Below are 121,896 nucleotides of genomic sequence, written 5' to 3' on the forward strand. Positions count from 1 at the left end.
CAAACTTACCTCCTGAAAGTGAAGCTTGTTTTGCTCTGATATTTTGAAATCTACTCTCATCTTGTATACCCCATTACAGGGTCAAATGGCTGGATATGATGCCTACTTGTTATCACAGTACTGGAATGATGACAATATACCACAAACTGTATGATGTATTTATATTAAGCTATACAGCAAAATTATAGCCTCGCATCAACATCCAAGATTTCTGTTCCTTTTCTTATGTAAAAACTATTTACCACAAATATAAATTTAAATTGTTTTCTCATTTACTTCCTAATTAGAGGCTTTAAAAAATGAGATGGAGTTAACAAAAACTGAGAAAATAATAATAATAATTCATTACTATATGGATGTGAAATCCCTCAAGTTCCGAATAGGCTAATAGGAGACATTGTTATTGTGACAGATTATTGTCACTTATTGTAACTAAAGGTGATTTCCCCTCTGCTGGTCATAAGCAGGTAGGAATGAATGTTAAGAGCTAACCTTTAGATTCTAAAGGGAATGACTGCCATCTGCTGGGCAGAGTGAGAAATGGAAAGAAAAATGTTCAAGTAATACGTGTTCACAACTTCAGAATGCATCCTTGCTTACACCCTAAAATATAATGTTACCGTAAATCTCTAGGGATGAAAACGCAATGTCACATGATGAACAAGAGCACAATGTGTGACTTTGTGTGGGGGCATCATGGTAAATCCCATTAAAAATAACTGGGCCAAGAGCAGTTACATAGCCTCTAAACTTAGTGTGTGCCTGCTGCCTGTGGCTTCTCTATGTCTCCGTGCTGAAGTCTGCAGCCTCTGGATTTCCATCAGCTTGAGTCTGGCCAGGTCTCTGCAATCAATCATATAGGCTTTGCCAGTCCACAGCCAAATAATTGGCCATTAGGAGAGTCAAACCCAACCTAGCCTCCATATGAAGAACGGCCCACACCACCAAGCACAGCCCTTCCATGTCTCAAATAGAGCTATTAAAGGCATTCTACATTTTAAAGTGATCTCTTAATGAGATAATGAGACCACTGTTTACGGAGAGCCTGCTGTTATTTCTGTCGGATTGCAGGACCATTCCATAAAGTTGGGTTTTTAATTCCACTTTGTAGTGTGTTTCTCCTTTGTGATAATTTAGTTTTCCGTTCATTCATGCAGCAGCTTATCAGTTCTTAATTTATTTCATGTGAGCTCTTCTCATGTTTCTTGCACTTCTGAACGTGAAGTAATTTTCTCTTGTCACACCCAAGTCACTGTGACTACAAGCATGTGCCCGCTCTGGATTAACTCCGTCTTCTTGATGGGAAGCCATAACCATATCTGGTCAGATAACCATAGAAACCTGGCCACTCTCACAGAGTGTAAGCAAGAGAGTTCCAGTTCACTGTGCAGTGTTGCATGGCTCTATGGTCTGTGCTTCCTGCCACACAAGCTACTCCAAGGGACACAGTATTCTTCGCCTGTCACTTGTACTTCATTAATACTTTCTACTTGTGCAAATTCTAGTAAAGATGTAGGAGTTGTCCATGAGCACTTACTGAAAATCCTCCTCCTCTTCCTCCTCCTCTTCCTCCTCCTCCCCCTCTCCCCCTCTCCCTCCTTTTCTTCCTTTCCACCTCTCCCCCTCTTCCTCCTCTCCTCCTCTCTCCTCTCCACCCTCCCCCTCCCCCTCTAGTCCTTCCTTCCTCTCTCTCCCTCCTTCTCTTCTTCCCCTCCTCCTTTCCTCCTCTCCCTCCTCCTATTCCTTCTCTTCTTCCTCTCCTCCTTTCCTTTTCTCCCTCTTCTCCCTCCTCCTTCTTCTTCTCCTTTTTCCTCATAATCTGGTCCTGCTCTTGTCTTCTCTTTTTTAAGCAGGAGCTGGGTTAGAGACCCACAGACACCAAGAAAGTAGCCACCAGAGACTCCACTTTTGCTCAGTTTCTTCACCAATATAGCAAAGGAAAACGAGTCTCACATGGGTTTGTCATCAGTCTGCCACAACATATTCACAGAGCTGTAACACAGTTACACCGCACACTCTCCATCCATTGGTTGAAAGAAACATTATTTACTCTTTAGCATTTTGGGTATTCTTCAGAATGCCACAAGGCGATGGACTGGGAAATCTGATCTCAACGTCAGTCTTTTTTAGACATACATCCATTCAATATGTTATCTTCCTTTAAAAAAAAATCATAGGAGATATTTTAGCTTTGTGTTATCTTGTCTACACTTTTACAGCCTGAAAATGAAATCTATCTTCTGTCCAAAAGGTGAACTAGCCACATTCTGAATTTAAAGCTCATTTTAAATGTAAAAACAAAACAAAACAAAACACCTGGGAAGAATGGGAAAAGTTCCTTTATATGTACTTCAACAGCAACAAATTACTACCATACCACATCCTTAAAATGCTAACAGTTTTTAAATTTCAAACATTATAAATGTCTCTAAATTGAAAAAAAAATGTATCCTAGGCATAGATTTAGGTGTAATCTATGAGGAGACAATAGCACACTAAAATGTTTTCTGTAGTCACATTCCTGAGTTAAAATATGCATCAGACTGAATCTTGAGCTCAACAGCACCACCTAGTGGACATCGACCAGAAATGCTGTCGCCTCTTATTCGAGATTGCTGCTCTTCCCCATGTCTTCCAAATAACTAATACAGTGATCACGCGGAATGTGGAAACACCCTTGAAATATGCGTTAACTTTCCACAATAATGATTTTTGTTAAATGTATCTGTAACTTACTTATGTCAGATACCAAACACTCGGATTATAAAAATATAAAGTATCTAACCCTCTTGATATCCAAAATTGCATAAGACCTTAACAAATGTTCTTTAACGGGGATGAAGTGGACTGGACGAAATGTTACGTTTCATTGAAAAAGAAACTAAAACAATAAAACCTTGAGATACTGAGCTGAAGTGGTGTTCATTTGCGTTCACTAACTCACTCTCTGGGGAGAGCGTGGGTTTCAGCTCACTCATCCAAAACAGGATACACGGCTTCATCTGTGGAGGCCTTTTAAGGGCTTAGGTGTTATCCATATAATACCCATCCACCCAATCTTGAGTTACTATTCGATCTATAGCTCTGGGTTTCTACTCTGCCGCTGTCCTTATCTTCAGTGCTCTTCAACAAAATCCTACAGCCTTCTGAACCTTCAGCCTCCAGACACCAGCTGTCTCCTTCCTGTGCTTTCTTTAATCTTTCTCTTCTTCTCTCCTCATTTCAGATTTCTTTGTTTTATATAAATGAGAGTGGCTGTTTTGTTTTGTGTATGTAGGTGCACTGTATGCATGCCTCACACCCACAGAGGTCAAAAGAGGGTGTCATATTCCCTGGAGGTGGAGTTACAGACAGTTGTGAGCCATTATGTGGGTGGTTGCTGGTTCCTCTACGAGAACAAATGCTTCTAACTGCTGAGCCATCTCTCCAGCCGTTTCCTTCTGTTTCTTTCCTGTTATTTCCTAAACTGGCCGGCAAGCTGGTTGGAGCACTGCTCACTTTTATACAAATCCCATCTCCCTATTCTACTACACACATGTTTAATTGCACAAGGGATACTAAAACAATCAACAAAACTAATTCTGGGTGATGGACCAAGTTACTTTTTGATGACATGACACTAGGAGGAAAACCCCTTCCAGAAACAGATGTTATCCCTGGTAAACAACTGAAGTCAAGGAAGGAAGGAAGGAAGGAAGGAAGGAAGGAAGGAAGGAAGGAAGGGAGGGAGGGAGGGAGGGAGGGAGGGAGGGAGGAAGGAAGGAAGGAAGGAAGGAAGGAAGGAAGGAAGGGAGGGAGGGGAACAGAAAGATAGAAAGAAACAAGCAAAGAAAGAAACAAAGAGACTCCAGAAATATATTCTGTTATTAAATATAACCCATCCACTCAAAGATGACTTGAAAGACTCTGCTGCCTCAGTCACCATATCCTACTCTTACCATTCCTCCTATTCCCCTCCCCTCTTTCCCTTTTACCCTCCTCATCCTCTTCCTCTTCCACCTCCTCCTCCTCTTCCTCCTCTGCCTTCTCCTCTTCATCTTTCATCCTGTTCCTCCTCCTCCGAACTCAGATCCCTGGATGCTTACACTGAGGTTGCCAAAGACAGAGGATCAATTACAAAGATCAGGACCTGGCTAATTTCTCCGACATGTATTGTGATTAGAAAGTACATTCTAGAAAGCTACTGAAATTTGGGGACTATTTATATTTACAAAATGTCACAACCAATTCTGAAGGCATCAAGTAGTTAATTAAATTCTAAAAACATAATGTAATTTATAAATTCATTAATGCAATATTCAGAAACAAATTTTAGTATACCAAAGGCAGAGAAGTGGGAGTATTACTTCGTCCTCTGGGTTATACAATTCCTGTCCTCAGAGGATGCTGCATATTTTATGTGACACGAGTCTTTCTGACACACTGACTGAACAAAGCCAGTTAACTCCCCTTACAATGGCTGATCCATCTATAAAATCTTATAAATAATATTTCTACCAGCCTAGAAGAGGTTTTGTGTGTTTAATTATAAAATTTATAATGCTGCGGATAAAGTGGTGGAAAATAGTGCCAGTGTTAATGACCCGCAATGCCAGAAGTTATTTCTCTAGGTTAAAAGGAACATAAAGTGAGGGCAGAAATAGAAGGAAGCCATCAGGGAATCAATATTTAAAGAGGTGGCATGCATTTTGTATGTTCGCAAATAAACACAGAGTAGGTCTGTGAAAACTATGTTTCATCATGGTTAATATCTTACAAATCTAAGTGTTTGGATTTGTTTGTTGGTTTGTTTCTATTAGAGTTGGGAGAATTGCTACTATTTGCAAAGTCATCAGAGATCTGAAGCATATAATCATGGTAAAACTTAGGACATATTCATTAATAACACACTAATTAAATATTTATATGCTGGAAATACAGCACATTGAGTGTTGCTTTCAACAATGAGTAATGAAAGGACAATGTGTCCTCCCCCAGCTTGTAGAGATGGTGCTGTTCCTGCCCTCCCCCACCCCCCAACTTTGGATTTTTCTGCATCATCAGTTACTTGAATAAATAGCACATCACTTTTTTAAAGTGAGATGCTGTTTTGATAGCCCCACACTATTGGTTTTCAAGGAAATTTTAGATTTCCATGGTATCAGTGAGTGACTTTACACTTTTTCATCTTCTTTCTTATTTGTCTTATCAATAACCAGCTTTATAGGACCTAAGTCTTCATGCTATCTCACCAGAGAGTTCCTCAAATGTTTAGCTCTGATCATAAAACATATGAAGGTAAACGCAAAGGGATTACTTGATTACCTACTATATAATGGGCCTCATCATAGAAAAGGTATTGTGTTTCCATAGCACTGCATGATGGGGATTATTATTGAACTAATAAGAAAACTGAGTCTAAGAATAGTTAATGTAATTTAGTAGGTGCAAATACAGTATTTTCCACTAAATTGAAAAGTAATACTGTATGGTAAAAATGGTTATCACAAAGATATGGTAGAAGAGCAAATATATATACAGGTATATTTGATTAAATTTGATATGTGTGTATAGTATTAATTTAATGTCACCCAAAGAAATTATGTTAGTCTTTCATTGACAAATTACCAATTATGTAGAGGAACTTTAATCCAGCAACATGGCTGCTCTGGCAAGGAATCACATCCAAAGGCCTTCTAGGTCTGTTGTGATCTTGCTGGAATGCTGACACACCCTTATTATACACCTTTAATCCCAAACAATGAAGGTAAGGTTAGTTTATAGAAGGAACAGTCAGGTCTGAAAGTGACCTCTAATTGAGGGGCCAGCAAAGAAAGATTGGACAGAATGAATCAGAGATAGGATGAGCCCAACTCTCATGAGAACTGTACAGGAAAAAGAGGCAGGTTGAGAGAAGTGTGCAGGGGACTGGGGGGTGGGGGTGCAGTTTTGCTGGGACAGTTTGTTACTGGTTGCAGGTGAAGGCAGAGCCAGAGAATGAGTCTGAGAGTGAGAAGGAGCAAGAAGATTAGAAGAGATTGCCAGAATTAGTGTGAGGCCAAGCAGGTCTAAACACAACCTGAGCAAGGATGGTCCCAATAGAAATGCTAACGTGGAGAGAGGGCAGGTGAGCTCTGGCCTCTCAGCCCTAGACAAGGAAGTACAGGTCGCCAAGGAATGCTGAGTTGTAGTCTTCCTGGGGACAAGGCCACCACTTGGGTATCCAGTACCAACTGAGTGACTGAGCAGGGTGTATTTATATGTTTAGGAATACACATTCATACGCCACCATCAACAACAACACCAACACCAACCAGAAAAAGAAACTATGAGTTTAAAAGATAACAAAGTCGGTGGTACATAGGAATTTGGAGGAAGGAAAGGAAAAGAGAAGATGATGAGATTATATTGAAATCTTAAAAAGCAAAAACAAAAACCCCAATCATAAAAAAAAAAAAAAAAAAAAAAAAAAAAAAAAGTCCCACTACAGGAGGAGTCTTCGCTGAGTGCAGAGTCGCACAGTACAGCACAACAGGAAAGGTACAGTGACAGAAGCTTCAGTGGGTCATCACGTCATCATCAAGAACAGAGAGAAATCGGTACATGCATGTATCCTTGCTGGGTTGCTTGTGACCAGCCTTCTCCACTCCGTACTTTTTAGGATCCCTAACTAGGGAATGACTCCACCTACAGTAGGAGTGGTCTTCTCGCATCAGTTAAGACAAATCCCTCCTGATGGGCTCACGGGCCCACCCAGTATAGACAAGCACCGATTGAGACTTTCTTCCTAAGTGACTCTAGGTTGTGTCACAGTCACAAATGGAACTCATAATTATCAGTGACTTTAAATTCCTACAACTTTTCTGCAAAGCAAGCTGATAATATGTATTATAAAAATAAATACAAATGTTCTAACTAAATTAAAATCTTCCCACCTAGAGATTTATCCTAGAGAAACATGATTATTACACACCCACATTTCTATATATACGTAAGTATTTATAAATACATTAAAGTGGTTTTTCTTATACGCATTCTTTGTTTTTATTAAATCTATTTATTCACTTTACACCACAGTATCAGCCCCCCTTCTCCTCCCATTACCTCCCCCCACACAGATCCTCCCGCTATTCCTCCTTCCCTTCTCCTTTGGGAAGAGGGAATCCCCTTAAAGTGTTTTTAATACTAGCTGTTTTTAAAACTCTCAAATTCAAATAATAGATTAAATATTGATCACCTGTAAAAGTTGATGGTACAGAAGGTTATTTAATAGCACAGTAAAATTCCCAATATGAAATCGGTAAATGTAGTTTTATGAGTACATCTTATAGTAATATACAATATGAATATCAGTTTGTGTATATAAACAATAAGAGACTATGCACTAGAAAACACACGTGTGGTTATTTGGAGCATGCTGCACTCAAGGTTAACCCTTTGACTTCTGGGTACCAGGCCACAGGGATGCTTCACTTGCTCTTTTTGTCTGGTTATAGACTAGAAATTATGAGTTGCAGGTACTGCTAGAAGAAAATCCTCAACATATAAAGCAAGTTGCAATTACCATCAGAGCCCCATCATCACACCTGAATATTGACTAGGATACCGAGTCAGCCCACAGGCTGTCACCTACTCAGTATTGGACAGTGCTTCTAGTTTCAAGCAATTTTTTAAGGCTAGGTTTAGACAGAAAATGATGAATAGAATGGATATCGAGATGGCTCACAGTTCTGGTGGACAAACTAAGTGAACAATTTTTTTTTTAACATGGCAGAAACAATTTCCAAAATAACAATATAAACTTGGATAGAAAATGATATTGCTGCTTTTGCCACAGTCAGGATGTCACCTCACTGTGGTTAACTTGGAAAGTCATCTCCATCTGTGTGTCTCTCCTCTGTGATGGAGGTTGGAATGAATCTTGTGTGAGCACCTCGGCTTGTTAGAATATAAACCGTCACCTGCAGTGAGCAAGGAACACAGACAAGCCTGAGAACACAACGTGAGTTTGCGTCTCTTCAGACTAAGGATGCGGAGAATGAGTGTTTGATAGGTAATTCCATTCCCTTGGCAATTCATCTGTTTGACAACACAATGTCTATTCATATAATTCTTCCACTATTCGCATTTTAGAGCATATTTTCTCCTAGACTAATGAAATTTTCCTTGATGGAAGCACAGATATGCTCACCTGGTCCAAATTCATCACTCCTTTTCCAATTCAGGTAAGCCCTCACTTTACTACTGTGTGAGCCAATGAACAGGAACCAGAAAAAAAAAGGCAGCATACACCGAGTCATGCAAGAAATGAAAGCGGCTACTACAGCTTTTATTTCTATAACCAGTCATAACGTCTTGTTCAAACTTTATTTCTGCCGTTGACTACATTTTCTAGACTGATTTTTATTGTCCTTTGTGTTATTTTGTGGGGGAGGTGTATTGACAGGTTGAGATTCTTTACCTGCTCTCCTTAGAGCAGTGGTTTTCAGCCTTTCTAATGATGTGCCCCTTTAAATACGTCGTGGTGACCCCCCAACCTTAAAATTATTTTTATCCTTCCATTTCATAACTGTAATTCTGCTAATGTTATGGATCACAATGTAAATGTCTGTGTTTTCCCACAATCTTCGGTGACCCCTGTGAAAGTCATTCCACACTCCACGAAGGGTTGCCACCTGAATGTAGAGGAAGGTCATTAGCCTTGGCAACTCAGCATTTCTAGACCATGTCATCTCAAATGTGGTCTCATAATTTTTTAAAATTTATTTTACTTTTACTTCGGCATTTATGTGTGTGAGTCTGAGTCCATGTGGGCTCCCTTAATCCCCTGGAGTTGGCGGCCAGTGAGCCTTCCAAGAAAAAAACTCCAATCCTGTGCAAGAGCAGCAAGCGCCCTTAATCACCAAGCCATCTCTCCAGAGCCAACGATACCACTTGAGGTTTGGTCTATTGCTATATTTTGTAATACTAAATTCTCTACCTGAAGATCTAGGCCTACGAGGGACTTCTTTTGTTTACAAGCATTTGTTGTACAAACCTTGTTCCCTGATTTGAAACTATTGGATAAATAAAACTGGCTATGACCAATTACTGGAGGGATTAGAGGTAGGTGGGTTTGGAGTGACCTGGTTGGAGAAAAGTCATAGAAGGAGGAAAGAGGGGCGGTGGAGGGGAGGAGGAGGAGGAAAGGGAAGGGAAGGAGGAGGAGGGGAAAGAGGAGAAGGGGGAACTGGAGGAGGAAGAGAAAGGTGGAGAGGAAGCCACCATGAAGGGAGATAGACAATGAACACATGGCCAGGAGAAACAGCAGGTATCTGGGGTACACTGATGGGGAGGTAGCCAGGCTAGGAGTTAGACAAGTAGATTGGGGTTACCCCCCAGTAATGGTCAAAGCCAAATAAAATAACCAGAGTCTCGGTCTCATACATTTGTAAACTAGACAGGGAGAAGCTTAAATTGGTTGTAGTACAAATACGTAAACCGTCAGTCAGAGTCAGCAGAGGAAATAGAAATTACTTCAGGTATGAGAATTTTCAGAAACAAAAGAAAAAAATGAAAACACATAAAATAGTCAAGCAGAAAAGACAGAATCAACGAAGTGAGCAAAGACCAAGAGATTAAAGAAGTGAAGACAGGTCACAGTTATAAAAGAAGAAAGAACTGTAAGTAATAACATGTTTAGCAAGTAATTAGCCATGATTGAGAAGAAAAGTAATGGCTCAGAATTCAGAGTTGAAGTTTGAAGGAAGCATGAGAAATGGGTGTATTTGCATGTCCACATATGTAAAGAGTTAGGGTGATGCCCTTCTCAATAGTTACAAATAATATAAAATATCTTGGCGTGACTCTAACTCAAGAAGTGAAAGATCTGTATGATAAAAACTTCAAGTTCCTGAAAAAAATTAAAGAAGATCTCAGAAGATGGAAAGATCTCCCATGCTCATGGATTGGCAGGATAAACATTGTAAAAATTCAATGCAATCCCCATCAAAATTCCAACTCAATTCTTCAACGAATTAGAAAGCGCAATCTGCAAATTCATCTGGAATAACAAAAAACCTAGGATAGCAAAAACTCTTCTCAAGGATAAAAGAACTTCTGGTGGAATCACCATCCCTGACCTAAAGCTTTACTACAGAGCAATTGTGATAAAACCTGCATGGTACTGGTATAGTGACAGACAAGTAGACCAATGGAATAGAATTGAAGACCCAGAAATGAACCCACACACCTATGGCCACTTGATCTTCGACAAGGGAGCTAAAACCATCCAGTGGAAAAAAAGACAGCATTTTCAACAAATGGTGCTGGCACAACTGGTTGTTATCATGTAGAAGAATGCGAATCAATCCATTCCTATCTCCTTGTACTAAGGTCAAATCTAAGTGGATCAAGGAACTTCACATAAAACCAGAGACACTGAAACTTATAGAGGAGAAAGTGGGGAAAAGCCTCGAAGATATGGGCATAGGGAAAAAAATTCCTAAATAGAACAGCAATGGCTTGTGCTGTAAGATCGAGAATCGACAAATGGGACCTCATGAAACTGCAAAGCTTCTGCAAGGCAAAAGATACTGTCAATAAGACCAAAATGCCACCAACAGATTGGGAAAGGATCTTTACCTATCCTAAATCAGATAGGGGACTAATATCCAGTATATATAAAGAACTCAAGAGGGTGGACTCCAGAAAATCAAATAACCCCATTAAAAATGGGGCTCAGAACTGAACAAAGAATTCTCATCTGAGGAATACCGAATGGCAGAGAAGCACCTGAAAAAATGTTCAACATCCTTAATTACCAGGGAAATGCAAATCAAAACAACCCTGAGATTCCACCTCACACCAGTCAGAATGGCTAAGATCAAAAATTCAGGTGACAGCAGATGCTGGCGAGGATATGGAGAAAGAGGAACACTCCTCCACTGTTGGTGGGATTGCAAGCTTATACAACCACTCTGGAAATCAGTCTGGCGGTTCCTTAGAAAATTGGACATAGTACTACCGGAGGATCCAGCAATACCTCTTCTGGGCATATATACAGAAGATGTCCCAACCGGTATGAAGGACAGATACTCCACTATGTTCATAGCAGCCTTATTTATAATAGCCAGAAGCTGGAAAGAACCCAGATGCCCCTCAACAGAGGAATGGATACAGAAAATGTGGTACATTTACACAATGGAATACTACTCAGCTATTAAAAAGAATGAATTTATGAAATTCCTAGGCAAATGGATGGACCTGGAGGGCATCATCCTGAGCGAGGTAACCCAATCACAAAGGAACTCACACAATATGTACTCACTGATAAGTGGACACTAGCCCAGAAACTTAGTATACCCAAGATATAAGATACAATTTGCCAAATGCATGAAACTCTAGAAGAATGAAGACCAAAGTGTGGACACTGTGCCCCTTCTTAGAATTGGGAACAAAACACCCATGGAAGGAGTTACAGAGACAACGTTTGGAGCTGCGACAAAAGGATGGACCATCTAGAGACTGCCTTATCTAGGGATCCACCCCATAATCAGCTTCCAAACGCTGACACCACTGCATACACTAGCAAGATTTTGCTGAAAGGACCCAGATATAGCTGTCTCTCGTGAGACTAGACAGGGGCCTAGCAAACACATAAGTGGATGCTCACAGTCAGCTATTGGATGGATCACAGGGCCCCCAATGGAGGAACTAGAGAAAGTATCCAAGGAGCTAAAGAGATCTGCAACCCTGTAGGTGCAACAACATTATGAACTAACCAGTACCCCGAAGCTCTTGACTCTAGCTAAATATGTATCAAAAGATGGCCTAGTCGGCCATCACTGGAAAGAGAGGCCCATCAGACACACAAACTTTATACGCCCCAGTACAGGGGAATGCCAGGGCCAAAAAGTGGGAATGGGATGGTAGGGAAGTGAGGGGGAGGGTATGGGGGACTTTTGGGATAGCATTGGAAATGTCATTGAGGAAAATACGTAATAAAAAAAAAAGAGTTAGGGTGATGAAAGACAGTGAGGTGTAAGACACATCACACCTCAAGTCAAAATTTGAAAATGAATTTTAGGTTACATAAGGAGTCATGAATTTCACTGTGGCATTTTCATGCATATGCATCGTTAGACTTTGTTCTTCTTTCCCCCACTGCCCACCCAGAGAGTGCAGAGGGTTCATGCTGTCTGACCAGCTGATTTCCCAAGTCTTCTCTCTTCTCTCTCTCTCGCTCTCCCTCTCCTTCTCCCCCCCCCCACACATTCACACACATACATACACACAGAAGTAAATACATACTTACTCATACACACATATATTTTTTCCAGTAAGACAGACTCATACAAACAATATATAGCTTCTTTTAGAAGCAGAAGTTAGGTTAAAGTACATCCTATTTGTCTGAGTCTGGCTTATTTTGATTAACACGTTGATTTAGTTCCATCTGTTTTTCTGCAAATGCCGTGATTACATTTTTCTTTGCATCTATGTAAAATCTCAATTTATGTATGTAGTACATTCCGTGTATCCTTTCATCTATTCACAGACCTTGAGATTGGCTCTATTCCCAGGCTTGTTTTGACTGCTGCAGCGGGAAGCATACTGCCTGTATTTTTGCTGTTTGCTGGAGTCCTTTGGGTTATATTTCCAGGAGGGGTAGAGCTGGGGCCGGTCATAGTCCCAGTTCCATTTTATCCACAGCGGTTTTTATAGTGGAAGCTTACGTTTGCACTTCCACCAGTAACAAATTATATTTTTCCTCTTTCCCTACATCTGCAGTTGACTTTCTTTACTATAGCTGGGTAAGAGGGCATCTCAAAGCAGCTTTCATTTGCATTTCCCTGATGGTTATTGGTACTGAATACTTTACAAAGGGTGTATTGGTTATTTACATTATTTCTTTTGAAACTTGTCTAAATTCAGAGACATGCAATATTGGATATGGGAAAGATCAAGAAACCTCGACTCGACACAGAGAACTACAAGCAACCGAGGAATGTTGAGAGCTGGAGAAATAGTCTTCCTTAATCTGAAAACAAACACACGCATGATTAACATTATATAGGCTGAGCAGGTTACATTAGAAATGTAACTGGATATATATACATATATATATGAATGAAGACACCATGAATTTGAAGGACAACAAGGAGAGGCATATGGAAGGGTTTGGAGGGAGGAACTGAAAGTATAATGTAATGATAGAATCTCAAAATCAAAGTGAGAAAGAAAATTAGCTATTCTAGTAGCCCATTTACTTATTAAACCTTTTAATATTTAATCTTTGCATCCCATTACATATCCTGTATATCTAGATTGGTAAACAGTCTTAGTTCAAGTTTGTCTTGAATGCCCTTACCTCAAGTGCCTTTATCTCTGTCAATTTTAAAAGACAAATTTGCTGGATGGTAGTCAGTTCTTTGCAGGCCTCCAGGATTTCCTGGAGGGAAAAGGATGCTGCAGCTGAGATGTCTGATTTTACTTCGTTATTTCTGTACTTGAAGGTGAGTTGGTGTGTTTCTCTCCTAGCTTTAAATATTTCCCCTGGTTCTGTATTTGTCATCATCTTGGTTATAATACATCAGAGGAATTCTTCCTTAGTAAAGTCATTTGGGATTCAACATACCTTTTGTGTTTGAGTGTGTAGTTCTTCCCCTGGGTTGGTGAAGTTCCTTGCTGTAAATTCATTGAATGGATTACTCGTGCCTTTGGTGTCTCTCAGCTCCTTCTGCCCTGTTGGTTCTTATCTTGCTCTCTTGGTTGTATCACTGTATTCCAAAGTTCATGGCTGCTGTGCTCGTACATCCTCTCCCTTACTGACATCCGGCGTCACATTTTGTGGGTCTTGCCCTCCACTCAATACTCTTTCTTTTGCTTGGGTGAGTGTATATCTTTTGCTCTACTTGGATTTTATCGAACATCTCAGCTTCCATTTGCTTTGCTGTTTATCTTTCCGTCCTTTGGGCTGACCTTTTCCTCCAGATTGTCAGCGTCCCTTCCAATGTCTTTTACTGAATTTACTTCTTGGTCTATTCCTTCTCAAGGTCATTAAGCCTTTTTTTCCAGAAAAGTTTTAAACTCATGTTTCTCTTTTGCAGCATCTCCGAGTTGAGTTGTTGAAGAGTTGTAATCAGGAAGTCCCAATGCCTTGCTGTTTTGCATTCCGTACAGTTCTGTGCTGTGATTTTCACTTCTATCAATTCGGGTGTGTCTGGTTTCATTTGGTGATCTTCTTATCAGCCCCAGGTGCCACTCAGTGAGGAGAAAACAAGCTGTTCCTGGCCCACTGGTTCTGCACTTTTAGCCTGTAGAGCTGAGACAATAAATTCTCAGTGTTGAAGCCATGTCGTTTGTAGATCTTTGTCTTAGCCTCCTGAATAGGCTGTCATCCAAGCAGAGAAAGCATTTCTCTATTACAAGAGTAACATGGCCAGTCCATCAGGAACACTGGGCTGAGGAAAGTGTTGGAGAATGTCCCAGAAATAAACGGCCCAGACATATTTAAGTTTATTTACATGTTCTCATACAGACCAATGAATCATCATGGAATAGAGCACAACCTACCCACCATGCAGTCACTGATAATGAGTCTCTCAACAGAGAGCTTATCAGTGTAGTCCAGTGTCTGGTAGCAAGAAGCCTATATCTCTGAAGCAATCCCTTGACTCAGAATTTTATAAGATCAAAAAGAGGGGAGAGTGGCAATAGTTGAAGAGACAGTGAGATGTCTCTACAATTTGGAAAAAGAATTTACTTCATGAAATCAATACAGCTTAAGATAGAAAAGACCTTTGGAATAGTCATGGAATAGCAGGATAGGATTAGATTGACAGATATATTCTCAGGAGCTTAAACAAAAGGCCAAAGACAGACATAGATGGAGAAGTTATCTTAAAAGTGTTGAGAGAAAACACAAGCCAATCTAGTGTCCAGTTCTCAGTAGTGTTTCAGACAGAGAATATTGCTTAATTAGAAAAAAATTAAGGTAATTAATTCCACCAGACCCTCATTAGAGAGCATCCATGAAATAGATTCTGAAAGGAATGTAAAAAGCAATAAGTAATAGTGAGTGGGTGAAATATAAACAAGGACAGTTGCCATGACAACGATGTCCAACCTAAAGAAGGAAAAGGTTGTGGGCACCTCGCAAATCATGAGCATGTGACTGTGGCTAAGACAATGGGAGGGTTAAACTCTGGGACTGCTTAGGAACTGAGAATACAGCCGCTGGACAAAACAGGACAAAAACTGCCATACCCGGGGATCCATCCCATAATCAGCTTCCAAACGCTGACACCATTGCATACATTAGCAAGATTTTGCTGAAAGGACCCAGATATAGCTGTCTCTTATGAAACTATGCCGGGGCCTGGCAAACACAGAAGTGGATGCTCACAGTCAGCTATTGGATGAATCACAGGGCCCCTAATGGAGGAGCTAGAGAAAGCACCCAAGGAGCTAAAGGGGTCTGCAACCCTATAGGTGGAACAATAATATAAACTAACCAGTACCCCACAAAGCTTGTGTCTCTAGCTGCATATGTATCAGAAGATGGCCTAGTCAGCCATCGTTGGAAAGAGAGGCCCATTGGTCTTGCAAACTTTAGATGCTTCAGTAGAGGGGAACACCAGGGCCAAGAAGTGGGAGTGGGTGGGTAGGGGAGTGGGGGATAGGGTATGGAGGACTTTTGGGATAGCAATGTAAATGTAAATGACAAAAATACCTAATTAAAACAAACAAACAAACAAACAAACAAAAACTCCAGGTCATGAAGCCCATGTCCTGAATTCTTCTCACCCTTAAGCATTAAGGGCCACTAATTCATGAATCTGTCACACCTGTGGGTAACCTACCAAGGTTAAAACTAAAAGTTTTATGTCAATGGTGAATACATAAATGAGAAATAAACAGAAGTTTCTTAATTCAAAAGAAAATATGGAGGAAAAATAAGCACAGAAACACATTATATACCAAACCCAGAGGGAGAGAGAGAAAATATGTCCACAGATTTTGATAATTAGCAATTAAAAAAGAATAATTTATCTGATCGTACTTCTTTCAATCTAGCTTAATGCTACTTTCAAAGAGACAGCTGAAGCTGAAGAAATGGCTCAGTGGTCAAGAACACTTCCAGAGCAACCTGTTTCAATCCTCAGCACCCACAGGGCCGTTCACAGAAGTCTGTGCCTCCATTTCCAGGAAATCTGATGCCCTCCCTCACATGGCCTCTGTGGGCTCAGCACACAAGTAGCACACAGACTTACACTCAGGCAAAACACCCACACATGAAAAATAATGAAATGATTTATTAAAATAAAAAGATACCTAAGAACTATGGACAAGGAAAGGATGAAAGTAAGAAGTGACCGGATGAATAAACCTCAATGCTGACATATCTTACTGACCTTTCTTCCTATATTGTTTTCTGTTTCCAGTGGCTTCTTTCCTCACTGCTGCCCCTTAGAGGGTAAACAAGGTTTTATAAATGAAATTGTACATATATATGTGTGTGTGTGTGTGTGTGTGTGTGTATATACATATATACATATATGTGTGTATGTGTGTGTGCAAATACATATGTTTGTATATATGTGTGTATATACATATATGCACATACACATGTACATATACATACATGTTGTCTTAGGGTTACTATTGCAGTGATGAAACACCATAACAAAAGCAATTTGGAGAAGAAAGGGTTTACTTGGCTTGTGCTTCCATATCACTGTTCATCATCAAAGGAAGTCAGGACAGGAACTTAAACAGGGCAGGTCCTGCAGCAGGAGTGAGGCAGAGGCCGTGGAGGGAGACTATTTACAGACTTGTCCCCAGTGGCTTGCTCAGCTGCCTTGTCACAGAACACAGAACAACCAGTCCGTAGATGGCACCACCTACAATGGGCTGGGCCATCTCCCACCAATCATTAATTAAGAAAATACCCTACAGGCTGGCTGGCATCCCGATCATATCGAGTCATTTTAGTAATTAAGTTTTCCTCCAATCTGCTGACTTTTGCTTATGTCAAGTTGATACAAAACTATCCATCACATGTGTGCATTTGTTTTTAAGGATGAAAATTGTACATTTTAGACAGGGGTGTGGAGAAATGAGGGCGAGAGGGAAGAGAAAGGTAACAGAGAGAGAAAGGGGAAGAGGATAGCATACAGCTACATTGTGTGGAAAATACTGGGTGTTGCTTCCACCAGCTTATACCACCAGAGGGCGCTTAAAGACAAGCTATGAGCAAATGATGAGCCTTTGCAGAAAAGATTGTCATGAGGGATCATAGACTCTCCCAACTTTTGCATAGTGTTTTTGGTCTGTTAAGTATCTCCAGCTCATTGAAATAAAATGGAATACAAAAGTCCAAGTCATAATGGCCAGGTACTTTTTTAAATAAAGAAACAAGATTTGAAACCAAAGAAATTGTTGAAAACTCCCTTGTTTCTATGGCCACTTTACACACACACACACACACACACACACACACACACTGTCTATATCTACATCTATATAATCTATATATATCTATATCCATATCCATATCCATATCTATGTCTATATCTATATGCAAGTGCTGAGGGAGACTTAGTAACAGTGGGATGCCATTGCCATTTAAGGCTTTCTCCTCTTCCCCCTCCCTCCCTCCTTCCTTCCTTCTCCCGTTTTTCTTCTTTTCAGATTATAGCTACATCATGTCCCTCTTTATTTTCCTCTGCCCAAAACCTCCCATCTACCTACCCTTGCTGTCTTTCAAATTTATGGCTTCTCCTTTTTTATTGTTTTATACAGAGAGAGAGAGAGAGAGAGAGAGAGAGAGAGAGAGAGACAGAGACAGAGACAGAGACAGAGACAGAGACAGAGACAGAGAGAGGCTCATAAAGCCACAGCTCTTAGAGGAGAACCCTACAACAACAGTGTTTCTGAACCTGAGGGTCGCTACCCTTTGGGGGTTGCGTGTTCGACATCCTGCATATCAGATATTTACATTGCCATTCATTACAGTAGCAAAATTTACAATGATGAAGTAGCAATAAAATAATTTTATTTTTGCAGGTCATCACGGCATTATGAAGGTTGAGAACCCTGACCCACAAGATCCACTTTACTAAAACCAGCATAACCCCTAACCAGTGTCTAAATATCTGTCCCTATACTCACAGAGAAATGTATTCGTCACCCCTCATTAATAACACTTCTTCCTGCAACAGGTGAAGACCATTTCATAAACCCCAACCAATCAAAACGCAGAGATGTGGAATGCAGACCCAATTGGTACATCTGCAGCACAGAGATCGTTGTAGGAGGGGGTGCTGAAAGATTAAATCAGAGGAGCAAGGTGTTGGCTGTGAGGTTGTCTCCCCTGGGAATGTGGGAAGCCACACCCATAACGTCTCACCGACAAGACTCCCTAAACTCAACCTAAACAAGATTGATACGGGGGGGGGGGGGACGGGGGGGGGGACAGACGCGCTCGTGCGGGCGGGGGAAGCTGAGGAGGCTATGCAAAGAACAAAGACTATTAAGGAAGGCACGCTGCGATCTGGAGACTACCGCTGAGGCGTTGCTCATTGTGGGCTAGAGAGTGGGTGGAGTTTTGTCTTGATCGATAGACAGGCTTGGGCAATGTAAGCCTTTGCTCACTGTGCATGCCCTTTTATCCATAATGCAACGTATAGGCATAAGGAGGAAACTATGGGATTTTCCCTTAAATGTTTCTCAAAGGATACAGTTTGACTAACTATGCATGTGGTTTAAGCCAGTCCAGGATAGAACATTGGTGCATTGCCAAGGGGCAGGGGAGTGCGCTAACGATTGCTACAGTGCTGTGGGTGAGCATAACTGTGAGCCTTTATTTAAAGAGGGGTTGTGGATGCAGTTTAACGGAGGTGGCGCTCCAGGTTGCTAAGTGCTTTGCTGGCAAAGGAGTAGGGGTGGAGCTTAAGCCTTGCAGAGGTTGCTAAGCTACCCCTGCTCTCACCTGCCTCACCAACACTTCATTATCCCTTAGCCTTGGTTATTTTTACATTTTACACAAAGTGTGCTTTGATTGTGTGTGTGTGTGTGTGTGTGTGTGTGTGTGTGTGTGTGTGTGTGTGTGTGTGTGTGTAGGTTAGATACCTAAATCCCACAAGGGCAAAATCCACCCCAAGGCCCTGTTGCTCTGTCTCTACCCAGCAAGCAGCATACTAAGCAAACAGCACTCAGTAACCATTCATTGACTGAATACATCTTAATCCAGCTATGAGGAACCACACTGCTGACAAAGTCCCCTATCCCATAATATACGGCTAAGTAATTGAATAACGAAATTAGGAATTTTCAACTGTGATTTCAAGTCTGAGCTGGCTACTTTTTCTCAAAGGATCCTGAAATTGGATGACTACGTAATGACAAGCAATTTCTTGTGTGTAAGACAAATGAATTGATAGAGCCACAGAGTCCAAGTACTGTTTCATGAAACTGTAATGCACTAGGAGTGGTCGTAGGAGTGGAAAAGTACCGAAGGGATCCTTCCGTCCCTCTCAGGACTCATGGAGACGTTTGCATCTCCTTTTCTGGATGGAACCTGACTAGCTCAGGAGGACAGGAAACACAGGACTTGCCCATGAAAGATCCCTTCCTCTCACCCTTACTTCCTCCCTTCCCCTTCAGCCATTACACGTTAAATATAAATATAAAATGTTAAAACTATGGATATCAAAAGGAGAAAAAGATGCTGAATAAATAAATTATTCTTTAATCTTTTTGTTTAACAGTCCAGTCGTTATCTTCCTCCTGGTCCACCCTCCAACAAGTCCTCATCCCACTCCTCCCCCATCTCCAATAGGAAGTCCCCCACCCCACCCCACCAGACCTCCCCACTCCCTGGGGCCTCAAGTCTCTCAAAGGTTAGGTGCATCTTCTCTGAGGGCAGACCAGGCAGGCAGTCTTCTGCTCTATATGTGTTGGGGGCCACATATCAGCTGGTGTATGCTGCCTGGTTGGTGCCTCAGTGTCTGAAAGATCTTGGGTCCAGGTTAGTGGAGACTGCTGGTCTTCCTATGGGGTTGCCCTCCTCCTCAGCTTCTTCCAGCTTTTCCATAATTCAACCACAGGGACTTCCCTAAATCACCCGTCCTCTGTCCATTGGTTGGGTGTAAGTACCTTCATCTGACTCTTCCAGCTGCTTATTGGACCTCTCCAAGGGTCACTCTGCTAAGCTCCTGTCTGTAGGCACACCGTAGCATCACTAATAGTGTCAGGCTTTGGAGCCTCCCCGTGAGCTGGATCCCACTTGGGTAAACATTTAATTTCATGATTATTAGCAAGTATAAAAATCCAGAGGTCTGTATAATACCATTCTTAAAGTTAAATGGCATCAGGCACTTGAGATGGATGGCACTTCATCTCTTTAGGACCCTGGTCTTCTGATCAGGTTTAATAAGACATCTCACGTCGTGATGGATCTCCTACACAGCTACCAAATTCTGGATACTAGCTATGGCTTGCTATACTACAGAGTCTGACGTTTTCCTAGTTTTGCTGACAGCAGCAACAGTACCAAGTAGCTTTTGAGTTCTCTGCACTCGAAAAAAAGGCAATGGTTGAAAGCCCCTCATCTCTTACAGTTCCAAGGAACAGTTAAATGTAAAAGCCTTCTCCAACATAGCACTAACCCTTTATTGAGGGTTGGTCTGGTGCTGATGTATTCATACGCTAAATTCTGTACCCCAAGATCTGGTTGCCCCAAGGCAAGCAAATTCCATGTATAACAGGCCTTTCTGGTGCAAGCCTTACTCCCCAATTTAAAACCATTGATTAAATAAAAATGGCTACAACCAATATAATGGGGAAAACAGAGAGAGGTGCAGTTTGAGCTACTGGGCTAAGGGTCCTAGGAAGGGACCATAAGGGCAGAGGAGAAGAACACTAACGGAGAGCAGGAGACCAGGAGGTCCCCATTAGTCATGATGGACCAGCAACACATGAAATGCCTCCCCAGGACACCAGACTGCTGGAGCAGAAATCAGCCAGGAAGATTCAAACAGCAAGCATTTGGTTGTACAGCCAGTCTAGCATTAGAGAATTAGATTAGGGGCAATCCCCCAGTAATTGCACAGAGCCTAATAAATAAATTGCAGTTTGTGTCACATTCATTTGAAGCTAGACAAGGATAAACATAAGTTACAAGCCCCTTTGCCCTTCCTTGTGGCCCAATTCAAACTGAACATCTGTAGGTCCCCTTTTCGTGGTTTCCTTGCTGGCCTGCCTCTGTAGATAACATACTTCTTCTGAGACATGGTGCAGTAGACCGGAATGTCCCCTTTATCATCACAACCATGATAAAGGCATCTTCAGTTCATGGCGCTTTTTGTTATTCACACCAAGTTATAGTCAGTTTTCTTATTTGTTGTTTCTCTCTGGTCCTCCTTATGTGAGATGCCTTAAATAAGCATAAAAGTTTCCATTTTTTTAATTACTGACCTTCATAATTGTACTAAATTTCTCACCACGCTTTTCTTAAACATTAACTGCACTATCCAGAGACTGCTTCCTATTTCAATCAAGACACTAGAGCAAGCCTCACTGCTTCATATAATAATTTGTTCAAAATTTGTAAACTGAAACATGTGCTTCACCAACAGACTTTGGAGTGTGTACTGTGTTCAGTTTGGTTCCTGAGGCACTCCACATGCCCCGTATTTCACGGAGATAATCACTCAGCTGTGCGCCAGCAGCACTAGGAGGTTGTCTTAGTCAGGGTTTCTATTCCTGCACAAACATCATGACCAAGAAGCAAGTTGAGGAGGAAAGGGTTTATTCGGCTTACATTTCCATACTGCTGTTGATCACCAAAGGATGCAGGACTGGAACTCAAGCAGGTCAGAAAGCAGGAGCTGATGCAGAGGCCATGGAGGGATGTTCTTTACTGGCTTGCTTCACCTGGCTTGCTCAGCCTGCTCTCTTATAAAACCCAAGACTACCAGCCCAGAGATGGTCCCACCCACAAGGGGCCTTTCCCCCTTGATCACTAATTGAGAAAATGCCTTACAGTTGGATCTCATGGAGGCATTTCCTCAACTGAAGCTCCTTTCTCTGTGATAACTCCAGCTGTGTCAAGTTGACACAAAACTAGCCAGTACAATTGACCCCTTGTCAACTTGACACACAAAAACATCACTAGTAAGCCTCAACCCTTACAATCTTATTCATCCCCAAGATCTAAATAACTTTAAAAGTCCCACAGCATTTCCATATTCTTAAAATTTCAATCTCTTTAAAATATCCATCTTTTTTAAAATCCAAAGTCTTTTTATAATTAAAAGTCTCTTAACTGTGGGCTCCACTAAAACAGTTTCTTCCTTCAAGAGGGAAAATATCAGGGCACAGTCACAATCAAAAGCAAAAGTCAATCTCCAACTGTCCAATGTCTGGGATCCAACTCACGATCTTCTGGGCTCCTCCAAGGGCTTGGGTCACTTCTCCAGCCATGCCCTATGTAGCACACACATCATCCTCTAGGCTCCAGATGCCTCTACCCCACTGCTGCTGCTGCTCTTGGTGGTCATCTCATGGTACTGGCATCTCCAAAACACTGCATGACCCCTTCAGTCCTGGGCCTTCAATTGCAACTGAGGCTGCACCTTCACCAATGGCCTTCCATGGCCTCTCACAGTACCGAGCCTCAGCTGCTTTGCGTGACCCCTTCATGCCTTCAAAACCAGTACCACCTGGGTGACCCTTACATATTACCAAGTCCCGCTGCAGCAGGAGTACAACCTTGGCCATCTCTGGAACACAGCATCTTTGTGCTTTCACAAAACACTTCCCAGAAGATGTCACCTCAATGATGCTGGTCTCTTCTTAATCACCGCTAATTTCTTAGCTCCAGCTAACCAGCATCAATAGTCCCAGTAATGCAAAGTTTTTGCTTTGGTAGTTCTGGTATCTTGTTAATCACAGCTGATTCTTCAGCCCCAGCTAACCAGAACTACAGAATCTTCACAATCAAAACAGCAATGGCCCTGAAAAGAGTCTTTAATTTTCCCTCTGAAATTTCACAAACAAGAGCTCCATCTTCTGCGGTGTTCTCAACATTATCTTCCAAGCTCCTACACGACATCCGACAGAGCTCTTAACAATGGATGGATCTTCAAGCCCAAAGTTCCAAAGTCCTTCCACAGTCCTCCCCAAAACATGGTCAGATTGTCACAGGAATACCCCACTCTGCTGGTACCAATTTGTCTTAGTCAGGGTTTCTATTCCTGCACAAACATCATGACCAAGAAGCAAGTTGAGGAGGAAAGGGTTTATTCGGCTTACATTTCCATACTGCTGTTGATCACCAAAGGATGCAGGACTGGAACTCAAGCAGGTCAGAAAGCAGGAGCTGATGCAGAGGCCATGGAGGGATGTTCTTTACTGGCTTGCTTCACCTGGCTTGCTCAGCCTGCTCTCTTATAAAACCCAAGACTACCAGCCCAGAGATGGTCCCACCCACAAGGGGCCTTTCCCCCTTGATCACTAATTGAGAAAATGCCTTACAGTTGGATCTCATGGAGGCATTTCCTCAACTGAAGCTCCTTTCTCTGTGATAACTCCAGCTGTGTCAAGTTGACACAAAACTAGCCAGTACAGAGGTGCTTTGCACAAATTTCCCACAACAGTTATGAAAGAGAGGCCTGGCCAACCTCATGTGCCTGAGGAGAGGGCAGCAACACTGGGAATTAGAGGTTGGACTCTTGTGCCAACTCCAAACTTTGGGTATTTTTTTTTCCAACTATTTTCTAACTTTTAATAACTTCTGGCTCTACTAACTATTCTGGTGGTTATGAGCAAGCCCCTCACTCATCTCGACTTCAGCATTTTCCTCTTTTAAATAGGAATGATAATAGTATCTACTGTAGTGCCAGAGAAGTGTTAGTAATCCCAAAAGACAGACAAGAGCCTATCCAGATCCAATGCAACTCACAGCGGGGTCTTTATTTGAGCTAGCTTGAGCCGGACCCCTCAGCTCACTATTGTCACACAGGAAGGATTTTTGGTGGCAAGGAGACCCAAACATTTATAGAGAAAGGGTTTATAGAAAGTAGCAAGCAGGAGTGAGTGTGCAAGTATCTAATTAGAAAGCTGGTGCTGGGAGTCAAATCACACACTCAACCTCTGCACTGGTGGTTGTTAGGCAGGGGGCAGGCTTGTAACCTGCGGGTGTAGATTTGTAGGGGGAATAACCAGGAGACCCTGGTATTGCTGGGGATGTAACTTAGAGATGCCGGTCTTGTTAGGGGTTAGCCTGGAGCCTGGAGTTAGGCTCAGGTTTTGTTGGGGAGTAGCTTAGAAACTAATGCTAGGTACTGGCCTGCTAGTGTGCCTGAGTTCAAGTTCTCTAAAATAGAGTCTGAATTTAAAAGATTTGGCCTCTCACTACTATATAGGATTATTTGGATTACTTAATGAGTTAATATATGCTATATAATATATCATACATATGCAGTTCAACCCATATCAAACATGATTAGGCAAAGAACTTCATTAGGAAACTGCATATAATTTACTCAGGTTCTTATAGCTACTAAGTGAAGGTACCAAAATCCAAATCCAGATATTTCAGACATCAAAGCTGACACATTTTCTTTTATGTATTAAAGCATGATATGTAGTAAATAGCCATGCTGGAAATTAGCTATAAAGAGCACTAATTAATTAAAAGCTTAAAAAGGAAATACTAAAATTTTGTTTATAATGAATAGCATAAAATTTTAAGCTAGAATGAGGGGCAATATATTAATATCCAATGTAAGTGAAACAACAAAAAATTGACATGAGTTACCAAAGTTACCAACGGAAAAAAATGCATGGAAATAAGTCTAACCTTTTAGCCATAAAGACAATATAAATGGTATCAACCTAGGATAGCACTGGACACTTGCCAACTTGGCCAAAACTAAGGTTTGCAAACACCAAGTGGAAGCAATGCATAACTGAAGAATTTACGCGTAGGAAAAGTTTCAGGATACAACGTATAATGCACTGGCCTGGATTCCCTGATTTCTCATCTTAGGTGTATTCAGAAAGCACTGTTCTTCAGTCAGGAGGAGCTCGGGACTCTAAATGGAGGCAGGCTGTATTTAAGCATCAGCTGTGTTCTCCGCACGCAATCAATCCTTCTAAAGAGACCTTCAGGTCATGTCCAAGATGGAGTTGCACTTCCTATCTCCTCATGATTACCCCTCATAGAACAAAGGCACACCTCACCCAGAATCATACTATGGCATAAAGCCTTGACAATGGAGATAATTTGACAATGGCCTTAGCAAGTGTTCCAAAAACTACCCTGTGCACTTCTCTACACTTGTACCAAGTGTTCTCTACCAAGGCTTAAATCCTGTAGCCATCGAAATCTCCAGTAGGCTGGTTTCACTAGCTGTGCACTTCTGCAGACTGCAGGAATAATGCACTCTAGAGTGATCTGTTTTATGCCGAAGTCCTAAGTGGGAACGGGTGTCTTTGACTCTTTTGTCTGCTTGTGCCTTATCTCCTCCTTGTCCCAGTCTTGATATGAGGGCTTTCATCTTGTTTTATTGTGTCTTTCTTTATCCTGTCTGTCTGTTTCTCTTGGAGACCTGCACTTTTCTAAAGAGAAAAATGGAAGGAGACCGGATCTGGGAGAGAGGGGAGATGGGAGTGGGGGTTGTGAGGAGTGAGGGGAGGGGAAATTGTAATCAGAATGTATTGTATGAGAGGAGTATCTATTTCAATAAAAGTGAAATAATAAATAAAGAGATCCAAAAATAAAAATAGTACAGCTTTCGTCTGCTTTTAGGCTTGTACTGATGTGGCTCTGTCCACGTTCAGATACAAATATTCTCAGGTTCTTTATGACTCCTCTGAAGTCTTTATGAGAATTCTACAATATTTGTCCAGGTCTATCAGTGATGAATGAGAATGTCCAACTCTGAGAATCATTCATAGGCTTGTGGTGAGTCTTGTTCTTAATTCTGTGATCTAATATTGCTGTTATAAGTAACAATACATATAAAAAATATATATATATACATATATGTGTGTATATGTATATATGTGTGTATGTATATATATGTACGTGTGCATATATATGCATACACACACACACATATATATATATTATATATACATATATAATATATATTATAAATAATTTATTTGTTCCCTCTTAGGAAAAGAAATACTTGAAACTTTGGAAATAAAAATTTAAAGACATCACTTTCAGTATGTATATGTATATGTATATGTATATGTATACACACACTTACATTCATGTTTTTCAAGAAGTTCACATTATCACTAAGAGATGTCAAAATAGCACTCTCTCAGTATTTATCACAGAATAAAAGTTTGCTGAAGAGAAGTATATGACTGAAAGAGAAAAAATAATAAATGTGTTACCCATTATGGAAGAACTTATTAGAAAATGTTTCTAAGTTCCAGATCATAATGGTGCTTAAATTGCACTTGGATACATTTGAATACATTTGTTAAAATTAATGCCAAAAGAGTAATGTTAGTGTGCACTTTAAAATGCTAACATGTATGTCCTAAAACGCCTTTAATTATTTTAATGAAACAGAGTTTTCAATGTATAATAGTTAAAGGTATTTTTCAAAACATTTACATATAGACAAAACCAGCGAGAAATCCCTTCCCTAACAGAAGCAAACCCTGGCATCCAGTCACTGACACCAGAATGCTCAGTCAGTGCCCATCAGTAGGACAGGCCTACACATGGCTACTTGCGGGCCATGTTGATTCAAGGCTTTCCCCAGGTCCTGGTGTATGGAGAGGGAACCGAGTTTCTTGTTTAAAACCAGGAAATTGCATGGGAAGGCCAGTGATAGTCTGGGGCTAGGACCTTGGGGGAGCTGTGACTTCGTCCTGAGAATTCTTACCATGCTAAGGCGCTATGGTTGGACGCTCAGTTTGTGGGCCACTTAAGATAACCTGTGTTCGCTCTGTGCAACACTGCTGGATTCGCTTCCTGCTGACCTCACCCCACTGTATGTTAGGTTTCTACTGAAACCTTGAAAACTGTACATACGATGTTGTATTTCTTAATAAATGTGCTTGGCATAAGATATAGCTTGTGCAAGACCCCAGATTTTCTGTCTTCTCATCAGCTCCCCCAGGAGAACCCTGCCACTGAGGAGTGACCTGGTGATCCATCCTGCTCAGCTTCCTATGGATGGATGGCCAGGGGTGACTACTTAGTGCGCAGTAACAGTGTAACAGGCTACAGATCAGTAAAAGACATAAATCCAGTATTTACACTGAGTGTTCAGTAGAAACAGCAAGACCCAGAAATATTTCTATACTAGAGATTAACAGATCCATAACCAGCTGACACTAAACTACACCATGAATGTATGATGAATTAATTATATCACTCCCCAAAGAACTCGTTCCCCGTCTTTATAAGAGGATTACCCAGGGTTTCCTAAGGTCAATTGCCAATAAAATTTCCTAAACACACTTTTATTTCCTTACCTTTCTACTAAGTCACACAACAAATATGGATTTAAATGTCCTAAGGTCTGTATATATACATAGGTATATACATCTGCATGTACACACACACACACACACACACACACACGCAACAAGAGCCATAAGTGATAGTACTACAAAATAATAATGATTCAGCAAAACATCTGCCAAGTTTGACGTTAGCAAGGAAATAAACAGCAAGGAAGGTCCATGTGTTCTGGTAGTGCACGCACTGAAACAAATCTTCTATCACAGCTATGGGGACAGAAGCTCTGGTGTCTCCTTGGAAGTTCAGATTACCTATTGATATCTAAGTCCCACTCTCTCTTCAAAGTCTAGATACTGGAGGCAATTCTGGACTAAACTTGTCAAACAATTTTGAACAGACGTCAGCTAAGTATCTTTTACACATTTAAATTGCACCGAGTTACATAAATATCACCAGATAGAGGGTCAAAGCACAAACTGGACAAAAATCAAACCAAAAATTCAAAACAAACAAGCAACCCCCCCCTTTTTTTTTCTCAATCTCTGGATGTCATAATAAGCTACAAAGCTTGCTACAAAGTTTGAGTCTGTCAGGCTGTTAGCTCACCATCAGAAAATCCTTCATGCTTACATATGAATGTGCGCACGCGCACACACACACACACACACACACAAACAAAACAATTTGTGACAACTGGTTGTTCCCTGCTGGTCAGTCTCAGCTGGTGAGCATAACCAGCTAGACCAGTGGCTCTTGACCTTTGACCCCTGGGGGTCCAACGACCCTTTCAAAGGGATCACCTAGGACAATGGGAAAACAGATATTTACACTATGACTCATAAAAGTAGGAAAATTATAGTTATGAAGTACCAAGGAAAACAATGTTATGGTTAGAAGTCACAAGAGGAACGAACTGTAATAAAGGGCCCCGTCCTTTGAAAGGTTGAGAGTCACTGAGTTCAGTGAAAAGTTGGCTTCCTGCCTATGGTAGAACTGTTTCTAAAAAGTGCCTGAGAAGGTCAAGATTACTCCCCACGTGCCGCCTCCATCAAGACTGGGCTATGTAACTCATTTACCCCTAGAATGTGCTAGTGCATAATGCTAGAGGTCAAGCCGAGGTCACCTGTTTTTACAACTTTCCCAGAAACCTCCACCCAACTAACTCAAAATTCATGGGGATTTGAAGTGAAAGGATGTAAATCTTTGGGTGACAGTTCCCCAAGCGAAACAGAAAACAAACAAACAAACAAACAAAAAACAACCAGAAAACTGGAAGGCTCTTCCTCACATCCTATAGAAAGATGTTTTAATAACCACAGCACAAGGAGAGACAAAGTCACTATAGCTAGCGGGATTTTGTTGTTAGCTATCATGGGGCTATGTGTTAATTCAGAACTGAATTGGGTCTCCAATATTGAGCAGAGAACAGTCAAGAGGTAGCAGTTCTGGGTCGGTCTCTCTCTCTCCCCTCTTTCCCCTCCCCCCTCTTTCTCTCTGTCTCTGTTGCAGACCTTAGTAGGTTCAGGGCTGTTATCTGGGTCAAACTGGAGTTAATATGCCCAGAACCTGAGGCTCAGGAAATACTCTGGGCTTTCAAAGAACTATACAGCAAGATTCATTTCTTCAGAGCAATGCTTGGCATGGATCGTGAGTATTTTACTTGAGTCTCTTTGGGCTTTGGGCTGTTTCCTTAATTACCCTTGTCACAAGTCATTATCAGTAGGTCCTCTTACTATGAAAACCTGGGACAGGGTAGTGACAGACCCCGGGGCAACACCCCCCATTTACTTTTATTGGATAATCCAACAGAGCTTGAAGAGAAGGAGGAGAAATCATGAGTGTGAGAGAGAAAAAAATAAAAGCAGTATTTACAAAGGGGATAGCGTACAGGGTAATCTATGTCCTGGTCACATTAGACACAAGCACTTTGTCATTTATTGGGCACCCGCCTATCAACTGCAAGACGGTGTGCTGAGTACTGGACAAGATACAAGCACAACTGACAGCCTGCCCTTTGAGGACACAAACTCTGGGAACATCTGGGTAGCAGAGTGAATGAACCCCTAAAGCCCCACTGCACACTCCTTCCTCAAACCTCAAGTGCAGTCTTCTACATTTTTTTCTAGAAGATAAAAGTTTTACCATCCCTCAAGTGCACTACTGTTTTTCTTTTTGATTTAGCAGCTTCACAAAAACACATAAACCTGGAAGTCTTTAAAATGCATATTTTTACTCAGAAAAAAAATCTTTATTAGAAAAATGTTGAACATTTATTGTAGCTAAGAAAAATTTTGCACATATATATTCAGTATTTTTATGAATTATTTTCTTGTGCATTTGTTTAAGTAAACAACTTCCCAAATTTCATAAAAACTATGAAAGAACTTTTTCAAACATACATCTTTGAAGCATTGGCAGTCTCGCAGTAAGGTACGCAGGCTTGTGACTGAAAGCAAAAGAAGCTTTTGAAATCGATGTTTGCTACAATCAAAGGTCACAGCTCCGAGGTTAAAGTATCTGAAAGCAGACTCTCCACTCCCAGGCCCCTGCACCAGCCCCCATTCAAAGCTTTAGCTCCTCAAAGTCCAATTCTTCACAGGAATAACTGGCTAGAAAGACCACTGAAGAGCTGTAAAACAATTCCCAGCAAAGGAATTCAACCCAGCCTGTTTTCCTATTTTATTTTCAACAGTTTCTAAAGCTGTTACTTTCCTTTCAGCATGAGCACAGTAAATGCAATAGGGCCAGACACAAAAGCACACAGTTGTCTAGTTAAGACTGAGAGGGATACGCTGGGTGCTACATGTTCAAGTTCATTTCTAACTGCAACCTCTTTACTAACACTCTTGCAATCATCTTCTTTTCATAGAATCACCTCTGGGCTCAGCCACTGAAGCACTGAGTCTTCTCTAAAACACTGAGACCAGAGATGCTTATCACACATACGAACTTAGCAAGTTACAGCATCATCACAGACTGATAAAGCCGTGCACGCACGCAATGGAGTTCCTGAGAGACAGGGCTAGTGGCATGCCGGAGCAGCTGCTCCCTCAGCTGCTAAAAACAAAGGCCATTTGCCATATTGGGCTTTCCTTACCAAACACCTGAACTGGGCTTTTCAGATACATAAATGTCAGTGTTAGATAGTCTGTGCTCAACCAACATAGCCACTCATCACAAAGGTACAGTGAACTGTTAACTGAACTGAGGTGTGGCTTTAATGCCCTAGGCTTGGGAGGGCTTCCTTAGCTAGGACACACCCAGACCCTCTAACTCTGACGCTTGCAGACTTTACACATCTACTATCTCATCGATGTATAAAGCTCACTTTTGTAGGTGTAAAATGTAGCAGAAGCTCAGATCCTTATGAACTCTGTTAATCTTTCCATCACTTTTCTGACTTCAGATCACTAAGGTGGTTTCCTGTTCGAAATCTGCTGAACAGAAAACATATCACAACTTTCTATCCTAGTAAAGGATCCTTTTATAGACAAAGAAACAGAGACCCCGAAATGTTTAAGGAACGTGCTGGTGCCAATCTCAAGGTGCGCCTCTGACCTTTCTGCTGGTAAGAAAACCTCAAACACATGCATTTGTAAGAACTGTACCACCACATACAAGAGCTGTTTGATGAATGTCACTAAGCACATGAGGTAAACAGAACAAATGCTAATTTATGCTATTGCTAGTAAACAGCCCTTTTAGGTTACTTTAGAATGTGCGTAGTGTCTACTCTTGCATTTAAGAGTAGCCAAGATGCAGATGCTAATTCTGAGAGTATTTATCAATGAGGAAAATAAATTTCATGTCAAATACAATTACATATTCAATCATATACAACATATTTAATCTCTAAATTATTTTACAAATCTATATAGTTATTTTAATATGGGTAAAAATGAATATACACAAAGATATCACTGTGTAAGTTGTTGGCTGCTAGAAAATTAGTTTCAAACTCTCATTCCCAGAAGGAAAATGAGAGTAATGAACTACAATAAAATTATATGAATGTGACCAATGTGTAAACTGAGGTATAAAACAAGACCACTGCTTGCTTTTTAATTTGGGTGCAAGTCAGTAAGTTTCTGGGTTTCAGTTTCTTCACCTGCAAAGAGCTAACATTTGTACTCTCTACCTCATTAGGATCACTCAAGACAACACTCAACACAGGAGAGAAACCTGTGGGTGGAAAAGCACTGACAGCTGTCCCTACTGTTCCAACTGTAAAAGTATGGAGCTATGCAAACTGTACTTAACCACAGAGGCAAGCTCAGTGGGACCAATTCAGTTCAGGAGGAAATCCATGCAAACATTTTCAACTTTGCATGGCAAAGGTAAAATTTTAAAGAAATACACAAAGAAACACTCTGAAAAGACTGAAAGATACACATTTGGCTGGGTTGAAACTTTAAAATGAGCCTGCTAGATTTTTCAGCATACAAACAGGTTCTTCCTCTTCATTTGGAGAAAGCTGCTACTCACCTAAGGAAAGCAAGCATGATTGGGCTTTGTAAAAGAAATGGGATACAATTATACCACTCTGCTCGTTTGTAAACCAGACTTCAAAGAACCACATTCATCTAGTTTCCAGTCATCTACACTTAGGATCTCTAAGTGTATACACTTAGAGATATAAGAGAATGCCCATGAGTAAGTCACAACTGCCTTGCATGAACACAAAGGATACAATTCAGAATTCTTATGACACCTGAATGTCTAACAGCCCTTTATGATCATTTTGTATTCCGTAAGATAATATAAATACGTGTTTCAACCCTACACTGCTGATAGATTCTTCCTATGCAGTTGCCTCGTTCTTCATAACTACTCTCCTCTGGGAGGCTTTTTCTGTCTGTTTACAAAGCTAAGCTTAAGCAGCTCAGAACCTTTCACTTCAACTGCGTCTTCTGACGTGAGTTTTTCTTACATCCAAACAAAAAAGGAAAAAAAAAAAGAAAAAAAAAATCAATGAAGAAACCGGGAAGAGATGAGATGCAATTCAACATGTATAAAAATATGCTTCAAATTCAGAATAATTTAGTAACTCTTGGTTATTTCGTATGTATCTGGAAATGGCACAGACACATGTCCCGATCCTGTCACAAGAGGTAGAATTCCAGCGTTTGGTACAACGTTCCAGGAGAGCGTCAGAGTGACATTCCTGTTTCCCCTACAAAAGGATGGAATAAGCAAAGGTTAGCAGAACTTGTCATTTAAGGAAAATTTCAATCAAGTGCTATTGGGCCATACACTTCATCTGTAACTAGCTGTTTCTAATAGACAAAACATAACAATTTTTTTATGAAATCCACAGATAGCACTAGAAGACATCAACATGAAATTCACAGGTAGCCTAGATGACCAGCATAAATTCACACCTGCAGCTATTTACCAATAAAAAAAGCTTACATGAATAGAACACAACAAGGAGAAAACGAGACTCAGGCTAGGAATCAAAAGGCAATAGTGTGAAATCTAATTTTGCCATTATTTAGAGGTGCAAACTGAAGCAGATCAAAATCTATCAAAATCCATGTTATTTGCACATCCAAAGGTGTGATTAGTTCAAATCTTATAAAGCAAAGGTCAAAATGGCCTGAGATCCCAATCATCAGTCATTCTGATTTCCTCTTCTTCTAAAGAGTAAACTGAATTTTTGGAGGGGAGGGGAGAGGGGAATAAGTTAAAGAAGCAACATTAGAATCCCAGGTCTCCACCCACCACACTGACTCCTCATGCAGGCTCCTGACTCGAGTTCAGAAAGCAGAGCTATAAGGTAACAGTGGCGCCCCTCCCACACATGAGAAAGCACCCTCCCCCTGAGTGTCCCTGTATATTCAATAGTAACAGCTATTGCACGGGTTAATTGTCTGTCAATGACACAGGATATAGTGATCTCAGGAGAGGGAACTGCAAGTGAGGAGCCCCATTAGACTGGCAGGCAGGCAAGCTTACGGGGCATTAATAACTGATGACTGATGTGAAGGATTTATCCTGCTGTGTGTGGTGCCATCCTTGGACAGGTAGTCTGGGGTGTAGACGAAAGCAAACTGAGGAAGTTAACGAGAGGCATTTCTCCAGTGTCTGCCTCAGTTCTCGCCTTGGCTTCCCCTAATGATAAACTGTAACCTGTAAGCCTTGTTTCCTGGTGCTTTATTATAGCAATAGAAAGCAAACTGTAACAGCGGTGGACTTTTATTGTGATTACAGCATTTAGCATTATTAGAGAATTGATTACTATGACCAATGCCAATTTTTCTCTTTCCTCGGTCTTCCTCTTCCTCCTCCTCCTCCTCCTCCTCTTCTTCTTCTTTTAAGATTTATTTATTTCATTTATATAAATACACTGTAGCTGTCTTCAAGCACACCAGGAGAGGGCATCAGATCCCATTATAGATGGTTATCAGCCACCATGTGGTTGCATGACCTCTGGAAGAGCAGTCAGTGCTCTTAACCGCTGAGCCATCTCTCCAGCCCCCTCAGTCTTTCAGTTGAGTTCAAAATACACAAACACTTTTCTCCCAAACTGTTGTACTAACATTTTTATCCCCTTCCCTTCTTAACTCTCCTGGAAGTTGAACAAGATCCTGTGCATGCCAGGTCAATGCTACTATTTCCCCAGGAACAGTATTTTTTTCTTTAAAATAAAAACACATTTCATCAGTCTCTTACCAATATTACTTTAAAATGTTAAAAACAACAAGGAAGCACTCACTTGAGGCCATTTCCATCGTCAAAGAAGAAATACTTTGTCTTCATATCTTTCAAAAGTAGCTTCGGATTATCACCTCTCAAAACAATTTTGTCCCAAAGGACAACTTGGTTCAGAGCCTGTATCAATTGAAAGTAATTAGATAACTCATCAGGGACACTCTCACTTCAAAACCAAAGCCTAAGTAATAAGCAAAGAGCTGAACAACTGCATGGAAGTGTACTGATTACTCACCAAAGCAATAATTTAATCCCAAACTAGTGTTATCTTACTGGCTTTACTGAGGTAAAGCAGAATTATAAAAACGATTTGATATACCCACCACAAAAGTAACATTGATGCTCATAAATTTTGGATACACTCAATAGTATTTATATACAGCAGATACTCTTATTATAAAATTTTCTATTTTTAAAATATTTTGATGATTTTTAAAGGCAGAGATCAAAACTCTTATTTTGAAGGAGAGCTTTTTCTGCTGTCTTTAAAATGTTTTGTTGATTTTTAAGTTTATTCACCCTAGTATGCCCGATGTCTAATGAAATATCTCGCATAAAATATATGATTCAAAAATTAGTATATGAAGTTGTTTAACATGCTGCCTAGAGGTCATATAAAATATAGACCCACCTGTAATTACAAATTACCTACTGCCTTAGGGTTTCCATTGCTGTAAAGAAACACCATGACCAAGGCAACTCTTATCGGAAAAACATTTCACTGGGGTTGCCTTATAGTTTCAGAGGCTAGTCAGCTTGAAGGCAGACACAGTTCTAGAGGAGCTGAGAGTTCTACACATTAATCTAAAGGCAGCAGGAGGAGACAGGATTCCACACTGGGTGGAGTCTGAGCATAGGAGACCTCAAAGCCCCACCTCCATAGGGACACACTTCCTGTAACCAGGCCACACCTACTCCATCAGGACCACACCTCCTAACAGTGCTACTCCCTATAGCCAAGCATTCAAACACAGGAGGCTGTGGGGGACATACTTATCCAAATCGTCACACCTACCTACAATGATGAAAAACAGAATTGCTTTTGGCAGCAACATAGAAGTGATGTCTTACTTGTGTGTATCTCAACTTGATATATTAAGTAAGCCACTCCATACTTTTCATTATCAGCACTATAAGAGAAGCTAAGGGAGTCAAGAAATAGCCTGCTGTCACAGCGTGCACACCTTTCTGGGCCCTTAATGCTAGAGAGCTACAAGGCACACAGAGCTTAAACAGGCTACTGCAGGACAGAAAGCTTCCTCACTACAGCCTTCTCTCTGGTAGCTTGAGTTTTTTGTTTTTTGTTTTTAAACTAAGCTATGAAGGTCAGATGTTCTGAATACATAAAAATGTATCTTCTTGGGTCAGTGACAACCTCAGCGGGTGGGGTACAATCCGTGGAACCCTTGAGGAGAGGACTAATTGTCCAACAAGTAATTTCTTGAAATTACATTCTTTCCTAAGAAATAATGTTTAAAAGGAAACTATTGTAATATATTTAGATAAGTACTTACATTATTTTTTGTTGAATACTCTGCAGATAAATAAAGAAATAACTGCTTAACATTCCAATCAAATATATTCTCTAGATGTAAGCCAACAGTTAAGGACTCTAAAGACTGGACAGCAGCACACAACTTTCTAACAAACCTTATTCTTAAAACATCTATCGCTCCATGAACACTGAAACAAAACAGAACAGGCAGACCACGAATGTACCAACATTAATTAAAAACAGAAATACTGGATACATATATTGTAAAATCTAGCCCATTCCAAAGGGGTGTGTGTGTGTGTGTGTGTAGGTTACCATCCCGGTCTTCCTGTAAGCATAACTAGCTGACTTACTTATTGAAAAAAGTAAACATAAGCAACTGAAACTTTAATTCTGTCCAATGAGTTCAAAAGAATGAGGACTTAGTCTTTCGGAGAAAAACAGTTTCGGAAGAGCTCCAAAGCAGAACCAACCCTCACTATTCAAAGTAGCTAACACGCATATGCGCACTGAGCTCAAGCAGTTAACCAAGCACAGCACTCTATACAAGTTGATGTGGCTACACATCAGTCCTGATCACAGTGTCTCAGTGTGTGGGGTACTGCGGTGGCAGTAAAGAAACACCAACAGGGTCCCATTCATCTTGGAGAGGTACTACTAGAAGAGATTACAATACTAAGCCACACTGAGAAGAGCTAACATGAGAATTTCTATTAAATATTATCTATAAATTATTAATTGTATATGTATGTACATATTGATAGGCTTATCACACTCTAATTTTAAAGTATACCCACTACCAGTTATTGTTCAGAATAGAGACGTCTACAGCAGTTCTTTACAAACGAAAAGGACAATTTCAAATATGAGGAGATATTAAGAAAATCCTGAACAAACTATAAGACTGATAGTGTATAAACACAATAAGGAGTTTCCAATCTCAAATCTGGCCCCTTCCTTTGGAGTGCTGGGGTTATAGGCATGCCCCACAAGCCAGTTTTATGCAGTGCTGGGGATAGAAATCAGGACTCGTAGATGCACACTAGGCAAGAACTCTACCCAATGAGTTACACTCCCAGTGGCTTAATGTGGTTTTCTAGAATACAAAATACTACTTCCATCTCTGCCTAAGATCCTTCTCATCTAAGATTTTAAAAGGGCATGAAAATTTAAACACAAATTTTTAAGATTTTTCTGATGGCATCTGTATTTCCACAAAAGGAACATTTTAAACTAATTCCTACTTTATACCTGAATCCAATAATTTGCTTAATTAAAAACTGCAAATAGTTTAAGGAAGAACAGCTGGTAAACCAGTCAGACATATGCTTTGGTCAGCTGCTTTATACAACAGTCTCCTTAACCAATGATTAATAATAATAATGATGATGATACACTGCCAGGATTACAACCTGTGGCCCTAAAGGAGACTAAGGTTGCCGAGACGTCAATCTGGTGAAGACAGAGACACAAGATAAAGAGAAAATAACTCATCCTGGCTGATCAAAGAAGCTTCATTAGGCTCCATCTGACCAGACAGACAGGTGATAAAACGCTGACATAAGTTGTCATCAGTGGCCCTCTGAACAAACCACTGCAGATGCAACGTCCTTTGAAACATAGGAGGTGTTTGTTTGTTTTCTCTCCTAAGAGATGAGAGATTATTTGAGATTGAAAACAGGCTATTTCTGGGCAGGCTGAGCTCTGGCGAGTTTTTCCTTCTCTAACCAAAATGATTTAACTGTATCTTTTCTTTCCTACCTTCAACTTGCTGTTTAAACGAAGACTTAAGATATACGCACATGACTCCCAGGCTGGGGTGGAGTCATACTCCCTCTTCCCCTTCTCCTACACTCGCATCTCATTTCAAATGTACAGAAAAGGCAATGCCAGGCTTTCTTGAAGGATATCAGCTGTTATATCAAATGTGATGAATCCCAGGTCACTTCTTTCTCTAGGGCCCGTGAAGTCTTCTACATTTTTTCTAGAAGTAAAGATAAAAGTTTTACCATCCCTCACAGTATCACACTAAACGTACACAACTTGAAACAGGAAGGGCTCCTTGTGTGCAGAAGTCACACCCAAGTTTAACAGCGAAATCGTAAACTTAAGAGTAAGCTTTTGTCTGAAAATAAATATTATAATTCAATACAAGAGAAGGCAGTCAGTGGTTTTCATCTGCCTAACGAGGAGCCCTGAGAGAACACAAGGGAAGAGAAAAAAATAAAACTAAAAAGAAAAACGGAAACACAAATACTTTATGCGGAGCAGGCCACAAGATAATCTGGAACGCAGCACCTGATTATAAGCACATGCCATATGTCAGAGCCAACATGCACTTTCCACAATTATCTGAAATCCATACAACAATCCTTCCAGTGACTTTCTTCACTTACAACAAATGTTAACACCTGCGACTGCAAGAAACCTGTTTAAGATCACAATGTTTAATATGTTTCAAGTTTATCTAGGTCACCACAGAAGGTGATGGCAGGGCCGGTATCTAAGCTACGTCTATTTAAATCACCAATAGTACCTAACAAAAAGTGTTGGGGATAAAAATGAAAAATCAAAAGCAGCAGCAGTAGTAAGAGGAGACACTTACTGGTGATTCTGACAAACAAATTAGTAAACCAAGGCTAAAAGAACGGGCAGATTGTAGAGGACAGTTCACACAGAGCATACAGGAATTAAAACCACTGCGTGAAAGATAAAAGTGCCAGAAAAATGGAGGGAAATGCTATAAATAAAACAGGCAGTACGGGAAAAGAACAGTCATTTCGAAATTCTATTTTTAATGTCTCCTAAGACTTATTCAGGTTGCTGGCTAAAGAATGACGTTAAAAATAACAAGAAACTGGGATGTTTAAACCGCCCCTGTGCATCCTGCACATCCTAACTTCAAGGCAGCAGCTGCCAAGTAGTGTGTCCACGAGGGACAGACAGACGTCTTCAGGGACTGTCAAAGAGAACCAACTGGGGCTGGACGTGACACCAGAGCCACCCACCGAGGCGCCTGGATGGACACCCAGGCCAGGGGGGACTGGGGACTGGCTGAGGTCCCCACGCGCGCTTGCAGGCGGGGAGGCGCCGGGCGGAAGCGCGGGTGTGGGTGTGCTGTTGTGTTGCTCCCTCATTGGCCCGGGTGGGTGAGGGACGTGCAGAACAGGAAGGAAGGGGAGCGCTGACCCAGGCCACTCGGGAGACGACCGCGCAGGGCTGGGGTCTGAGGGCCCCGGGACGCGCGTCCGCGGAGTGGACGGCCCGCGGCGAAGCCCTCGGGGACCGCGCACACAGCCCCGGGCGGGGCCGGCCGGCCGGCCGCACTCACAGCATGATCCGCGAGACGTGCAGCCGCACTGGGACGCTCCTGTCTTTGAAGGCGGTGGTGATGAAGCAGCCGAAGGTGAGCGCCGCCATCACGCTCAGCGAGAAGGCGAACAGGGAGTTCGCGCGCGACAGGACGGTGTTCATCGTGGCGACCTTTCCCTCCCGGGCCCCGGCTCCCACACTCGCACTTCAGGCTCTGCTTCCCGCGGCCGACCAGTCCCCGCCCACCCGCGCATCGGGTGCGCACGTCCCGCCCCGCCCCCTTTCCGGTCCTCCGACGGGAGCGCGCACGCTCCCACACCCTCTGGGTCCCACCCACTGGGCGGCCGTGCACGCGCCGGAAGGCGGTGCTTTCAGTGAATCCGCCAATCATCAAAGAGCACGGGGGTTGGGCTTTGCCACGGGGGTGTGGGGGGAGACCCGCCTCCTCCACTGCTCAGTTGTTCCATGGCCTCTGTGGCTTGGTAGGGAAGTAGCATTTTGCGAGTTGACCTTCAGTTAAGTTTATAGGGACAGCGGCCCCTTAACTGTTCTGTGGTAGTCACTTTTCAAAACGCGTGGTCCCAGCTCACCTCTATCAAAGCTGGTAAAGTTGGACATTTTTGGAAAGGAGGAAAAATGAAATCAATCAGGCACCTAAATAGCAGTCAGGGACACCAGTGTTGGTATGCAGCCTTCGCACTAGACAATTAGTCAAATCCCTGTTGCTTTGCTTTCAACAGAGAACCGAACCTCTACTTAAGTTACGTGTTTTATACCACAATCCCAAATATTTCCACTTATCCAAAATAGGTTGTTGTACAACAGCTGCTGTAAACCATGAAACGGTGTTAATGAGAAACTGATATTGATTAAACTCCTCTCAGTCATTACCATGCAATTAATTTTCATACAGCATACAGGCAGGATCATTAAGAATTGCCTAGTGCATATTCTAGGCCTCGAATGGAGAGTGTAACAGAATAGACCCTGGCTCAAATAGAATAGAGCCAATAAATGAAATATGTAGCAGTTATAGTCAGAGTGGTCTTTAGATGTGTTTAAAACCTTGGTTATTCAATCTCTCGGGTAGCCACACTGTATTCAGTGAAGGAAGGTTTTAATAAATAGTTACTGTGCTGCAAGTGAGACACAAAAGTATATTGATCACTTTGTATAAACCCTACTGAGGTTTATAACTGAGTAAAGTTATCAAAATCAAAGCAGCAGCTTAAATTATAAAACAGGTATAAATACTGAGGGATGCTACATAGTGCTAGAGACAAAATGAGGAAGCCATGTATGTGGTGAGACAGAACAAATCAACCCACACACTACCTAGTATTATTACTATAGAGTAACTTAGAGAAAGGATGCCTCTTGTTACAGATGATGAGTGCCAGGATACATGCTATGAAATATACTGAACACTTAGAGGTATATGTAAGACACACCCAATAATCTGTTCCCAGTAGGTAAAGAAGTACCTGTGAAACAAAAGACTGAAGTGTACCTGGGAAAGTAATGGCCTGTTGGATGCTGTGGAGATATTTAATCTCAATTGGGGTCTTAACCCCACCTTTGATCATTCAGTTCCTGGATAAAAAGACACACACAACCTTTATATGTATATTAAACTCTAAGCAGCATAAAAGCTGGGCAGATATCCATCCTCTGTGGTATTAGAATCTACTTTCCTATCAATAACCCAGAGTTTTTACTTACTATGTTTCATGTGGGCTGCTTGTAACTCCAAGCCCACAGGGCCATGACTCCTAACCCTTGTTAACTTTCTCTTCCTCCTTTCCTCTTCTCTCTGCTTGTGCTTCTCCCAACAACAACAACACCCCCTCCCCCAGAGCCCGAGAACCATAAAACCTGCTTATGTCTCTTCTGCCCAGCTATTGGCTGTCAGTATCTTTATTCACCAATGAAATAACTTGGGGGCAAGGTCACACAGCTCACTAGGTTTAGACTCCCTCTTCTCCAAGTCTTGGGGACCCACACTTAGCATTACAATACAAGCAAATGGCCATACCTCAACAATTATAGAAAACCTGTCTGTGAATACTGTAGAGAAAAATGAAATCATGAACTTTGCACATAGTGATGCAACTAGAAAACATCATACCGAGGAAGGTAACCCAGACTCTGAAAGAGAAACTTCACATGTTTTTGTTGTTGTTGTTGTTGTTGTTTCTCATTGGATGCTCCTAGTTCCAAATTTTCCAATGTAAATGCATAGCTTGTAGAAACCAAGAAAGCAAAATAGGAGCATTAAAAGGCTGGGGAGTTGGGGAGCAATAGAGAGAGGGCTAGCAGGGTACAAGTAATCTGATCAGGGAACTGGGAAGAGGGGTTCTTAGGGAGAGAGGGAGATGTATACAGAAGGTGGGAGGATGTTAAAGAGGAAAGGCAGAGTACAGTGATCTGATAGGGGAAGGGTAAAGGTCACTTCTCCAGGGAAGGAAAAGGGGTAAATGCAAGAAGGGAGGAAGACAAGAAAAACAAAAAGGATTTCTAAAAAAGCCAAAGGAAATCATACTGTTAACTATTTACCTAAAATGATCTATTATGCATGTAATTCATTGTATAAAAATACATATATAGATTTGATGAACTTTTCTCCTCTGGGCTGAAAATGCTCCCTCTAGGATCCAAAGACCACTTAACACAAAACCCAGTACATGAGAAAGCATTTTTTGAATTGTTGGCCAGGGTTTTCCCCAGGCATACAACCTATTACTGGTGCCCTTGGTTGACTTTCAACAGGAAAAAGCAACCAAAGTCCTACCAAGCAATGGCATCTATGAACCACATCAATGAACTGCATGGCATGGCACAATAACCCTAAAGGGGTGTAGTAGTGGCCTGATTGGCTTAGCATAACCACTGGCCTTTTAATTGGGTTTAAGAGCCTCTCAACAGGAGGGAAGCTATGGTACTGGAAAGCTAGCTAACTACCCAGTGCTAGTGAGTTATAGATATTAGAGATGGATCAATACCCACTATTTTAGTAAACCATAATAATCCTTAACAATCCATAAGTATTTGTCCTTAAGCCCACAAGTGTAGTCTTCACCCTTCATCATAAAGTCTTACCACATGACCCACTAAATATGAGCTGAACAAGGATTGTTTTCATAGACAATGTCAGCAGAGGAAGCCACCCTAAGAGTGAACAGTATAATTGCTGGGTTTGATAACTCTAGTTAATCGAATGTCCTCGATTAATGTATCACATAATTTAAACATCCAGTGGATTTTTGACAAAATGAAAATGAGGTGGGATCAAAGCATGTTCATTGATGTAAAAAGACAGAATATTTATATGACATATTACTTAGGAAGAAAGGAGAGATGGATGTATGTTTGCTTTGTAATTTGTATATCATTATCAGTCTTTTAACATTTGTTTTTATATGTTGGCCATTTTCCAGTCATCTTGCCATCTCCTTTTTGAATTTTCAGATGCTGACTAATCTGCCTGATTAGTAGAGATCATAAAAATGAGAAATATTGGTTTATAGCTGGCACTGCTGCCTAAAGTTGCAAAGGAGTTAATGGTTTCAATAATTAATAGCACTTTTTTAGATGATTCAGTGTAATAACAACTAAATGGTATTTTACTATTACTCAGCATTTAGCCCATAAGATGGTTGTTCAGTGTGTTAAAAATAGTAAAGCAATGTGTTTTAAAATGATTTGCAACTGATACACACACATATATACATGCAAATGCAAGTCTAGTTTAGGAAAATTGTTGCCATACAAATAGACTTGTATATTTCTAAATGGGACAAAACCAATAACTACTTTTAACTCAGTCACCTTTGTTAAAGTGTAAGGGATCTGTTTCATCTGCCACAAAATCCTGAAATGTGATGTTTTCATCCTATTTCTTATTTATATATTATTTAGGTATGATGCCAAGCGTTTTTGCCACCATATAATATGACCTTGCTAAGACTTTGGATTTTAGAGAAGATGGTCCACTGCAAAGGAAGTGTAAAATGATGGGGGAAATGCTCCATTACTATTTTGTACAATCGACATCTCCTTCTGCTTCTGAAAATTCCAGTAGGTAACTCTATTTAGAAAACTCCTTTCCACAAAGACAGTAAAAGGACTGTGGTCAGTCAAACTGCTTTTAAAATCCTGTGACTAGAGAGATCAACGTCAGAAACAAAATAAAACCTGAACTCTAGAACCTGAGCAAACTGACCTGTTCCTCCACATGTCCCGTGCAAAGCCCCATGTCTGTCTTTTCTTGGATGATTCAATGACCTTGTGGAAATTTATAGTAGTATTTTATAACTGGGATTAGTCACTTTGGGATTTTGCACTCTGCAGCCATGAGTTTACTTTCCCTTTTTGTTGTTCTTCACATAAAGTGAATTATCTGATACAGCAGTGCTGGAAGGAAAGTGTGGGTGGGCTTGGTGTACCTTCTCCTTTCTATCTTATGTCTTAGGATTTAGGTTCTCACTGGGGCGGTGGAATTTACTAAAGTGGTCCTCTTTGTTTCAGAAGAGCTACTATAATTCTTTATTATTATTATTATTATTATTATTATTATTATTATTATTATTATTATTCACTTTACATCCCAATATTCTCCCAGTACCCTCTTGAGTAGATATTCCCCTATTGCTTTCTCCTCTTCTCCTTTGAAAAGGGAGGGTCCCCATCTAGGTATCACCCTCTTAATCCACTCTTCCTACCCTTGAGCACATCAAGTCGATGCAAGACTAGGTACATCCTCTCCCATTGAGGCCAGACAATGCAGCCCATTTAGGGAAACAGAATCCAAAGGTAGGCAACTGAGTCAGGGACAGCCAGCCCCTGCTCCTGCTGTTGCTACTACCATTCTTATAAGTAAATGTAAGGGCTGTCTAGTTAGGGTTTTAGTGCTGTGAAGAGACCATGACCACTGAAACTCTCATAAAGGAAATCATTTAATCCACCCAGAGTGACACACTTCTTCCTACAAGGCCCCGCCTACTCCAACAAGGCCACCACCCCCTATAGTGCCACTTGCTCTGAGCCTATGAGGGCTATTTTCATTAAAACCACCACACGAGCCAATATTGTTTTATTAGTAACAAAGGTAATATTTTGATTGCCATTTTTAATTTATCTTCTTTATGTGGAAAAATAAAGATGTAAATCGAGCCCCTTCAAGACTTCATTATTTTGTTGCACTGACCAAAGATCATTGAGAAATAAGTGATCAAATATTTAACCCCGTGTGAGCGTTCCAAGCCTGAGCTTGGGCCTCAGACTGTCATGTGTGAAAAGATCATATAAACCTGTGCTTGAGCTGGCTTAACCTTTCACCACAGTAGGCACAGAATCTAAGCCTGGAGAATAGTTTATGATGCACAGAAATCTTTTCATTTATTTAATTTTTGAAGAAGAAAAGGAAGAAATACATGTCTCCATACCAATGCAATCGCTGCCTGATTTTTTTTTTAACAGTTTAATGGCATTTAAATTATTTTAATGAAAGGAACCCCTAGAGGCCAAAAGGATACATATCCACCAAAGTCATAGTGCCACACTGCTTGATGGTCTGTAAAGGATTTAATTATGCTTGCCAGCTCTTCACCACGGTTCAGTCGGTTTTTAATTGTGCCGACCTAATTTAAGTTGTTACACTCAAATACTGATCATTCTGTAGAGTCCAAAGGCTAGTGGCTGCTCTTGGTGAATGAAGATAGAAGAACTCATGTGAGGAGCTCTCAGCACACAGCACTTGGGTAGCGTCAAAAAGAGTGATGGCTTGAGCCACAGGCTATTGCTCATTGATCTTCATATTCATTTTCTTAGCTACGGATATCAACAGATGTTTCTATGGGGAGAACTGGAGCAGGATCTATTTGAAGCACAGGTCTTTCTATCCTAGATCTTTTAGATGTTAGGAGAAAAGAAAAGTCACTTTTATAATGCAAGACAGCTAATCACTTTGTTTATAGCAAACACTACTAAGATTCTAAACTTAAAATCAAAATGGCCGACATTCTACATTTAAGTATATGTTCTTGGTTGCACACTTGACTACATCTGGAATCAACTGAAACCTGAGCTTCTGGTCATTCGTATAAGGGGCTTTTTAAATCAGATCATTTGAATCAGAAAGGCCCTACCTAAGTCTTGGTGGCACCTTCTAGGGCAGTTAAGAAAAACAAATGACACGAAAGGAGAAAATCCTGCTTATTTTTCCTGCTTGCTTTCACATTCCCTGAAAGTTCATCTCTTTGTTATGGCTTCATGCCTTCACAGGTGTTAGAATCAGCTTCTTTGGGATTCTGAGGAGGCTGAGGAGAAGCTGCTCTCCAGGAGTCCTCCAGGGTCCTAGAGCCAGATTTAGACTGTGAAGACAGCCAGCCTCTGGGACTGAACAACTCATGAGTCTCAGCCTTTCTGGTGTGAGACGGCTGTTGTTGGACTTCCTGGGTCACATCCTGTAAGCCAGGCTAGTTAATCCTCATTCACTCTATTGCTTTTATTCCTTGAGGTACTAATACAAAATATAAGTTGAAGCTGTACTCTTAAGAAAAACTGAGTTTGTATGACGTAGTCAAAGAATCAAATATAAAGGTATTCAAAGAATAAGTAGTCCTAAAAGGGTCAAAATGACCATCAGAGTCATCGCCAGATTGTGAGTTAAATTTTAGTTCACGAGTTTATTGGAAGTGATTCTGTAAAGCTTCATTAATTTCAAAACTAGAGGTTATCTAAAAATAAAAAGTTAAAGTGAAATCTAGTAATTATTTTGTTAACTAGATGGTATTGCATGTACAGACTTGAGAAATACGTTTAATCAAAGTCCTTTAAAATGAATACATTTATAGAACACCATTGTCAAAATAAACAGACAAATAAATTAGTAAATGAAAACAAAAGCATATGCGTTGTTAAAACACAACATAAGGGGACTTGAAAGATGGCTCAGAAGTTAAAATCATTGGCTGCTCTCACAGAGGACTCAGATTTGGTTCCCAGAACCCACAACCAGGCAGCCCAGAACCACTTTTAACTCAAGTTTCATGGCATCTGGCTCCCTCCTCTGACCTTGTGGGTACCAGCACACACTCAGATATACACACTTACAAATAAAATACAAAAATGAATAAAACATAACATATAATTGTTGATATATATTTGTTTAAATACTCTAATGAGCATTTGGACTAGATGCTTTTAAAATTCTGAGCATTATGCAATTGCATTTTTAAATAAGCAAATAAAGTTTCATTTAAAGGCTATCAAGTTTATCTATGCCACTTCATTTTTATGATAAACTTTTAAAGCTTGCAAATTTAAGTTGTGCTTCTTACAGACATACTTTTTGGTGTGTTTTTAATTAAAGTTCTGTGTTTTTACGTAATAAATTTCAGCCATTTTCAACCCCCATTTTCCTCGTCCATCCTCCTCCCTCTCCCACTAGCATCCTTCTTCTCAATGAGTCTCCTCTTATTTTCATGTCTTCTGTTTGTGTGTAGCATGCTGTGTTTAAGTTCAGTTACTTGGCCAACCATGAGTGGAAGTTACCCAATGGGGCTACACCACTGAAGAAAGCACGATTCCCCCTGGCAACAAGCGTTAATTGCCTATGGTCTCTCTAGTAGGGGTAGACCTCATACCTCAAACCCACCAGTGATAAAATATTGATGGGCTCAAGCTTGTACAGCTAACAAAAATCCAGTGTGTTGATGAGTGTAATGACTACAGAATGTCCAGAAGGGGGAGATGTACAACCCAAGAATTTTATATTTTTGATGCATAGGCTATGCCTGCTTCAGACATATGAAACTGAGTTGTTTTCTAATCCAGAGAGTGAAGCTGCATGTTAGGTATGTGAACCTTCCCACTATTGCCAGACGGACTATATCAGACCTTTGATACACTGGTATGGCTATTGATGGTATGTTGCCTCAACTATTATTTCTCTTCCTATGATTATATGTTTACAATATACCTTTGCTGCTATAATTGAATACCATTTGCCAGGTAACTCATAAAAATGAAGAAAAATGTATTTCTTAGAGTTCTGGAAAGTGCAAGGTCAAGAGGCTGTTGAGTTGGGTGCTCCCCCCTGATATTCTTCCAAGGGGATGGACTCGGCTCCGTACAGGACAGACAGAAGAGCCAAAAAGACAAAACAAAATTTACTACCTTAAAACTCTTTATCAAGACATTAGGTCAACCCATGAGGATGATGCCCTCATAATCTAAATACCTCTCAAAAGCCCCATCTCCCAGTGCCACTTAATTGGTAATAAAATGTCAAATTAATGTTGGCAGACATTGAGACCATAGTTCAATATTGTGAATGAGTCCTATAGTCATCCTTTTGCCCTACTTTTGTTTGACAACGGTCTACATTTTAACCTTAAAGCTACTCAACAGTGAGTGAACAGTCAGGATATTTTCATAGACCTTGCATGTTCGATACGCTAAAGAAAACTTAAATTGTTGAGCTTTGGAACAACCTACCCAAACCTAAACTAGAGAAAACCACTTAATCTCCCTTCCCCTCTGTATAATATGGGTTAGGCACCTTGGTCACTGCATGTGGCTGTATCAGAAAAGCATCCTTTCCTCTGATTCCTAGGAAATGATCACAGTGAAGGGAGGGCATGATCCATGTGAATAATTTGAAAGGTAAAGATTCTACCTTGACTGATTACTGAACATGAGTTAGCTTTCTTTCCCTGGATAGCAATCGGATCTTGTCTGGTCAACACACAGTCCTGGTGGAAGTACTGCAGAATTGAGTTGTTTGAGTTTTCTAATGACTGATTAATTAACTTTTGGTCTCATAGGATTCTAGATAAGATGAAGATGACAACGATGTTGACAATGACAATGCATTGTGGAGAATGATTATCAAGTCTCATCACAGTGTCTCACATGGACCAAACTTAAAGCTAAACAGGTCTTTCTGGTTATCAAGATTACTTTTTTTTCTTTCTTTCTTTCTTTCTTTCTTTCTTTCTGGCTTTATATGTTTGTTTGTTTATTTATTTATTTATTTTTATATATGTGACAAGTACACTGTAGCTGTCTTCAGATACACAGCAGAAGAGGGCATCAGATCCCATTACAGATGGCTGTGAGCCACCATGTGGTTGCTGGGAATTGAACTCAGGACCTCTGGAAGAGCAGTCAGTGCTCTTAGCCACTGAGCCATCTCTCCATTCTATTATATCTAGTCTTTCATGGACAGAAAGTCTGAATATGAGTATAATTCAGAAGAAGTCATGATTGTAGTTGTAGTAAACCAAAAGAATTTTGTGGGAGCAGAATGGAGCATCACAAATGGGGACCGTGAAGGAGGTACACTTTTATTCTATAAAGTATAGGAAGTGAGAAATAAGACACATTAGGGATCATTACACATTTCTTTGTGTGTGTGTGTGTGTGTGTGTGTATGTGTGTGAGACATTTCTTTGTATGTGTGTGTGTGTGCTTTTGTGGTGTTTTGTTTTTTTAATGATACTTGAATATAGGGTTTCACTATGTATCTCAGGTTAGACTTGAACTTGTGAATTTTCTACCTTGGGTTCTCAGGTACCACTGTGCTTTCCTTTCTCTTGGTGATTTGCAACAGTTATTATTTCCTGTAGTTCAAGGCATAGATCTCAACTGGAAAACAGAGATTTATTTATCTTAAGATATACATTCTTATGTTATCATAAGTTACATAAAGATAGGAAATTTTTCTTCTTTGCCAGAAAATTACATCACTTTTCCAGTGAACTCTCTCACCTCACTGCAACCCCTGGCAAGCATTCTTTCAATTTCTTTAACATGGATGGATATTGCTAGCCTTCATATCATAAACTACTGCATAGCATCTGCTCTGTTTAACATATTTTGAAATCCTTATAGGCTTGTACATAGTGTATTTCTTGTATTGAGCCACTGTACTACACTGTTAAGTAGACCATAAGATACAGATGACATTTGAAATGTTTTTTGCTTTTATTCATATAACTATACATTTCATGAACATTCTGATCCGTGGAATTTGATCTTCTTTTTTGAGAAAAATTCATATTTTGAGCCATGTTCATGTTATTGGATTTTCTCTCACCAAGCTAGACATCAGGCACCATCCTACATCTTAGTCCTCATTGGTTGGTTTGTATACCATTGTCTTTGCCACTGTTCAATTGCTGTAAGGAGATACCATCACTTTGGCATTGTGAGCGCCCGACTCGCCAGCAAGAACAACGCTGCAACAGGATCCTTCTGCACACGTTTATTGGGAGATCTTGATTGCAGAGGCGAAGAGACCCCCGAGCCCAGAACTGGTGCTGCTTATATAGGCCTAAGAGAGGCATGTCTCACACCCGGATTGGTTATGCACTATACCTCATTTGCATGTTCCTCATCTGATTAGTTACTCTCTCAGTACCTTACAGAACCTCATTATCATACCTCATTTGCATGTCTCACATCTGATTGGTTATATTCTCAGAACCTCATTATCATGCCCGGGCCAGGCAGTGTCTTGGCAAAAAACTTTACTGCATATGCGCACATTGGTTGTTTATCCATAATCATGGGCGGTGGCCAGTGGTAGCCAGTGCCATCTTGTAATGGCGTTTGCAGCTTCCCACATGGCATCTCTTAAAAGAGAATGCATTTAATTGGGACCTTGTTTATACTTTCAGAGGATTAGTTCATTATTATAATGCCAGAAAGCTGACAAGCATAGCAAGAACCTTATTCTGTAGCTGAGAGCTTTGCATCTTGATCCAAAGGCAGCAGGCAGAAGAGAAACATGCACAGGGCCTATTGGGACTTTTGAAATCTCAAAGCTTACCCCCAGTAGTACACTTCCACTAAAAGGCCACACCTTCTAATCCTTCTTAAACAGTTCAATATGAGCCTGTAGAGGCTGTTCTCATCTTAACCACATTCCACTCACTAGATAAGCCTGTAGCCACATTGTAATGCAAAGCCCAACTTCAAAAGCTACATAATCTTTCCCAGTCTCAAGACTGCTTACAAGTCCAAAGTTGAAAATCTCTTCTGTGACTCAAGATAATCTCTTAAGTATAACATCCTTCCTTTATGAAAGGAAAAAAAAATCAAAAGGCAGATCACATAGTTCCAACAACCCACAATGACACAGAACATATATTACCATTACAAAAGGGAAGAAACCAAGCATAGTAAGGAAATGCTGGTCCAATGCATGGGCAAAGCCAAGCAGTACAAGCTCCAAATCTTCATCTTCATGTCATACATGTCATACACCTGAGCTCAGTGGCTTTCCTTAACCACTGAGGAAGTTTCCATAACCCCTTTAGCTCTGTATTTTTTCTTTTCTATTTCTTTTATTTTTTTTTTAATTGAAAATGGATTCTTTTATATAACACACTCTGACCACAGTTTTCTCTTCCTGCACTCCTCCCAGGCTCTCTCCATCTTCCCCAGAGCTACTCCTGCTCCATTTCTCTTCAGAAAAGAGGACCCTCCAAGACACAACAAACAAATATAACAATTAAAGATACAGTAAGGCAAGGTAGTAGCCCTCCTACCTAGGCTGGATAAGGCAACCCAATAGGAGGAAAAGTCTCCCAAAAGCAGGCAAAGTTTCAGAAACAAGCAATAGTTCCCACTGCTAGGAATCTTACAAAACAACAACAACAACAACAACAACAACAAAAAACACACAGAACAACGTAGCCAAAGCTGTCAAGTTTCTGCTTCCTGGGACAGGAACTTGGCTCCCTCCTTGAATTATAGTTGCATCAGCTTTCTGTTTTGGTTTGGGCCTAGAAGGTTGCTCCACTTCCTAACCCTTTTAATCTTTCTCAAACAGTACACCAGCTAGGGGCAAAGCACTATATAACCCTATAGGGACTATTCTTATTCAAGCCACAACAGCCATATTTTTGTTGTTGTTTGAAAACTTAGGTTTTTAACAAATCCTGGCAAAACATTTTGCATGTGGTAGATGTTATTCAAAGTACTTTTAAAATACTAACTTCATCTTGACAACTCCTCAATAGATATAGGTATTCATATTTCTCAAATGAAGAGTAAAGCGAGGTGACTATCTAAGCTCATTGAACTAGATTCCTTGGTTTCAGAGGGACTTCTGTGTCCCTGAAAGTGTTCACATCTGATCATGAAAAACCACAAATATGCTCTCTTGCAACCTTCGAAAACTAGTTCTATCAAACATGATTCGGATGTTCACTATCCTAAACTATCATACACACAAAAAAATAAATACATATAAAATGTGATGGAGTCATAGGGTTAGTAAACAAATGATAAATGAAACATAAGGAAAAGCAGAATTCTTGACTAATATTCACTTTTTAGAGAGAAATCTTTAATCTTGTCCCATACAGGTTGCAAGTCCACATGACAGGTATGTGAGGCTTCAGTGCCTTGTCTTGCCAGTTACCCTCCATGTTCTCTTGATATCAGCCTTCCACTAATGTTTACAAAAATAATCTGGTGTTGGTATCATGGACCTCATTGTCCTGCATCTGTGTCTCTCCAAAGTAGTTGGAAAGCTCATTACAACCTTTGATGCTAACATAGACTAAGGCCAAATGGAAGTTATCCAAAGGATGCTCCAGTTGGAATTTGACCAAGCCAAGCCAGGAAGCAGTTTTCATGACAAAGTGAAACCAAACAAAAAAGGTATTTTGAAGGAAAATTTAGGAGAATTGTTCAAATCCAACTGACAATGACAGGACCGTGATATAGCTGTCTCTTGTGAGGCTATGCCAGTGCCTGGCAAATGCAGAAGTGGATGCTCACAATCATCTATTGGATGGAACACAGGACTCCCAATGGAGGAGCTAGAGAAAGTACCCAAGATGCTGAAGGGGTCTGCAACCCTATAAGAGGAACAACAACATGAACTAGTTGGCCATCAATGGGAGGAGAGGCCCTTGGTTTTGCGAAGATTATATGCCCCAGTACAGGGGAATGCCAGGGCCAGGAAGCGGGAGTGGGTTGTTTGGTGAGCAGGACAGGGGAGGGTATAGGGGACTTTTGGGATAGCATTTGAAATGTAAATGAAGAAAATATCTAATTAAAAAAAAAGAAAAAAGAAGAAGATATAAATACCAAATTATTACTGAAGACAACAGCCAGAGGAAGGCTTCTCTTGACTTTCTTTTGGTTTTACAATCCATATGCTATAGAAAGGAGCAAAACAAATTGCAAAATTGGCAGAAAATGGACTGTTTGAAAAATTTGGATATATTATTTGCTCCAGGTATGGATTCAGCAGCTAATGTCAAGATTAGCATCATAAAGACACAGATCTCACTTGTCTGCTCACTGATTTGTCCATGTAAGCCAGGAACACTTTGCTCACAGAAAGTTCTCAAAAACCATGAGTGAACGCAGGAGTTGCTTCTTGACATGCGAAGCAGAGCAGAGGTGGTTGCAGTTAGGCATGCAGCAGTGAATTAGAGTTTTATTTATAAGTAGACATCATCAGATTTGCTTATTACTTTTAAAAGCAATAAAACCAGTGATTTGTGTTTAAATCATATGAACATTTATTAGAGAGCAACAAAATATTAGACAGTTTTTTCAAGGTCCTTACAAATCCATGAGGTAACAGATATCCCTCTTTGTAAGTGAGCATACAGAGTCAGAAAGATTAAAAAATTTGTTGAAATCTTATTTGATCTTTTTCAAAAGTGAGATGTGCCTGGGTGGTGGCTCATACCTTTACTCCCAGGACTTGGGAGACAGAGACAGGTGGATCTTTGTGAGCTCAAGGCCAGCTCTGTCTATAAAGTAAGTCCAGGACAGTCAGGACTCTTCCACAGAGCAACCCTGTCTCAAGGAACTGAACTTTGGTCAACTGCAAAAGCAGCAAGTTCCCACAACACTGTGCTTTCTCTCCAGCTGTGTTCATTTTTATAATGTACCTCTGACCTTCTTCCTATTTCCAGATGAGAGTGGTGTCAGAGACTAGCAGAGACCAGCCCAAGGTTGACAGTGGTGGGGTGCTGGAAGCAATCACCGAGCCTCTGCTGGCTGGGCTTTGCTCAGTTTCTATAACACTTGAGTAAGGAATGAGAGGGTGAAGATGAACACAAAGAACGTAAAGCACTTTGGAAAGGTGACATGCTAAGTTCTTCTAAGTAATGAAGATACTAATCTAAGCCATAATCTAATGGGAATGTGTTTAAGCTGTGGTTTTCCCTGAAATTCATAATTGATGCTAAAAATAAGCTTATAAGCCCTCCAGACAATACCTCTGTTGCCAAGGAAACGGCAACAGAATGCTAACCAGAATTGTTCAAATATACCAATGTTAATACCCAATTGATTACAGTCTAGATTAATTATATATTTTATTTCAGGAAAAATGATAACTATTAATTTATATAAGTATCTAAATATCATTATCAAATTACCAGACTGGACATACCTATAAGATGACCTAACCATATCATTTCTAATATAGTCCCACTTTTTATCTTCAACACATGGTATATGGAAATATAATCTCTTAAATATGTGATTAGCTAAAGTGTCAGTTAGAGCAAATTCTTAATCACAGGAGGGATGAGTGGACCCCATTGGATTCAGCCCACTGCAGTACACAAGTATTTAGCCAAAGGCTATTTATAGTCAACACATGGCACAAATGCATGCTACGATCAAAGGGTGTGGTAAGCAGAAGGTACTGGGTAAACTCGACACTGTGAGTGTTTCAGTGTTGACTTTTTAAACAGCATTCTCAGAAGAATGGCCATGAAAATGGAATCTAGTGCTCCCACCTCCATTTATATAATTTTCAAAATACCTGCTTTTTTTTTTTAAGCTCCTTCTTACCCACTTCATAACTTCCTCATAAAGACTCCAGAAAATCTATCAGGACATTTTCTTTATAAGGTGGAAAACAATGAATTGAAGACTGATTTAATTAACAAGTAAGACTTTATATTTTTTGGTACTTTAAATTCATATTAGTATTGGATTGACCTGCTTCAGTTAAACCTGTACCCAGATTCTCAGATGACGATAGCCTGATGCTTCCTGCCTAAATACTGACTGGGCTTCCCTTTTTACTGGCATGAGCCACACACAAACCATTCTTTACTCTTAGCGAGATCCTAGAAAGTTTGCTTCTCCTAGAGAGTAAAAGAAAATGTCTAGCTCCTCAGATAGATTCTCAAAAGCATCGTTCATTGGCCTTGTTTGGTCAAGCATCCTTCTCGTGAACCAGAAAATTAAGTGACTGGAAAAAAGTTGGGTGAGATATCCTTTAGAGAAATTCTGTGCTTGTAAACTAAACAAGAAATTGAAAGGTAAAGCCAATTCTATTGTGGTATACAGTATTACAAAACACAATAGCTAGAATGTAGAAATACACTGTAAAATGTAATATCTAGAAAAGTATTTAGTGTAGAGTATTTCCTAAATGTATTCATAATAAGATATAATCTATTTTAAAGTTAAATGTGCATAGTTTCTGGCTTTTAGCCATGTTTTCTAGGACTGCATATAAAGATGAGAGCATGTTGAATATAAGTCAACTTATAATTACATCTAATCAAAATGTTTGAGTTCGATATAACTCAAAGTATAGACGGAATCTGATCTGTTTCAGAAAAAGTAAATGACGTTCCCTAGAGGGCCTACAACCTAAATTTAAGAAATCTTGTGATGCAATATTTCTGTGGGATTATCATAATGCTAGCAGATTTTTTGGGTCCATTATACTGGTAATTGCTATGGAAACCTAACATAACCATTTACTCCCAAGTCCTATCATCAAACATAGAATAGTTCTCACCCAAAGTTGCCCCACCAAAAAAAAATTTAAGAAATAAGTATTGCTCTAACTTTAATCCTAATTAGAATGTATCTTTAATTGGTCATTAATGGAAAGGGAGATGGGGAAAATCTTTGAGGGTTTGGGGAAGGAAGAAGAATAACCAGAATATATTCTCTTCATAACTAGTGAATGCTTGCAAATGAGTTCACAACCACTTAAACAGATTGAGACTGATTCAGAAGGATAAATAATACATGTTTTATTTCATTTATAGAATCTATGTCTTATATACAAAAAGGACAAAAGAAGATGAAAGGGTATGAAGACATAGTCAAAATACAAAATATCCTGAAAAGGCCATCTTTATGAGAGCTAGAATTATATATAATATCAAATTATTTTGATCTATTTTCTAATTTTTGAAAAATTTTCCACAAGAACTCTGTGTTTATGCAATAGTGTCTGGGTTTGGTGGTTGTATATGGGATGGATCCCCGGGTGGGGCAGTCTTTGGATGGTTCTTCCTTCCATTTCAGCTCCAAACTTTGTCTCTGTAACTCCTTCCATGGGTATTTTGTTCCCCATTCTAAGAAGGAGTGAAGTATCCACACTTTGGTCTTCCTTCTTCTTGAGTTTCATGTGTTTTGCAAATTATATCTTGGATATTCTAAGTTTCTGGGCTAATACTGCATGTAACAGAGGATGGCCTAGTCGGCCATCAATGGGAGGAGAGGTCTTGGTCTTGGGAAGACCATATGCCCCAGTACAGGGGAATGCTAAAGCCAGGAAGGGGGAGTGGGTGGGTTGGGGAGCAGGGTGAGGGGAGGGTATATGGGGCTTTGGGGATAGCATTTGAAATGTAAATGAAGAAAATATCTAATAAAAATTCAAAAAGAAAAAAAAAAGAATTCTGTGTTTACATAATTTCCACCTCGCCCTCTCCCCTACCTCCTCCTGTGCCTCACCATTCACTCTCAACTTCATGATTTCTATAATTGTTGCTACATGTGTGTATATGTGTGTGCCTATATTAAAAAAAAACTTACTGAGTCCATTTAGTGTCACTTCTATGGGTTTGTATGTGTTCAGGGCTGATCGCTTAGGATTGCATAACATATCCCTGGAGAAGACTTACTCACCCTCTCTAGGGAAAATTAATTACCTGTAGATCTTCATCTAAAGGATACAGCCTTATGAGATTTCATCATCTACTGAGGAATGTCAACTGGTGTTATGGAGGTCTTGTTTAGGTGATCATTGTTACGATTTTATGAGTGCAGCTCCCAGATATTTATAGAAGACAGCATCTCACAGCAGATATCCAGGTCCTCTGGCTCTTACAATGTTTCTGTCCCCTTGCTCTGTACTTAATGGTACATGAGACTTAGGTGGAGGGGTTGTGTTGTGAATGAAGCAGTTAAAGTTGGGCATCCCATAGTCACTGATTCTCTATATTTTGACTAGTTGAAGATTTATTCGATGGTCTGTGCTACAAAAAGGAACCTTTTTTAGTGAAGGGATGAAAGCTACACTTCTCTGTGACTAAAAGAGTAAGTATTCAGTAAGGAATGTGACTGATTTTGTAAAAGGACAGTAGGTTCTCCTCTAGGGTTCATGACCTCACCAGCCACAGGGAGATGGCTAAGTTAACAACCAATACTAGGCAGGAATTCCCTCTTACTATACAGGCCTTAATTTCAATCAGACTGTTTCTACTTACTCCTAAGACATATGTGCCATTGCTGCAGCCTTGTGGGTATCTTGTCATGCTGGTCATTGTTGTGGGTCATAGGCTTTACAGCTGCAATTGTGGACTGCTTTTCTCTATTGGCAGTTGCATAGCAACTTTGGGTACTGTGGTAGCTAGTCCTCAAGAAGGAGGCTTCCAGGTCAGTTCCAGTTCAAATTCCACAAGGACTGTGTCCAAAGTGCATGATGTCTTCAGCAATTGGGTTTTCCCTTTAAGTTCTTGGAGGCAGCCAAGGACAATGACAGTATTCTCTATTGTTTTTTCAATCTCTTGGACTCCCTTGAGGTTTCCTACGGTTTCTGTTAGTCTGTGACCCTTGTGGGAGAGATGTACATTATAACCACATTCAACTAATTTCATTTCAACTATGTCTGTATATACATACATATTATATATACATATTAAATAAACATAAAATGATATAATTTCCTATCTTATTTTCAAACTCACATATTGTACTTTATTCATTCTCCCTCCATATTTTCCTCCCTCCCACTCTCTAAACACAGCCCCCTAATCCTTTTCTATTTTCCATTCTATAGCACCAGAACCCTGCATCCTTTGCTCTAGACTTAACAGCATGGATAGAGGTAGGATGGAAACAATGTAATACAGTACTCATGTTATGAAATTCTCAAAAAATAAAGGAAAAAACTAAAAATTGTATTTGACCCAGAGGGAAAAAAAATCTAAAGCCAAGAAAATAGATGCTCACATACTTTTCATGGTCTTTTATATATCATCAATCATTTAAAATGACATTTTGAAGAGTCTTATATGAAAATTAACATCTGATTTGCATTTCTGAGTTCATATTGAGTTATTTTATTGGACCTTCAGATTAAGAAACTAGCAGGTGACAAATTTTATTATGGGTGAGTGTTGTCTTCATAAAACAAAGAGGAAAGAATGAAGGAATTTGTAAAACCTAAATTTGACATCTGTGAATAAAATTCTAAATACTGAGTAATGATATTTTTCTCCTAGTAAAGCATGAGGGACTTAAGCTTCCTGAACCGATGACGACAGCCTTAATGAATGGGAGTGCTGCTTAGCCCCAAAGAATCCAAGCTGCTGAGTAGTTGCTGTGGAGGGAATTATTTTTAATAACACTTACTGGTAAGAGAAAGGGGAGAAACCTTAGACAGGCACTTAGATGTGACTAAGGCAGGTTTATCTCTGATTCCAAAGCACTGGAGTGGAAGTCACACCGTGACTCAGAGCATTGTGATGGGCCAGCTGTCCACAGGCTCCAATCCAGTGTGTGCTCAAGCGTCCCCATGCCAGACAGAAGACTCACTGGAATGTAACTGCAATGAGTTCACTGGCTTGACACAGTTTCCACATCAGTGGTAGAGAGGACCATGGAGTGGTTTGTCTTCAGCACTTCAGCAGGGTTGGCGCTGTGTCCCAGACAGCATGAGCCACGGTGCACAGACCCATTTGTAATTGTGCTGCCTGTATTGCTGAAGGGTAAGACGCCAGGGACCGCTATCAAAGAGCTGGTGATTTCTAAGACATCAACCTATTTTACATTTCAGTGAGCAAGTGATTCACCTGGGCAGAAGCAGCTTCCTTCTTTCAGCACATGTCTTCAATGGCCATGTCTCCCTTGTCTTAGGAACATTTGGTGAAATCAGATTAACCCAATAAGATACACAGCATGAAAGTGACGTGTCACACTTCTCAGGATGCCACATCACAGATATAATCCTTTCTTCGGCCAGAGCCACAGTTGCTTGCGTATGTCTTTTGCTTGTTACTTTGTAATTTAGCGGCATTAAGAAATGTTCCAAAATGAGAAGACCTTATACCTGGTGATGTAAACATACATCACAATATTTTGTATTCGTGCATTTTTCAGTTAAATTCTTAAATATTGACAGGAAAAGTATTATTTCAAAAGAAGAAAAGGAAATAGAAACAAAGGAATTTATGAAAACAAAGGCACTGCACATTATGTTTCTAAATTATTCTATTTCTTTTGTAATCTTTTATATGTGGTTGTACTTAAGACTAGCCATATATGCATAGGATACCCAAATAAATTTTATCCCTGAAAATATCATAGTTATCCAAGACTATAGGTACAAAAAGCACCTTTTGTGTGTACTGTAACTAGATCTATTATTAAGTTTAATTTGGTTGGTTTTGCAGTTTTGTTCCATGGTTATATTTGTTTAATAATTCTTTTGTGTTTTATCCCCCACCTCCAGGAAGCTCTCTCAGACTTTCCTGTCAGCGTTAGGTCCCTTTTGGGTATGTTGCCATGATGCTTTTTGTCTTTTATTTGTCTGAGGTCTTGCATTTTCTCCTGTAAAACTATGCTACACTAGTGGCAGGGACAGTTAGGTCTTCTTGGTCTATTTAACATATAGAAAGCAGCTGATAGTTGTTTTAAAGTATTACACTGCTGGTGTAAATCTATTAGTAGATGATGGGACAGTCTAATCAGTCATAAAAAATATTGTGTAACAACTAATTCAATGTAATCATTTATTTCAATGAGTCCTCATTCAGGTCATATCCGTGACCTATTTAATGATTTATTTCATGGTTAATAAAGTTAGAGTTGAGTTAGAATATTTGACGTCTCTTCAATATTATGAATATTATTACATGAACTATGTGGATAAAATACACAAAAATGTACAATTTTTCTATTTAAAGTTACATTCATTTATTATTGAGTGTGTGTGTGTGTGTGTGTGTGTGTGTGTGTGTGAGTGTGAGTTGCGACCCTCCTTCCCCTATGTGGGGCTCAAGAGATGGAACTCAGGTCTCCAGGCTTGGTGCCAGGTGCATTTACTGAGCCCAAGTTGGTCTTGATAATTAAATACCAAAAAAGGAAATCATCGGCCTTAGTTATTTCAATATTCGACTCCTGAAAGCCAGAACCGAAAGAGGGTGTATCATTTTATACTGAGAATGGAAAGTCAGGAGGCTTGCGAAACGTGATTCGGCTGCTCCCATGGAATATTGTCAGACCAATAGGAGCTGGTGAAGAACTTTTATGGACAGTATAAATAATTTGAGCCTTAGACATCATTACCAGTTGATATTTTCTTCCCTTCGGACCAGCTGTTCAAGAGCATCCCGGAACAGAGCCAGACACAGTTGAGACTTGGCTGGGACCTAACACTAGGGCAGATTTCTCTGCAACAATGTCGGTGTTAGAAGAAAGCCGGCCATTTGCTCAACAGCTATCTAATGTCTATTTTACGATACTCTCCCTCTTCTGTTTTAAACTTTTTGTGAAGATCAGCCTTGCCATCCTTAGTCATTTCTACATCGTGAAAGGCAACCGAAAGGAAGCCGCAAGGATAGCAGCTGAGTTTTATGGAGTAAGCCAAGGACAAGGTATGTTTATGATAGCAGGCTCCTGTTTCAAGTTGAGTAGAACTATCATTTGATCTGCAATCCAAGAAAACATCACAGGTTCTCTTTATGGGACATTTTGTAAACTTCAGTGGAAGGAAGTTCTTGTAACTTACCTCATTGACTTCATGAAAAAGAAAGTTGCTTTGCAGTGTAAATGTCTGAGCAGTGTGAAAATCCAGCATTAAGTATAGAGGCCCTCATCTATTAGTAAACATTTAAAAACTTTAAATATTTCACTTTCCATATCATTGTTTCAGAGAATAATGAAGAGATAACTGATTTCTTATGTCTCCTTTAACATGTGTTAGTATTGTGATATTTTAAACACTATACTGAGTTATGTATTGTGTCAGTCCTGGTGATGCAACGTGTACTCCCAGCCACTCAGGTGGCTGAGGCAGGATTGTAACCTGAAGGCCTTTCTTCAGTGAGTTCAAGACAAGCTGAAGTAGTTTCCTGAGACCCTGTCTCCCTTGAGAACTGGATTGAGGCAGGGGTGGGGTGGGGGTTACAGCTCAGCAGGAAAGAGCTTGCCTAGAACGTGAAAGGCCATAGTTCTCAGCACTGAAAATGTAATTAAAGTAAAATAGTTGTTATTAAAAGTAGAAGATCTCAAAATCACTTTCCATTACAATTTTATAATTTTATTGTTTAATAAGACAACAATTAATATTTTCAGCATATATTTTTCTAAAAGGATTGAAACAGCTTTGCTTGGATTGTGGAAATCATTCCTTACAAGATGGGATCATGAATTAGCAAATTTGATATTTGTCCAGCCAGATGCATCTGTGCTTCTTAGAGTAAATCTGAAATCTGAGATGAAATGAAAACTGGTAATGGTACTACTACTTATAGATTTTAAATTTTGTAAGACCGTTTACTGGAGCAATATTCTAGATAGCAAAAATGATTCATGTGTTGGTTGTAAAAGTGACACTTTAATTTCTTGTAATCTTTCTGTTTATTTCTGGTTTGGGATTAATCAAGATCTGCACCAACTTTGTGAACCTTGATGCCTCCTAGGCAATTTAAACATTCAGAATCAAAACGTAGCATCACACAGTTAGAAAATGTAGCATTTTTAGAAAGAGCACTTTATGTTTAAACCTATTTTCCTATGTGTTTTTTTTTACATAATTCACTTAAAATCTAGACTACTATTGGTGTGGTGGAATGTTGAATAAAGATGGGGAATCGTCATTGTTTGTGAAGAAGATGCTGTTTTCCCCTATGGAAGGTTGCTCTTGTGTAAATGGAGGAACTTGGGTACACACTCAGTGAGGAAAATCTATGTGCTCCATGAAATTCTCATGGGGAAAATGAACCCTTAGATAAAATAGGCAGTGACCCTGTATCTCCCAGCACTTATTCTGAACTAGCAATTTAAAGCAGCATCTTTACTTTGTAATTTACTATAAATTAAAAAGTCATTTGGTGAATGCACTATATGTATACCAAGGACAAACAGAAAAATAGACTGGAAAACATCCGTCATACTTCCAGGCATGAGTAAGCAAACTATGAGGTTATGCGACGATAAAATTTATTGTCACAGGAACCTTACAGCTCATTATTTCAGAGTTAGACCTTGTTTCTATCTTATGAGACTGATCTTACATAAAGCAGTGAAATATTGGCTAAAAAGATGAAAGATGTCTGTGCCTTGACCAACGTGTCAGAGGAGACCAAGGAGACATCTTTCTGTGTATCTTGGCAAATAAGAGAACCAGTCATCCCCCATTAGATCATGGCATGATCAATCAGACAATTCCTGGGCATATATGAAATGGCTTTCATGTTTCATTGTCTTACAATAGTCCTTTAAAATGTATTAGAACTGTAAGATTTTGTCCCAGATAGTAAGGTGGAAATCAATACTCACTAGTAGAAGCATGTTTCCTGCAAACAGGGTTGAAAAGTTTTGCTATGATTATAACATTTGCTCTATTTAACAAAACTTCTCCTTTTCAACACTGAATAGAATTTGCTATATATTTAACACAGTAGTACTTAATTGTAAATATTATTCAGGGTAAGCATAATTATATACAGTTTTATTTTAACATTAGGAAAATAAGTCAAATGCCTTAAAATATTCTCTTATTTTATGAAGGTTTTAAAATTTTTAAAGCATAATTATACCACTTCTGATTTTCTTATACTTAATGTTGACTACTCAGGTTTAATTACTGTTGCTTAATCAAGAAGTTTCCTCCTCATTTCTTAGGCTATCACCATCATCCCTCTTTGAATTGAGCTCTCCATTTCCACTCTTGGGGTTTAGTCAGATTGCTCCCCAAAATTTCTGGAGTGCAGTTGCCAAATGCATGAAGTAAGGGTGATAATGTGTAGTTCATGTCTTTCATAATAGTGGAGACATTATTGACAGCATCTTCAATGTTTTCAGTGGGAAATAAAAAAAACCCTTTGCTTACCTGATTGCTATCTCAAGGCAGCTCATAGTGTTAGATAAATGAAGGCTGTTCTGTTGTTATTGCTGTTGTGAGTTGCTAGGCCCTGTTCAGTCAATCTTGAGATGGTCTGATTACAAACCAGAGACCTAACGAGCTAAATGATAGATGAATTGGCTAAAGACATTTCTTGCATGAGCCCCCAAAGAACTCCAGTAAGCTTCGTGACCCTGCCTTTTCATCTCTGAAGCCTTCTTGACCCCACATCACACTGAAGGGACTCCATTTTTGCTTAGCTTCTCGACTTTCCATATCATTGCATCTTTTAAACACTCTGATTAGAGCCTCTACCTTTCAGAGGACTCCAGTTGGAAATGTGTACTATTCTTTGAGATTGACAGTCAGACTAACAAGAATTGGAATATATTTTTACCTGTAATATTAAACAGTGAAGAAAATATAATATTGAAGGATATGTTAACTTGACAAAAATCCCCAAACTCTTGATAAAGATATGAAATACCAATAAATATACTAAGGACATGTTGAGAGCTCTCTCTGGTCTTAAGGGCAATATTTGTCAAGTTTAATCTTAGGCTGTAAGCAAATGGAGTCACTTCTTAACATCTGTTTCTTGAGTCCCCATGATATCAAGATGATAAGGACTGAAAATCTGTTGTTCTTTTCCATAACAAAACAAGCACTCTCGGATACAGTAATGGAAGGGAATTCAGAGAATTAAGGTGCCTTTTCACACTTGAATGTTCAGAAATATTTTCCCAGAGAAGGCAGCTGTTTTCTTGATCTCAGGAAGGACCACAGGCATGAATTTTAGGATGCACAAAGAGAAAATAGCCCTGGGAAAAGTAAAGAGTTCATGAACTAGAAAAGCAACAAATGAGACTCATATTTTGAAAGAATTTGAATATGAGAAAAATTTCAATTGTTTTGAAGTTAGTATAAAGCATTAGAGTTTGGGTACGAATGAAGTTGGAAAGATAGAAAAAATGTAAATAAAACCATATTTTATTATAGATTTACATTGTAGTAATTGTTGAAGTTACCTAGGGGGGACATGTTTGCAATAAGTAGACCAATTTGGACCTTGATAGGAGGATATAAGAAACTACTTAAATTTATACCTGTGTTTGCATCTGTGTGTGTATTTATCTCTCTCTCTGTGTGTGTGTGTGTGTGTGTGTGTGTGTGTGTGTGTGTGTGTGTGAGTGTGTGTGTGTGTGTGTGTGTGTGTGAGAGAGAGAGAGAGAGAGAGAGAGAGAGAGAGAGATTATGAAAATGTAGCACATTTCTTTGTATGCTAAGTGAAAATTTACTTGAACAATGATGGAGATCTTGATTAGTTTGAGAGTGACTATGATTATATGACTGGAAAAGAAAACAACAACAACCCCACCCCCCAAATAAAATGAGACTGAATGACATTAAGCCTAAAACCCAACCTAGGTGTCCTAGAGTTTCATGAGCATGTTGATCAGAGTAGCTCTGAATTGAGCAGCCACACAGGCATTATGCACATCATAAAGGGAATACTCAACTGTCTTGTGAGTCTACTGGGCTATGTATTTCACTATGAAATGTCAAGAGAAATCAGGACTAGCAAAGCTAGAGTTTGGTTTTAGTGTTTGGTTGTATTTATTTGATGTTAACCCTTCTTCACTTAAAAATTGCCAATTAACTTTCTGATTATGATTTGTTCCCTGCTGCAGCAACTGTCTGGCTTTCTGTCCAGTGTGTTTTAGATTATCTGAGATTTTTAAACACTTTGAGCTAGAATATTTATCTCTTGTTATCAGTGTTCTTTATTTTGAGCTTTTGGAGTTGCAAATGCACCTTTGAAGCAGGAATTGTTTTTGATCCTTCAAGGCCATAGACAAAATTTTGGACTATGGAAAATACCTCAGGGTAACATGTCGCTGTGGGTTTGAAATTGTATGGGGACACTGAAGCTCACAAGGAAATCCTTTTGTGGTTGAGATTCTCTGAGGAAGATGCTTGCAGATTTTTCGCTGTGATTTCATAAGTTTCTAAACTTAGGTTTGGCCTCATAGTTACAATGCACTTTTTTTGTCACACATATGGTTGAGACTTGAAAGCAGGATATAATATGTATATGTTATGCCTCCTACAGTCAAATGTTGAAGTGAGATGTCATTTTGAAAAAATGATGCATACAATATATAAAAAGAAATTAGAATTCTGTCTAACAGCATTGAAGTCAAGATGTCATACAAGTGAGGCAAGTGTGATCCAACTAAGCGATAGCTCTAAGCTACTTTATATCTTTTACTCTGTATTGATAAAGCCCATGCTGTGTTTATAGCCACTCGGGTAGCTAAACTTTACAGAAGCTATTGGCAATGTCAGAAGTGATATTCATTCTATCATTCCCAAAGAATAGTGGGTTCTGTGCTACTGTGTGATCATTTATGCAATTGCTTATGATAGGAATACTTGCCATCTCAAAAATGAATACTTTCAGGAGCCAAATATGATGACTTCTTTAGTAACATCCATTATATTAATGCATAAAAACATCCTGAGCACATGTACTGAATTTAGGTGAAGTAGCTCTATATAGGAAGAACTGAAATTAAGACCTGCTCTTCAATGACAAATGATATCACGTTAAACTCAAAAGATGAGTTGTCCAAGCTCCATTATATTTTAGAATGACAGTGTACCTTTTCTAGAAGAGGCTATTGTTCTCTTTGAATTAAAAACAAACAAACAAACAAATTGGGAACAAAGTTCCAAGTTTATAAATGAGTGTGAGATTTTAATATATTTATAATTCCTCCTGCTATCTTTGGTGAGAAATACATTAATTCTAGAGATAAAGAACATGACTTAGTTCATGATGGCTTTTACAAGGTAAATTTTGCCAGGAGTTCTATCTTTTCTCCTTAAAAAATCTGCACTGTTTGTTTTTGTCTGTCCAAAGTTAAAGGTACTATAATAGTCATTCAGATAAAATATACCATGGCCCACAGTCTCCTTAATGTGTGGGAGAGGTAAATAACCAAATAATTAGAGACATTATAAGTGACATTTTACAAAGTCAACCAATTGCTAAGGGAATATGGACGGAGAGGACACAGCCAGGAGTAATCCTGCCTAAGACCCATCAGCTCCGAGCAGTACTAACAGTATTCATTGTTCTCTTTCTGAACTGGGCACGTGTTTACTTTCATGGTTTCTTCAGAATTTCTAATTCTTCACTTTTGTTCCATATTTCTTTTTCAATTAGCTACTTGTCAATTCTTAATCACATATCACATACATAAAGGTTTACCCAGAATTCATTTCACTGCTTAATATTTCTAGGAAAGGCACATGCTGTATTCTCACTTTTATTAAGCTTCATGAAGAAATGGCATGGTCAGTCCATAAACTCATTAAAATTTCCTATCAATTCAGACAGTAAAAAAGTAAAAAATAAGTCCTTAACTTGTTTCCTGTGTTACTATTATTTCATTTAGAAATTGGTAACGGCTTAAGCTAATTTTCTTACTTGTAGATGTAACTGACATCTCAGTCAACTCAGCCCAAATATTGAATTCCGCTTTATTCCTGGCACACTGCTGTGTTCACATTGTAACATGCATAATATATGTCTATATACTGTCTAGATATCACAATATATCACAATATATCAAATGGTATATATTTGCGTTACAACATATATGTGGTATAGTAATTAATAAGTTACTTTGGAATAAAATGAGACAATGTCACTAAGAGGCAAATGTTGCATATGTAAAATAACTAAACAGCACACAAGGGTGATTCCTAAAGTACTGCATTGGAAATGGCCACATTTTACAATTACTGCTATCTTAGAATTCAGCAAGGAAAAAGAGTGAGGTCTATTCATAGAGATGACATAGTTTCCGAGTGAGAATATATACTTATGAAGAAGTATAAGTAAAACCTAATTACATACAAAGAAAAAGAGGGTAAATTTAAAATGGGAACCATAAGAATTCTGGCTTAGTTTTACCGAAGAGTCTTAGAGGTAATGATGCCTGGTTGAATAGATAATACACACTTTCTCAAATCCTGGATGCAAGCACTCACTGTTCTTTTCAAAGCTTTCTAATGTCTTTACTGGATTAAGCATATGAAGTTGTCATTAGCTGGTGGTAGAAATAATTACCACCATAAGTACTTTGTAAAGTTCTTGCTGTGATGATTCGATGTGTCATGGTATACATTGCAGAAAATACTATCAGAGAAGGTGGGTGACCTCTTTATTGTGGGCATAGCAGTGCATGCCCTCATAGTGGCTCCATGGCTATTCCACAGATCCTGTCAAAATTTTAGTATACTAAGCACATTTCCTAAACTAGAGGAAGTTTTTCACAGTGAATCGCCTGCCCAAGGTGATGTGATCCAGAAGATATTTATTGATTTAGAATGTCTATTCCTCTAAATCCACACGGAAGTGAAAGGGGAGGATGAAGGAAGGAAAGGAAGGGAGGGAAGGGAGGAATGAAGGAAAAAGGCATGTCTGTATGGGCTGTGAGATATGAATAGCAGTTCTTCTTTGCTGGCCACATAGGGAACCGTTTTTCTTTCCAGGTTGACAGTAACACTACAAAGTAAACTATAGCCTTCTATCCTGGGAATGGCCAGTTGCTACAGACTGAGACTCTGAGTAAGGAAGTTCATGTTAGGATTAGATTGATGACAAATTGAATGCCTATATCATCCTGTGATCATGTAAAACCCCACTGGTTTCTTCAAGAAAAGGAGTCTGAAAGTCACTCTATTATATTTAAGGGAATTCTAAGAGAGGCTGAAAGACTAAGAGGCTAGGATAGTATAGGGAAAATAAGGTTTTAATGAGTTCCTTTTGCTCCTTAGCTGGAATCATTCTATCTTTATGAGTCTTCCTAAACTGGGCAATAGGCAAAGTTTTTTTCAAAGAGTAGAATAAGATAATATTTACAACGAAACCATCCTATTTAATAAGATATAATTTAGTAAGTTATGTGCATCATTAAAGAACCTAATAACGTTCTAATATGGCTGACCATCACCACACATCCATTCAACAGTCTTTGGTGGGGACTAGAAGAGCAGTTAACATTTTGGGCCCTTCAGGAATGTGCCTAACTGTGAAGTGGCACCAGGGCAACTTTTCTCCAACAGGGCAGCCACAATTTCCATGGCACCACTACATACCGAGGAAAATAGAAACCTTCAGAAACCCATAGACTCTTTCCAGAAGGCTTATAGTCTTAAACTCCGGGCAAAGAACTAACGAACTGAAATGTAACACCAGAATACCACTCGAGTTCTTAAATAGAAGTACTGGCTCCCATTCCCTGTCAAGTGTGCGGCTTGAGTCAGAGAAAAACATGACAACTACAAACTAAAATTTACTCACTGAAAATCTGTTGTTCTCCATTATAGCGTCACAAAGTCCCTTATTAGAGTGAACCAGGTGAGGCTGCTCAAGTGTAAGAGGAAGCCATCCATCTCAAAAGGTTTAATCCTACCACAATGGTGCTTCAACTATGAGTTCAAAAGCAAGAATGCCCCTGTGAATCAACCCAACAACAACTAAACACATCCTTAACTAACCACTGATGAAAACTAAAAAACATTCATGTTTTCTAAGTCCTACCTCAGTTACTAGAAACATAATAACGTTTACCACCCATCAAGTGAAAGCAAAGAGGACTTTTTAGAATGAAGTAGCATGGTGTGTGTGTATGTGTCTGTGTGTCTGTGTGTCTGTGTGAGCGCGTGCATGCATGTCATAGGAAGTGGATTAATGCCTGCAGACCTCAGTTTCCTCTTCAGTAAAATGAAAGCGTTTACTCCAATCGATTAGTAAATAGCTGTCTCTTGTGAGACTATGCCCGGGCCTAGCAAACACAGAAGTGGATGATCACAGTCAGCTATTGGATGGGTCACACAGCCCCCAATGGAGGAGCTAGAGAAAGTACCCAAGGAGCTAAAGGGAACTACAACCCTATAGGTGGAACAACAATATGAACTAACCAGTACCCCGGAGTTCTTGTCTCTAGCTGCATATGTATCAAAAGATGGCCTAGTCGGCCATCACTGCAAAGAGAGGCCCATTGGACTTGCAAACTTTATATGCCCCAGTACAGGGGAACGCCAGGGCCAAAAAGGGGGAGTGGGTGGGTAGGGGATTGTGGGGGTGGGTATGGGGGACTTTTGGGATAGCATTGGAAATGCAAACGAGGAAAATACCTAATTAAAAAAAAAACTTACATGAGAGATAAGTTGTCTAAAATTACCAAAACCACTTCCTACTATATCTGGCTTAGAGCTTATAGTACATAAATGATTCCTTTTTACATATGTTGTTATTGAAAAATTTCAAAATGGTATATAATATGCCTTAATTTAGTAGTAAAACTGCTGATAGGTTATTCACTTCCAAGTGGTCAGCTCTAAACATATGTGCATAATGATGACACTAATTGAATCCAGTGAAGGGGTGTGTGTGTGTGTGTGTGTGTGTGTGTGTGTGTGTGTGTGTGTGTGTGTAGCAATAATTATTCTAGAAGAAGTCACAAATTTGAGAGAGGGTGGAAGTAGATATAGGGGAAAGAAGTGGGGATGGAAATGACATAAATACAGAATACTCAAGCATGGAACTCCAAAATATTTTAAGAAAAAAGAAGAAAGAAAAAACTGAATTCTTATAATGAGCTCTGTTTGCCAGGAAGCATGTAATCACGCCCGGTTGTACCTCCTAAGCATGCCTCATATTCTAATATTGTGTTAATAAATTAGGTAAATAACTTCAGAATTCAAGTGTTTGATTTTATTTGTCATTTTGCACTAATCAGTGGGGGCCCTGGAATATTTATTAAGGTGTCATATGTTCATTATGTATCTAGAAGTTAAACATTTCAAACCAGGTTCTGTGGACTCCAACTCTAGTCCTTCACAGTGAGAAAAGAAGCAGAGAATGAATGAAAAGAAAACCCCAATGCTCAAATTCATGATTCTCTGTCCCATAATACCTGCTCTCTCTACTGGCTTCCACCGTACAGAAGGATGAGTATCAGAGAGTCTGAATTATTCAAAAAGTCTACAAACCACGCAGCTCTCCAAAAATCTAAGCAAGATAAGCAGAGAATTTTAAATCAAAGTTTTAGGATACCCTTGCTTATTTTGGATCCTGTGGTTGCCTTCATGAAGAAAGATTAGCCATCCTGAGGCATTACACAGATTAGGAATAATAGTGCAAATGGTTAGCTAGTTGGCCACAAGTTAAGCAGGATTAAGTTTAGACAGCCTAGCTCACAGTTGGAAGTTATGAAAATTTTTGCAAGAATTTTTCTTTGATCTTAACTATATCAAAGTATTTCTTCCTTCATAGAAATTCTTTGAACAGATATCATTCTTTTTTAAAATTATTATTTGTTTTTAAAATCTTATCAAGCATCTAGTCCTACTAGACTGCAGGGAAATAGAGATCATGTATGGTGATTCACACATGATCTTGTATTACATTCTTGTAGCTCCCTGCTCAACTTGTAGGCAGCTCTACCAGGAAACTTTTTCTCATCTGAACTTGCTTGTAAGGTGGGAGAGGAACCTTTTGGATCCCTAACTTTTGTGAGATGCCTAAGTGTCATGAGCTTCCTGAGCCTTGTAAATTCATTTAGCTTCCTGGGATTTGTGAACCACCCCTTCCAGAGGGAATGCTTGAGTTAGGAGGAAATAGTTATACAATAAGTACTTTAGACTTCATTTTTAGATTTTATTTGTTATGCTACTCTCTTTTTGGACTCTTGTTGAATCTTTGGACCTGTTTTAATTAGCAAAAGTTAGACATTTTACTTTAGAACCTCCATCCCCACCCCACCCACACCCCACCCCACCCCTGCCACACACACACGCATACACAGCTGGTTTATTCATTTGGGTGTCTGTTGGGAACTACAAGGAGAGGAAACATTTTATCTCTAGTGTTGAGCATCCTAGGATGCTCCTGTAGTCATCTTAGTAACAAGGAAGGAGAGAACAGCATCCTTTCTATTGGGTCAGACTTTCTGTTTCACCAAGACAGTACCAGTCCAACACTCAAGGCTAAGCTGTCAACGTGGATGAGGTGCCAGCTTGGCACTTAACATTAGAGTTGAGGCCCCCATGATAAATGGCTTTCTATGTTTGCTGTTCTCAAGTACATTTGCAAACAAACTCCAGTTTTTATGTGGAAGCAAAAAGAATATAACATAACATCTTAACAGCTACCAGAAACTCACGTCTTCTATAAACACATGCTTCATCATGGTAAAATTTCTGTGTCTGCAGTCCTCTGGAGGAGAAGGGTTCCATGTAAAGTCTTTAAGGTACACAGCGTATTTGGTTTTTTTCTGCCAGCAGTTGTATTCAGACTAGAGAACACAAGATGCTAATTTTACTCCCTGTACAGATTTGTGACCCTTCTAAGATTTCAAGCCAGCAAGAGGCAGAGACATAAATGTATGTTACCAAAGTAACAGCATGTAAGGAAAACATTACTTTATGAGACCACTGAACACCATGTTCTCACACAAATGCTGGAGGCTGCCCTAACCATGTCCCTTTATGAGCTCACTTCATTAGACAGCATTTAGTGATGTTTGTGGTATTGGAGATTACGTATGGTTTTATTTACCTTATGTTCTATTCACTGCTTCAGATGTGTTAGCCTGTAATGCTTGGTAGCAATTTCATATGCAGGGGAGAGCTTAAGGTAAAAGCAGTTACCCTAGGTCCTCCTTCTTGCTTTCTCTCAATCTTGGTGGTGACTTTGAGAATAATACTTTATCTTTCTTACCATAAGTTCTGTCATCAAAATGCCTTAGACAGGATCAGTTGTGTTGAATCCCACCCAGCCACTCCCATCCTCATGACCTTTTCTGTAATGATATGAAGCTCACTTCAGTAGCTGATACTTTGCATGATTCCCCTGTGTCAAGACACAGTCCTGCCCACCCCAGCACTCTCTGTCAGTCCAGTTAAGTTTGTAAGGCTCTTTGAAGGTATTTGTGAGTCTGGGAATTGATAGTACCTAACTCTGTTTTTAGTTATAACATGCTATCGTTCATATTTTGACTTGTAGTTAATTATTTCTGAGCCAGAAAAGCTTTCCCCGTAGAGGGCCCAAGTTACCTCTTGCTCATGATCTCATGCATCCCATTGCTTCAGTGAACATTCGGAATGTCCTCAACAGATCTGCAAACAGCAGCTATTTTAGGACACTTCCTGTGGCGTTGCAAATGATACACACTTCTGTCATTAACTTCCTCTCCAGTATCTTCCATGCTGAGCTGAAGCACATTGTGAGTGAAATTACTCTTTTATTTGCATATGTTCTCATCACATCCACCAAACATACTTAATGTGCTTAGAAAATGCTGCTAGGTCATTTTTAGTGTTCCTTTTGCTCCACAAAGATGAGCATTTACTCCTTGGAGTACATGGGGGAGAAACACTATCTTCTCATTTTTCTCACTAGTAGAACAGGTATTCAGACGATATAGACAGTCAGAGAGAGCAAGGAGAACCAATAATACTCAATACGGAATAAAGATCATCAGATAAAAACACATTTGACCTCTCTTTACCTTAATGGAGCTATATTTTTTGATGATGCCTTCCTCTATTTTAAAATCATTCAAACTGTGTTGTTGTTGTTGTTGTTGTTGTTGTGCCAGTTGCTGAGGCTTTGTGCTATGTTGCCTTCATTATGATAAAACTACTCTCATTTTTGTGTTTTTCTGTATGGCATTGGCCAGACCTGAGAACTCAGTGTAAGGTTTGCTAGCAGCATAACAAAGCTCTCTGTTTCACCCCATGAACTTAGTGTGAGACGGCAGGTCCTGTGGCTGTTTGCACATGCCAATAGTCTGTTCATTACCTGGCCCCCACCCCACCCCAATTTGATCAGCTTATGTCCCCAAGTCAGGCCAAGAAACAGTTTTACATAGGACACCAGCTCCTCCTCTTATCCTTTGTAATTGAGCAGGAACATATTTGTAGAGAGACTTGGCCATACACTTGCCCCATAGGTTCTGCTTCATTTTTGCTTCCCATTAGCTCTCAGAGCCAACTATGAGTGAGGTCGACTGCAGTGACTCCAAGCCTAACGTCTGGCACAGAGATTTCTTAATCAGACTCTACCAAGGTTGAAGATATAATTCAGCATAACCTGTCCTTCATACTCAGAGAGATCAAGCTAACAGATATTTACGAAGGGAAATCTTAATTAGTCACTAATTAAATCCAACATGACGAATGAGCTTTCAACAGATTTTATTGTGAACGTTTTCTATTTGACATAACACCCTGGTTTTAAATTGGGAAGAAAAATATAAGTACTGTTTTAATACATACAATTTTGCTTTTGTAAAAGAGCACTGACAAACTTGTGAAGTTTTCCCCAAGAAATTATTTTGAAGACAACCTCAGACATTTCACTTAATCAGTAGAGAATGAAGGGTTGGGTGGTAGCCAGTGGATGGGGGCAGCACTGACAGCAACTATTCCTGTATTTAATTTAATTTATTTTAATTTTATTTTTGGCTGGTGGTCAAAGCAAGAGCTTTCCAGCCAGCTTCACTTCTTAGGCTCTTTGATGGTATTTTGGTAGCTTGGCCTCAGAAGCCATGAAATTAGAAATAAAATCTGGAGATAATCAGGGAAAATTCATGGCTGGTGAATTGACATAATGAAGTAATGAATCGGATTATGTATGCTTCCACTTCGGTAAAAGCCTTGGGGTATAGATAATTGAGTTTATTAAGACATTTCCAGTGTAACACACAAGACTACATTTTTAAGTACTTGATTATCACTAGTTCTCTATTGATCTCAAGGACACCTAGGGAAATACTCAGACAGCAGCACTCAATGCAAGCCAGCAAACCTGGGGTAGACATTGTCGAGGCTACATAGTCTACCAAGACTTTCTAGCAATGGTTTCAGGATAACAATCAGGAGATGTCTAGGCTTCAAACATATTGCGATTTCAATTTACATTGAACTCTCTGTCCTCTTTTGGACACTATATATTTTTTTTAATTATGAGCTTGACAGGGTAGTGCAGAGCTATTTACTTCAAGTCTGTCAGCTACAGAAGGATTTGAGGACAGCTGGGCTACGAAAGACCCTATCTTAAAAGCAAGAATAAGAAATACAGAAAAAATAACCTAGAATACCTCCTTATTCCTAGTTATTAAAGTATTCACTTTATCTTTCTTTATTATCTTTACTCTTTTTTTTTTTACTATCCAGTTGTTATCCCCGTCCCATTCTGCCTTCCGACAGTTCCTCATTACATCCCTCCTCCCCTGTCTCCAAGAGGATGTCCCCAAACCCCCACACACACTCTGTCAGGCCTCCCCATTCCCAGGGGTCTCAAGTCTCTTCAAAGGTTAGGTGCCTCTTCTCTCATTGAGGCCAGAATTGGCCGTCCTCTGCTATATGTGTTGGAGGCTTCATATCAGCTCATGTATGCTGCCTGGTTGGTGGCTCAGAAAGAAATCTTGAGCGTCCAGGTTAGTTGAGACTGCTGGTCTTCCTTTGAGGTCATCCTCCTCAGCTTCTTCCAGCCTTTCTGTCATTAAACCACAGGGGTCCATGACTTCAGACCATAGGTTAAGTCTAAATATCTGCTTCTGTCTCAGTCAGCTGCTTGTTGGGCCTCTCAGAGAGCAGCCATGCTAGACTCCTGTCTGTAAGTACATCATTAATAGTCTCAGTAATAGTGCCAGGCCTTGGAGTCTCCCCTTGAGATGAGTGCCAGAAGTATTCTTTCACATGAAAAATGGCTGATCTTTTAGACAATGTGTTTTATACCTGAATGAAATAAGGACACTACTGCTCCAAGGTGTGGCTGAGGAGAAGGATTTTATGGTAGGTTGATGGAGAGTGCCACTGCAGGCATTAGGAAGAGCCCACAGCAAGGAAAAAAGCAGTAGACTTAACCTGGCCATGAGAGGAGGTGGGTGGGGGTTGATGGGCAGAGAGAGGGTCAGGAGAACCAAGACACCAAAGAGAACTAAGACAACACACGCCAACTGAAATGGCAGGGCTAAAAATGAATAAGAAGCTGGGAGAAGGGAAGCCCATGTGTTGAAAACATTTAGGGTAATGGGTGGGGATTGAATTGCTAAGAGGAGCCAGGATACCAGCAGCCTCTGTAACAGGGACTTGTTGAAAGAGCCTAAAGACCATATGCTTTGGTGTGCTAATAGGCACCCCTGTTAACCATTTTAACCTTTAGTTTTATGTACATTGCTTTTCTTGCATATGTGCCTGTATGAGGGTGTCAGATCCCCTGGAATAAGAATTACAGACACTTGTGAGCTGCCATGTGGGTGCTGGGAATTGAAAGCAAGTCTTCCTGAAGATCAGTCAAGGTCAAAGCATGTATTCACTGAGCCATCACTCCAGCTTGGACCGGGGCACCCTGCTTATGTTTGTTAAATTGTACCTTAATTGGCAAAATTTAGATCTCACTTAGGTATCGTATCTTGTCAAAATTTTCTCCACACCTGACTAAATGTCTTTTGCCACACTGTTTACTTAGCGGTATGTGCTATCTTGTTTCTGTCAAGCCATCTTTTAAGTTGCCTGCTCCCTCTTCTACTTAGTCAGCTCTAGGTAAGAGGGGAAGTATCATGGACCACAAGACAGACCACTGTAGGTTTCACTGACTTTTGAAACAGAGGCTAACTGTTAGATAACAATCAGTCCACATACTCCTGGTTGGCTTGCCTCAGGCTCAGCCTATGGTCATTGAATCTCACTGGGCCAACAGACTTAGAGCTGTTCATGTTTAAATAAAATCGAATAAGAAGTAAGATGAAGCAAGAATGGGGCTCAGGAACACCTCCTAGGAACTGGATGAACACATGGCCTTGTGAGGAAGCTCCACCACAGCCTCTTGGGAGTGAGCCATGCGGCTCTGTAAGGATGAAAACTTTCTGCTGAGCGGTAAGCCATTCTGAGGTGCCTCTGTGATGCCATAAGGTGAAAAGGATCCTGCCTGACTCACTGACCCGTCAGTCATTTGGATGACTCAATAAACATCTGTTAAGGATGAGAATGTTAGAGTTTACAAAGTGAAGCGAGGGCATTCCTATGACATATATATATATCATCACTTTAATCATTTTTATCATTTTAATATACATATTTTATGTGATATATATATATATCACACATACAAAATATACAAACAACTTACACACACATCATACACACACATGACACACATGCACGTTCAAACACACATACCATATACAGACAAACACATACTTACAAACACACACAACACACATGAACACACACCGCATATACTCAAGGAGATATAAACATGCCATATACATACACAAGCACACTCCATATGTACACACAAACATATACCATATATACACATAAACACAAATATACAACGTACACACACCATACACACACCCCACACATACATGCACACTGAAACACACAGACACATACATATGTACATACTATATACACACACAAACGCATATACATACCATATATACATGCACACAGATGCACATACACGCATACCATACACACATGCATATACAACACACATATACTAGATACATACAGGCACAAGCACACAAACAAAACATACAAACACAATCCATATACACACAAATACTATGTACACACACTAAAACAGACACATACACACATACACAAAAATACAAAAGCACACCATATACACAAAATATATTAGAGAGTAAAAGACACTATTTAGTGTTTTGGGGAGGATCACAAGTATATGTTGTATATATTATTTTTCCCAATAGTAAAGGTTATATAACTTAAAGTATCCCCTTAGAAGCCAGTTTGTAAGTTGAGCTCTTCTATGATAAATAAAAACTGTCAACCTACGCTTGTTTTTATAGTAAAATTAGTTTTTCCTTGATTAGGATGCTGTGATTGTAGTGAAAAGGTTATATACAGATGCCAAAATTTTTATGGATGAGATGATATACTGAGATTTCTCGTCAAATAATCCTAGAAGTGTTTTCAGAGTACATTATAGATGATGAGACAAACTCTGAGTTGGTAACTGTTGGAGGCAGGGGATGGCTTTGTGGATGTACTCGAAAGACTTCTTAGTAGTTAAACTCTGGGGAAGGTGCCAATCTAGATGTAAGCAGGGTTTGCTTGTTTCTTCTGTCTTTTTCTGTCAGTGGGAGAAAAGCTGTTCTGGATCCAAGTCCCATCACTCAGAAATGTCTCTCGGAAATGCTGAGCTGAGGATTGGCTGGCATCCACTCACTTATCTAAACAGTACTTTCCAGAAGCAGTAGTCTCTCTTTGTCATGGCTATGCTGACTTAACAAAATAGTTTAACTGTGTGTCTTGAATTTAGATTTTTAATTGGTCAGAAGGTAGGCACACTTTCTATTTTTATTTTATTTTATTTTATTTTATTTTACAGTTTTATTCTTGCCTAATCCTGCTTTACAGTGTTATGTGGATCTTGTCACAAAGCTTCGCTTCTTAGCTTTCTGGCTCACAGTGTCTACAAGTCAGGATTTCTGTCCTCTACAAGAACGTCCATGGCGTAGGCTCCTAGGAAAACGTGTCTCACTTTAACTTCACTTTTTTGATTGGAGATTGGTGATCACATCAAAGATTTTGGTGTGTTCAGACACATTGGCACTAATAAAAATGGGAGTAAAATAGCTCCTGGGAATAAAATCAGATCCTTCCATATCCCAACACTCTCCATATAAATACTGGGTCATCTCTAGTTCAAAATATATTTTTGTTGCTTTTTCTCTAAAATTTAGTAATTTAGAGTTTATAAGATTTAATTTTCCTTAATTAACTTATTGTTTGGTTTTATCTTGGTCCTTCTACCTACTTATATGACCTAATGATATCCTATAATATATCCAGCTTGGCTTTTTCCAATCGCACTAGGGACGTTCTTAGATTCGTTGTATGAGAGGAGATTACAGAGTCCATCCTCATTTGCACATAGATAAGCAACATCTGAAGGGATCTGCGTCAAGTCTTTACTTGTTTTATTTTAAGGAAACGTGCAGCTAAGCAGAGCATGTGGAATATGATCAGACTCTGTTCAACACTTTGTACTTTTTAATTGAATGACCTATTATACATCTTGTAATCTGTGACATTACTTTTAAAAATATACTTTTCTTCTGAATAATTTACAATATTAAAAAAGAAGAGTTTGGGGGAGTGGGGGGCATGGGGGACTTTTGGGATAGCATTTGAAATGTAAATGAAGAAAATTCCTAATTAAAAAATATCCTTTAAAAAAATTATAAAATCAATGTAACAACACTATGGGGAATTTGGAACACAGAAGAAAATAACTCCTTTAAATGCTTCTAACACACAGTTTTAATTTTTGCTACATTTACCCTTCTATCCATAATACTTACACACACTGTACACAGTTACCACTGTTAATTTATTCAATAAATAATTCCTAACCTAAAAAAAGAAGAAGAAGAAAAATCTGCTACAGTCTATCTCAAAGCCAGCACATAACTGGGGGTTCTTGTGTAAAAGGGTACTGGGAGCAGAGCGGGGCTGATCCAGAGATGTAAAGTGAATAAATAAATAAATTGGAAGAAAAACCCAAAGGACTTAAAAAGGCAGAAATTAACATTACAACAAATTAGTACTAAATATATGCTAAACAACTTGACATAGACATGGTGAAAGCTAATATCTTATTTTTAAAATACATATTTATTGATTAAAATAGTATTGTATCACCCCTACCTCCTCTTTCCTCCCTGCCACCCTCCCAGATACCCTCCCTCCACTCCAACTTCTCCAACTATTCCTCAAGTTGATATTTTCCTTGACTATTATGCTCTCTCTCTCTCTCCAAGGTTTTATATATATATATGTGTTTATATTTATATGTGTATATATGTATTAACATACACACATATGTATGTGTATGTGTATATGTATCTTGATAGAACCTGATTTGGTTAGTCATTTGTATATCACTTTCCCCTCCGCACTGGAAAACCAATAAGTGTGTTCATTCTTAGTAGAAGCCGATTCTCCTTCTCCCAGAAGTCATTTGTGACCCATAGTTCTTTGTCTGGGAATGGGACCCTGTGATACTTTCTCCCTTTCACATAAGCACATCCACTGATGTTGCCATTGTCGTGGTCTTGCTCATGCAGCCATTTACAGGAGAACTGGATTCACAGAAGACTTTCTGGTGCTCTAGCTCTTGTAGCCTTTTCTCCCTCTCTCCCCCAATGTTTTCTGAGCCATAGTGGCAGAGCTATGATGGCGTTGGATCCATTGGAGCCAGGCTTCTCGTCATCTGTGGATCTCTCTATTGTGTCCAGTTGTGGTTTTCTGTGATGGTTTCCATTTGCTCCCAAGAGAAGCTTCTTAGATGAGGAGTGAAAGCTACAATTATCTGTGGGTATAAAGAGAGTGCTTAGAAAGCAATAAGGAGTTATACTGGTCTAGCAAAGTGGGGATAATAGGTTTTTGTTTGTTTTGGTTGGTTGTGGTTTTGTTTTGTTTTGTTTTGTTTTGTTTTCCCCTAACTGCACTAGAAATTTGTTTAAACACGAGAGCCATAGAGAAACTTCTGAGGCATTCTTAAATTTCTATGTCAAGTCCTCTTTAAAGTGGCACGGCATTTAAGAAATGAGGGCCTGGGAAATAACGTAATGACTCAGGCTTTGCAACCTTACTGCAGTGCATAGATGGAGAGCTGAGCACAGAAACAGTTCAGTGGAATTCATCATCTCTACCACTGTTTTAAGGACAAAGTTACTCCAGTATCTGAGGCTTCCTGTATTTATTGTACATTAATAAAAACATGAAACTGAAAAAAATCCTGCGCTTTAAACTGAATTTCTTTTCACTGATTTAATTACTATTAAACAAAAAATAATATTTACTTTTATTGTAAAGAATTCGTACTTTATTTGAAAGAATAAACGTTGCAGAAAGGACACAATAGTTAAATCATTGGCTCAAGTTGAACACCAAAACCTGAATAGGCCTTTTAAGCCTTTATTTCATCTGGGGAATGAGCTACCCATGCAAATTGCCTAAGATGAGCTGTCCCAGAGTATAAGTTTCATTGGAAGTATCTAAGCCCCTCTAGTGGTATATATCCATTGTACCTAAAACTCATGTACTAGCTTTTCTTTTGTGTGTGAGCTCTAAAAACTGAATCAAAGACTCTTATAATTAGAAGACTATGATAACACCCACGTGACCTATGGTAAAGCAAATGAAGATGGGATATCTTTAGGTGAAATTTCCAGAGACATCCAAATAGTAAGCTCAGAACTTGAAATAAGAAAGACATTTTTTTGGCATCCATTAGGGACTCATTTGATGTAAATACCAGCACTGAAACATAGCAGCAGATGTAAACAGGTAGAGCGTGGAAACTCATTTTCTTTATTAAATAATTTTTCCTCCTACTTGACTTATTGCAGGGAGACAGAGCTCTGGCTATTTCGTTTCCTCTCTGAGCCGATAGCAGCTAAAGCCTTATTGATGGTAATAACGAAGTCAGATATCAGGCTCTGTCGCCAGTATTCATCTGGGCAGATCTCAGTCTGTTAATACCCGGTAACATGATGAGTGGCTCAGTTAATCCTTGGAGTCCCATCGCACTTCAGTTGCTATTCGTCCCTCCATCATGGCCTGGGAGCCCTGCTCGGCGCTACATGCCAGCAAAAGAGAACAGGCACATGTTTACTTTTTCCTCTCATCCCTCCAACTTCTCCTTCCGTTACCATTTAGGGTAAAAAGTCTCAGCTGTACTTAAATTGCCTGCTGACATCTTTTGGTTTAGAAATGACCTCTGGGGAGGAAAGCACGATAATGAGCTGTGCCTATATAAACGAGATGTCTGCAAGTTTTAAATTCTAACCTTAGATCCTCACAAACTTAAGACATGAGTTAGATACCATCTGGTCCTAATGCGCACATAATGCTTATGTCTGATGATGGTGGAGCAAGCCTTAGACTCCCTAATCACTCCCTGATCACTGAGCTGTATGACTGAAGTTCTGTCTGCAGCCATCGTCAGTGGGCAATTTTACATTTGATCGACTTGCATATCATACAAATAGGCTTTGACACCAAAGTAACAGCTTATTTGTCTTCTGTTCTTACCAAGAAAAGCTGTCTTAGTAATGTTTCCCATTTTGGATCCCACAAAGAGTTAAACATTTCTTGCTGCCGAGAGTCTCTGCTTTAAAAATAGAAAATGGTACAGCATTTCTGGCCCTTCCCCCCACACTGCATCTACCAGCCCCTTTCCAAGTATTTCTGAGTAGAGTTCAATGTTGAAGCCTTTCTCCAGACTGCACACAGGAACCTTTGTGAAAGTCTGAAGGGAAGGAAAAAGTAGGTAGAAAGCCAGATGCTACTATTTCTTCTGGGTAGAGCACTTGTTCTTGTGACACCTGCTTGTTACAGACAAAAAAAAAACACCAACCCAACCAAGTATGTCTGCAGACATTGCTGTTGAAGGGAACGGCATTGAGCAAATGCTCATGAAAAGAAAGCTAGCAAATGTAGAGGAATGCTCTTCTAAGCGAAAAGCTAGCTGGGGTATTCTGACGAGTCAAGGTTAGTATAGCAGGCGCTGTAATAAACTACGGTGACCTCTTTTCGCAAATACTAACTTGAAACTGTGGTTGCTTTCCAGAATGCGGATTTTGAGGTGTGACTGTACGGCATGGACAGTGTTCTCATCTTTTAGTTTTGTGACAATGCCACAAAAGTGATTCTCCACTTTGATTGTATATTAAAGATGATGGTAAACTTTTAGAGTCTGGCTTAATCCTCTTTTCCTTTTGTCAGGTATCTCTAACTGGTATGGAAATGGATGTGGGCTATTAAGCAGGAAAAGGCTGTTTATAAGCAACATCGACTTTTAAAAATCATGTAAATTAGGCCATAGGCTGGAAGGATGATTTCAGAAAATGAGTGTGAGACTTTTGTGGAGATGTCCTCACACTTTGTGAATATTAATAATAGAAAATCATATTAAGTATAAAAAAGGATAAACATGGCAGTTAAAAGAACAATTATGAGGTAATTTTATGTTAAAAAGAGAAAACACCTTAGCAAATAACAGAACGCCAATATAGTCCATGAAAGATTGAAATGTGGTTTAGCCCTGGGTGTCATATGCCTGTTTATTTGTACTTCATTTTATCTACTTATTAAAATATTAATTGTAAATAAAAAATTTTATATACACATAAAAGATAATTTAAATGTTGGAAACAGAGAGTCTGAAACAGTGTTTTCCGACCTTAACAGTTATGTTTACTATATGATAGGGTTTGAAGATGGTTAGTTGTAAATGATGATCACTTTTTAGACAAAGCATTTTTAAGTAGGAACACATGTTGTTTTCTTTAAAAGATTGAAACTAGTAGTTGGATTGTTTCTTCTCATTACAAACCTGTCTCCTTTTTAAATGTTATCAATATGCTTAACAATAAAATCGCCCAGTGATATGAGTGAAGAGTTAACTACAAAGGGAGCAGGCAGAAACAAATGAGCTGTCATTTTAAAATACAAAAGCCTGATTCAATGTTATTTCATAGTGTGTTTATTACTTGCTAGAGTAGTGGCAGCCCTCGGAAAGCATCAATAAGTAGCCTCGCAGCACGGTATAAGCTTTTGTGTCTTCAGTGACTAAAGTGATTATGGTAGAAATGAAGATCTTACAGACTTTTCCTGAGGAGAGGAAAAGATCTCTGTGGTAGGCCTCAGAAAGTAGTGATAATTTGTGTGTGGGAGATGGCAAAAATCTAGTGTTTAAATTCATCTCAATGAGTCTCTTGCATCTTAGTTCAGATAGAAACTCCATAGAAGGTTGAAAGAAAGCCATAAAATTGCATTCCAAATCTAACTTTGATAAATGACCTTTGACCTACTTTAAACCTATTGAAATTATGAGAAATGAGATATTGTCTGCATATATTTTCAGGGAAAAAAAAGCCAGACTTATTTAAGCAAACTTCTATTAGATTGAGGGTCAGAATTTTCCAACTCTGTTAATATGAGTGTAAATAGGTCCAGACATGATGCAGGTCATTTGATGATAAGGATCAAGTGTTTAGAAATTTATCCTAAGCATATGTGTAGGTATATTGACAAAGGTATGTGATTCTGCTGACTTCCTAAATCTAGAAGTCATTTGAGGGCCAGGAAAATTATAGATAGGTAGAATTTTATGATTTACCAATAAGGAGATTTTAAGGTCTTCAAATCAAGGGTTCAATTCCATTGGGTTATCTACTTTGATATATAAGGGGAGTCATTAAGTAGTCAGCTAGAAGTAGAATCTCAAGTTGAGAAGACAATTAGAGTCACCAATATGTGGGGAATATTTATACCCAGAATAATGGTTCAGAGTATAAGAGAAATATGCCCTCTGGCCAAGCTTGTCAACTTGGGTTTTGTTCTTAGAATCCACATAGTAGAAAGACTGAAATGTTTCCTTCAAGTTATTCTCTGACCTCTACCCACATGTGTTGGCCTGAGTGTACATGTAACACATGTACATGTATACGCACAGACACACATTAAACAATTAAATGTAATAAAAAGTATATTAATCATTAGTTGATATATGGTGAGGTATAGTATGGCTGTCAGAACTGGACTCTATCATATAGTGGTTATGTAAAATATTACAGAATTTCATTTTGTGACATGAAACAGTGTAACTAAATGAAACAGAGTACTGACATGGTGGGTGACTTTTGTGATTTCAGCCTACTAGAAGCTGAGGCAGGAAGATTTCCATTGAGTTTAAGACCAGCCTGAGTTACCTAATGAGATCCAGTATGGACTGGATTATACTGTCTAAAAACCTTGAAAACAAAACCCCAAGTAGACTGTGAACAGTGTGGTTGCATCTCAAATTGACATGCTCATTTTTTTTAAAAAAAGTTATGACTAGTGGTAGAATTGTCATTTGCCAATAGCAGGGCTTTAGGGGCCTCAAATGAAGGATTCCCTTAAGTTGAATTGCCTGTTTAGACATCTAAATGAAGAAGTTGAATAGTCAGGTGGAAATGAAAGATCAACTTTAGAAGAGAGGACTGGTCTAGCAATACACAATTAGGGTACCCAGTCTGTGGGTGATATTTATACATAGGGACTGGTAAAGATTTCATGAGTTAGTGAAGAGACAAGCTAAGGCCTTAGCTTGGTACCATGAGGATCCAAGATAGAGAGGATTTGATGAAAAGATAACAACTGAGCCAATAGGAGCTTTTTCCTATCAGAAAACACAGGAACTGTCAGTGCTTATGAAGTTCTTGAAAACCATAGGCTTAACCTTAAGACCATGTTACTATGGCCATGTGGCAGTATGGTAATTCTGTTTAAACCAGTGGGGAAACAAAACAAGTAGCTGCTTTTAAGAAAACAATGTGCTTGCTTTTAGAAAGGCTTTGAGAAGTCAGGACATTGTCTGGATGAGTGTTCCAATGAGGGCACTGAGGTTCATGAGCAATCAGGCGGACTCCTAGAGTATGGAGTTGTCCGTATATGCAGGATGCCTGGTCCAGCTCTGTGATCATTCTATATCTACTCATCTCAATTATGGATACTAGACAAAAAGGGCTAGGTGATACAAACCTCCATAATCACATTATTCTTTCTTCTATTCATTATATGGAGCTAATCTGTTTCTTGTAAGAGGTAGTCACCGTAAGAAAAACAATTAGGAGCCAGTAATCCAAGCTGAAATACCATGCCAAAACCAAGTCCATCTGTATTTGCTTAGGCATTTCCTAATATTTACTCATACATGATAAGGAAAGGGGGATCAAAATGATGCTAGATGATGAATTGAAATCACAGGAGACTTCATACTGATGGCTGCTAGTTTGTACAATGCTAATCTCTTAATAATGTATTTATTCATAAACTCATTAATTCCAAAAGCCCATCTCAAAGTATAACCTTAAACAATTTTCCACATTTATTTTATGTGTATGAGGGATGAGAGTTTTCCGTACATTTGTGTATGTGCACTGTGCACATCTGGTACCAGTGGAGATCAGAAGAGGTGGTTTTCCATTCTGGAACTCTAGTTATGGATGTTTGTGCACCATCATGTGGGTGTTGGGACCCAAACAGGGTCTTCTGAGAGCACAAGTTCTTGTAACTACTGAACTCTCTCTCCAGTCCTCTACTTGTCTCCATGGTTTCTGTGTGTGTTTTTGGTTTTGATATTTTTTGTCTTATTGGTGTATTTAGTGCATTTCTATTTTGATTTCCTTTTTTTTTTTCTTTTTGGAGGACTTTCCCATTTTTAGTTCTCTTTCTTTCTTTCTTTCTTTCTTTCTTTCTTTCTTTCTTTCTTTCTCTCATTTTTAGAAAAGATGTAGGGAAAACATGAAATTTAGCTGGTTAGGTAAAAGGGGAGGATATGGGAGGAATTGGGAGAATGAGGAAGGAGAAAGAATATGTTTAAAACATTTTGTATGAAAAGTGATTAATAATGATTTTAAAGAAGAAAGTAGTTAAGTATACCATCACTATTTGGCTTTCAAATGAAATGTGCTATTCCATTTCATTGGCTTCACATAATATTTTAATCAGCGATCATAAAAATGGCCACTAATGTCTATTGATTACAATGCTGATCTGATTGCTGAGAATCCAATAGAATCTATGATTTTTTTGTAATTATGACAAAAAGATAAACTGACCTAAGATCAGTTGAGTATAGTTATGTAGTTATAATTTATTTATTTGATTGTAATAAACTCAGCAGTGGTGTTAGCTGCTTTCTGTGAATGTTTTTACCATATATATATATATATATATATATATATATATATGTGTATGTATATATATATACATACACACACACACACACACACACACATATATATATATATATATATATATATATATATGTATATATGATCAACTATTTTCTTTTTTGGTCAATGACTTTAGAAAGTAGGAACAATTTTTAATTTTTTAAAAAAGTGATATATATCTAAAAGTTCCAGAGAAAGAAACATGAAAATATTTATTTTATAAAAGTTGTATTCAAACACTAGGCTAAGTACTTTATTAACACTGCCTTCAATTCCATGAAGGAGGTGGAGTTATTGAAACATTTGCAATTATCAAAATCTTATTTTCAGGTGCTGACTTCCAAAGCTCACATAGGTAGTTACTTATGTACACTTTAAATAAAAAACGAGAATACCTTATCTGATGTCCAAGTTCATCATGAGTGTGTGGAAGCCCCATTAATCTACAGTGGTTAACTGGTATGATGAGATTATCTCCCTCAAATTAAAACTTTTTCCTGAAAATGATCTTCAAATGCATGTCTCTTGATTTGGGGATATTTATAGGAAAAAAAATGATCAGGGAAGACATTGAGCATTTAGTTCGTTTCCCTAGGATAAACTGTAACAGGTTTTATTTTTCTTAGCTTTTGTATTTCTGTCCAACCCCAGAGGCACATAGGCTGTCTTATGAGAATCTGAATGATTCATAGTGAACAATAAGAAATTAGAGTAAGTTGCATGGCCACGTAATTCAGTCTATCATTCTGTAGCAACTGAGAGTCCAGCTAAATCTAGGATAACATTATGAAAAGGAAAGTTCCATAGAGATGATAATAATAGCAAGGCGTGATCAGTCTCGGTTCTTGAAGACACAGGTTTGACAGTTTCCTTCCCTCGTAGTAAGCATGACCTTGAGAATTTCTGTTTATCTGGTTGTTTGAAAGCACACAGAATAGCTTATTTCCTGTCTGGTGACCTATTTATAAATATGTGAAAGGATATTGACTAAATGCTGTTGGGCCTGCAGCTTACATATGATTGGGGACTTCTTTAATTTTTCAAGCTGCAGAGTTTTACAAAGGATTCTATTAGAAAACAAACAAACAAACAAACAAAAAACCCCAAGCAGGTGTTTCCAAACTCCCAAGTCCTTTACAACATTGCTAAGTTGGCTCTTCAGGGAGTCTAGATGTCACTTCACTGATGGGGCCAAGATTCTGAGCAGGCAAAGATTAACTAACACGATCTCCTCATAGGCAAGGGCAGAAGTAAAAGTAAAATGCTTTCATTTCCTGACAGGAGCTGTGGTCTTAAGGATAAAAATAAGCTAGGGTTACTATTTCTCAGAGAGGGCACTCAGTGAGGGGGTGAGAAAACATTTTTGAAGACAGATCGAATTTTCTAAGCACCAAGTCATATTACAAGGAGCTTTAAGGTCCTTAAAATGGCTGAACACAACTAGTAGATGACAAGTGATTTTTTGTTTTCTTTTTCTTTTTGTGCTTCTAAAAAAAAGATGAGTCGGGTTTACCTCAGCAGTGGCTGGCTTGAAGTGCCATGGGGAGATGGTGACTTAGGTATGGTATAGACCTTTATGAAACTGTATACATATAGATATTAAACCATGAATGTTTTGCTCTTGTGGTGTGATATTTACAAAGCAGAGCAGGCTCTTACCATGTAATAATAAACCAGATGTCTGAGAACTAGTGCTGTTTCTAAATACAGACACTCACCCCACATAGCTCCTCAGACCATAGCAGTATGCGTTTACAGATATTTTGTAAAACAATTTCATACGGATAATTTATCTTGATAAGTTAAGCTGAATATTTTTTCCAGTAAGGATTTTATTCCTAGATACTGGACAGAGATTGAAATAGCTATATATGAAAATATTTATATCTTGTTTGATCTTAGAAAACATAAAACATATAAAAATAATATAAATCATGTTCATATGGGAAAGTATAATATTTTACACTGAATGTATTTGAATAGATACTTGCAACTTATAGTTGCTAAGTTTCTGATTTTGACTAGGAATAGAAGGGACGGGTGAAAAGGTTTTGAAACAGAATTAGGATGCAATTTAACATCTTTTGATTTTCATGTTACAAGATTAATTATAGAAAAATTCCTAAGGAATTAGAGGAAGCAAGTGATATGTGGTCATTTGGGAATTAGTTAAGTGGAATTTAAAACAAACCAGTTTTTGTTTTTGTTTTTGTTTTTGTTTTTGTTTTTGTTTTGTTTGTTTCATGACAGTGTTTCTCTGTGTATCCCTGGCTGTCCTTAAACTCATTCCGTAGACCAGGCTGGCCTTAAGCATAGAGATCTGCCTGCCTCTGTCTCCTGAGTGCTAGGATTAAATATGTATGCCATCACCTTTTGGCTAGCAAATGATTTTTGTATAGGCTTGTATGCATATTATAAATCATTTCTTTAATAAATTGGTTCGTTGATTAACTGATTAATCCAGAAAGAAAAGGTGTAATGCAGTTATTTATTTTGGTGTAGATGGGACCAATTGTTCTGAGCATCAGTGCAGTCATTCTGGTTAAGAAAACATTAGAATGCAGAGGCAAGCTTGCTGGGAAGGCTGTGGAGAAGCTCTCATCTATAAACCTTGTTAGCTTTGTTGCTTCTTAAAGGCCTTCATAACACTGGAAAGGACCTGCCCTAAAAACAAACCTTCAGGTGTCATTTTTTTAGGCCTTTGTCAATCTTAGCATCGGTCTGTCTTGTCAGAGACAGTAGAAAAATGGGTAGTCATAATATAGCAGAATCATATAATTTGGCATCTGTCTTTAGCACAAATACAAATAGTGAACTTTATTACATCGTTATAAAAGAACTAAAAACTTGACCTTGCAAATATCATACATTATTGAATTCAAGCACTGGTTATTTGAAACTCATTGATTTTCTACCTCTCTGTGGATGAAACTAAGGGTAGTAGTCCCAATATGTGATCTGTTTTGAAAGCCAACATTTTCTTTCCTGTTTGACTGCTCACTGTAAGAATTAATCTACATTTTGAATTCCCCACATTCCATTTTGCACTAAAATCTTTAGTAATAAAACAAACAAATGTGTATGATGGGCAAAGCATTATATTTCATCTTGGAAACTAGGTCACAGCACATATATGAAAGACAGAACATAAGTAGCGGGAGTTGGTTAGCTCCACCCATTTTGGGGGTTTCAGGGACCCAACTCAAGTTGGCAAGCACCCTTATCTGCTGAGCCACTTCACCAGTCACGAAATTGTCTTTTCTTGGTTGCTTGCTTACTTGCTTCCTTCCTTCCTTCTTTCCTTCCTTCCTTCCTTCCTTTCTCTCCTTCCTTCCTTCCTTCCTTCCTTCCTTGAATATGTGTGTGTGATGTATATGCCTGGGTGCATGTCAGTTTGCATGTATATAGGTGTGCATATATGTAAAGTGCTTAGACCTAGTGTCATACACATAGTCTATTTAACATCAACTAACACCATCATGATTTATAAGTCAACAGTAAAGAGAAGATGTTCTTTTGCCCCCTTACTCTAATATTTGTAATTTTCAGTAAAATGTTGTTATGCCATTACATATAAAGAGATTGTTCACTGACAAGTGACTCTAAGCCTCCATGTCACACTCATGTGCTCTCTCTTTTTCTTGTCACATATATCCAGACTTTGGTCTGGAATTACTTGGCCAGCGTTTACAGGGTTCTAGTCAAGCTTGGGTAGAATCAAATTGGGCTTTTGAATTCTCTAAAAGATGGAAATAATGAAATCACTTCTAAAATACAGCATTCTTCTGGACTTATGGCTCTAATAATTTTATGATTTATTTAGAAAGCGTTTCATAAAACTTGCATTTTTATGAACAGTCAAGTGACTTTATAACAACTTGTGTGGTAAAACCAATCAAAACCTGTAAAATTATTACCCTATCTTATGAAATTAACAGTAGAAGAGAAGCAGACAAGAAGATAGATATTAGTAGTCATAACCATACTATTTTATGAACATTTTCTCTTTAGTCAATGTTGCTTTTATGTCTTAAAATGTATCTGAATAGGTGTTTTCTGGCAGTCCTAGTCTGTTTTTAATCACTTTAAAGCCCTTTAAAGTAATCACACTGATCTATAATATTATAGATATTATCTATAATATCCAGGAAATTAAACCAACAGAGGCAGGCCTGGGCTCTTTTAATTGCAGGAAAAATACCCAGAATAAATTTTAACTGCTCAAGTGACCACAGGGAAAGAGAGGTAGGAGCACTTGATGTGTCTCTTCGAAGAGGAGGAGAAGAAAGTTCACGCAAGAAGACTGCTTTACCTAGTGGGTGGGGCATAAGAGTCACTTGAGAAGGGGGAATTATGGAGCATTACATCATGGCATAGGTTGGGAGCTAAGTGCCCTGACCCACCCACACCAAATACATGGAGAATGATGCTCTACCAGTGAGCCTTTGACAATAGTAGCACCATTTCAAAAATAGCTGCCCCTGTACCCCTCTGATTACTCTTTCTAGAACCCCCTGAGGCTATACTATGTTTCAGACTTCAGGATTAGCTACTTGACCATCTTAGCAATATTTTACAGCTCACCCACATCAGGACCAGGACAGTGTGAGGCCTGTGATTAGGAGGAATAACAGGACAGGCTTAGAGTGTGGAGACATGAGTCTGGCTGTGAGCACTGCTAAAAATACAGTAAATACATTTATTTCTGGTTATGTATGGGCAAGTTTCCAAAGATCGGAACAGTAACTGGGTCACCTTGTTAAATGCTGACTGTGTCCAATTTATATGTTATTAGAACTGATGGAGCCGAATAGAGTTTACATTGACCCCACGATTTCTTTGTTGTTCTTCTGGACAGGATCCTGGGCAGATCGATCACCACTGCATGAAGCTGCAAGTCAAGGTCGTCTTCTTGCTCTGAGGACATTGCTATCACAAGTAAACTATTACTTTATATCAGCTCCCTTCCTATGCGCATAGAACACCTTCAAAACAAACCCACTCAAAAGTCATGAACTTAAAGTGTCACTACTGTTCCTTCTTTATAACTTGTATTAGAGAAGACCATAGTTTCCATTTTACATTTAAAATTCCTTCATGAATGTTTTGTTATATTGCTGTGTCTTCCTATTTCAACTTTCTCTCATAGTATATTTGGCCATTAATAAGGATATTTAGAGACTAGCGCTTTTATTTATGTATTACTTATTACTCTAAATATTCTTAATTTGGTGTAATATGTATAGCTAATTATAGACTTAGTTTGGTCATATAATATCTCCAAAGGGGTAGTCAGAGCTGATGTGGAAACAGCACATTTTACATTATGGTAGTTTATGAAATATTATGATAAACTGCTTTTGAATGCAAGAAAGTGTTTATTTCTATACCTGCCTGCTTCTTCAGAGTGAGCAGAGGGAGAAAGAAAGACAAGGATTCCTCCTACAAGCAGAAAGTAACTTAGCTTGGATCAGCCCATTGAATATTCACAGCCTCCTATCTGACTGTAATATATACTCAGTGTTGGGGCATTAATAACTCCCCGTGGGACATAAAAAGAAATTTCTCAGATGGCTATGAGAAAGGTTAGTTCCTAACAACCTAGTTTGAACACCTGACGCTTGAGGGCAGTCACAGGCTACCCAGAGTTTCATTTTCTCACCTGTAACATGACCATGTGTCCAAGGTGTTCCCTTGGAGTCCTGTGACAGCCATGTGACTGCTTTGCTCATCACTTCATGATGGGGGAAGGACCTGTATAAAAAGGTCAGTGGTTTCAAGAGATAATCCTTCGGAGAGGGTCACCTAGTGCTTTTAGAGGAAGGCAGTCACAGTGTTTCTCAATGTACCTCCTGTCCACAGATATGCTGACTAAGGGGACGGAGAGGCCCCAGCCGAGCCCTCTCACATGTTTCTGTTATCTGGTCACACTAGGGGGTGGTAGCCTCTCCTCAAACCAGATTGCTTACTAGGACCTCCGGGTCTTGGAAAGGACAAGGATGGTTAAAAACGTCGCTGGCTAGCCACAAAGATACAGTGTGGCTGTCTATGCCTATGGCTCTATATCATTCCCTGTTACAGCTTATGACACTCAGTACTATGTTAGGAAGATATTGTTGCCTTGAAACGTCATATAATCTTCTTAGTAAAATGATCACTAATGGGCAATAAATTATAAATGACCCTCTACAAGGCAAAGACATTTATATCCTAATAATTTTATATGATTTAACCTCATATTGTAAGCTAAACTGGAGCACAGTAAGTGGATTAATGTAGAAAATGGAATGAAATCTCTTATTTTCTACCCACTGGAAATGGTAATAATTGTTGTAAAAGTATTTGTCTTGTTTAACTCTTATGACTACCCTAAAACTTAGAATTCAAAGTATTTGTTCATGATTATTGTGTGAGTCACAATTAAAACACACGTTTAATTTTGAAGACAATCCTACTATATAACTTAGTCTTACCTATTAAATGAATAACTATTGAGTGACACATTCATAAATCAATTTACTAAACTCTATTTTCCTGGTTTAGATTAACCACGGATCGTATAATCACAGTCAAATCAAATTATCCAGTTTATAAAAAGTCTTTAATTCTATCAAATGAGAAACCTTAAAAAAAACGAACTCTAAAGAAAACATGCCAGGATCTAGTAACAAAACGCTTGACATTATTAGGTAAGAGTGCTATAGTAATCATGAGGTTCCTAAGCTTCAATTAGTCTTGTGAATGGGGCATATTAAAATGATTACATATTTATAGGCATGGTATGATAAAATATGTATATATTATATAATGATAAAAGGTAGTTAACCTTTCCATCTCAAACATTCTAAAATCAATTTTGATTGATATTTAATAATTGAGCATATTTATTGAGTACAGTATAATATTACAACCCATTCCTGTGATAGGAATATTTTAACAGTATTCCCTGTGACAGGGCAAAGCAAAATAATTGATTTATATCAGTTACTTTTCTCATTACTGAGACCAATTGTCTTGCAAGAAGGCACTCAGGGGAAAGGCTTGCTCTGGCTTACATTGTTCTGCAGAAGAGGCTGGGTGGCTGGGGCTGGGGCTGGGGTGAGGAGCCAGCCAGTCACACCACACTGCTTGTTATACTCACACACATCAAAAGCTGAGAACGCTGAACAGAAGCAGCAAGGATATAACTCATAAACTTGTCCTGAATGAAAGGGCCCTCCTTCTGTCAGTTAGACATTTCCTCTAAAAAGCTCAAGGACAGAAGCAGAAGTAAAATGAAATGCAGAATATTAAGTAAGCAGTTGACACAAATGCCACATGGAGGAAAGCTTTAAATAGTTGACTTGAAGACAGACTAATGATTAGCTGAAATTAAAAAAATTCTAGAACATAAGTCAGATAACATCACAGTAGCCTAACGTGCATACTGTGTGTAGCTAGAAGTGGGGGCTACGGAGTTTCAACAATTGATTGGCTCAACTGCTAAACTGGAAACCAGTTGACTAGATTCTTTCATCTTGTAAAGAGTCTCTGTGACATTTATGGGGATGAATGACATTGTGTACTTTCTCTTCTTACTGTAGGGATATAATGTAAATGCAGTAACCATAGACCATGTCACTCCACTCCATGAGGCCTGCCTAGGTGACCACGTGGCCTGTGCAAGGACTCTCCTGGAAGCTGGGGCTAATGTAAGTTCAAAAAGTAAATTAAGAATTTCACATCTATTGACCAACAGAAGCCAGGTTCTCGTTTTTCCTTTTCTCTCCCTTTTTCATAATAGTATAGAAAACAACAGTATGTATGAACAGTGCCCTAGAACTGCCTCAGCTCCTCAGGACACCCTGCAAAGGAATCCCAGCCATTGTATAGAGTAGCACACTGGGGCTCCTTAGATTTCCTGCTTCCGTGAATCAAAAGAACAAAAGATGAGCATCTGCATCTTGTATATTTGCTTATTTTCTGACAAAGTCTCCAGAAATAAATTCTCAGAAATAATAGCTTTGGTGCATGCCTGTATTTCTGTATCTTTGGAGGCAGGGTAATGAGGAGTTCAAGATCCTCCTATATAGACAGTTGGAGGATAGCTCGTGATGTGAGATCTTCTCAAACACACACACACACACACACACACACACACATACACACAACCACGATATGCCATATTTAACTATCTATTAGTAAGGTGGCCTTGTCATTTCCTTCACCATTACTGGTTTCTTCCTTTCTTTCTCTCTCTCTTTCTTTCTTTCCTTCTTTCTTTCTTTCTTTCTTTCTTTCTTTCTTTCTTTCTTTCTTTCTTTCTCTCTCTCTCTCTCTCTCTCTCTCTCTCTCTCTCTCTCTCTCTCTCTCCCTTCTTTCCTTCTTTCCTTCCTGCCTTCCTTTCTCTTTTCTTTCTTTTTTTGACTTCCTGTTGAATTTGTTTGGGTTCTGTACCTGACTCGTGTTTTTATTCCAATGCATTTCAATAGTAGGGTCCCCATTCCTGTGACTCCTCTTCCGCACACATTTCTATGATCTCTCGAAGGTTTAAGCTTCTTTCTTTGATGTGTATGAAGTAAATACACATTGTCAGACTTACACCCCACAGTTCGCAATCAGCAAGTCATAGAAATTTTGACAGTGCATAAACAAGTTCCTTAGTCCCACATGACTTTCAAATCTCATTCTCAGATTTTGGGTTTTGTTTAGGCAAACGCAATCACCATAGATGGCGTGACTCCCTTGTTCAACGCATGCTCACAAGGCAGCGCAAGTTGTGCAGAACTCCTTTTGGAATATGGTGCCAAAGCCCAACTGGAGTCCTGTTTTCCATCTCCAACACATGAGGCTGCCAGTAAAGGTTAGTTAACAGGGTGCGGTTGAGTTTAAAAGGAAAATATCTCTGGATAATGCATATGCCGATTTGTCTTTCAATGGATTCTACTTCTGTGGGAAACATGGGTAGGGGGAGGTACATGTTCAAGAGAGCATCGACAAAATGTAAAGCTGTCTTTCCTTTGCATTGGCAGGTCACCATGAATGTCTCGACATTTTGATAGCCTGGGGCATAGATGTTGACCAAGACATACCTCACTTGGGAACTCCTCTTTATGTAGCTTGTATGTCACAGCAGTTCCATTGCATCTGGAAGCTTCTTTATGCTGGTAATTTCCCATTCTATCCATACATGTAGATAATTATCTGCTCGTCTAACTAAGCTTCTTTCAAAAGTCACATCTTATTGCTAGAAGGTTCTTATTATAAGTGTTCTCACTTAAGCATATACAGTCTACTATGGAAACTTCTACTTCATGAGAATACGTCAAAGCTCATAGATGAATATACACTCTCTATGAGCTGCAGCTGAGTAATCAGAACACATTTGTTACATAATTGAGTGGAAAAGCCTTTCTTTGTAAGCAGTCATAAAATTAAGATTCTCCAGACTGAATATAACGTTGCTAAGTATGTAAACAAATCCCCAAAAATTTAGAGTTCTAAGTACTTGAAAAACTTTATTGCCTACTATCTTAGTTTGGGTATTATTGTTGTGAACAGATACTATGACCAAGGCAACTCTTACAAGAACAGCATTTAAATATTTGAAAAGAACTAATGTATATATTGCATCTCCAGAGATACCAAGTTTAACAATTTATATATGCAATATTTATGAAGTCTATATTATGAACAAAACGCTCATTAGGTCTCAATAAAGGTCTTTTATGTGTCCTTCTCCACGTTGTCTTCCCTCTTTTCCCTACAGAGGTAACTCCTCGTGAGTGATTGCCTTTTCATCATTCCTCCCTGTTCACATACAGGTGCTGATGTGCACAAAGGCAAGTACTGGGACACGCCACTGCATGCTGCCGCTCAACAACCCAGTACCGAAATCGTGAACTTACTGCTAGAATTTGGAGCAGACATCAATGCAAAGAACACAGATCTCTTGCGGCCTGTCGACTTGGCTACATCTAACAGTGCTGTAGAAAGAATACTTCTTCAACATGAAGGTAGAGAAAAAATATGGGAATGCTTGTGAATGGAAAAATATACTTTCCCAAAATAGATGAAAGTGAAAAGTGCTTTGTTAATGTACGAAGTAACAGTGGCATGAAACTCCAGTTATTTATTGTGGGGGAAAAAAAACAAACCTCAATTTAGGTCCTATGTAAGGAAAATATAATTTTAGAATATTTTTTAGTTTGTCTAAATATTTATATTTCTTTAGTATAATATGTTGGATGTTTCAACAATGTATAATGTGTAGTTTTCTGACACAATTTTTAGCTGCATCACTATTTTAAAAGTATATTTGCATACTGGGTAATTGAGCCCTAGGTCTAGCACATAACACAGCAGCACACGCTACGGCAGTTCTCTACGAATGAGCCACATTTATAGGCACCTGAATACTTCTCCAACCACTCCCTCCCCTTGTTGCTGTTCTTTGGAGGGAGGAGGGGTAAGAGTTTCCTGTATCTCAGGCTGGCCTGGAGCTTTTCTAATCCTCTGCCTCTGCCTCTCTGGGGCTGGGGTTCTAGACATGCATGGCCATGCTTAGTTTATTCAGTGCTGTGGTTCAAATTAGATCTCTATATCCTCCAGCAAGCTGTCTACCCAACTGTGTCCCATCTCCAAGCCATTCATGCACCATGTTGTAAGGCATGGTGTGTGTTCTGGAGGAAATATTTTTACTTTTACCTTCTATGTTTTTCTCTTAAACAAAATTTGCAAACCTTAGTTCAGAAATATAATTGTAATTTAAAATTGTGCCTTTTGGTAATGTATCTTAGTTTTAGATTTAGATCTCCATTAAGGATTGGAATTTGTTTTGAAATTTTCAGTGAGAGAATAGACAATCTTAAGATAATTATGTCTTTTCTCATTTATGTGTATGCTGTGTGTTTTGCCTGTATGCATGCAAGTACATTGAATGCCTGCTGCCTACAGGAGCCAGAAGAGGGCACCAGATCTCCTAGAGTTGGAGTTAAGGATGGTTGGCAGCTATCACGTGGGTGCTGGGAATCAAACCCAAGTCCTCTGTAAGAGCAGCACGTGCTCTTAACTCCAACACTATGAACTTTAATGCTTTAAAGAACATATATTGGACATTTCTCAGTCATGAGATCTCATGAAATATACCTCTGGATTTCTTAAAGAAAGGCAATATAAAAGACATTTGTCATCAGCCAAATTAAAATTTGAATGCTTTCAATTACTATACTTACCATGTGTAAGCACTAATTTTGTTTTTAACAAATATGTTCTTGTCTTCTTGTAGCTACCCCAAGCTCTCTTTGCCAACTGTGCCGACTCTGCATCCGAAACTACATAGGAAGACAAAGGTTCCATCTTATCCCTCAGCTCCAGTTACCAACATTGCTGCAGAATTTCTTACAGTATCGATAACACAGAAAATAGTTTCACATTCTTAAGAAATCAAAATTTTCTATTTTGGTTTCTTTTTAAAATATAGAAGATAAGGGTGATGATGCATATAAGTTCACCCAGCAAAGCCGTAAAATCTAAGTGGATTTTCATCTGAAGAATACTCATTGGTACTGTTTATCAATTTTTACGGTCTTTGGTTTATATTTAAAACATCTATATCATCTCAGCATTCTTGGTGTATCTTCTTGATTTAGGGGAAAGATGGGAATTTATTCATTTTATGTTTTTTTATTATAGAGTGGAAAGAAAATTGTACACTTTTGCTAAAATATTAGTTTAATTATAAATTTCATCCTATGTTACATTTTGAAGGATCTGTATTCTCAAAAATGGTTAACTGTAATTTCAGATACTGTCATTGGTTACCTGTGTTTTTAATATTGTCAAAAATTAGAGCAATTAATATGCTTTTTGAAATAAAGATGACTTATGCACTTGCTATTGTAATAATTAATTCATAAAAGAAAGATAATCTCTCCTCCTCTGTAGAGGGACCTCAAATTTACTTTCATATAGTAAGTTTCATTATAGACTAAAAGTTAGAGGGCCTGAAAGTTAGTCCTGCCCTCACACAGACAGATGTGGGAGACTAAGACCTGTGAGGGCTCTTTGAAGACCTTCTCAAGAGATGTTTCTGAAGGAATGTCTTCAGAGCTTTCTTATGTTACTGTAGTCTTCTTCTAGTTCAAACACTGTCAGAACCTATCGATAACACACTGAAGAAAATGGACTCTATGCCTCAGTGATGAAGGCCTGAGTTACATTCTGGGACTATCAATTCATACAGTAAGAGAGAGTTCCACAATAACTGTCTCAGAAGAATGTGTGCCAGGGCTCTTTAACTTCTGAGTGTCTGCACTTTAAGTGGCTGTGTCACTCCCTTGATAAATGCATGCCTTGGCCTCAGTCTTTGAGATAGGGCCGATGATCAAGGAAGCAGACAAATTCATTCCATATGCCCTACCTCTTGTTTCACACACAAGGAAGAGGGCTTTCTTTCCATATATAATTTCATATACTCCTACTGGAAGGAGGTTAGAAGAGGCATGTTACAATTCCCTAAGAGGGAAATGGCATACCTGCATCTTTGATTGATGAGAGACAGGACTATAACACAGTACCACCTATAAAAGAGCAGTGTCAGAAAAGACTGACAAAAGATTATTTGCACAAAAAAAGAGTAATTTTTAAGCTAATTGTTCATGGAAATTTAGTTTTATAGATAAGGTGCACTGAGTGTGTTCTAAGCTGAAGAAGCAGAGTAGCCACATAGTGTCTGGAAGTCTGCATCTCCTGCCTTTAATATTATGAACCTTCTTTGATGTGAAGATCCTTTTGATATGAACATATCCCAGTCCCATGGCATCTCTATAACCCTTGCTTTCCTGACACATTCAAGGCTTGCCTGGGACAGATGTTGGCCAGTGAACACATGAGGAGTAGATTCCATAGAATTACTGACTTCTTAGTGTCAGATGTCCTCCCTGGAAAAAGTGGAACGGAAGTGAGAAGGTTTGGACTAATCAAGTCATCCAAATGGTTGCCCCCCAAAGAAAGTGAAAAATTACTGAATTGGCTGAGTTGGGTCAAATTACACTTGGGAAAGAGAAACTTGAGATAACAAAAAGTAAATTATTTCTGTTTAGGGTCGACTTTTTGCAAACATGAGCATGTAGTTTGTCCAATTTTTACTCCCAATAAATGGTTTTCATAGGTCAAAATTATTTTAAAGTGTATTTGAGCCCTAAAGTTACTTGAAAGACTGTCCTTATCCAGGGGTCGCCTAAGACCATCAGAGAACATAGATATTTACATTATTACTAATAGAAGTAGCAAAATTACAGTTATGAAGTTGCAACAGAATTTTTTTTTTTAATTCAGGGATCACCACAACACAAGGAATTATATCAAAGGGTCACAGCATTAGAAAGGCTGAGAACCTCTGTCTTAAATCCTTCCTTGGAAATTTACCTAGAGAAAATGAAACTATACTTGCCACAGAGAGGCAAGGGGACTGTATAGTTGTTGAAACTGTTGGAAGAATTTCTCTTCTCACTGCACCAGCCTTGCTATGTGACTGTCTCTATATTGTGACTCGTGTTTGGATGGGTCTTGTTTCTTGCCATGTCTAAGTACTACTGCAAACTTCAGCTTCTGTTTTCATGTGAAGGACTTGAGACCATGGAGGGAGGAAGCCTAGGTTGGACTACTGGAAGATGGGAAAGTTGGTTTTGTAACAGCCAATACCAAAAGCAACCTTGTGAGTGCAGTGTATTCGTTAATTTGCTATTGCTTTGATATAACTCCCTAATTAATGTAACTAATAGATAAAGGGTGTATTTGGGCTTATGGTCCTAAAGCAATAGTTCTTAACCTTCCTAGTGCTGTGACCCTTTAATACAGTTCCTCAGTTTGTGGTAACCCCAACCATAAAATTATTTTTGTTACTACTTCATAATGGTAATTCTGCTACTGTTATGAATCGTAATGTAAATATTTTTGGAGCTGGAAGTTCGCCAAAGGAGCTATGATCCACAGGTTGAGAACCCATGTTCTATTGGGATGAGAGTCTATCACTATCAGAAGGCACCACGATATCAGGTGGGCAGCATGGCAGTTGTAGCAGCAAACTGAGAGCTCATGTCTTGAACCACAATCACAAAACAGAGAAGACCATAGGCTTTGAAACCTCAAAGCCCACATCCAGTGATATATATTCTCCCATAAGGCTATGTATAAGTCTCTAAATCTTCCGAACAGGGACACACACTGGGAACCAAATATTCAAGTGCATGAACCTATGGGAGGCATCCTCATTAAACAACTACATGTGGTCATCTTAGGTCATGCTGCCCATATGCAGTAGACAAAGACCTAAAGCCGTATTAGCGACTTTAAGAGGAACCAACAAATAATTGAGTCCAGCCCTCATGCTGCTCCATAAGAGTGTACAAGAGAAATGCATTTTTATGTGACTTAACCAGTAAGTGTAGACATAGTTCTATTATATAGCAATAAATGCCAATAAGATAGAAATATCTCATGTTGGGGGGTTTCTTGTAGCCTCCCTCAGCCTTGAAGCAGGATGATCCAGACTTTGACCTTGCTGCCACTAAGATTACCTAGGGTAGAGCCTTCTGACCTTGATGACTCTATTTGCTCTTCTCCAAGACTCTGTTTCCTGCTGAAAGGTCCTAGAGACATTCCGGAGACACACCCTGTAGATCACCTACGGGCTGGCTCTAGGCACCAAGAATGGGCTGGCAGGGGATGGGCCTACCCTCTTTATAAGTACAAACTCTCAGTAAACTTCTGAGGCTTTGAACAGAAAGGTTTGTCTTGGCCTCGTTCTTTTCTCAATGTCTGATCTCTTTCAGCCCCAGCCTGCCTTTCACAGGTGGCTACAGTTTCTGAGGACTTCCATCTTATTTCTTCTCTTCACTTCTCAGTTATTACCTTTCCTTGTAAGAAATTGTGAGGAACTTTTACAAGTGCATGTGGGCTACAGAGTGCCTGCTGCTGCTTAATGACAGCAAACTAAATGCCAATTTAATTCAACTAATGACAAATTAAACTCTTGTCATCCTACTGGCAGGAAACATCTCTAATTTAACACCTTCAATCATCCCGTTGGATATTGTCATAATTTTAAAGTGACCCAACAAGAATAAAATGGGGAAACAAAGAAAATTATTAATATAATGTCCTCAAGACCATTTCCCACCTAGAATCCTCCAAGTTGAGTCTGAGGTTGAATCTTCATAGACAATCTACAGAAAACCCAATATTCTTTCATCACCATAAATTCTGTTTACAGATGAGGATGCTATTTCTTTTACAAAGAAATACACAATAACAGCGCCCCACAATGCACAATTATGCTGGTGAAATACTATACTACCCAGGCTCCTCTGATTAACTTAGATTTTCATACATGTTGACTGAAACCATTTGAAATGTATGAGTGTAAGTGATGTGTTCCACTTGCAGCATTTGCAGAGTAACAGCTATTATTAATCTATTATTAATTTCTCTATTATTAATTGCTATGCTAGAGGTGCCAGGATATGTAAATATTTGTAGCTACCTCACCTGCCTAAAAAGCCAGCCAAGCTGCCTTGGTGGGGAAGAATCTCTCCCACTATGCTAATAGCTTTTTTGTGTGAGAAAGAAGTGTGGCCTTTGAGGAATAAAGAGCTGGTGGCTGGAACAGGGGAGGAGAGAGGAAGAGAAAAGCAGGGAGATGGACACAGAAAGGGCACAGGGCAGAGAGGGAAAGCAGAGAGAGAGAGAGCCACATGGAAAAATCCAGTGTCAGGGAAGTCAGGTTGAGTGTGGTGGGCTAGATGAGGGACTGTCCCAGAAAAGAGGCCAACAGCCTTAGAATTTACAGATATCTCCATGTTTTGTCTTATTACTAAACCCCAAGAGGGACCTTAGCTTTGGTCACTCTACAGCTTTTGTTTCACTTTTCTAAAAACACAATTGGGAACTCTGTATAGTTAAGGAAAAGAAAGCTATTTATTCTCATTGGAGTTTTCATTTGTAAACTGACATTTATAGCTCATTGTAGTTTCCTCCACTTGGAGCTGACTTGCCAATTGTTGGCACACAGGTTAAAAGGAATACCCATGATGAACAATGCCTTGGTGAACTGTGAGAGAGGCTTCAGGAAAAAGGGCAGAGGGCCTTTTACCTCAGGTGAATTTTGTTTCCTGGATTGTTTTTCGACTTGATTTCATGCCTCCTGTGACAAACTTTTACATTCAATTTATACAACATGTTTTTTCTTGTTGGAACCCAATCTAGTCAGTATGCCCTGAACTTTCATATGGCTTTCTGCCTTGTTTTCATGCTTTGCCAGATATAATCTATTAGTACATGCCAAGCAATTATGTTTAAGTTGGTCTGTCTTCAGAAAGTTCTTGGAAAAAAAATTACTCTGGTAATATTTAGCATGTGCTTACTAATGTTTATTTACATGTTTTTCTGATTATGTTTTTCTGAACTCAAATAACCTTCCTTGGGTCATTGCTTTCTTTGTCACATTCACGTCTAAAAGTACACCAAAACAAACATAAGATTGTCTGCAGCATTAGACTGTAGTCTGCCCCATCCTTTCAGGTTCTCAGATTCCAGGTCCAGTAGACAAGATTTTTACATGTTGGCGGAGAAGCCAACAGCCATTAGTCAACATTATCCAGTCTCAGATGTGTAGACAAAGGAAGCAGTGTGTTTTCAAATATTATTGTGGATAATGCTTCTGTTATATATCTAGCCTGGACATGGTAGAGAAACTCATTCTATGAATAGATGAATGAAAAAGAGATTCTAGACGTATTAGCTTCAAAATTATTCAGCCTAATAATATCATTTGGAGGATTGAAATATTTGGGTAGACAATTAAATCTTATACTCACTTATGTAAAGTGTATTCTAGCTGTTCCCAGAGTCTGGAGTCTTCTGTAGGATCCACAAAATAAACAAGATAACCCTTTTCAGATGGTTGGTACAGAAAATAGAAAACAAACCAAAAAAATTCCATAGAAAGAAACAAAACCCTCACACTTTTCACAATATTTAACAGCATTGTCTCTTATTATAATGTTTAATGTAATGCACGTAAGCTGTTCTCAGAGATTACGAATAAAACACTTTTTCAATCTTCGATCTTGGAGGGATTCAGTAATCACACCCTATTTGTTGACCAAATTCAAGTGAGGGCACAAAGATGTTTACCCCTAAGGCCAGCAGAGATTTGCGAAGTCTTAATAGCTCATGGAAAGTCATACTATTCCCTGCATTTATGATACTATACTTAAAGTGTTACAGCTCTGAAGGGAAAGGTATCCCGGCAATCAGGGAGCCAAAGAATACAAAGTCACACCACACAACAAACCTCACACGAAAGAATTTTGAGAAAAACAGGTGAGAAGTGACTGCCTCTGCTTGAGAGAAAAGCAGCAAAGATGTAGGCAGAAAACAGGCTTTATATAGGTTTTGTTTGTTTGTTTTAAGTCCAGGATAACCTGGATTTCAAGGGATTTTGTGGCCTGCCCCTGGAGTAAGTTCAGGGATTGGTGGGATTTTTTTGGCGTGACCTTTTTTTTTTCTCTCTCTCTCTCTATAGGGAAGGCCTGGCCATTCACCCACATCAAGGACCTGGAAAGAGCCGTTATAGCTGTTAGAGAAATTGTATCTCAAGGGGTTTGCTGTTGGGTTTGGGGTAGAAGCCGAGAAAACTCTCTTCACAGACAAAAGCTTAAAAAGGAAAGGTTCATTTTCTGGCTGGGCAGCAGCCAGTGTGGGATGTGCACTCCATCCATGAAAGGAGATTGTGCATTTTTATAGGATGGGAACATAAATGGGGGGGGGGGAGGCAGGGTAGACTATTGCATTGACCAATCATATTTTGACACAAGGGGGTAAGCAAGGAAGTTAACATTGGTGACTAGGTCTTATTCGGGTCCCCTGGTTTCAGGCTCTTGATTTGCTTTTGTAGTCAGGTCCCCTCCTGGACTCTGGTCTGGAATTTAGAATGATCAGAGAACAGAGGAATGGGTAAGCTACACGAAGTCAATTAAATGAAGACAAGCAATAGTACATTTACTATTTTTGTGCCTTAGTTTCGATCGTGAGATAACACCAACTTCCCTCTTTATATCCTTTACTGATTAACAGATAAAACATAAAAACCTGAGGAAGCAGGAGATGGTTCTGGGGCCTGAGAACATAAACTCAGTTTGGGCCCTGACAGCAAGATGGAACTTGTTGCTGAGGTAGCTGGACCCAGGAAATTGTCTTTAACATTTACAATCCTAACGACCCAATGAACAGGAACAGCTAGTTCCTTAGACGCCTTAGTAAAAGGTAGGTGACCTAGTCTTAGGGGAAATCTTTTCTTTGGGTATCAGTCAGCATCCTTTCAGAAAGAGAAGTTGTTCTGTGTACCAATGCCCGAGAACTTAATGTAAGAAATGTGTTAAGGAGATGCTTCAAGGAGAGGAACATTGAATTCCTGTTGCTACTGATGCTTTGGAAGCATTATCAACCCCATTGTTGATGTTGCAGTTGTAAGAGCCTGGGACTTGGAGGCGAAGCTCTATAGACTCAGAATTCTGAGCAGAGATCGCCTGCAGCTAGTGCTGTGGTTCGGGAACTCCAGGGGACCGTCTGAGAACAAAATCTGGGGCTCAAACTTCTCAGGACAACTTGAGGGTGGTCTCTAAAATCCCTGTGAGAGTATGATAAAACCAGGAAAGAGCAGGGGGAAAAAATAAATGAAAAGAAAGAAAAATTGGTTTGGATACAGGAAGCAATTGCCAGTGCCAGTTAAGGCTTTGTTGTTATGGCAACATGGAAATAACTAGCAAGCAAATGCAGACCAGCAAATCCAGCCTCTCTTCCAGTAGCCTCCTGGGTTTCTCAGTCTCCATTATCGGCAGTTTACACATGTTTAGCAAAAGAGATGTCAGAATCCCAGCTTAGCGGCATAGGAAATATACTGTACAAGAGGTAGAAGTATTTAACAGCCGACGCATTACAGAAATAAAAGTCTAACTTCAGAGTAAGACTCCAAAATTAAACCTCAGCGGATAGCTAATTTGCATCTGTAGGTCTTAGCAACCAAATCTTGTGTTAGTCTTCATGCATAAATGCTTTCTGTAAGCCTAACGGGCTCCTTATTTCCCGATATTCCTAAAACAGTGGAAATGCCCATGGCCGTGTTAACATGGAAGGTTGAAAATTTCACGGGGTCCCCAAACCTAGACAAAGAGCTACAGGAAACTTCTGAGCGCTGAGAGAACTAACTTTACCCGGAAGTGAGCCCCTCTGAAATCATATATGTAGTTCATGAATAGTGAGCTGTGGGGACGGCCACTGCCTCTGTCCAGTGAGGTAACATCGCAGGAGCTGCCTCAGCTATGATGGCATCTCCTCTCCAGCCTCCCCAAGTGGCTCTTTACAGCAGGGACTGACTTCCATTCCTGACCCATGTAGGGAAAAGGCGGAAAACTCCACCCCTTAAAAAAAAATCTAATGTCTCACCTGCAGACTGCCCGCCGAAGAGTCCCGGCTTCCAAACGCTGACACCATTGCATACCCTAGCAAGATTTTGCTGAAAGGACCCTGATATAGCTGTCTCTTGTGAGACTATGCCGGGGCCTAGCAAACACATAAGTGGATGATCACAGTCAGCTATTGGATGGGTCACACGGCCCCCAATGGAGGAGCTAGAGAAAGTACCCAAGGAGCTAAAGGGAACTGCAACCCTATATGTGGAACAATAATATGAACTAACCAGTAGCCCGGAGCTCTTGTCTCTAGCTGCATATGTATCAAAAGATGGCCTAGTCAGCCATCACTGGAAAGAGAGGCCCTTTGGACTTGCAAACTTTATATGCCCCAGTACAGGGGAACGCCAGGGCCAAAAAGGGGGAGTGGGTGGGTAGGGGATTGGGGGTGGGTGGGTATGGGGGACTTTTGGGATAGCATTGGAAATGTAAACGAGGAAAATACCTAATTAAAAAAAAAGAATTAAAAAAAAAATCTAGCCGGGTGTGGTGACACACGCCTTTAATCCCAGCACTCAGGAGGCAGAGGCAGGCGGATTTCTGAGTTCGAGGCCAGCATGGTCTACAAAGTGAGTTCCAGGACAGCCAGGGCTATACAGAGAAACCTTGTCTTGAAAAACAAAAAAATCTACATAAGTTCCTCTCGATTATTCAACCCCTTGCTGTCTTCTCACTAGAGCAGAGGCAGCCATCCTCTTGGGATTTTCCCTCCCAATTAATCCCTTGTGTGAAGTTTGTTGTGTAGAGTGAATTTGTATCGGTTTTCCTTGGTTCCCAGTTGCTAGGATACCTTTCCCTTCAGAGCTGCAACACTTACAGTATATGCACCACTAAGAAAAGCAAACTCAGCAGGGGGGGATGGGGAGGGGAGAGAGAATTATATTACTTGTATTTAAGACAAAACACTAAATTTAGCCCAATAAAGAGGATGCAGCTAGTAAGAGATAGGTGAGTTAGCCAAGGGGAAAATCTTTATTTCAGGTATATATACACATTCGTGGATACACACACCAAGCCTACATGACAGTCAGCAGGTTGTTAAAGGCAATGACCCGTTGTCTCAGCTATTTCTCCAGGTCGTTCTGTTGCAGACTACAAGTGAAGTCTTGCTCAGCCAACAGGCAGCCCAGGCCGTGCTTTAAGCAAACCATTAATGAAGTCAATAAATCAGTACCTAACCACTGGTCTTTTCTACCTTATTCTACCTTACATTTGGGAGCTTATTTTCATTTTTAATTTCTTTGAATATACTTATAATCATTTTTTGAGATATGTGTATGTAAAGATAATAAAGACAAGGAAGCAATCAACCTGAGAGCGCAGATATGGGAATGGTTCAAGGCAGGACAACTGAGAGGCTAGAGAGATGAAAGGGGAAAGTACAAAAAGTCATATACCTGTATTCCTCATTCCATATGAAACTGGCCTTTCTCCTATTATGAAACACATTTCCAGAGTCATAGAAATAAGAATTTTCACTGAGGATAAATAACTACCTGCTTCCTCTGTTGCTTTAAGCACTATATATTTGACTTTTATCTTTATTTTTTAAACCTCCTGAATTTTATCTTATTTGCATAATGGATGCTGGTATCAGGATTGGCTCTGAATCCAGTGACATCACACCTAGGTGACAGCAACCCACACACCTGTTGCCAAGGCAACAGCCACCATATTCATAGAATCCACTTGGCTCATCTCCCACCTTTTCCTGCAGCTAAGTCATTTTCCATATAAAAGGAAGACCCCTCTGAGCGCTCTCTCTCTCTCTCTCTCTCTCTCTCTCTCTCTCTCTCTCTCTCTCTCTCTCTCTCTCTCTCCCTCTTCTCCCCTTTATTCGCCCCCACCTTTGCCCTTCTCTCCTACAATAAACCTCACGTGGAACCTTTTGGCCTGGTGTGGTCTGTCTGGAGCCGCACGTCTAACACATCAATGGACAAATATGGTAGGTTAAATAACTTGCTCAAAGTCACACAGCTAATTAGAAGAACCAGTTTTTCTTAAAGCTCCTCTTAAAATAGTATTTTAGTTACATGTTTATGTGTGTATAGAAATGTACATTTAAGTGCAGGCTCTCTCTATAGAGGCCAGACATCTGGTTTCCCCAGAGCTGATATTGTAGTGACTGTGAGCTGCCTGAAATAGCTCTGAGAACTAAATTCAGTCCTTTGCAAAAGCAGTTATATGCTTTTAACCCCTGAACTATTTTCCTCTTCCCTAGCTCTCCAGGTTCTGAAACTGTGTCTTAATCTACCAGAATATTAGTACCTTCTAAAATCCAATGCAAAGATTCAAAGGTCAATTCTTCTGAAAATATTTCTAGATTTCCAAATCACCTGTTCCTTGTTCCATTATGGGACCTACACACACACACACACACACACACACACACATACACACACGCATACGTACAAGGTACAGCATTCTGCCTCTCTTCACCAGCAGTGTTGGGTGCCACCAATAATTCACCAGTTCAGGGAGGAGAGAGGCAGAGTCTGCTGCCTGCATTTCCCTGCCACTGCTTGCAATGCCGGAAGGGGAAAGTGAGGTCTGGGACTAATGTTGTGGTTCCTGGTCTCCTTTCTGGATACCCAGGCACCACTGGTGTGCTGCCTGGAGAGGAAAGTTGGGAAAGGTTGTCCCCAGTCCACATTTCCCCTTGGAGCATCTGTAAGGCAGGGTTAAAGCAGACCCTCGGATGAGCAGGATCCAGTCCAGTAGGGAGCAAGTGCCAAGTATCAGAGTGGGGGAAGAAGAGGAAAGACCTTCTTCCTGAGTCCTAATGTCATAGCTCATCTAGGCGAAGGCATTTCCTGTGGCGATCTTTAATGAACCAGATCTCAGAAACAATACTTGCTTGTTCATATTGCCTTATTGGGGGTAGATGTGGACACATACACTTTATTCCAGGTGAACCATGCATACTTTTGGAGGAAGGACGTGGGAAGATCCAAGAAGGTCACAGGCTGAAGGCTAAGGCTATCTAGATACCTCATTAGCATGAAGAAGAACTCCAGGTACTACGCTACATGACAGTACGGGTGGTCCTGTGTCCTGTTCTGTGTCCTTGTTACCTGTTCCGGAACAAGTACAGAGACAGGTAGAGAGCGGCTCCATTGCTGATGCTCTCAAATCTCACTCAACAGCCCAGGTTTTATGCCTGCATAGTAGCACAGCCCACTTGCACATACACACACACAAATATACACACATATATATTATTTATTATATATTTAATTATATATATATGTATGTATGTATGTAAAAATATCAAGGCCTAGATGAAATGTTAAGGCTTAGGTAACTGTCACCTGTCTAGCCTGCCATTTTGTACTGTTATTAATATTATAAGGAAACTTTTTCATATGTTGTTTCTGCTGTTACTTTCTCATGCCCAAGTTGATTACATAGTCTGTTATGTTCTGTGCTCTTAGAAACCAATCATGATAGAAGGCAGAACTGCTTTGTGGAGTTACCCACAATAAGGTTGAACCCAAACCAAGCCCCCAGCAGCACTTCCTGCACCTATATGTAAGCTTTTATTGAATTTGTTTTAATAGGCTGACCCTGGGATGGACTCCAGTGTAAAAGAGACACCTGCACTAATATAAAAAACTATTTGGATTAAGACTTACATTTTGAGAAACGGTCAAGTAAAGTTTAAGTTCCCAAGACCTCCCTGGGAACTGACATCCTACTTGGTAGAAAGAGTCATGTATGTGGATAACTGACACCCTGCCTAGCAACTTAAGACATGAATGTTAGACAAGGCAAGCTACCTGGCACAGGTAAATACCCCAACCAATGGGAGAGAGGTAAGTGTACACAAGACAAGTTCCCAAGGAAATCCCTTATTCCTAAATCTTGGTTGGTGGAAGAACTTGGCACAGATTTTTGGGATTTTAGGCTTTAAAACTCTGCACACACACACACACACACACACACACACACACACAGAATACTAGCATGGCAGCACTTGTCAGTGTAGGTGAATTTTTCACTTATATAAATGTATCTGTACGTCCAAAGGAGTTCCCACAGTGGTAAAGCCTACATCAGTGTTATCTAGAGGATCACACATGGGTATTGGTCCGATGAAAGTAGGAACTACAACAGTTGACGGTGATGGTCTATTTCATACCTTAAGACAGTTTCTTAAAAAACAGTCATTAAAAGAATGAGTCATTGATAAGACATATATCACTGGACAAAGAGAAAACATACTACTTCTTCTCTCTCTTTCATGCCTACTCTTTAAGAATGACACTTTTTAGTGTGTGTGTTTATATGGGCAATTATGTGCCATGTGTTCGTGTGTTGTCAAAGGCAACTTGAGGAGTTGGTTTTCTCAGTCTCCTATTGAACAAACTGAAGTTTAGTAGCAAGCGCCTTAATCATCTGTCTCCCCTGGCCTCATTTTAACCTTATACAAAGTCACATTAGTCTACCTTATAAATGATCAAATATACAAGAAAACACTCAATAATATATTACATAGCACCACCAAGATCCAGCCCATGTTTTATATGTGGGATACGTATTCATATTCAACACTGAATATATTCTTGCTATAGAGATTTTAAGAGATTGATATTATCTTCCTGCATAGCAATCTAATTTGTAATTGCCTATCACCACATTGTAATAAGTTTCATTTTCTGAATCACTCATTAATGGATAGAAATATCTGCATCAGTTACAGGCACAGAAGAAATACTCAATAAATACTTGTTGAATGAAATTATACATCTCAGGACATCTTGAAGTATATGAATGTAATCTATAAATAGCTTTAAAATATGTGACTAATGTACATTTTACATAATCATTATGGAAATAGGTATGATGAATTTTAAAGGTTTGTTTTCTTCTTAAAACAAAATTTTTGTGGTTTCCAGGTCTATCTCCTACTCTCATCCACCTCCCCCCCCCCAAAAAAAAAAACAATTTTCACTGTCTTCTAGAGCTTTTTCACATTTCTCTTCAAAATTCTTTATTGAACAATGGCCTTTAGCTGGCAGACCAAAATACACACACTATAAAATGTGTGAACTGGGATACAGAAAGAAAGATTTGCCAACACAGTGCAAGTGAAGCCAACAATTTATACTTGAAGCTCTGTCTTCAACTTTAGTTCCTCAGACTGTTAACGTTCATGGATCCAGAGATTACTGACTCCAAAACATTGAGTCACATCCTAAATGTCATTAACACAGAGCCTTCTTGGAGGCCGAAGCCCCGCCCTTCGACGCTAAAGCCTCGATTCCAGCAGACCTTATCAGCCCCCAGCTGATCTGTTGCCATAGAAACCCATAAAGCACCATGGCTGCCGCCGGCCAGGCAGAGGAGTGTTTACCACTGCCGGCGGCAGAATCATCCAAGACGTCCTTACCTACACCACCAGCAGTTCCCGCAGGAAAGAAGCCAAAGAAATGTCTGGTGTATCCACATCCGCCTAGGAGCTCCCGCCTGAGTCGTTCTGTCCTGCGCTGGCTCCAGGGCCTAGATCTCAGCTTCTTCCCTAGGAATGTCACCAGGTGCTAAAGCCAGACAGGACCCAGTGATTCACCCTCCTCCTCAGGTGTCACCCTCCCCTAGGCCACCTGCGCTCGCTCAGTTCAGGCTCCCTAAGCCTGGAATCAGCCTCCTTGGCCTTGCTTTCCCTCCTCACGGAGACAGCCTCGCCATCCAACTCCCTGCTCACTCATGCATGCCACAAGGCATACATATCAAGATAGGAAGTTCCAGAAAGACGTGGACCGTTGTGTTCATTGATTTCATTCAACTGGTCATTACACTGTAGAGTTAAGCTATTCCGGAATGCTTTGATAATCACAAAAAACCAAGGTTTTTGTTTTGTTTTGTTTGTATTAATCGTAATAAGGACTAGTTTACCCTTTTTTTGAAAATGTATCATGTATCCAGTTATCTGAGGTTTTTTTTTTTTTTTTTTTTTTTAAGCTTCTGTTTAACGGAAACGATGGTCTATGTAACTGGCTGTTACTATAGAATGTGAACAAAATTCCATAAAAATGAATACCATAGATCTTTTGCAGGAAAACGATTAATGCCAGTATTGGGTTTTTCAAGCATCTGTGAAACTTTCAATAAGCGTTTTAATCACTTGGCAACATTGTTAAATCTAATAATTAGGAGGATTCATTAAAGGACACTTTAGCTAACTGCTTTCTTTCCTATTGAGAAACCTTCTCAGAGAAATGAACCAACACAAGTTTTTCCAGATAGTTTGTCAATATGGTTTATTAGCTATTATATAATTATCTCAATTACACTTTTTCCATTTCCTTATTGTTATGTATCAGGGATTTTTCAAATGGCTACCTAGTTGCAGAGATATTCTGTATTTATTATCCCTGGGACCTTCGATTATCATCCTTTGAAAATGGAACCTCCTTAAAAGTCAAGTTGGATAACTGGGCACAGATAGAGAAGGTAAGACACAAAATTGACAAGAGTTTCCTGTGAAGCTTGTTTTAGATAGTACACTACATCTCTGTCTGAGAGAAAAACAGAAAGACAGGAGAGAGAGAGAGAGAGAGAGAGAGAGAGAGAGAGAGACTCTATGTCAAGTCTAGGAAATAACTGATTAGTCAAATTCTAGTTGTTCATTATATACAAAACTATAAATAAACTATAAAATTTAGTATATGACAATTAGAGTGGTATATAATAGTGGCTTTCTTGAAGAAATAGTGAATGTTGATAACATAGAAAATGTAGTTCAAATGAAAAGTTAGTTAAAGTAAATTCATAATACTTGATTATTTTTCTAGAACTTCTGATGATGAAATACTTTCTTTCTATTATTAAAGTTTCTAGCGAAAAAGAAGTTTAAACTACCTAAAGAACTAATCCATGGAACAATTCACTGTAAGGCTGGGGTACCTGAAATACTGATACAGGAGATTTACACTTTACTAACACATCAAGAGTAAGTAGTTTGAAATTTTCCAACAGCACAATTTAACGTAAACTTTTGATGACATAAGGCTCACTACTAAGACATAGTTTGCCAACAATATTTTGTTTCTTATTTTCAGAATTAGAAGTATCCAGGATGATCTCGCTAATTTCACAGACTATATTTACCAAATGCGTTTGCCCCTGGTTCCTAGGAATACAGTATCAAAATCTATTAAGAATAACATTAGGTTGTCGGAACTACTAAGCAATCCTAATGTACTCAGCAATGAACTCAAGATAGAATTCCTCATCCTTTTGCAAATGCTGCAAAGAAAATTAAGCAGAAAACTGAATCCAGGTAAGCCTTCCCTGGAGACAGGTGAGTGCTTCTGAAATCACCAAGGCTGCTCCTAAGCTGAAATGAGAGAAAACCATGCAGTAAAAAGATTTATGATCACTGGAGTGGATGGCTTTCTTTTTTATCGACAGTATGTTTGTTGATTTGCGGATGGAAGGGCAGGTTTCCAAAGGCTTGCCCAGAGTCATCTTAAGTCATTTTAAACTCTTGTCATATTGCTTATCCATTGTCCCAGGCAGGTAGGATAGTAAGTGAAAGTGCTGTTCTGTCTTCATCATTAGCTCCATTCTGGCCTATTTTTTTATGTTTATCATATATTTGCCCTTATTTCACACATAGAAAACTGAACATTTCTGTAGCATATCAACTATCCAAGAAACATGTGTGTCATTAGAATGTTCTTTCCTTTGAACTATATTTTCTGAAGGAAAGAGTCATTTTCTCTCTGGTATCTAGAAAATGGAAGGCTACTCTTTGAATTCTTCTTCACATTAGGGCTATTTGGATAGCCCAAAAGTGAGTGTGGTGTGGATTGTGTCTACCCTTACTGTGTTCATTTTCCAGACTCCTATATTATATTGTTTCTCTTCTTTGACTTGTTATGGTCTCTGGCCTTATTCACGAATTTGTGTGCAAACAAAGAATATGAGGCATCAATCCTTTTGCAGAATTTTATATTCAAAATGTGACTGTTTTAAACATTACAATTTTGCTGCAAAATGTGTCACACATATCCATTTTATATAATACGTGAGCAATTTTAAAAACTGATAATGGTGTTAGGCACTTGTGCATCTGGAAAGAGTTTAAGAAAAGGAGTATTACCAACCCCTCCCACTTCTTGATTGAGCTCACCACATCCTCTCCCCATGGAAACCAACGTCTTCCTGCTTTGGTTGAAAGCTTCCTGGATTAAAATGGAATTAAGCTATGGTACTATCATGCTATCTCAATTTTAGCCACACATAGACACACTTGTTTTTGCATATTGTGCATGTGTTGTATGAGCGATTGAGTTTGGGGCCTTATATATTGTAGTCAAGTCCCCGACCATTTAGTTAGATCTCCATGCCTTATACAATACTTTTTTTTTTCCCCTAAGTGAGTTTCTTTAATTTTGTTGTTGTTTTCCAGAATGTCTTTCATCTTTTTTCTTTTATTGAAAAATATTTTTTCTTACAACATGTTCTGTTACAGTTCTCCTTTCAACACTCCTTAGTTCCTCCTTGTCTTCCCTCCCATTTTTCTTTTTGAAAATGGCTCTTTGCATACAATATATCCTGATTGCAGTTTTTCCCCACCTCCTCCCAGATCCTCCCTCCCCTTCTAACTCTCAGCTCCATACCTTCCTTCTCTCTCTCTTAAGAGCAGGCAAATTAAAAAAGACAAAACCACCAAATAAAAACAAAAGCTAGGAGCATAAGACATGAGTCTCCACATACCAGCCTGGTTACTTTTAAAACGAGCAACCAGACCCTTTATATTGTTTCCTTTTGAACATACCTTCATATAGCCATGATCATTTTTCTCCCTCTTTAAATAATCAATACTCAAGTCTCCTATGGTGATTTGTATTTTTTCATTTTGTGAGTGTGAGTGAATATGTTTTTTTTTGTGTGTGTGTGTATTGTACTGGTCAGCTGGTACAAAGTCAAACAGTCCTCTGAGGGGGAAGTGAGAAAGACTTACTTTCTCACTATGTATATAGGAAAGACAGAAGACTCAGAGACACAGGTTAGAAATTGGGAAGGCTGCTCAGTCAGTACTATGGCAGCCCCCAGGTTCTCTCGGGCTTTCTATACTTTGCAGTAACGGGGCTGACATACATTTGATATCTGTACCCATCCAGAGGCCTCCCTAGTCCTCCTTGTTCCTTCCTCCATGATTAACAAGACTGAAGCCTCCAAGATGAACAAGCCCCTCACCTTGAGCTTCAAGTATAACCCCTCTTACGGTTCCATGTATCATCAGGCCAGGTAATCTGCAGTAGACTCTGGCCTGACTTGACTGCTTGACAGGTAGGCTTTCACAGAAGCAGACAAAATGGCTCCCATCTGTGTGTGTGTGTGAGAGAGAATGTGTGTTTGCGGTTGTGTGTAGACCACACCACACATGGTAGAGGAAAACTCTGTGAAATCTGTTCTCTTCTTCCATCTGAACCTTTTAACCTGCTGAACCATTTTACTGGACTACTCTTCATTTTTTGGTACTTTTGATTATAGAAGTTGTTGGTTTTTTATTTATTTATTTTTTTTAATCTATCCCCAAAGCAGTTGATAGAGATTGTTATAGTTATAGGAATGCTGCTGCTGGCTGGGTAGGCTTGTTTGTTTTCTCTCTGAGAGTGTGAGTGGTAAGTGGGAAAACTTCCTGTAAGATAAGCTACAAGGATGGAAAGGGCCCTTAGGGGTTAAGAGAAAATGCTCAGGTGTACAACTCATAGGATACGTTTTAAAATAGATTTGAAAAACATGAAAATAATTTTGTCACGAAAACAAATACACATCTGCAAAACAAAAGAGATGCTGTATGATTTCTTTACATGAACGACAGAACTAGGTAAACGTACCTTCCTGTTGTCAGTGTCCTCGTAGGACCCTGGGCAGCAGTGCAGGGCTGGCACGGTGTGACTTATGTTGAGCTGTGTAGCGATGCTTTAGGTGCATCTATTCTCCCAAAAGATTGTTAGAAGAAATTATACTTATGGCTTATCTTTTTATGTAAGATCTTGAATAAAACTATACTAAAACAGAAGGGGCCACCTAGAAGTCTCAGTGGGAAAGGAAGTGTGCCACAAAGCAGGATGACCTCATCCACAAGGAGAGAGTGGACTCCTGCAAGCCTTTCTCTGATTTCCAGGATACTCAGGACCACCCTCCCCCACTCCCATCCCCCTATCCCAGCACACACACACACACACACACACACACACACATTCAAATAAACAAATACAAGCAACAACATTTTAAAAATTACAGAAACATAAAGATACTACCTTTAAAGTAATATTTTAAAATACAGTTACTCCTTTGCTCATCAAAAAATTACCAGTAGGGCAGGAATTACCAGTAGGGCGGTTGAGATGTGGCTCAGCTGTTAAGGGCATTGGCTGGTCTTCCAGAGCATCTCCGTTAAACTCCCAGCATGGAACTATTGATTGTTGTATAACATTTTTTAAATGCCTTTGGTGTTTGTATTTTATAGGGTGGTTTGATGTCAAGCCAACTGTGGGAGAAATCACAATCGACCGTCTTCCTGCCCATAGCTATAAGCGCAGATACAAGTCAAGAGGTTCAAAGGAGAAAGCTGCACAACCTTTATGTAAGTTTTGGTTTTAAGTTTTTTCTGTTGTTGTTTTTTATCTGCTGAGCTTTTAAGACTGTTCTTTGACCGTTTTAGAATAAGTTCAACTGTTAGATTGAATGTCACCTGGTTTGAATACAACCAGGTACTAACTTAGTGTTTCTTTACAAGTGGAGTGACATAGAAAAAGGTTTTCTTCCCACTGCACATTACATAAACCACCTGAGTTCTCATCTATTCTCAAGTGCATCTGCCTGAAATAAGGGAAGCTGCACCAAGCCCGAACCTTATTACCCAGGGAGTGAGCCAGTCCAGAGGTGACTGGAAGACACTTGGAGATCTAGACTTCCCAGAAGCAGAATGACAAGAGGACCCTTATTTAAACCTTGTCAACACAGAAACCTCTGAATTACAACAAACCTCACTCCATGAGAACAAGGTAGCCTGTTCCCAGCTATTGTGTAGCTAATCATTTAAGAAAGGCTTTCTTTTCTTTTCTTTTTTTTTTTAACTTTTTTTTTTTATGGCTGGAAAAATTGAAACTGTTTCTCTAGACACAAGGACATGTAATGGAATTCAAGTTTTTGTTTTGATAAACTACACAGGACGGACATAACTGAGCATCTTGCTTTCTGCTGGTTGTGACTTCCTTTGCTTTGTAGGAGAGGGTAATTGCCCCCAACCAAGGTTCTTCTTATTTTTTTAATTTAATTTTTGTTTTGTTTTTCTTTTGAGACACTATCTTGTTTTATAGCCCAGGCTGGTCTTTAATTTATGCAGTATTCCTGCCTTACCTTTCTGAATATCTGGGTTATAGCATTTTCACCATACCTGGCTACAATGACTAATATATTTGCTTATTATACATTTTCACTTAAAAGATAATGCTTATCTTGAATATTCATTTACTGAGTACTCTATTTTATGTGACCATTCTAAAATATTACTAAATTCATTATAGAACATACTTATTCGTGTTGGAACAAGTTTCTTTAAGTGCTAAATTTTAATGGGTAGGAGATATTCCTTGTTTCCATCAGATATGATAGAGTGATTTCAATAGATTTATTAAAAAATTATGGCCTCTGGAAGCCTTTAATATACTAATATGTATTGTAATTATTTTTAAAAATATTTCAATCCTTTTAAAAACTCATAATTATTATTATATTATTAATTATTATTCAGTTTTGGTTTATTTAATGGCTTTGCAGAACAAGTATTCTTCAGAGCCCAAATTGTAATATCCACACATGAGGCTGCCCATCAATCCCCTTAGTGGATCATCTACCTCAAACATACAACACTTTAGTATGTTAGAATCCAGCAGATGTGACACATGATGCTTCTTTGAAAAAACATCCTGAGTTGCTCTCTGGATTCCTGAAATTCGTCTGTCTTTCAGCTTTCATAAGCCTACTACACGTGATTGAGAATTGTAATGAAGGCTTCAGCTTGGTAGGGCCGTCAGTAGGAACAGTATATACCTGGGAAGAAGAACTGGAAGGAATTATAGAATGGAATGAAGACCACAAGTGGAGTTTGGCTCCCTCCTCATCCCCTTGCTTCTTTTTCCTTATGGATGTTGGCTCTGACTTGGGATAGGAAAAGGTGGGAGGGAGCAGTGGATTCTCCCCATTGTTTTCTTCCTGGGTAAGAAAGAGAGGTAGCATACAAACTGCTGGACTTGACTACATTCCCACATGAGTTAAGATTGGGCTGGAGGCAAGTCTGAAAAGCATTTTGTTAATTAATGATTGATGGGGGAGGGCCCAGTCCATGGTGGGTGATGCCATTCCTGGGCTGGTGATTCTGAGTTCTATAACAAAGCAGACTGAGCAAGCCATGGGAAGCAAGCCAGTAAGCAACATCCTTCCATGGCCTGTACTGGCTAGTTTTGTGTCAACTTGACACATGCTGGAGAGAAAGGAGCTTCAGTTGTGGAAATGCCTCCACGAGATCCAGCTGTAAGGCATTTTCTCAATTAGTGATCAAGGGGGAAAGGCCCCTTGTGGGTGGGACCATCCCTGGGTTGGTAGTCTTGGTTCTATAAGAGAGCAGGCTGAGCAAGCCAGGGGAAGCAAGCCAGTAAAGAATATCCCTCCATGGCCTCTGCATCAGCTCCTGCTTCCTGACCTGCTTGAGTTCCAGTCCTGACTTCCTATGGTGATGAACAGAAGTATGGAAGTGTAAGCCAAATAAACCCTTTCCTCACCAACTTGCTTCTTGGTCATGATGTTTGTGCAGGAATAGAAACCCTGACTAAGACAATGACCTCTGTAGCTAGCAGCTTCTGCCTCCAGGTTCCTGCCCTGCTTGAGTCTCTATTAATGAGGTGATATATGGAGCTGTGAACAAAATAAACCCTTTTCTCTCTGAGTTACTCTGCTCATGCCATTTTATCACAACAATAAGAACCCTAACTAAGACAGCCTGACACCAAATTAACTGCCACAAAACAAAACAAAAGCCCAAAGGCTTCATTCTAACTGAATTGCCAAAGGATATGTCTGATTATGGTTATTTACTTTGGGAAACTCTAAAAGATCACTCCGATACTTAGAAAAACTGAATCCCGAACTAGGCGAGGTGGTTTCTGTCTGTGTTTAAACCCATCACTTGTCAGAGTTTTAGGCCAGCTTGAACTACATAGTGAGAAGCTGTGTCTAAACAAATTAATCAGAAAGTAAAACATGAAAAAAGCAAGGAAATGAAAATGACCTGTTCTCATTCCTGCAGAGAGCACTGCATGGAGAATGACTGTTTGCTTTTCCCATTTGAACAATGAACTGATGCATATCCATCCTCATCTTGCCCTCCAGTCGTTCCACTAGCGACTCTCTAGGAGACCTTTTCAAAATGGCTTACGGACTTGAGGAAGGAAACCCTCACTGTACGAGGCCAATTTGAATCAGATGTTGAACACATAGTATCACTCTTAACGTTTCTCAATCCTGTCTTAGCTACTTAGATTCTTACTCTAGACACACAAGGAATACTGTGACTTTGATTTGAGTCATTTAATATAGGTAAACTGTTTTAAACATTTTATTGCCTTTATTCAAGCAATTCCAGTTCAGTTGCTTTGATGAAAAGGATACCAACTGTCTCTTCAAGCCATATTATCTTTCATAAGCTGAAAGTTAATAAAAGGAGGAGGAGAAACAAGTACTGCACTCCAGGAACTTTGCTGTTTAGGTTTGCTCACAATCTCCCTAAAGTTACAGGCTGTTCTCTGGAATACAGAATCCCAACTAACACTAAAACCAAGCTACTATTTTAAAAAGTTATACTCTTTAAGTTGCTGTATTTATTTGCCTCAATCTTATCTGAAGGGATAACATAGGCAGATTTCTTAGTTGCCACTGGCTCATCATATTAGAATGGAGTGACCTGGAGTCTGGGCACCCAGAATGGATGACAGAGTAATCAGAGCTCTATAAACTGTGGTATGAGCCACACATATTTGCCAAGGCGCAGTACAACATCATGTCTCTGTTTGCTCAGCTGCTTTCTGAAGCAATATCTAAAAATACATGAGTCATATCAAATGCACCAAAATAAACCCTGGATATTTTTAGGGATTGCTGATAAATTTTGGAGGAGGAAACACACACACACACACACACACACACACACACACACACACACACACACGATGTATGATTTAAACATCCTGTTTATTAATTCATTAATTATAACAGATGCACAGACTATTGTCATTATGAATATTAGATAGTTATAGTGGTACAGATATTTCATAACCATGAATTAATTCTTTGTTAATTTAAATATCCCAGCAAAATCAGACAATGATGGCAATGCACGGAAAGAAATCCATGTGAAGCAAAGTGGAAATCCTTGTGAGAACACTGAAAACCTGTGACAAATGTGGAAGAGACAGTGAAGGACATGGAGGAAGTAGCTTAGAAGAAGTGATATCACTAATGTCTACCACAGTCTGAGTATATAATGTCTCACCCCAGTCTTGGATGTATTTAAATAATAAATAACTTAAATTGGTGTCTTAACCATAATTCATCTAGAAAGCATTGCTTTGTGTGTGTGTGTGACTCAACAAATAATTAGCTTGTAAGTAGGTGCATCAAGAAACCACTGAACACAGCCAAACTCTATGGATAAGAAAGCAGCAAGCTGGGACAAGTTGTTAGATTCCATAGGGGTAAATTCGGTGGAAGGACTCAAACACTGGACTAGCCAGGTGGGTAACCATGGGAACTCTGGAGACTGATCAGAAGTGTTCAGGTGCCAACTGCTGCTAGGGTCAGGAGTGTTTAAGTATGACCGCTCTGGTCAAGAATGTTCAGGCAGGGCTGAAGAGAGATTGCTCAGCCATTAAAGGCTCGGCTCACCACCAAAAATACAAAAGTGTTCAGGCAGCTGGTAGAGATTTTCTGAGAATGCTTCAGATTGTTGTTTCTCAGCAAAACCAAGCCTCCTGGGAAAGCCAGGCCGTGCCAGGACCTGGCTGACCTTCAGTACATGCCAGAAACATTAGTAAGTAAAAGTAGGTTTTAATGCCAGTAAGAAAAGGCTTGCCACTGAGATCAACAGCAAGCAGGCAGAGAGAAAGCTTCCTTCTTCCATGTTCTTTATTTACACTGCCTGCAGAATCTTACTACCTTAAAATTTGAGGATTACAAATGAGTCTACCCATTTCAAGTGATTTAATTAAGAAAATCTCTCATAAGTGTGCCCAGCCACTGGTGCTTTAGCTAGTTTTGGTTGTAGTCCAAGTGGCCAACCAGAATAGCCATTACAGGAGGCAAGCAAGAGATTCTTAGCTTCAGTAATCCCATCGACTGACAGGAGTACTTAATTGGAAAAGGGATGCATGTTTGAGCTGTAACAGACAGATCCATGTCTTTGACCCCATGAAGCTTAGCACTGTTGGTGTAGTGAGGGTAACAAGATATAGAGCCATCCATCCTGGGTAGACAGCATGTGAGTGAGAGACTTTCAAACCAACTCAGTTCCTAGGTAAGGTGGTCTGGGTGATAAGGTCAGCTGAGTGAAGACACAAGTAGTGTGTGCACTGAGAAAGTATCTTAAGTGAGTAAGAGAAGGTAAGTAGTCAAGAGAGTGGGCTTGGGTCTAGAGGAGGTAAATTTCCTAAAATAGGACAGTAGTGCCTTTACTCAAGAAAGCTGAGGGGAATGGGGTGCTGGGGCCTTCCATGTTTTCGAGGTAATAAGGTAAGATTTCCCTCCAAGGAAAGTGAAGTTCAGAAGAATTTCTGTCAGTGAGTTTTAATACATCTATTAGCCTTCTCTACCTTTCTGAGGACTAAGGGCAGTAGGGAACTAGAAGATGCCAGAGCTCTTGACACTAGCTGAGTGACTTGAGAGATGAATGCCAGGCCATTATCTGACTCTCTGCATCTAGGAAGTTGAAATATGATCAAAATATTTGGTGAGGTGGAGATATACCACTTCTGTAGTCTTAGCCATAGTAGGGCAAGCTTCCACCCAATCCTGAGAAAGTGCCTGCCACAGTAAGAAGATAAATGTTTTTTTTTTAAAATTAGGAAACAATATATGTGAAATCTGCCAGTGTTCCCTAGAAAGACTACCCCCAAACTGATGTGTATTAAAAGAAGTGGTTGCAAAGCTCCCCGTGGGAAAGTTTTGGTGCAGGGGGTGGGCTTTCCTGAGCCTTAAGAAGACCAGGAAGGCTGGGGTGGAAGAGGAGGGGTGGGAGAGAGCAGTGAAGAGGTCAAGGTCCACTGTGAAAGGGCATGTGCATATCTGTCAGGAAGGTCTTTGCCTGAACATCAGGGAGAAGTATCTATTTTGTAGAGGAGGCCTGCCCCAGGAGCCTTCAATGGCTCCCATGGGCTGGAGAGCTTTCTGTTGGGACTCAGAGTAGGTGCAAGTTTAGTTTGGAGGGGCCAAGAAGAAAATGGAGCAGGATAGGTAGGTGTGATGTTTTGTCTATGCTCAGCCTAGGGAGTGACACTTTTAGAAGGTGTGACCCTTTTTGAGTAGGTGTGTGGCCTTTCTGGAGTAGGCGTGGCACTGTGGTTATGGGCTTTAAGACCCTCATTGTAGCTGCCTGGTAGCAAGTATTCTGCTAGCAGCCTTCAGGTGAAGATGTAGTACTCTCAGCTCCTCCTGCACCATGCTTGCATGGACACTGTCATATTCCTGCCTTGGTGATAATGGACTGAACCTCTGAACCTGTAAGCCAGCCCCAATGAAGTGTTTTTGTAAGAGTTACCTTGGTCATTGCATCTGTTCCAAGCAGTAAAACCCTAAGACAGTAGGGGTGTTTGCTGATGTCCTTGGTGGTTTTATTAAGGAAATCATATCATTGGTAGGGGCCTAAGGACCTCAACAGTGAGCAACTATCACCTGTTTGGGAAGATAAGAGGCTTTCAGCAGATTTAGAATATGAGGCTCATTAATACATATTTTAATAAATATTCTCTTGGTGGTGAGATATCCTATCTCCTGACAGAAGCATGGTGGTATAGAATATCAAACATATATGTAGAATCTGTATATATGTTGCTGGTCTTGCTTTGTGCCAGCATGAGGGCCCTAGTAAAGACTCTGAGATCTTCCTT

General features: G+C 39.4%; 3 protein-coding genes and 1 long non-coding RNA gene across 7 annotated transcripts; 3 read left to right on the forward strand and 1 right to left on the reverse strand.

Moving 5' to 3' along the window:
• Window positions 1–29,676: 29,676 nt before the first annotated feature.
• On the reverse strand, window positions 29,677–39,242 carry Spcs3 (signal peptidase complex subunit 3 homolog (S. cerevisiae)). Its single transcript, NM_029701.1, has 5 exons — window positions 39,007–39,242; window positions 37,586–37,659; window positions 35,695–35,771; window positions 34,185–34,300; window positions 29,677–32,639 (listed from the first exon to the last, which is right to left on the reverse strand). Exons 1-5 carry the CDS (start codon window positions 39,147–39,149, stop codon window positions 32,507–32,509), a joined length of 543 nt encoding a protein of 180 aa, NP_083977.1. The 5' UTR covers window positions 39,150–39,242; the 3' UTR covers window positions 29,677–32,506.
• Window positions 39,243–59,574: 20,332 nt separating this feature from the next.
• Window positions 59,575–97,086, forward strand: Asb5 (ankyrin repeat and SOCs box-containing 5). Of its 4 annotated transcripts, none has more exons than NM_029569.3 (7): window positions 59,575–59,884; window positions 90,070–90,149; window positions 92,795–92,902; window positions 93,903–94,053; window positions 94,223–94,357; window positions 95,015–95,206; window positions 96,478–97,080. In NM_029569.3, exons 1-7 carry the CDS (start codon window positions 59,689–59,691, stop codon window positions 96,603–96,605), a joined length of 990 nt encoding a protein of 329 aa, NP_083845.1. In that variant the 5' UTR covers window positions 59,575–59,688; the 3' UTR covers window positions 96,606–97,080. The 4 variants fall into 4 exon arrangements, with proteins under 4 accessions (NP_083845.1, XP_006509583.1, NP_001361723.1 ...); XM_006509520.4 differs by lacking the exon at window positions 59,575–59,884 and adding an exon at window positions 75,086–75,318 and having other exon boundaries at window positions 96,478–97,086; NM_001374794.1 differs by lacking the exon at window positions 59,575–59,884 and adding an exon at window positions 80,683–80,979 and having other exon boundaries at window positions 96,478–97,086.
• A 9,288-nt stretch (window positions 97,087–106,374) lies between these two features.
• Window positions 106,375–108,546, forward strand: Gm46039. Its single transcript, XR_001778557.2, has 3 exons — window positions 106,375–106,667; window positions 107,633–107,739; window positions 108,283–108,546. It is a non-coding gene; the product is annotated as a predicted gene, 46039 (long non-coding RNA).
• A 1,478-nt stretch (window positions 108,547–110,024) lies between these two features.
• On the forward strand, window positions 110,025–119,342 carry Spata4 (spermatogenesis associated 4). The gene is made up of 6 exons (NM_133711.4): window positions 110,025–110,259; window positions 111,046–111,175; window positions 111,556–111,674; window positions 111,784–112,004; window positions 115,209–115,325; window positions 119,108–119,342. Exons 1-6 carry the CDS (start codon window positions 110,045–110,047, stop codon window positions 119,191–119,193), a joined length of 888 nt encoding a protein of 295 aa, NP_598472.2. The 5' UTR covers window positions 110,025–110,044; the 3' UTR covers window positions 119,194–119,342.
• The last annotated feature ends 2,554 nt before the right edge of the window (window positions 119,343–121,896 follow it).

The sequence above is a fragment of the Mus musculus genome, chromosome 8, assembly GCF_000001635.26.
Source record: "Mus musculus strain C57BL/6J chromosome 8, GRCm38.p6 C57BL/6J".
NCBI classification, from domain to species: domain Eukaryota; kingdom Metazoa; phylum Chordata; class Mammalia; order Rodentia; family Muridae; genus Mus; species Mus musculus.

Bases quoted from the DNA above. Each gene is read 5' to 3' on its own strand.
- Spcs3 (NM_029701.1), bottom strand. From the start codon at position 39,149: ATGAACACCGTCCTGTCGCGCGCGAACTCCCTGTTCGCCTTCTCGCTG. The intron at 37,660-39,006 runs GTGAGTGCGGCC...CTTTACTTCTAG, and splicing joins CACGTCTCGCGGATCATGCT to AAAAAATGTAGAAGACTTCA. The intron at 32,640-34,184 runs GTGAGTGCTTCC...ATCCTTTTGTAG, and splicing joins GACGATGGAAATGGCCTCAA to GGGAAACAGGAATGTCACTC.
- Asb5 (NM_029569.3), top strand. From the start codon at position 59,689: ATGTCGGTGTTAGAAGAAAGCCGGCCATTTGCTCAACAGCTATCTAAT. The intron at 92,903-93,902 runs GTAAGTTCAAAA...GGTTTTGTTTAG, and splicing joins TCCTGGAAGCTGGGGCTAAT to GCAAACGCAATCACCATAGA. The intron at 95,207-96,477 runs GTAGAGAAAAAA...GTCTTCTTGTAG, and splicing joins AATACTTCTTCAACATGAAG to CTACCCCAAGCTCTCTTTGC.
- Spata4 (NM_133711.4), top strand. From the start codon at position 110,045: ATGGCTGCCGCCGGCCAGGCAGAGGAGTGTTTACCACTGCCGGCGGCA. The intron at 110,260-111,045 runs GTGCTAAAGCCA...GTTATGTATCAG, and splicing joins TTCCCTAGGAATGTCACCAG to GGATTTTTCAAATGGCTACC. The intron at 115,326-119,107 runs GTAAGTTTTGGT...TAAATATCCCAG, and splicing joins GAAAGCTGCACAACCTTTAT to CAAAATCAGACAATGATGGC.